At 43.4% G+C, this 128,332-nt stretch overlaps 4 protein-coding genes across 4 annotated transcripts; 2 read left to right on the top strand and 2 right to left on the bottom strand.

The window, feature by feature from the left end:
* Window positions 1–23,114: 23,114 nt before the first annotated feature.
* LOC124270336 (atrial natriuretic peptide receptor 1-like) lies at window positions 23,115–43,372 on the top strand. Its single transcript, XM_046705384.1, has 17 exons — window positions 23,115–23,207; window positions 25,297–25,378; window positions 26,538–26,634; window positions 27,831–28,067; window positions 29,292–29,396; window positions 30,982–31,053; window positions 32,290–32,461; window positions 33,259–33,417; window positions 34,253–34,442; window positions 34,894–35,034; window positions 35,776–35,899; window positions 36,515–36,583; window positions 37,350–37,512; window positions 40,251–40,313; window positions 41,051–41,161; window positions 42,046–42,137; window positions 43,008–43,372. The coding sequence occupies exons 2-17, from the start codon at window positions 25,341–25,343 to the stop codon at window positions 43,200–43,202; spliced, it is 2,028 nt and encodes a 675-aa protein (XP_046561340.1). The 5' UTR covers window positions 23,115–23,207; window positions 25,297–25,340; the 3' UTR covers window positions 43,203–43,372.
* Window positions 43,373–49,644: 6,272 nt separating this feature from the next.
* On the bottom strand, window positions 49,645–51,976 carry LOC124270374. The gene is made up of 3 exons (XM_046705412.1): window positions 51,730–51,976; window positions 50,165–50,518; window positions 49,645–49,700 (listed from the first exon to the last, which is right to left on the bottom strand). The coding sequence occupies exons 1-2, from the start codon at window positions 51,857–51,859 to the stop codon at window positions 50,178–50,180; spliced, it is 471 nt and encodes a 156-aa protein (XP_046561368.1). The 5' UTR covers window positions 51,860–51,976; the 3' UTR covers window positions 49,645–49,700; window positions 50,165–50,177.
* Window positions 51,976–56,902, bottom strand: LOC124270373. Its single transcript, XM_046705411.1, has 4 exons — window positions 56,765–56,902; window positions 56,162–56,315; window positions 52,764–53,080; window positions 51,976–52,134 (listed from the first exon to the last, which is right to left on the bottom strand). Exons 2-4 carry the CDS (start codon window positions 56,292–56,294, stop codon window positions 51,985–51,987), a joined length of 600 nt encoding a protein of 199 aa, XP_046561367.1. The 5' UTR covers window positions 56,295–56,315; window positions 56,765–56,902; the 3' UTR covers window positions 51,976–51,984.
* A 4,514-nt stretch (window positions 56,903–61,416) lies between these two features.
* LOC124270372 (DNA polymerase delta catalytic subunit-like) lies at window positions 61,417–123,393 on the top strand. The gene is given in 26 exon segments (XM_046705410.1): window positions 61,417–61,520; window positions 63,068–63,142; window positions 64,397–64,491; window positions 66,243–66,374; window positions 67,408–67,580; window positions 73,945–74,038; window positions 74,936–75,104; window positions 76,064–76,296; window positions 77,213–77,379; window positions 79,312–79,557; window positions 81,275–81,385; window positions 82,738–82,929; window positions 83,348–83,436; window positions 84,315–84,431; window positions 84,828–84,941; window positions 86,284–86,431; window positions 87,040–87,135; window positions 94,834–94,971; window positions 96,126–96,186; window positions 96,189–96,297; window positions 101,168–101,320; window positions 102,035–102,137; window positions 102,543–102,675; window positions 103,110–103,223; window positions 103,507–103,660; window positions 122,930–123,393. Coding segments are annotated over 24 exon segments (3,258 nt in total). The 5' UTR covers window positions 61,417–61,520; window positions 63,068–63,142; window positions 64,397–64,442; the 3' UTR covers window positions 123,093–123,393.
* Window positions 123,394–128,332: the final 4,939 nt, after the last annotated feature.

The raw sequence follows: 128,332 nt of genomic DNA, 5'->3' as shown, positions 1-128,332 counted from the left end.
CGTGACCTACTATGCTATAATTGCATTAGACATCAGTCGTGGCCTATTATGCTATAATTGCATTAGACATCAGTCATGACCTGTCATGCTATAATGGCATAAGACATCAGTCGTGGCCTATTAGGATATAATGACATTAGACATCAGTCATGCCCTGTCATGCTATAATTGCGTTAGACATCAGTCATGACCTACTATGCTATAATTGCATTAGCCATCAGTCGTGACCTACTATGCTATAATGACATTAGACATCAGTCGTGAACTACTATGCTATAATTGCATTAGACATCAGTCGTGGCCTATTATGCTATAATGGCATTAGACATCAGTCATGACCTGTCATGCTATAATTGCATAAGACATCAGTCGTGGCCTATTAGGATATAATGACATTAGACATTAGTCATGACCTGTCATGCTATAATTGCATTAGACATCAGTCGTGACCTACTATGCTATAATGACATTAGACATCAGTCGTGACCTACTGTGCTATAATTGCATTAGACATCAGTCGTGGCCTATTGTGCTATAATGACATTAGACATCAGTTTAACGTGGCTTTCATTCATACAATCATTCAATGGGGTGCGAAGCCTATTATTAAAGCGTCCGCTCGTCACGCCGAAGACCCGGGTTCGATTCCCCACATGAGTACGATGTGTGAAGCCCATTTCTGGTGTCCCGGCGTGATAATGCTGGAATATTGCTAAAAGTGGCGTAAAACCACACACACTCACTCATTCATAATAAATTTGAAATATTCTTTCACCAAGACATAGCATGATTCATTCTCTTCCCACAGAGGTTACTCCTGTCATATCTTCCTACGTAACCTCTGTTCTAATACGGCCATATTTCCCGGTTCTCGTAAAATCCCCTAGCGGCAAAAGATCGCAACACGAATTATCTCCCTTCTTTCCATCCAATCAGAAAGCCTGTTACATCGACTTAGATTCAACTTAACTAACACAAGCAAATGTGGGGCCACAAATATCCCCCATCTGCCGGTGACTTGTGTTGATGTTACACACAAGACGTTTAATGGCTAGCTTGTCCGTTGTCAACGAGGGCGATGGAGACGCCACTGATCCGCCATAACATGACTGAGTTCTGTCTAGAAGAAACTTTTGCGCATCGCGCAGGGGAAGAAGTTTAGTTTTCTCGAAGCATACGGAAATTACCGAGGCCTTGCGAATGATCACTTTTGAAACAACGTCGCTGATTGCACAACTAAATCTGATTGTCTCCAATCACGAGTCTTGAACGCTCACACCATGAAAGGGCCGTATTAGAACAGAGGTTATGTAGGAAGATATGACAGGAGTAACCTCTGTGGGAAGAGAATGAGCATGATTGCAAAACATTAAACACTTCAGTTCCAAATCGATGAACATCAAGTGCAATGACAACGATAATAACACAGATATAGTAACTGAATGGGCTTTCAGACTCTCATCACTAATGCATGGACACACGGCGGGGTGCCCGAAAAGCCAGTAGAGAGAAGTGACAGCAGTTGCCATTGACCAGCATTAGCTTGCTAAAGAATTCAGATTACAGCTGAACGATCTTTACGGGTTGTCAATCACCCCCTGAAATAGTCCATATACGGCTACCATATTTGACTGTCAATCACCAGTTTAGTCAAACGTTGCCATAATAAACAGTAAACAACAGGCGTTGGTTTTGTTTGTCGTGTGTTTAACGCCACACTCAGCAATATTCCAGCTATATGGCGGTGGTCTATAAATAATAGAGTCTGGACCAGACAATACAGTGATCAATAGCATGAGCATCATTCTACGCGATTGGGATACGATGACATGTGTCAACCAAGTCAGCGAGCTTGACCACCAGATCCCGTTAGTCGCCTCTTAAGAAAGCATGGGTTACTGAACACATTTTTAAGTTGTTGAAGAATTCATCCCTCAGACCCGTGTTCAATTCACCAAATGGGTACAATAGCTGAGGAACAGTTCTTCTCCACATGTGCAGCGCGGTCTTCTGAGATATTTTCGTATTTAGCTTGCGCATAGCAACATAACAATTTCCTTCGTTTCCTTGACGACAGACATGCGGAGTTAATGGAATTGGTAATTGATAAATCCTAAACGTAACTGAATGCTTCATCTTGGTGATTTAATTATAGACGAAATGACATGCCACCTTATTTCGTGTTGAGAAAAGTGTACCAAAATCTGAAGACAGAAGATGATATTTATGAACCTTGCGTCGACGTATACATGTAATAGCTATAACTGGAGTTAGGGCGAGTATGTGCCCACATGGGATTTTCTTTAGGCCATAATTCGGGTTAAAACTGTGGAACAGTGTAAGATAATGAGGGTTATTGTACTTTGAAAAGGTTAAAAGAAAGGACATATTGAAATAATTGATATAATTAGTTACCATATCAATGCACTGAAGAAAAATCAGCAATGAAATTATATCTGATCGGAAATTATGTTCCCAGAAGAGTCTTTATATTGTGGTGAACGAAATTACAAAATCGTGATGTTCTGAATAAACAGTTTATATACTAACGTGATTAGATTACACGTATGTTATTTTCGTCCAGAACAGATTTCGGACAAGAGTCATGGACTCAACTTCTCTCTCTTTTCACGTTCCCTTACTTTCTCACTCTCTCACTCTCCATTGCTCCCACTTCTTGCACACTCTCACCTTCAAGCCATCTTTGGGCCTCTCTCTCTGTCTATCTCTCTCTGTCTGTCTCTCTCTCTCTTTGACTCTGTCTCTCTCCGTCTCTTTCTGTCTCTTTATCTCTCCCGTCTCTCTCTGCGTGTCTCTCTCTGCCTCTCTCTCTCACTCTCTCTCTCTCTCTTTGACTCTGTCTCTGTCTCTCCGTCTCTTTCTGTCTCCCTTTATCTGTCTCTATACCTCTCTCTCTCTCTCTCTCCCCCCGTCTCTCTGTGAGTCCCTCCGTCTCTTTCTGTCTCCCTTTATCTCTGTCTCTCTACCCCTCTCTCTCTCTCTCTTTGACTCTGTCTCGCTCTGTGTCTCTCCGCCTCTCTCTCTCTCTCTCTCTCTCTCTCTCTCTCTCTCTCTCTCTCTCTCTCTCTCTCTCTCTCTCTCTCTCTCTCTCTCTCTCTCTCTCTCTCTCTCTCTCTCTCTCTCTCATTTTGTCAATGAGGGGGTTGCAGTTGCAGTGGGCACTCCCACGATGTTTCCCCCACCAGTCTGCAGAGCGTCATTACATTTACAAAGTGGAAAGACGTGTTATCTAAATTACTTTAATAAACCCCGAGTCCCAAATGTCCAGCCGCAAGTCGCATTATAATAACTTTGTCACGTCTTTTCCGTCTGCGACTCTTTGATAATGGTTTTACACAAGCACAAGTCCTTCTGGCGACCCGACCTGCCTTTCCCAAATGTCTTGACAGGACAAGTGATTGTGATATTTCATGATAAAATTCCCTCGGACATGGCTCTAATTCTGACAGGGAGATTATTGTCTTCGGTGAACCTGACCCCTCAAGGTTGTGAGCCATTCCATTCCATTCCATTCCGCCCTGACACGAGCTGTGATCCAGATAGCATCACATGGTTGCTTAGTGATTATAGCCGTATCTCTTGCTTGCACCCTCCGTCCGTCCCTCCCTCCCTCACTCACTCACTTCCCCACCGAACCACCGACTCACCACCCTCTCACTCACTCTCATTCTCACTCACCCACCCACTCACTCACCCACTCACTCACTCACTCTCACTCACTCTCCCCATCTCAACCACCCTCTCACTCACTCACTCACTCACTCACCCTCTCACTCACTCTTACTCACCCACCTCACTCACTCACCAACTTCCCCACCACCTCCTACTCACCACCCTCTCACTCACTCACTCACCCTCTCACTCACTCACTCACTCTCACTCACTCACTCACTTCCCCACCGAACCACCCTCTCACTCAGTCACTCACCCTCTCACTCACTTACACACCCTCTCACTCACCCACCCACCAACTCACTCACTCACTGATCCAACGTGCCTCAGCGGTTCTGGTTTCTGTTGTCCTTTGAAGCATATTTTGTGTCCAAGTGTCTTAAAGATATCCGCCAGTTCATTTATGTCCGAGGTAAAATACTGTTATGACTGTGACTGAGTTTAGTTTTACACCGCTTTTAGCAATATTTCAGCAATATCACGGCGGGGGACACCAGAAACGGGCTTCACACATTGTACCCATGTAGGGAGTAGAACCCGGGTCTTCGGCCTGACGAGCGAACGTCTTAACCACTAGGCTACCCCACCGCCCCCGTTTTGACAGAGCTATCTTCATCAAACATCATAAATAGATATTTTTGTCAGTACTGCTTAACGTCAGCAATATTCACGTTATATGACGGCGGTCTATAAATAGCCGAGTCTAGACCAGGCAATCCAGTGATTGACATCATGAGCATCGATCCACGGACTCTTCATGGTCACAGGTCACAAGTGATGAAAGTAGGGAACATAGAACAGGACCCTATGTGCTATAACTGTGCGACTTGCCACAGCGGTTTTAAACAGAGTACCATTAATCACGAAAGGAAGCAATAAATGAAATTCAATATTCCGATTATTCCACATTTGTTTATTTGACTTTGCGGGCTACGGTAAAATACGGTGTCATATACCAGCAAATATTTGAACACTGACTTGTTTGTTAAGTAGGGTTAGACACAAAACCTGTACATGGTCATCAGTCAGTCTAAGTAAACTTAGGCTCAGTATTATTCGTTACACTGCTATACTGAGTCTAACAAAACCTAGTAGAAGGTCGCGTCAGCTAACCTTTTGGACTGACCAATCAGAACACAGCTTACCAAATTGCGAAAGTTAACATTCGCACAATATACCGTTTGAACCTTTACCTAAAAACCCGAACGATTCCGAATGCTATTTTCCGCACCATCGCTTCCGAGTGATACACGCAATGAGTAAACAGTCGCTGAAAATAGCGTTTTTGTCAATATTCAAGGATGTTAGCTAGCGAAATTGTAAGCAAATAGTAACCATGTCCTTCGAAACCTATAAGCGTATATAATGCAGGTCAAATACCTGTGTTTTGTGCGGATTTTCGTTTGTTGATAGATCAGTGTCAACGACCAGGGAAGAGTCCCGCCGAACCCTAACAAGTAGTCGTTGTCTGATTGGTTAAATGCGTTCGGCCCCTCGCGTTTGATTGGACGGTCATAGGTCGCTCAAGGGTTAGCTGATGTGACCTTCTACTAGGTTTTGTTAGACTCAGTATGGCAGTGTAACGAATAATACTGAGTCTAAGTTTACTTAGACTGGGTCATCAGTTGTCATAGATACGGTAAGTGCCACGATCTATCTGGAATCAGAAAGTTTTGGTAACCCCTATTGCTGCAAACTTCTATCAATGGAATCCAGTGTTGCGCACAAAGCTGCTGTCACACTATCCCTTGATGGAAAAAGCGAGAATTTAATTTCAAAATTACAAAAATGTCTTCCCCTTTTTACAGGAGTACGTCATGTCCATTATAAGCCGAAGGTTTACGAGGTTAGCAACTATCTGTTTTCGCGAGGGAATATAAAGATATGATTTCAGCCCAGAACATTGAAGATGTTTTAGTTTATTTTTTAGCCCCTTAAATATGTATTTTGAACTGAATCTGGTAAATGACATACACAGAAGGAACATAATCCTTATAATCGTTTAAAATCGACTCTCAATGAAGTTATATAATTTTGTCCTCTGTTTGGATGTCATTTGGAACCATAAAGACAAATCGAAAGCTTGGTGCTTTAAGCCTTAGAACGACATTGTTTCATACACATTTCGTGAGCATATTTCTGTGTCATGCTGTAATGTTTAGGAAACTACTGTATATATATTTTTAACTACACATGTCAGAGCAAAATCTCTTTTCGAAACTAAGGGCCTAATTAAAACAAATTAAACCTCCTTTTTTCTCGATAAAACTTAGTATCACAGACACGCGCACGCACTCACTCACACACACATACACACAGTCTCTCTATCTCCCTCTCTCTCTCTCTCTCTCTCTCTCTCTCTCTGTCTCTTTGTTTTTGTCTGTCTGTCTCTCTCTCTCAGTCTCTGTCTCTGACTGTCTCTTCTCTCTCTCTCTCTCTCTCTCTCTCTCTCTCTCTCTCTCTCTCTCTCTCTCTCTCTCTCTCTCTCTCTCTCTCTCTCTCTCATAGGACATATAACAAGGACATAAAACAGACATTTCTTAAGACCTTTTAGTTTAAACTACTGTTAGTCGATTTGTATTGATAATAGGATACCGTCAAAATGGTACTGTTTCGGCCACCAGTAGCAGCTAATTCCTCAAGGGGCACTAACGAAAACGCATTCTACTAGAGCGTTTCAAGCGCCTTTGGTTGATACCATGATGATCAAGATAATTAATGGGCGATGTGTGTCATTTGAGGCCGGTGCCTTCGCTTCAAACAGACCCGTGTGTGTCATAAAGGAAGACTCAAAAGTCGAAATATAAGGAAATCACATATTTTATCAAAGTAATTGCAACAAAACTGCTTATCGAAGAATAAATATCATCACAATGGCATCAGTGTTGGCTTATCTGTAATCTAAAGGCAAGAACAAGGTGTGAATGATCTGTAATCTAAAGCCTGTACAGCCAAGAACAAGGTGTGTTAATGAACTGATTTTGACTCACAACCATCAAGACAGTTACCATCAACCTGTACAGTTACCATCAACCTGTACAGTTACCATCAACCTTTACAGTTACCATCAACTTGTACAGTTACCATCAACCTGTACAGTTACCATCAACCTGTACAGTTACCATCAACCTGTACAGTTACCATCAACTTGTACAGTTTGCCTGAACAGTTAGTTACCATCAACCTGTACAGTTACCATCAACTTGTACAGTTACCATCAACCTGTACAGTTACCATCAACTTGTACAGTTACCATCAACCTGTACAGTTACCATCAACCTGTACAGTTACCATCAACCTGTACAGTTACCATCAACCTGTACAGTTACCATCAACTTGTACAGTTACCATCAACCTGTACAGTTACCATCAACCTGTACAGTTACCATCAACTTGTACAGTTTTATGATTCTTTTTTTCTAAGGGTCGAATTATGAGGAAACTGTGTTAAGGAAACTGTAAGAAATTGTTACAATTGTGGCAATACTGCGCGCGATGTGATTGGGTGCCTCGGTTTGAGATTGTGGTTTGAGATTATACCACAGTTAATGTTACATTTTACCACTTTCTAAATGACAGCGGGTATTCGTAGCGTTTAGCAATAATTTACACTTTCAGAAGAGTACACAAAATACAGTGTACATATCAGTGAAGATCCGGGTGAGAATTGGTCTTCAGTAACCCATATACACAAAACAGATCAACAATCACACATGTATTTTGGGTTTCGGTTTGATCATAACGCCGCACTCAGCAATATTCCAGCTATATGGCGACGGTCTGTAAATAATCGACTCTGGACCAGACAATCCAGTGAACAACAGCAGGAGCATCGATCTACGCAATTGGGAACCGATGATATGTGTCGATCAAGACAGTGAGCCTGACCATCCGATCCCCTTAGTCGCCTCTTACGAACACAATGGGTTACTGAAGATCATTTCTAACCTGGATCTTCACGGGCCCCTTGAAAAAAGGCATTAGTGAGGACATTTTCGTCATATCCCAGTAGGCACTCGTTTGTGTGTTTGTAAAGTCTAGTGCATAGCGGCGCCTCATGATATCTGCATGTTTAATGCCATTAAATTGTACTGGTGTAAATACTTGGAACAAAGAATTATTGATTGACATTTAAACGATTCCCAGCCAGCACGTCATGCGTAGAGATCTGTTCAGTGCATAAATAACGGTAATAAAAGAAATGGAAATGGAAAGCCATTATGTTCTACTTTTGCATAAAAATGGTATTTTGAAGCAATTCTGTGGATATTTATTGCGCCATACGTCCTTGGTCATTGTTGTGGTCAGTCTATTCACCGCAACGACGTAGTTCCCTTGCTTCTGCTGCCGATGTTTCAGTGGAGTAGTGCAGGATGCAGACGTCTGATGCAGATGAAGATGATGCCTGTCATCAACATCCCTTTTGGTTTATACATTGAGAAAAACGTCTTAAAACAAAGATGGCTGCCATAATGCGCATCGAAAACCAAGCTGGTTGCCACAGTTCGTAGCTATAGTATTATCTGAGAAAACATGGTGTATTTTCACTGATCATGTTGTTCGTAAACACAAACTACATACACCAATTCCTACTTTCTTCCTTCGTTAAACTGACATACTTTTGATATATTTTCCAGACACTGTTTCGATGACTTCTAAAATAAAATTTATGAAAAATTAAATTATCAAAATCTTAGGGCGTCGTCTCGCCAAAGCCACAGTTAAAAAAGTATAGATATTCTCGTTATCACCGGGTCGTAAAACAAGGCTCTTCTCGGTTGAGTGCACTGTCCGCGCTGTCAGACGCTCGGCACAGCTCGGCGCCTTGACAATCATTCGTTTTTCAATAGAGAATTTGTTGTGTATACATTTTATTCACTTGCAGTTTAATCGCACACTCTCATCATGCAGTGTTTTTATATGCATGTGTAGGCAATCATACCCAAGTAGTGAAATTGTTTCGTAACTCGAGTCACACAGTTGCACCATTATCAAGCACTTTAGCGATATTTCTGATGTACTTTATTAATGATCATACTTGCCATCTTACATGTGGTTGTTAATGTTTATTGGTACATTTGGGTTTCTCAGATCAGTGTTTTGTTTTGGTGCCTATATGCCCCCTGTTGGTTCCATAGACAGTAGTTATTTTTCTATTCGTGTTTTCTTTTTTAAGAAAAACAAATTCTGGTTATTCACTGCGGCATTGTGGGAATCCTGCTCACAAGCACAGATTGCTTTCTCTGACGTCCGCGCGCCGGGTCTAAGAAACCTTGGCCAGTCCAAGCGTACGATCGATCGACAGTGTTAGACCATTACTGATCGTACTGTTACTGAATTACTTCTGGTATTACAGGGCTGAACGTATTGGCTAGGGTATTATATTTACACCCCTTTTTTCTAGTAGTCCGTGGCCAAGTTTCTCCAGACGAACCTAATTTAGTCAAGTACCTGTATATTTTGGAAGTCTCGAATTTCCTTTTTCAGCCCAAGCGAATTTATTCTCTAAGACAAGGCATTTATTATGGCGTGTTTGCCGAACCTTAATTGTCCAAGAGAATATCTTAGAGGTGGTCCCTCTGTGCTCATTTCTCCCCGAGGAAAGGCGAGGTTACCGCTCTATAGAACGTTATTAGTTAATTCCATGGCGATAATTGCTCACAACCGACTTAACTAGCTGCCTGAGTATAGTGTCGACTGTCTTTTCAGAGAGGGGCGATGTGGTAGCCTAATGGTTAAAGCGTTCGCGGGTCACGCCGAAGATCCAGGTTCGATTCCCCATATGGGTACAATGTGTGAAGCCCATTTCTGGTGTCCCCCTGCCGTGATATTCCTGGAATATTTCTAAATGCGGCATAAAACCATACTCGCTCACAGGTTAACAATGTGATGCATGAATAATATGTGAGGATAATATGCGTCATAAAACACCATTTTCTATATGAAATATTACTTTGTACAAACGTTTAGTTTCAAACAGAGCTATAGTTAAGCTACTGGCGTTATTCTTTTTTAAGAACTGGAAATCTTCCTCTGGGGGTTTGTTACATATGATCTCGTACTGGTTGCCTAGGCGATAGCTATCTCATCAAATCGACATAGATTCTCGTAAACGGAATCTATATTTCACACCGAACACTGCTCTGGAGAGAATGAGCCAATGAAAGATGATCAACATAAACATTCTCCAGCAATGGCGTGGAGCGATACTGTGATGGCCCCGCTGGTCGTCCGTACACTCGTCAGATTTGCCAATCCCATTGTATAAAAGTATCAATTACTATTGCTGTTACTGACATCGCAGTACTAACATTCATTTGTAAATTGCTGATATTATATGCATCTTGGAGGGTAATAAAAAGGCCATCTAATGAAATAAAAGTATTACGATAAAAGCTGTTGTGACACGATGGTCGAAACAGACCGTGTTACAATAGCCAACAATAGTTACAATAGACTCCATGCGGTAGGCGTTAAAACAAGACACATCTGTCATCTTGCACGACCCGCCGGAATCAACTAGACGCAACAGTAACTAAACAACGCGGGACATTCGTTAACGACAAACTGGAAACTATTCACCTATATATGGTCAGCTTACGGAGATCTGGAGCCTTACTGGATAGGAGAGACACAGTGTTAAGACGTGTTCGGTGATGTTGCTTGTGACTGCTGTGGTATCTACTGACTAGGAGACACACTGTGTACGACGATGTTGCTGGTGGTTGTGATGGTGTCGGTGCTGTTGGCGCTGTGTCCGAGCGAGGGTCGTGATCTCAATCTGGTGTGGCTAGTGCCAGACCAGTATTATCTCCTCAATGCTACATCCAGTGTTGGAACTCTCGCGTTTGCCCTGTCGACAGTGATGGACAACAACCTGCTAGCCGGGTATAACATCAAGTAAGTGAAGAACACACACGAACGCGCGCACGCACATGCACACGCACATGCACACACGTATGTGTAGTGTAATTAGAAGAGAAAGCGATAATTATAATTTTCTCAGAGTTTTATTATATTCTATTAGTGTACTATTTGAGACATAATCTCTTTAATCGTGTGAGAGGTTTACACACTATTCACAGGACAAATTGTCAATCAGATAAGTAAGCAGGCGCATTGAATGTGTTTGAGCGCGTATGTGTATGTTTCCGAGCGCGCGTTTCCAAAATCTTAATATATATTGGTTTGTTAATTTTACTGTTAACTTCTTTGAGTGGCATGTAAAAGTTGGTGTAATGAACAACGAGGAGAGTTCTATGGATATATATCCTATTATTCTCCTGTCTGTCATATCACTGGCTTCCTTCCAATAATCCCCCCGATAGGTTATTCTGTTTGTGCAACAATTGCCTTCTTGTGTAGGCATCCCCCTACCTTGCACATCAACCTCATTAATTGTGCAAACATCAATCACTTACTGTTCAAACTTTACTATGGATATATCACCCTGCCTTCAGTATTGTACATCACTTCTGGCGTGTGGTCCTGTGCGTAGAGCTCAGGTCACTATCAGTTGAAGTTAAGCAACGTTGGTCATACCTGGTATGATACGATGGTAGTCTGAATTTGAACCTTGAGCGCCTGACAGGCGACCGGTTGTATTCTCCACAGGGAGAATTTCTACTATAAAATTTCGTACTCGTTGACCAGGGATAATATGTCAGCGCTTTGAGCATGCAATGTGCATGGATAAACGCGCAATATAAATGGACTATTACTATTATTGCTTGATAACGGCTTGAAACGTTGCTCATATCAGGGTTGTATATCCATAGAACTCTCCTCGTTGTTCAATTTTACTGTTTCTACTATCAAATTTCGCCCGGCCGTACAAGTAATTTTAGACGCTTATGAGCGTAGGGTCAATGCTGCACGATAGACTTATTGTTTGGCTATATGTAATGTTGTTGAGGCGGTGGGTTAGCCTAGTCCCGAAGTCCCGAGTTCCCCACATGGCTACAATGTGTGGTGTCCATTTCCGATATCCCCCACCGTGATGTTGCTGGAAAATTGCTAAAAGCGGCGTAAAACTACACATAGTGTTCACCCATTATGAACTTTGTCTGAATCTCTACAAGGTGTTTAATGCTACTCAGTCCGCGTATATTATGTGTTACACTGAAAAAAAATGAAAAATCTGTGAAATGTTAAGATGTGTCAGATTTTTTACATTCTGTGAGCTATATCGATGTAAGAAGTAAATTGTTACACGAATTCTTACATGTCGTAACGCGAGTGTAATAATTTCCATATTACACCATTAATTCCTAATAATTTTAAACTCCCCTTTAACAAAATGCACCCATCACGATCACGAAAACCATAGTTGTCGAACAATGCCAAGATCTTCAGATATGACTCCGTTTTTACACCTACGTCAGTCAAACGTTACGTCACAGTAAAATTCGAATGACAACAATGCCGTCCCGGCGACGTAAACAATAGTATTACACTGAACCGATTAAAGTGATATCCACACAAGTGTACCGACGATTACCATGAGAAGTGAGTTTAGTCTTTACGCCGTTTTAGCAATATTCCAGCAATATCACGGCGGGGGACAGCAGAAATGGACGTCACACATTGTACTAGATTACCATCAGCTGATGTTTCTAACTCTATGGGTCAAAATATAATCACAGCCGACTGTAATGTGTATGTGTACAAGTTGTATCAGAGACTTCGCCATGTTATAATCACAGAGCAGCTGGAATTTCTTTTAGAGACAGACAATTCATCTTTGCCCAACCATTCCAAAACACAGTATAGGAATGAAAGGAATTGTAGAATTTATTTTCACAAAACACATCTTTTGCCATTATACTGAATGTATTGAAATCTGTAGGTATTATTCACTGGCGGATCCAGAGGGTCCCCTTTTAAAAATTCCAGGATCCGCCCATGTTATTTCTTTTAATTCTGAATTTAAAACAAAATCCAAACTGCGGATATACCGATGTTATCCTGAAGATGCTTTGTCAGTTATAAAACTGCTTGCAAAGGATGGTGATGCTGATCCCGTTATTCCAGTGTAACTTGGATCGATACAGGCTGTGACAGTAAGCAGAGTATCGGGCGTCTCGTGGATCTGCTGTTCCTGCAGCGTGTTGACGTCATCATAGGACCCCCCTGTACAGAAGGTAACTGCACAGTAGACTTTGTTCTGTGTTGTACCCGTGAAGATCCGGGTTATGATTTGTTTTCAGCAACCCTTGCTTGCTGTAAGATGCGGCTATCGGGGTCGGGTTGTCAGGCTTGCTGACTTGGTTGATGCATGTCGTCGTGTCCCAATTGCGTAGGTCGATGCTCATGAGTTTGATCACTGGATTGTCTGGTCCAGACTCGATTATTTACATACTGCCGACATATAGCTGGAATGTTGCTGAGTGCGGCGTTAAACAACAAGCAAAATTGTTGCTGTCTGTGCTCTGTGCACTCCATCCTCGTCCTTGTTATAGACCGGCGTCCACGATATGTCCTTCTTATACTTACACACCCTCGTCCTTCTTGTAGACCGGCGTCCATGATAGGTTCTTCTTATAGACCGGCGTCCACGATAGGTCGTTCTTATAGACCCGCGTCCATGATAGGTCCTTCTTATAGATCCGCGTCCACATATAGGTCCTTCTTATACTTACATACCCTCGTCCTTCTTATAGAACCGCGTCCATGATAGGTCCTTCTTATACTTACATACCCTCGTCCTTCTTATAGACCGGCATCCATGATAGGTTCTTCTTATGGACCTGCGTCCACGATAGGTCCTTCTTATAGACCCGCGTCCATGATAGGTCCTTCTTATAGATCCGCGTCCACATATAGGTCCTTCTTATACTTACATACCCTCGTCCTTCTTATAGAACCGCGTCCATGATAGGTCCTTCTTATACTTACATACCCTCGTCCTTCTTATAGACCGGCATCCATGATAGGTTCTTCTTATGGACCTGCGTCCACGATAGGTCCTTCTTATAGACCCGCGTCCATGATAGGTCCTTCTTATAGATCCGCGTCCACATATAGGCCCTTCTTATAGAACAACGTCTACGACAGAATATAAAAGATATATACATACACACCCGTACCTTCAGTGGGTCTTTCTTATACATATATGCCTCAACAGGTCCTTAGTATACCCCTGTGTCCTCGGCGGATCGTAATTATACACCATTGTCCTTGACAGCTCCTTCGTATATACCCGTGTCCTCGGCAGATCGTAATTATACACCACTGTCCTCAACAGCTCCTTCGTATACACCCGTGTCCTCGGCAGATCGTAATTATACACCATTGTTCTCGACAGGTCCTTCGTATACACCCGTGTCCTCGGCAGATCGTAATTATACACCATTGTCCTCGACAGGTCCTTCGTATATAACTGTGTCGTCGGCAGAGCATTATTGATTCATCCATAATATCTAGAGGCCCTTCTCACACACCCGTGTCCTCGGGGGGCCTTTCTTATACACCTCGGTCGTGGTTAAAGCGTTCGCACGTCACGCCGAAGATCCGGGTTTGAATCCCGCGCCGTGATATTGCTGGAATATTGCTAAAACTAAACTCACTCACTTTTGTCTTCTTCGAAATCCGCCATATAGCTGCAATATTGCAGAGTACGGCGTAAAACTAAACTCACTCACTCACTTCTTCGAAATGCATCCTGGTCTTCAAACTCCTTTCAGCTATGGCTCCTGTTGCTGATCTTGCCTCATACCGCGACATCCCCGTGCTTGGGTGGGTGTCCAACAACATCGGCCTCGACAACAAAAACAGATTCTCCACTCTCATCAGGGTCTTGCCGCCATTATCTTCTCTTGGTTAGTACTGATCAAATGGCTCACTTCACTGCCGTACCCGATTGGGTCGTTTCTCCATCAGCTGTGGTTGTCCAAACGCATTGCTGCCCACCAAAGAGCTGCAAGGGTGACACATGTATTTTAACAGGAAAGACCGTTTTGTGTCCTCAATACTTTACCATTTGATGCTTCTAATGTTCCTGATGTTGGTTTTGGGTCGTAAAGGTAATATCCAGGTAACATATTTTGAAAATTAAATATTTTTACAACAAGATATGGTAACAATCAAGTTGATTTGTTTATTCATTCTTAACGTTATTCAATGTCAAGGTCACGTCTTTGCGTTGGCAGGGGGCATCTTCGTGTCCTTCTGCAGAAGCATGAAGTGGTTGAACGTCGTGATGATGTCGACAGAAGGACTGTATACAAGACAGTTGGCAGAGTCCATGTTGTACACCTTCAACAGCGACAACAACACCGACTTCAGCCTTGTGCGACATTACTACAACATTCCAATAGCCGCCACTGATGCTCTTCTGATTAAACACTTCACCAAGATTCAAACGGAGGCTAGAGGTATATATTTACATGGTCAATTTACTAATCATAAGTAAATATACTCCTGTAAGTGGGTGAGTGAGTCAGTTAAGTTAAGTTTTACGCCGCACTCAGCAATATTCCAGCTATATGGCGGCGGTCTGTAAATAATCGAGTCTGGACCAGACAATCCAGTCATCAACAGCATGAGCATCGATCTGCGCAATTGGGACCCGATGACATGTGTCAACCAAGCCAGCGAGCCTGATCACCCGATCCCGATAGTCGCCTCTTACGACAAGCATGGGTTACTGAAGGTTCATTCTAACCCGGAACTTCACGAGGGTATCCTGCAAGTAAATCTGCTCATGTAAAAGCGGCTTTTAACAAAGAGTGATCATGACGTATCGGCTCAACGATGTAGGGCAGCTCTGGGTGATGCTGGTCTCAGACGGTTACCGCTTTCCGGGTGAACCAGGATTTAAACCCACATCCTTGCTTGGTCAAGGGACGTAACTTAGACGTCTGAGCAACCCTCGTCCCAGCATCAGATTAAAAGTTGAGGGCAGAAATATAACAATTACTGCCAACAGATAGGAGATTCATTATGTTGATCGTGTCGCTTGATTACTCTCTGCAACGAAGGCCAGGTTATAGTTTTAAGTATACCAGCATTTACGCGATCAGTGAGTGAGTGAGTGAGTTTGGTTTTACGCCGCTTTTAGCAATATTCCAGCAACATCACGGCGGGAACACCAGAAATAGGCTTCATACATTGTACCCATGTGGGGATTCGAACCCGGGTCTTCGGCGTGACGAGCCAACGCTTTAACCACTAGGCTACCCCACCGCCCTTACGCGATCAGACTCATTGTCAAATAAACTATAGTTACAATACACGTTCAGTCGTTATCTTTACAGTGATATTCCTTGGTAATCCCACGAGTCCAACTGAGACGATACCTGCTGGTTGCACACAGTCTGCGCATGACCGGGGGAGACTACCAGTTCCTGTTCACAGAGCAGACGATCCCCGGCCGACTCGAGTTGGAGCTTCTTCAAGGAGAGAGGACATGGAAACTGGGAGATGGACGGGATGAGGAAGCTAGACAGGCCTTCCGAAACCTGCTGTTTGTAAGTTAATACGAGTCAGTCGGCAAGACCTACCCGATTAGGATGACAGAGCTTCCAACCCCAATAGAGAAAAATGGCGGGATCCAAGGGCCGCTGACCCGTGAAGATCCGGGTTAGAATTGGTGACTAACAGGATCGGGTGGTCAGGCTCGATGACTTGGTTGACACGTCATCGTATCCCATTTACGTAGATCGATGCTCATGCTGTTGATCACTGGATTGTCTGGTCCAGACAGGCCGCCGCAATATAGCTGGAATATTGCTGAGTGCGGCGTTAAACAACCAACCAACTATCCAAACAACCAAGGGCCGCTGCCCCGGGACGGGTTCAGGGTGAATTGCATATTCCCTTATCAGATAAGACACTGAAAACGATGTATTCATACCTATTTTTGTGCCTAAGTAAAATAACTACACATTACTTAAAAACAGGATTCGAGGAGCGGATTTAGATTTTGATTTTTCAAATGAACTCAGTTTGTGGTGTGATTTATCAGTTTTGTCGTGAGAGCGTGACATGAGTTATCAAAGCGTGAGGCACAAGCTAAAGGCGTGATCGTTGACAGGGATCTGGATGACTAGGCTGCCTTCAGATAAAGCAAGTCTACATTTCCTCAGGTACAGGAGCTGAGCTCACTGAGGCTCCATTTCAATTGAAATGGGGTTATTTGTTTGTCAGAATCATAAATATTCAAGGACTAAGCGTTAATTTAAGGACGGACCAGCTTTGTGGTTTGTTCTGAAATATGAATTAGTCTCCATTGTCAGCATGACGTTTTTATGATGGAATTTTATTGAAAAAAGAAATTGAATTTTCCCACAATTTTTTTTGAAAGAAATATCATGCTTCAGACTGTTATACATTTTACTGGCTGAGTGTGACAAAACGCGGTGCTGTTTCTCATTTATCGAAAACTGATATTTCAATTAGCATCTGAATGGTTTCCACAGATACTCAATCAATTCATCATTTTTTGAAAGCGACAGTGAGAGTGTGTTGTCAGAAAGTTTACTGACCGCCGCCATATAGCTGGATTATTGGTGCGGCGTAAAACTGAACTCACTCACTTACTCCATGACAGCGGGAACCATCATATATAAAGCTGGTATGATGAAAAGGAACAATTTATATTTTGTCCAAGATATTTTTATGGATTAAACTTCTTTTTTAATTTCAAAAATTAAAATTAAATAAATAAAAATAAAAATAAATTAAAAAAATTAAAAAAGAAGTTTAATCCATAAAAATATCTTGGACATCAATGTACAACTTCTAAATGCCACTGAAAGACAACAATTCATATTTTGTTGTTATATGTTTTTAAATCAAATTATAACTTTCTTTGACTATGTGTTAAAGTTGACAAACAGAAGCGGGCGGTGAGCCTCGCTGACCTGGTAGTTGCATGGATTGTCAGGTCCAGACTCGATTATTTACACACCGCCCCCATACAGGTGGAATATTGCTGAGTGCAGCGTTAACAACAAACAAACAGTATTTAATGACTGTCTTCCATTCACGGTAATGTGTATAAAGACACTGTTCTATCATGTAGGGGCGGTGGGGTAGCCTAGTGGTTAAAGCGTTCGCTCGACACGCCGAAGACCCGAGTTCGATTCCCCACATGGGTACAATGTGTGAAGCCCATTTCTGGTGCCCCCGCCGTGATATTGCTGGAATATTGCTAAAAGCGGCGTAAAACAAACTCACTAACTCACTCATTCTAACATCATAATTCTCATCTTGACATTCCTCTGAATCCCGGTCCTCAGTTCACGTTCGCCAGTATCCTAGAGCTTGAGGTGATCAAGACGAGGACTGCTGATGCCTATGAGAAGATGTTTCACGGGAGAGACGACATGCCAACGTATTCTGAAAAGGTATGCAAATCAGGTTGAGGTTATGTAGGGAAGTGATGTTCTTCAACTGCTAAGTAGGGCTACCAAGAGTGTCCTTTGGCAATGCTTCAAATTCGATTAATGGCGGTGCGGTAGCCTAGTCGGTGGAGCATTCGTTCGTCACGCCGAAGACCCGGGTTCGATTCCCCACATGGGTACAGTTTGTGAAGCCTATTTCTGGTGTCCCCACTGTGATGTTGCTGGAATATTGCTAAAAGCGGCGTAAAACTAAACTACTCACTCAAATGTAAGGTCATGAAAATAATTGTATGTTTTCCCTGCAGCTCTGTAAATTAATAAAAGGAAAGGTATTCTGTTAAAGGTTTTGAATTCATATCAATAGCGTATTCATTAATAAAATGCACACATGAAAGAGTGAATGAATGTTGTTTTGCTCCGCTTTTATGCTTTTAAGTTTTAACAATATTCCAACAAAATCACTGCATGTGACATTTAATAATAACCATAGAAGTGATTATATATGGACATTATGTCGGTACATGCTTTCGTAAATTTTCATTGGCAAATGTGATGGCGTGTAACTTTTCCAAATCTGACTGATTGTCCAGTTTGGGGGAACGGGCTTTAACTCGATAATAGTACTTTCATGTAGAAATGAACAGAGTTAATGGTGTTTTCATATTTTCTTTTGACGTTTGAGTATTGCAAACATACCAATATGTTCCTCAGAGAAAGCCGGAGACCGGAAGGTCGCGGGTTCGATCCCCGACCGCGTCATACCAAAAGACCTTAAAATATGGTATTTGTTGGTCCCTGCCTGGCGCTCGGCATTAATGGGTACAACAAGGACTAGTCGGCTCGGAGTCAGTATACTGTGTCTGAGTGGGGTGTTCATTCTTCACTGCGGCATGGTATCTCAGTGGGTTAGCACTATAAAACCAGCTAAGTCTGGGCTAGTACAAGCAGCCGCACCTACACATACACACAGTGCATGCACGTCGTCATATGAGCGAAATATTCTCAAGCACGACGTTAAATCCCAATTTCACCTCACCTCACCTCCTCAGAGAAAGAATATACTTTCAGTATGTTATCGGTGATCCGAGTTCAGCAGCCCATGCTTGTCGTAAGAGGCGACTAACCAGATTCGTTGGCCAGTACCGCTGACTTTGTTGATGCGTGCATCGTATCCAAATTTCGTGAGTCAGTGCTCATGATGTCAATCACTGGATTGCCAGGTCCAGACTCGATCATTTACAGACCGCCGTCATATAGCTGGAATATTGCTGAGTATGGCGTTTAACAAGAAACAAGTACTACGTTAATCTGACGGCGTATCGTTTCCTTATGTATTGATTAGCAAGACATTATGAAATATTTTTAATATTTCGCAACGATTCCTCATCCACAGAGAGACAGATATTCATCCTTTCTCTTCGATGCCGTACTTTTGTACTTCCGGGCACTCAACGTGACTTTAACGAACAAAAATAGCACCAGTGGCACGGATATATTTAACGCCCTCTCGCGTCCTGGAATCACGTTCGAAGGTAGAATCTTTAAAATACAATGGTGTAGATGATATTGCGATGACAGTTGCAATCTTTGGGGAGCCAAAACTCTTAGGTTCGAATCCCATGTACGCTCAACTTCTTAGTTTGTCAGCACCGTGCCTGTGTTGGTGGGTTTCAGGAACGACCCAACCCGTGAAGATCCGGGTAAGAACAGGTCTTCAGCAACCATGCTTGTCGTAAGAGACGACTAACGGGATCGAGTGGTCAGGCTCGCTGGCTTGGTTGGCACATGTCATCGTATCCCATTTGCGTAGATTGATGCTCATGCTGTTGATCACTGGACTGTCTGGTCCAGTCTCGATTATTTACAGAACGCTGCCAAATAACTGAAATATTGCTGAGTGCGGTTTAAACAAGAAACCAAACATTGTCCAACTCCAGTTATTTCCAGTGACATATATCTGTATACAAATACCATTTTTGGGTGAAGACTATTCATTGTCACAGACCGTACTGACATTTAATTCAACTATTTCCGATTCTGTGATATTTTGAAATTCATTGTTCTCATTGTCAAACTTACTGCCAAATGCTGATCTACGCTCCCTTAGACAAGAGACGTAGTCGCTACCTTTATCCATATCCGTTGGTTACAGGGTTGACTGGCGACGTTTACATCGACAACGATGGAGACAGACTGCCCAGTTTTGTTGTATGGGACATGGGACCCAATGATCGCTTTCGTTCGGCAATCACAATCGTCTACCGGATGTCGGCAAGTGGTGTTAACACGGTATGTGTGTGGTCTTGTGCATCACAGGCAAATTGTAGCGCACTTAGGGTTGCGCAACAAAGAGAAAATGACCAGTCTTTTCCATATGCTTCGCTCGCATATGGAAAGACTGGTCATTTTCTTTGTTGCGCAACCTTAAGTGCGCTACAATTTGCCTGTGTGTGCATAGACCTCAGGTCACATATCATTTGAGGTTAAGCAACATTGGGTGCGGAGAGTCCTTGGATGGGTGACCACATGTGACAGCTTGACTCCCAAGAGTTTCTAGGACTTCCGTCACAACGAAGCACATGTGATACATGTGGTCTTACCTTAGGCAAGAGAGTACAAAATTGCCTCTGCTCACTCAGTAGAAAATGGGTACCCGGTGAACTAAGTCATGAGACTATAAACCTTCTAGCGTCTCACATTCAGCTTGGGTTATCCGGGGTAATAGTGATCAGATTGTATGTTAGCGCTTTGAGCGTGCACCTCCCTGGTGCGGAAGTCAGCGCATTACAAACACCTTTATTATTATCAACACGGTATGTATGTGCTATATGTGGCCAGTATTTCACCAACTGTTGCCAACCCGGCATGTGGGTGACACGGTATATATATATAGAAGTATTTTTCGATCTTGTGTTAACACGCTATGTGTTACAGCAATGTCCCAGACTCACTGGGCGGTGGGGTAGCCCAGTGGTTAAAGCGTTCGCTCGTCACGCCGAAGACCCGGGTTCGATTCACCACATTGGTACAATGTGTAATGTCTATTTCTGGTGTCCCCCGCCGTGATATTGCTGGAATATTGCTAAAAGCGGCGTAAAACTAAACTCACTCAAGACTTATCATTAGGAAAATATTGAAAGAACATTTTGCTTATCAATATTTGTAGTACTTTATAAATATATGGTACTACATGATTCAATGAATGAATAAACAATTATTTCTGGGATAAATATATACTTGCCGTTATGTTTCAGACACTTGAGGACCATGCTCCCATTCTGTGGGGTGACGGACGCAGCAGTAAATCATATACACCTCCCGACTCGCCGCCCTGTGGCTTCTTCAACGAATTCTGCCCACCAGGTAGGTGGTGAGTGAGTTTAGTTTTACGCCGCACTCGGCAATATTCCAGCTATATGGCGGCGGGCTGTAAATAATGGAGTCTGGACCAGACAATCCACTGATCAAAAGCATGAGCATCGATCTACGCAATTGGGATACGATGGCATGTGTCAACCAAGTCAGCGAGTCTGACCACCCTATCCCGATAGTCGCCTCTTACGACAAGCATGGGTTACTGAAGATCAATTCTAACCCGGATCTTCACGGGTCCCGTGGTATGGAGTTGGTAGTTTTAGTAGATAAAATACATTCAGGTGTGGATTGGTAGTTTTATGAGATAAAATACATTCAGGTGTGTATGGGTAGTTTTATGAGATAAAATACATTCAGGTGTGGATTGGTAGTTTTATGAGATAAAATACATTCAGGTGTGTATGGGTAGTTTTATGAGATAAAATACATTCAGGTGTGTATGGGTAGTTTTATGAGATAAAATACATTCAGGTGTGTATGGGTAGTTTTATGAGATAAAATACATTCAGGTGTGTATGGGTAGTTTTATTAGATAAAATACATTCAGGTGTGTATGGGTAGTTTTATTAGATAAAATACATTCAGGTGTGGATGGGTAGTTTTTATTAGATAAAATACATTCAGGTGTGGGTATGGGTAGTTTTATGTTATTAGATAAAAATACATTCAGGTGTGTATGGGTAGTTTTATTAGATAAAATACATGCAGGTGTGTATGGGTAGTTTTATTAGATAAAATACATTCAGGTGTGTATGGGTAGTTTTATTAGATAAAATACATTCAGGTGTGGACTGGTGGTTTTGTGAGATAAAATACATTCAGATGTGGATTGGTAGTGTTATTAGATAAAATACATTCAAGTGTGGATGGGTAGTTTTATTAGATAAAATACATTCAGATGTGGATGGGTAGTTTTTTTAGATAAAATACATTCAGATGTGGATTGGTAGTGTTATTAGATAAAATACATTCAAGTGTGGATGGGTAGTTTTTTTTAGATAAAATACATTCAGACCCGGATTGGTAGTGTTATTAGATAAAATACATTTAGGTGTGGACTGGTGGTTTTGTGAGATAAAATACATTCAGATGTGGATCGGTTTTTTGAGATAAAATACATTCAGATGTGGATGGGTAGTGTTATTAGATAAAATACATTCAATTGTGGATGGGTAGTTTTATTAGATAAAATACATTCAGGTATGTAGTTTTATTAGATAAAATACATTCAGGTGTGGACTGGTGGTTTTATGAGATAAAATACATTCAGGTGTGGATTGGTAGTTTTTATGTGAGATAAATACATTCAGATGTGGATTTCGGTAGTTTTAGATAAACACATTCAAGTAGTTTTTAGATAAAATACATTCAGATGTGGAGATAAAATACATTCAGGTGTAGACTGGTGGTTATGAAATAAAATACATTCAGGTGTAGACTGGTGTTTTATTAGAAAAAAATACATTCAGGTGTGGACAGGTGGTTCTATTCACGCACTGCTGATCATCATCTTGACTAACGGGCAGCTTCAGCTATTGGCAGTGAAATATTATTGCAACGCGATATCAATAACTCACGCCTTTCGTCGATTTCACAACGCCTTCATTCATAATTGATCACTCAGCGCGGTCTCCGTGTCACGTGACCTACGATCCAGGTATGGCGTCCCCTGATGCCATGGAGAATCGATACAGCTAGTTACCCGTCATACACGTGGAAATACAAAATGGCGACATAAAATGAAAACATTGTCTACCCTGTTCGTGAAGCACATGAGTTTTTACCTGTAAGGTGAGTTAATAATTGTCATGCCTTTATCCAATTGGCACACTATCTCACTGCAGACCCAGTGCGATATATCCTTAAGTAATACGAGCTGGAGGGAACGATTGTCCGTGAGAGCTTGAAATCTACAAAATGGATCTCACGTAGCATGTTCTTGATTACATTGCCTCAAATACACATCACGTTCTTGCAATGCATGCCCCGTGCATGATGGTTGCAAATAGCATGCATTATCGTAATCGCCGACTTCAGTCTTACGATACTCGGGGGAAATTAAACGGCGGTATTTATTGGAAGAGTAATTTGTGTTTGACCCGTATGTCGACAAGCTGCATTTCGAATCGGAGTTTTAGGTTTCATTCCAGTTCTCTTCAATTACATGTATGGACATGCCATGCATCAGTAATGTCGTTCTCGGATGCCCGGTTACTGCTGCTAAAGAGTTAGTACTCTAACACCAGGTATATTAACGCGGGTTCGAATCCCGGTTTAGCCTGATTTGTCGGCACCATATTCATGCCATGCATCAGTAATGTCGTCCTGCTGCTAAAGAGATAGTACGTTATAAAACAGCTGATCAGGTACATGAACATCAATATTGAACAAACTTTATTATGGAATCCGAGAAGGGACATTGTCGCGTTGTCGCATTGTCGCCCTCTCAAAAACAAGTAAAATGAGGCAAAATAAACCAAAACGCGACACGCGACACGCGACATTTCGCCCATTTGTCGCATTGTCGCGATGTCGCGTGTCGCGTTCTGAATAATATTTTTCTATTCCTCCAAAGGGCGACACGCGACATAGCGACAATTTTCAAGGTCAAAATATGTCGCGTTGTCGCATTGTCGCCCTATCTAAGATGTGTAAAAAGAAGCCTAAAAATTGACTAAAACGCGACACGCGACAATGCGACATTTTTTGTCGCGTGTCACGTTGTGGTTAATTTTGCCTCATTTTGCTTCTATTTGAGAGGGCGACAATGCGACAACGGGACAATGTCCCTTCCAGGATTCCATACTTTATGGATAACAACTTCTTTATTTCGTGAGTGCGACGTTTCGATACAGATTCGTGTACCGTTGTCAAGCAGGAATGATACATGAAGAGCAGGAGATGTATATATATATACTGAATGAAACAAAGAGTGAGTAAGTGAGTTTAGTTTTACGCCGCGCTCAGCATATTCCAGCTATATGGCGGCAGTCTGTAAATAATCGAGTCTGGACCAGACAATCCAGTCATCAACAGCATGAGCATCGATCTGCGCAATTGGGAACCGATGACATGTGTCAACCCAGTCACCCGATCCCGTTAGTGGCCTCTTACGACAAGCATGGGTTGCTGAAAACCAATATTCTAACCCGCACCTTCACGGGTAGCATGTAACAAAGAAAACAACATAACAACGGAACAACGAAACAACGGAACAACAATATTTATCGAAAAATCGCACTCACGAAATAAAGAAGTTGTTATCTATAGAGTTTGTTCAATATTGAACGTCCCAAACTTCTTAAATGCCACTCAACAAGGTACATTAACGCGGATTCGACTCCTGGTTTAGTGTGAGTATGTTTTGAGGTATGTCGGTACCATATGTACAACTTTAGGATTCTCTGTACTGCTTGACATTGATTAATGCAGAGACTAAGATTGCTTGTCATGTGTGTTTGTCTCATAAACAAAGCCTAAAATAGCAATCAGCTGTACACATAGTTTCTCCCCGTCAGCTGCAAGTAAGTAAGGAAATAGACAAAAATATAACGTAAAAAAGTTGATATTTGGAACTTGTAGTTTACCAGGACAAATATATTCTAGTATCGTGTAATTTTTGTTTCAGCTCGTTATATGTCGAAATTAACAAGGTCGGTGGATAGCCTAGTGGTTAAAGCGCCCGCTCGTCACGCCAAGGACCCGGGTTCGATTCTCCACATGGGTACAATGTGTGAAGCCCATTTTTGGAGCCCCCGTCGTGATATTGCTGGGATTTTTACAAAATTGGCTTTAAAACATACTCATTCACTTTTTTTAGAAAAAAAAGATGGTTTGGATTATATTTCCCTACTGACGCAGCATCACTTTGTTGTTCAAGATACACAGCTCTCGGTCGTCTTGGTGTCAGTCCTAATCAGCACCATGTTGGCTTTTGCCGTCGGGGCCCTCATCTTCTACAGGTAAGTTACGTCATATACTCATGTCACAAGATCCGCAACAATTAAATTTTGGCAGGAAATGGCTTCCAACAGCCCATGGTTGTGTTGCTAAATGTCATCGTATCCCAACTGTGGAGATCAATGAGAATGATGATAATCACTTGACTGTCTCGTCCAGACTCGAACAAGGATGTTATAAACTGAGCTATACTTATGTGACTCTCTGCGTTAAAAAATTAAGGCAATGAGAACGTTTCTTTTCTTATCTCTCTACCGACATGACCTAAACTGGAAGTACAAAGACATTTCCTTGAATGGAGCTTGAACCATTAGCTAGACTTTCTGGTGTGCCATCTGTTGTGAAAGTATGTGTTTTCATTAAACCCGAAACAATATGACTAGCTAGACGTGTAGGTGTTTGAATGGTAAGTGAGCTCAAAAATACTTATTTCATTGCTTTTTGGGGGTTGTTTAGGTCTTGTTGTTGGATTTTGTTTGTTGTAGTTTCACTTTCTTGTAACTTATGTTTTGTTTCGTTTTTATTTTGTTGTATTAAATTTATTTTGTTTTGTTTGTTTTTGTTTTTTGGGGGATGTTGGGTTTTTTGGGGGGTTCTTGTTGTTTTGTTGTGTGTGTGTGTCTTGTTATGTTTGTTTTTTGTTGTTTTTATAGGGGAGGGTATTATTTTGGGTTTTTGTGTTGTTTGTTTGTTTGTTTAGTTCTGGTTTGGGTTTGTTTTTTGTTTTGTTTGTTTTTGTTGTTTTTTGTTTGTTGGGGGATGGTATTTTTCTTTTTTCTATAGTCAATAGATTATACGAATGGACCTCATGTATGTCAACTGCTTGATAACCAAAAATGTAGAAGTATGTTTTATGTCATCCATGGCTTGGTTTCCTGGTTTCTCGGCGACGGATTTCCATGGATGATCCATGACACCTGATGGACTGATGGACTGATGGACATGATAAAGGACTGACTGAGTTTGGTTTTACGCCGCTTTTAGCAATATTCCAGCAACATCACGGCGGGGGACACCAGAAACTGGCTTCACACATTGTACCCATGTGGGGATTCGAACCCGGGTCTTCGGCGTGACGAGCCAACGCTTTAACCACTAGGCCACCCCACCGCCCCACATGATAAAGGAATGTGTTTTATAAAGGAATGTGTTTCTTCCCAGGTGGTGGCGAAACGAGCGAGATTTAAACAATATGAAGTGGAAGGTCCACTTCCTCGATCTCGACTTCAACTTCAGGAGACACAAACGGAAGGCAACGGTGTGGAATCTTCTTCATTTATCTGAAATAAGATTAATCTCATTTTAGAAAAAATAGGGAATTGCAAGCGACTAAATTCAGTTCTGAATTATATATAGTCCACTTCATATAATATCCACAGATGACCCCGTTCACCTTGCATTCGCTTTTCGCTGCCTACATATGAATACATATCGATTCGTTTAGTCTGTTTCGCGTTCCCTGAACTAAATTTATATTTATTCCTTTTGCCCAGTCGTTTCAGTAACATCAAATGAAGCGCTTCTAGAAAATCGGAATCTCTAATCTCCCCTGGGCCCCTTTTAATTCAAAGTTTGTTGTTTGTTTCTATCGAAATTATGTATTTTCTGAGACTAGGCATTAGCCTGTGATTCACTGACATGGGACCCGTTCTATAAAACGGTCTCGGTACTATGGTTATAGTTTAACGGAGCTCTGTGATAGTCGCCGTACTAAGGGCGTCTTTTAGCGGGAACCAGGGTTAGTATATGACTTTATTAATGCTTGGTCTTAATTCAGAGTAGATAATATGATGTTATGAGCAGGTACTAATGATTTTCCTGATAGTAGTAGCAGTAGTAGTAGTAGTAATTGTAGTAGTAGCAGTATTGTCAACAGTAATGGTAGTAGTAGTAGTAGTAGTCGTAGTAGTAGTATTGTCACTAGTGGTAGTAGTTGTACCAGTATTGTCACTACTACTACTACTACTAGTAATAGTAATAGTAGTAGTGGTAGTAGTAGTAGTAGTGGTAGTAGTAGTAGTAGTAGTAGTAGTAGTAGTAGTAGTAGTAGTAGTAGTAGTAGTAGTAGTAGTGGTAGTGGTAGTAGTAGTAGTAATAGTAGTAGTAATAGTAGTATTGTCAATAGTAATGGTAGTGGTAGCAGTAGTAGTAGAAACAGCAGCAACAGTAGTAGTAGTAGTAGTAGTAGTAGTAGTAGTAGTAGTAGTAGTAGTAGTAGTAGTAGTAGCAGTTATTGTTACTGTAGTATCGGCAGCAGCGGTAATAGCAGCGGTTGTTTTTTTTCTTCTCTCTGTAACTTCGTATAGTGTAATTTTAGCCTGTTGTACCCACGCTGGCTGTTGATACTGGCTCTTCAGTACGAGTTGGCCTTTAATCATTCTACAACTCCACCCAAACATGATGCCAGGACTACACCCCAATATGTAATACAGAACTATTGAACCTTGCTTCCAGCTTGGCAGCAAGCACGGAGACAACCACGTTGACAGAGACAGCGTCCACAGTGATGGTTCAGACGCCGTCGGAATGGCCAGCTCGGAACATCCATCCGTGGAGTCAGGGCTTGATGGCAGTGTCGCCTTCCATCAGTATACAACCATCGCCAAATATAAAGAGAACATTGTCGCAGTGAAGAAAATCTGGAAACAGCGTATTCAAACCGACAGGAAGTTAATGAAGCATATCAAAGAGGTAGAGAGAAGTTCAACATTTTCCACAAATTAAAAAATACATATATTTATCTCACGTGACAAAATTCAGTTAAAGTTATCTGCCATAAACATCTTCTCCTGAAATACCATTGAACCAATGGAGCTTGACCTTCACACACATGTACATGTTCTCGTAAATGGTGTAGCCTGAATTTTCAATATCGCTGCCACAACTATTTGAGTTCAAAATGTAATGGTGTTTTGTAAATGTGACGCTAGTCCTAGACGTGAACCACTTTGGTGATAACCATTGTATCGTGCTAACAGACCCAACGTGACGCGAGTCTAAGACGTGAACCACTTTGGCGATAACCATTGTATCGTGCTAACGGACCCAACGTGACACGAGTCCAAGGCGTGAACCACTTTGGCGATAACCATTGTATCGTGCTAACGGACCCAACGTGACGCGAGTCCAAGACGTGAACCACTTTGGTGATAACCAATGTATCGTGCTAACAGACCCAACGTGACGCGAGTCCATGACATGAATCACTTTGGTGATAACCATTGTATCGTGCTAACAGACCCAACGTGACGCGAGTCCAATGACGTGAAACCACGTTAACAGTGTGACGCGAGTGATGAATCACTTTGGTGATAACCATTGTATCGTGCTAACAGACCCAACGTGACGCGAGTCCAAGACGTGAACCACTTTGGTGATAACCATTGTATCGTGCTAACAGACCCAACGTGACGCGAGTCTAAGACGTGAACCACTTTGGCGATAACCATTGTATCGTGCTAACAGACCCAACGTGACGCGAGTCCAAGACGTGAACCACTTTGGTGATAACCATTGTATCGTGCTAACAGACCCAACGTGACGCGAGTCCAAGACGTGAACCACTTTGGTGATAACCATTACATCGTGCTAACAGACCCAACGTGACGCGAGTCCAAGACGTGAACCACTTTGGTGATAACCATTGTATCGTGCTAACAGACCCAACGTGACGCGAGTCTAAGACGTGAACCACTTTGGTGATAACCATTGTATCGTGCTAACAGACCCAACGTGATCGCAGACACAAGGCTGACACTATTGCCAGATATTTACACTTTCGTGAATACCATTAAGTAGTGTAACTGAGCCCAGGATCATAACCCGGAGCAGTCTGATACTGATAAAGAATTAATCATAATATATTTCCAGACGGTGTGTACAAATGCCATCTGAAGATGTCATGTGTTCTTTCAGATAATGATGCTGAAGCACAGCAACCTGACAACGTTTGTCGGCATCTGCATCGAGTCCCCTAACATCGTCATCCTGTGGGAGTACTGCAACAAGGGAAGCCTCAGTGTAGGTGGTCTGGTTTTGTGAGGATGGAGCGTCTGACACACACACACGCACACGTGGGTGGTCAGACTCGCTGACTTGGCTGACACATGTCATCGTATCCCAATTGCGTAAATCGATGCCCATGCTGTTGATCATTGGATTGTCTGGTCCAGACTTGATTATTTAGAGACCGCTGCAATATAGCTGGAACATTTCTGAAAGCGGCGTTAAACAACAACCAAGCCAAACAAACTTTTCTTTCATGAGTCAAACCTTTCCTTTTCAAACTACACGTCAGTTTTATCCGCAAGTGTTCTTCAAGATTCTTAACATCGAAATATACTTGTCAGGAATACTGACTGACTGAGTATGGTTTTACGCCGTTTTTAGCAATATTCCAGCAATATCACGGCGGGGGACACCAGAATTGGCTTCACAAATTGTACCCATGTGGGGAATCGAACCCGGGCCTTCGGCATGACGAGCGAACGCTTTAACCACTAGGCTACCCCACCGCCCCTTGTCAGGAATAATTGATTATAATTGCAAAACAATACGCCGTGTAGTAGCGTCTATAGCATATTGCATGACATGTGTCACTCTGAGAGTTTATCCTCCATTATCAAACCAACTACTGGTATCCATACCATGAACACTAAACAGATTTACCATCAAGTCAAAACTCTTGTACAAGTATTTGCGCAGAATATTCAAATTTGATAGCCTTAACCTGTGGTCACTACTAGGGGAGATTTATCAGAACGTATACCCTTGAGATTATTGAGGATGCCCCGTGGTTGCAGTAAGGGTATCTGACAAATACCCTGGACGAACTCGCAACCATATTTTTGTTGTAAAAACAACAAAACTGGCTGTCCAATAAAACTGCGAAAGACTTTCTTGGCTAAGATACAATTAGTGAGTGAATATGGTTTTATGCCGCCACTAGTAATATTCACTCAATATCACGGCGTAGGACACCAGAAATGGGCTTCAAACATTTTACCCGTGTGGGGAATCGAACCAGGTGTTTTACGTGACGAGCGAACACTTTAACCACTGGACTACCTCACAGCGCAAATGATGACAAATATGAAAGTTGTGACGTCACTTTCAAAACCAAGCAATGGCGGCGAATGGGTGATATTCATATTGCAGTAATGGAGAATGTAGGCTGTTGATTATTTTGGACATACCTTTACTGTGGAGTCGACCGCCTCCGTGGTGTAGTGGTTAGAGCGTCCGCCCGGAGAGCGGAAGGTCGCGGGTTCGATCCCCGACCGCGTCATACCAAAAATACGTTAAAATATGGTACTTGTTGGTCCCTGCCTGGCGCTCGGCATTAATGGGTACAACAAGGACTGGTCGGCTCGGAGTCAGTATAATGTGTCTGAGTGGGGTATTCATGCTTCACTGCAGCATGGTAACTCAGTGGGCTAGCACTATAAAACCAGCTTAAGTCTGGGCTAGTACAAGCAGCCGCACATACACATACTCATGCATGCACGTCGTCATATGAGCGAAATATTCTCAAGCACGACGTAAAAACCAATTTCACGTCACGTCACGTCACGTCACGTCACGTCACTGTGGTGTCTTCCTTCAGGACATCCTGGACAACTCCGACATGAAGCTAGACAGCATGTTCCAGTTCTCCATCGCCATCGACATCTGCTCGGTAAGGCTGTGGTGTATTTGCTGCTAAGTGTATGTACCCTCATTTCATTAAGTGATCTCAATGCCGCATCCATCTTATATTCTATGCTGGACAAAATAAGTTAGGGATATTGGTATTTTTATGATTGATTTTTTGTCAGTGTGTCAATGAATAAATAGATCATTATTCATAACTTCAAAATTTACATATATCCCTAACTGTTTTTGCCCAGTATATATTAACTCAGCATAAATGTTTTGTTGTCGCATTTAGACTTTAGAAATTTAGTGTTGATCTGGTGCGAAATAGGCACTGGCCCGCTAGCCCGTGGCTGGTAAAAATCCAGTCGGGCCAGTAAGTCTCCACAGTCACTGGCCCGACTGGCTAGGGGTCAGTTTGCACAGATATCACAATCTCTAACTTTTAAGTTATAATACACTTTTGTATCAAGCAAGATTATGGCCTGATAAAAATATTCATCATATTAGCAGCTCAACGATGAAACCCGTGTCATGTCAACAATATCTTATTCTCCTATATTTTTGTAGTCTTTTGCTTAGTTTCTACATTCAAATTTCGGGTTATTGATTTATTTTGCGGGCTAGTAACCTTCAGGTATAGCTGGCCCGACTGGCTAACAAAATTTGGAAACTATTTCGCGCACTAATGTTGATATGACCTTCAGGGGTGGTTCTTGCGCAATGGATTAATGAGATTTGATTCGTAATGTCATCGTATCCCAGGAAGCACAACCCATGCTTGTCGTTCACAAGAGGCGACTAACGGGATCGGGTGGTCAGGCTTGCTGACTTGGTTCACACATGTCATCGTATCCCAATTGCGTAGATCGATGCTCATGCTGTTGATCACTGGATTGTCTGGTCCAGACTCGATTATTTACACCGCCGCCATATAGTTGGACGTATTTTGAGTGCGGGTCGTAATAACAACGAAGCATCCAAACGTAATGTATACTATGTGAAGACCACTCTTATATTCCCCTCGAGATGACTGTGGTCAGACTTGGTGAACTGGCTGATTACATGTCACCATACCCCAATGGCTTCGTTGCTCATTATATCAATCACTGGCTTGTCTGTTCAAGACAGGATTATTTATAGGCCACCTTAAAATATTTAGTGTGGCGTCAAACATATACTCATGCCAACCCCTCTCCAATTAAAAAATTGAAGGGGGTGACAACCATTATTGGCATGAGTATATAAACGAACAAACGGTAAATTCTTTTCAACACAGGGACTTGAGTACCTCCACATGAGCTCCCTGAAATACCATGGTAACCTGACGTCATCAAACTGCCTGATTGACAGCCGATGGGTTTGTAAACTGACGGACTTCGGCCTGCGACCAATCAGAAAGGGAGAGAAGGATACATCCAACCAGGTGTCCGAAGACGACAGGTGTGAAAGTAGGTGAAACAATAAGACTATTTTTATAAGTATATTTTTACACCGCTTGTAGCAATTACAGAAATATCAGGGCGGGGAACACCAGAAATGAGCGTCACACATTGTGCCCATGTGGGGAATCGAACCTTGGTCTTCAGCGTGACGAGCGAACGCTTTAACCATTAGGCTACCCCACCGCCCCGACACAATAAGAGTATCTGTCGAAGAAAGCGGGTAATTGTGAGCAAACAGGATGTCTGTGAAGCACCATGGGCATCCTTTAAGCAACACAGGTCTGTGATGTAATACGTGTGTCTTTGAGGCAAAACCGATATGTGTGGAGGAATACCGATATCTATGAAGTAATGAGTATATTTGAAGCAACATAGATATCTGTGAAGCACCGATCTTGTCACACTTGGTTGACACATGTCATCGTATCCCAACGATGCTCGATGCTCATGCTGTCGGTCACTGGATTATCAGGTCCAGACTCGACTATTTACAGACCGACATATAGCTGGAATATTGTTGTGTACGGCGTTAAACAGCAAACAAACCCCTTTCATCAGGAAAGTATCATCAGTATCGAGACACGTTTGTTTTCAAAACTTTAGTTTGGACACACCTTTCATCCACAGAATGGGCAGTGGGGTAGTCTAGTGGTTAAAGCGTTCGCTTGTCACGCCGAAGACCTGGTTCTATTCCCCACATGGGTACAATGTGTGAAGTCAACTTCCAGTGTTCCCGGCATAATATTGCTGGAATATTGCTAAAAGCAGTATAAAAATAAGCTCACTCACTCACTCATCCACAGAGTTATTTTGGCTTGCACCGGAACTGCTGAGAACTTACCAATCAGAAAAAAGATTTACGCCCACGCAGCAGGGGGACGTCTTCGCCGTGGGCATCATCCTCAAAGAGATTCTATGTCTCACAAAGCCGTATGCTGAGGAGGTTAGGTTGACACCCAAAGGTAACTCGTATTCATATTTCATTTATGGCCTCATGTTCATCCTTGCTGAGGTCACAGATTTTCGTTTGGTTTGACTAAGTCATCCAAAGCTTACCACAGCCTCAAATTGGTGTGCTCGCCCAAATTCTAGATAACCAGTTCTGCATTTCCATAATTAGGTTGAAGGGTTAGTAAGAATTGGGGCATTGATAGTTAGGTTGAAATGCTGTATGACAACTGTCACTCGGATAGCCACTTCAACCTAACTATGGTCTCCTAATGTTATACAACCACTTCAACTTTACTTTGATCACACGAAGAGCCACGTCAACCTAACTATGGTCTCACTACCTTGCTAATCACTAGTTCAACATTAGACCACCGGAGAAGATCCGGTTTAGAATTGATCTTCAGTAACCCATGCTTGTCGTAAGAGGCGACTATCGGGATCGGGTGGTCAGGCTCGCTGACTTGATTGACACATATCATCGGTTCCAATTGCACAGATCGATGATCATGCTGTTGATCACTGGATTGTCTGGTCCAGACTCAACTATTACAGACCACCGCCGTATAGCTGGAATATTGCTGAGTGCGGCGTAAAACTAAACTCACTCACTCACTCAACGTTAGGTCATATTGTGATCAAAGTCACTTTTATTATATTGTTTGGGTGTGGGGATTCTTGTTACATTTTATTATACTGTATACGGACTATTCTCTTATGATATGATAATCCATGTTAAATGTAATGGATTATGATGAGACAGTCACATTGTCACGTATTATTCAGGATAAGACAGGCTTTCGCCCTTATCAACCTCAACTACGATTACACATGCATGACTCTTGTCAGATATCATCAAGCGGGTGGCCCACCCCACTGACCAGCTGATGAGACCGACCGTGGTGGAGACGCAGGACGAGTATGTGTCACTGAGACTTCCCTTTGTGAAGATGATACACTCATGCTGGGCAGAAGACCCGCAGTGTAGGCCGACCATCAGGAGGGTGTTGAAGAGACTCAACCGTCTCAACCCTTACAGGTGAGGCATTGTGATGGAATGGTTCTATAACTGGGTACCAGGTGGGAATCTGAATGTCAGCTTCGAGGCTACTATGAAAAGGGTGTTGAAGAGATTCAACTATCTCAACCCATACAGTTGAGGCCATGTGTCCTAATGGTTGTGTAGCTGGGTACCAGGTAGGAAATGGAAGCTGAGACTCAACCACCTCAACAGGTGAGGCCAGGTGGGTACCAGGTGGGAAATGGATTGTCAGGATTATCAGTTCTGAAATGACTCAACATTTACATGTGAAACTATGTAACGTACTGATTATCTAACTGGGTACCAGGTGGGAACTGGAAGCTATGAAATGTCATTTTGAAAGGGGCTTTTCCTTGCAGTCTAGTATGAGACATTGTTGAGTCAGTAGGGTACTGGCTACTAGTATGGGTGACTCATAGTTGTGGTTCAAATTTGATTTGGTCGGCAGGTCAACCAGTATGCTGGATAACATGTTGATGATGATGGAGCGCTACTCGAACCACCTAGAGGAACTGGTGGCAGACAGAACGGCCCAGCTGGAGGAGGAGAAGAGGAAGACGGACGCCCTGCTGTACAGCATGCTGCCACAGTACGTAGCCATTTTGTCCACAATAGCCATACGCAGGATACTCACGAAAATTGACGCCATTTTATCCACAATAGTCATACGCAAGATACTCACGAAAATTGTCGCCATTTTGTCCACAATAGCCATACGCAGGATACTCACGAAAATTGTCGCCATTTTGTCCACAATAGTCATACGCAGGATACTCACGAAAATTGTCGCCATTTTGTCCACAATAGTCATACGCAAGATACTCACGAAAATTGTCGCTATTTTGTCCATAATAGTCATACGCAGGATACTCACGAAAATCGTCGCCATTTTGTCCACAAAAAACACATGCTGCAGATGGATACTACCACCTCCTTTTCAACATGGTGAGTGAGTGGGTTTAGTTTCACGCCGATTTTAGCAATATTCCAGCAATATCACGAGGGGGGACACCAGAAATGAGCTTCACACATTGTACCCATGTGGGGAATCAAGCCTAGTCGGGTCAGTCTTCGGCGTGACGAGCGAATCTCTGGGAATATGGGCCAGTTATGCCACATTCAGGTTTCCTCAATCTCTGGTCTCCCTGGGGCTCCTTTTCAATTTAAATGGGCTTGTTTGTTACTACCAAACTTATATATATTCAGAGACTAAGCCTTAGTCTAAGTGTCCCCCGCCGTGATAAAGCTGGAATATTTCTAAAAGCGGTGTAAAACCCTACTCATTTACTCACTCACTAAAATTATTCAGTATTATGACTGTGACTTTCAGGAAAGTGGCAGACAACCTCAAAACCGGGAATTTGGTTCAAGCCGAGGCGTTCGAGTCTGTCACCATCTACTTCTCCGACGTCGTCAGCTTCACCGACCTCGCCAGCGAGAGCACGCCTATGGAGGTCAGTTGCTTCTGCTTATCCATGGATAGAACATACCTTGATATTATAAGTCCCATTACTAAACAATGTCACTCGCTAAAACCTCCCTTTCTCAATCTAATCGAATTTTAAGACAAAAAGGTCAACAAATCCTAGTATTATTTCCTTTTTACGAATCTGAGATGTAATTGTGCCCATGGGGACTGAGTGAGTTTAGTTTTACGTCGTATTTAACAATATTCCAGCAATATATGACGGCTGGGGACACCAGAAATGGGCTTCACATTTTGCAATGTGAGGAATCGAATCCGGGTCTTCAGCGTGATAAGCGAACGTTTTAACCACTAGGCCACCCCACCTCTCGCCCTTGTGGAAGTTTGGTCAGATGCATGTTTTGTACAATAGGCCAGGAGCATTATACACAAACAATAGGTAACATTGGAAAAAAATAGTAGAAAGCTGAATTTTTCAGGAAAGCTCAGAACATCATTGCCATGTACAAGATACAAAGTTCTGCAAATTCTACTTTGTGGCATTTCAAAATGGCCGCCAATTTTAAAATGGAGTAGTAGCTCCGATGACCAACAACCTTCTCACTCTGTGCTACAGTAATGTTACGATTCTCTGTTTGTCCAGATCGTGGACCTGCTGAATACACTATACACGCTGTTTGATGACACCATCAAGAATTTCGATGTTTACAAGGTAGGTAGTCTCCACAACAAGGAAAGTTGATTTACATTTTGTTTCAGGTAGGGTGGGTTGAACACACAGGGGTTCGAATCACTGTTTTGACAATAATTTTTTACAAATCTAGACTTTTACAATCATATATTGTTTTTATATGTTATGATTAACATATATTTCAAATTTGAACGAAATCAGTGAAGAAATAAAGAGTTTAGAAAATTCTACGGCTACTCTCAACATGTATTTTATATGTAATGAGTAAGTTTCCTGTGTGTAAAGAGAGTAACGGAGACAGAATAAAGTGCAGGTGAGCATCTCTAACCTTGCCTGCAAGAGGCTAAGTGTATGGTCATACCCACCACCGTCGGTTGATGTAGCAATGATAAAGTTGTAACAAATCTGAACGCAGAGTCGTCTGATATTAGGGCTGCGCAATATAACCGGTTTACCGGTATTTACCGGTACAGACATGAAATCGATACGTATTGCGATATGCTGATCGAAACCGGTATTTCAAATGCATTCGGAAAACTTCTTAACACTCAGCAATCTTCGGATATTAAGCATTAACTCCATTATAAGGATTTTGTTTTTTGTTTTAAAAAACCTCTAGCAATATATACATATTGCAGTACACATCGCAATATATGCTTTCGCATCGCGATATATCGCAATATGAAAATTCCCTGCAATACCCACCCCTATCTGATAAACCATGGTGTTACTGATGAGACAATGGTAATGACTGCTCCTATTCAGTACAGTTATAATTTGTCTCTAGGTTGAGACAATAGGCGATGCCTACATGATGGCGAGCGGAGTGCCGATACAAAATGGAGACCAGCACGTCATGGAGATGGCCGATGCATCTCTCAGTCTGCTGAAGGCGGTCCTCAGCTACGTCATTCCCCACAGACCTGAGAGGCAACTCAAGATCAGAATAGGTAAACACTCAATTATCAAGAATGTGTATGGAATGTGAGCTCCATGGTGCGCTGGAAACGTTTAAGATCACAGGGGCGTGTCACGCTTAGAAGGTCCTTTTATATAGTACTAGATTAGGGTCTATATACCTATATGTCTTTTCTAACGCTGTTTCTAAGCGTGACACGCCCCTGTGTTTAAGATTAATGTGCGGCTAGTGGTGTTCCGATGATCAAAAAATCGATCGAAAGAAGGATTAAAAATGAATATCGATTGTAAAAAAAAACATATTTTCGATTAATTGGAAATTCGTTTAACACACTTGAATGAAGTAAACTAGCGATTAAATTTGACGAATATTCACAAACAAACATGCACTCGACAGCGTAAAGCTATGCACATTGTAAAATTTTAACTACTTTTATTGTTTAATTACAATTCCAGTGTCTTTCTTGCATGCATGCATTTCATTGCATGACAGTATTACTTATAAGGAACATTTATCAGAAAAACTGGGGAAAAACCCTTCAACTTGGTGATTTCATTAAAAATGTATATATTTCGATTATAATCGATAATCGTTCACCACAATCCTCCGATAATCGATAGTGGATTTCGTTTCCGATTCCCAACACTATGTGCTGCATCAGGTTGGACTTTCTCAGGGGTGGAAATAACCCATTGCCCGACGTCCGAGTCCAGTGGGTTTTTTCTGTTGGGCAAGCAAATTTATATATCACACTGTACCGGTGTCCAGTTGACTTTCCAATGTTAATTATGTTGTTTATTTAAATAATCAGCAAGAAAACGGTCGGAATGGTGGAAAACTTATCGGGGCAATTGACTTTACACTGTACCGGAGTACACTATCAATTTTAAAGTTTTTTCCATCCCTGTTTCTCTAACATTGAACTTACTTTTATGTGACTTAAGTTCTGTTCAGTCGGGCTGTGGGACAAACGATGCCTCGGTACTGTTCAGGTTGTGTATTTCTGTAGGTATTCACACCAGGCCGATAGTGGCGGGGGTTGTAGGACAGACGATGCCAAGGTACTGTTCAGGTTGTGTATTTCTGTAGGTATTCACACCGGACCGATAGTGGCGGGGTTTGTAGGACAGACGATGCCAAGGTACTGTTCAGGTTGTGTGTTTCTGTAGGTATTCACACCGGACCGATAGTGGCGGGGTTTGTAGGACAGACGATGCCAAGGTACTGTTCAGGTTGTGTATTTCTGTAGGTATTCACACCGGACCGATAGTGGCGGGGTTTGTAGGACAGACGATGCCAAGGTACTGTTCAGGTTGTGTATTTCTGTAGGTATTCACACCGGACCGATAGTGGCTGGGTTTGTAGGACAGACGATGCCAAGGTACTGTTCAGGTTGTGTATTTCTGTAGGTATTCACACCGGACCGATAGTGGCGGGGTTTGTAGGACAGACGATGCCAAGGTACTGTTCAGGTTGTGTATTTCTGTAGGTATTCACACCGGACCGATAGTGGCGGGTGTTGTAGGACAGACGATGCCAAGGTACTGTTCAGGTTGTGTGTTTCTGTAGGTATTCACACCGGGCCTGTGGTGGCGGGGTTTGTAGGACAGACGATGCCAAGGTACTGTTCAGGTTGTGTGTTTCTGTAGGTATTCACACCGGGCCTGTGGTGGCGGGCTTTGTAGGACAGACGATGCCAAGGTACTGTTCAGGTTGTGTGTTTCTGTAGGTATTCACACCGGGCCTGTGGTGGCGGGGTTTGTAGGACAGACGATGCCAAGGTACTGTTCAGGTTGTGTGTTTCTGTAGGTATTCACACCGAACCTGTGGTGGCAGGGGTTGAAGGACAGACGATGCCAAGGTACTGTTCAGGTTGTGTGTTCCTGTAGGTATTCACACCGGGTCTGTGGTGGCGGGGTTTGTAGGACAGACGATGCCAAGGTACTGTTCAGGTTGTGTGTTTCTGTAGGTATTCACACCGGACCGATAGTGGCGGGGTTTGTAGGACAGACGATGCCAAGGTACTGTTCAGGTTGTGTATTTCTGTAGGTATTCACACCGGACCGATAGTGGCGGGGGTTGTAGGACAGACGATGCCAAGGTACTGTTCAGGTTGTGTATTTCTGTAGGTATTCACACCGGGCCGATAGTGGCTGGGTTTGTAGGACAGACGATGCCAAGGTACTGTTCAGGTTGTGTATTTCTGTAGGTATTCACACCGGACCGATAGTGGCTGGGTTTGTAGGACAGACGATGCCAAGGTACTGTTCAGGTTGTGTATTTCTGTAGGTATTCACACCGGACCGATAGTGGCGGGTGTTGTAGGACAGACGATGCCAAGGTACTGTTCAGGTTGTGTGTTTCTGTAGGTATTCACACCGGGCCTGTGGTGGCGGGGTTTGTAGGACAGACGATGCCAAGGTACTGTTCAGGTTGTGTGTTTCTGTAGGTATTCACACCGGACCGATAGTGGCGGGTGTTGTAGGACAGACGATGCCAAGGTACTGTTCAGGTTGTGTATTTCTGTAGGTATTCACAGCGGACCTGTGGTGGCGGGGTTTGTAGGGCAGACGATGCCAAGGTACTGTTCAGGTTGTGTGTTCCTGTAGGTATTCACACCAGACCTGTGGTGGCGGGGTATGTAGGACAGACGATGCCAAGGTACTGTTCAGGTTGTGTATTTCTGTAGGTATTCACACCAGACCTGTGGTGGCGGGGTTTGTAGGGCAGACGATGCCAAGGTACTGTTCAGGTTGTGTGTTTCTGTAGGTATTCACACCGGACCTGTGGTGGCGGGGGTTGTAGGACAGACGATGCCAAGGTACTGTTCAGGTTGTGTGTTTCTGTAGGTATTCACACCGGACCTGTGGTGGCGGGGGTTGTAGGAGAGACGGTGCCAAGGTACTGTTCAGGTTGTGTGTTTCTGTAGGTATTCACACCGGACCGATAGTGGCGGGGTTTGTAGGACAGACGATGCCAAGGTACTGTTCAGGTTGTGTGTTTCTGTAGGTATTCACACCGGACCGATAGTGGCGGGGTTTGTAGGACAGACGATGCCAAGGTACTGTTCAGGTTGTGTATTTCTGTAGGTATTCACACCAGACCTGTGGTGGCGGGGTTTGTAGGGCAGACGATGCCAAGGTACTGTTCAGGTTGTGTGTTCCTGTAGGTATTCACACCGGACCGATAGTGGCGGGGTTTGTAGGACAGACGATGCCAAGGTACTGTTCAGGTTGTGTGTTTCTGTAGGTATTCACACCGGACCGATAGTGGCGGGGTTTGTAGGACAGACGATGCCAAGGTACTGTTCAGGTTGTGTGTTTCTGTAGGTATTCACACCGGACCGATAGTGGCGGGGTTTGTAGGACAGACGATGCCAAGGTACTGTTCAGGTTGTGTGTTTCTGTAGGTATTCACACCGGGTCTGTGGTGGCGGGGTTTGTAGGACAGACGATGCCAAGGTACTGTTCAGGTTGTGTGTTTCTGTAGGTATTCACACCGGACCTGTGGTGGCGGGGTTTGTAGGACAGACGATGCCAAGGTACTGTTCAGGTTGTGTGTTTCTGTAGGTATTCACACCGGACCTGTGGTGGCGGGGGTTGTAGGACAGACGATGCCAAGGTACTGCCTGTTCGGAGATACGGTCAATACAGCGTCCAGAATGGAGTCCAATGGAATGCGTGAGTACTTCCTTTTTCAGAAAGGTACATTAGAATAACATCTCATCCATCATCGGGATCATATATGTGTATATATGATGGTTCCCGTTGTCATGAAGTGAGTGAGTGAGTTTAGTTTTACGCCGCACTCAGCAATATTCCAGCTATATGGGGGCGGTCAGTAAATAATCGTAAATATATCTAGCGACCAACAGCATGAGCATCGATCTGCGCAATTGGAACCGGTGACATGTGTCAACCAAGCCATCGAGCCTGACCACCCGATCCCGTTAGTCGCCTCTTACGACAAGCATGGGTTAGTGAAGGTTCATTCTAACCGGTACCTTCACGGGTGCCGCTGTCATGGATGACAAGGAAGGTCAACACTCTTAAATTGGTTCCTAAAAGATCTAACTGGTTTTACAGCCATGGGTATTTTCCCTATGGTTAAACCGGGGACGGTGGGGTAGCCCAGTGGTTAAAGCGTTCGCTCGTCACGCTGAATGCCCGGGTTCGATTCCACACATGGGTACATTGTGTGAAGCCCATTTCAGGTGTCCCCCGCCGTGATATTGCTGGAATATTGCTATAACTAACTCACTCACTCACTATGGTTAGATGTGTAAAGGGTATTAATAGTTTTGTTTCTTTATTTAATTTTGGGTTGTTTAAAGCTGCAACCAGCAATATTCCAGCTATATGACGCGGTCTGTAAATAATCGAGTCGGGACCAGACAATCCAGTGATCAACAGCTTGAGCATGTGTCAACCAAGTCAGCGAGCCTGACCACCCGATCCCAAAAGTCGTCTCTTACGACAGGCATGGGTTGCTGAAGACCAATTCTAACCCGGATCTTCACGTGTAGGGTATTATTATTACAGCTTTATACATTTACCCGTTCCAGCTCTGAAGATACACCTGAGTGGGTCATCCGCTGCACTTCTGAAGAAGAACCCACTCTATGATGTGGTTGAAAGGGGAAAGGTAGAGATTAAGGTAACCCAACCTCTGAACTTAATAATAAACAAAACATAAAAATACCTTATCGTACCATTCTGCATATAAACAGCAGAATGTATAATTCACCCATTAAATCAGAATCTCCTCAACAAGGGTATTGTCCTACGTTTGTTTAATGTTTTTGATTTTGTGGGTTTTTTTTGTTTGTTTGTTTTGTGTTTTGTTTGGGGAGGCTTTTTGTTTTGTTTTGTTATGTTTTGATTTGTTTTTTTTCCTTGGGGGAGGGGTGGGGGGTTTGTTTTGTTCGTTTTTAGGGGTTTTATTTGTTTTATTGTAGCTATCATAAAGTTTTTTATTTGTATTGTTTTGTTTTGATTGTTTTGCCTTTTGTTTTGTTTTGGGTTTGTTTGTTTATTTGTTTGTTTGGGGTTTTTGGGGGTGTTTTGGTTGTTGTAGTTTTGGTTTGGTTTTTGGGGTTGTTTGTTGTTGTTTTGTTTTGTTGTTGTTTGGGGGTTTTGAGGGTGGGGTTGGGGGTGGGGAGGGGCATAACCCCGCATTCAACAGTATTACAGCTACATGGCTGCAGTCAGTAAATAATCGATGAGGTGTCAACCAAGTCAGTGAGCCTGACCTCCTGGTCCTGTTAGTCGCTTTATTTACGACAAGCACGAGTTGCTTAAGGCCAATTCTAACCAGGATCATCACGGGTATTGTCGTACTACAACTGTGATCTGTTAAAATATGCGAGTTACGGACATCTTGGTGGAATGTAGCACTTTTCAGAAGGTAGTCATTAACACCACTGGTATCGTTAAATGTTCACAGTCCTTATTTTGGCGATGAATAGTTCAGAGTTGGCATCTTAATCAACTGTCAAAGTTTAATATCTGTGTTTTTTATCCGAAGGGTAAAGGAAGACTATGCACCTTCTGGCTGATGGGAAAGACGGGGTTGTTCAAAGTTCCGACCGACTCCCAGAACACGTCAGTTGCCAGTGACCATAAAGAACCGGAAACAGTGTTTCACGGCGACGTCACTCCCTCCATCGCTAACTCCCCAACCTCGGACACAACAGCAGCAGGATCAGCTGCCATCCACTAATCCCAAGGGGCATCAAATTGTCCTGAGGAAACCAAGACATGAAAGAGGTACAGATCCATCTTTATTTGCCAAGAAACTTCATCCCGAAAGAAGCCATGCATCATTTTTGGACACAGCCAAGTTGTGAACCATGTGTATCATTCATTGATGAAATATTTATTTTCAGTTTATTTGCATAGTTCTGTCCTGTAGAAACTGCGGTATTAAGGTACCACTTGTCTGGCTCTTCATCTCTGTACTTCATCCAGCTACCGGATACATCTGCATGGGCGGATCCAGGAATTTTGAAAGGGAGGTGTGTGTGTGTGTGTGTGTGTGTGTGTGTGCGTGCGTGCGTGCGTGCGTGTGCGTGTGTGTGTGTGGTTCAAACCCCCTGAACCCCCAAACAAATCTTCAATGTGGTCTTAAGTCATTTTCAAAAGAGAGGGGGTTCGAACCCCACCTCCCCACCCTTCTGGATCCGCCAATGCATCTGTGTTTTGCTTTTGATGGAAAAATGACGCGTGCCTTATATGCTGTTCATTCAGAATGATAGATCATTATTACACTATATGCTAGAGAGTTATGCACATTTTGTTTAGATGTTCGCCATTCACCTTTGAGAATCACACGAAGACATTGACATAAGCCTGATGCTTTCACATTTTCACATTCAAATATTTATTCTGAGACTTATTGAGTACACTGGTAAATGAGAGAGCGAGTTGTGAATGTTTTCACACAAAAATAAGCTTTTTAATTATTTATTATCATTTATTATAGGATATTTATATAGCGCACATATCCATGCAACTAGTACATGCTCAAGGCGCTGGTATTTTTTAAGCGTAGTGCACTAAACCACTTTTTAAAGTTTGCGTTCTCAGATGGTCAGTCTTTCAAGAAAACAACCCCCTAGGGCAATGGAAACTTTCTTTATCACATCTGCAGTGTTTCAGCAAAGTCGTACCTCAAACATATTTTGTTTAAAGCTGTACTCAGCAACATTCCAGCAACATTATTATTATTATTATTATTATTATGACATGATACTTATATAGCGCACATATCCAGGCAACTAGTGCTTGCTCAAGGCGCTAATATGTTTTTCCCTCGATCATTGGATGTCAATCTCAATGGCACATCGTATTATCAATCTCAACTCCCTGGGGAGTATACAACTCTTGCAGCCACTAGGCGCACCGAGTTATTCTGGCTTTCTCATCCTAACGAGGTACATTACAGTGAGATACGGATAAACTTTGTGGATGAACAGCTTGTCTTTTCTATTCAGGTACGATATGGCTGAAATATTGCCGATGTGACTTAAAATCTTAATCTTTAATCAGGTGATGCGACGTTTCGATACAGATTCTTGTATCACTGCCAGGCAGGTTGCCAGTCAGGGCCCCGTTTCACAAAGCTCTCGTAAGCCAAAGATCTCGTACCTCTCCTCGAAGCATTCCTACCTCCTATACTGACTGACTGAGTTTGGTTTTACGCCGCTTTTAGCAATATTCCAGCAACATCACGGCGGGGGACACCAGAAAGGACCTCCTATACTGTAACATTGACTTACGATTGTCGTAGCGCTACGAGAGATTTGTGAAACGGGGCCCAGGAATACGATACAATAATCTGTCTCGAAACGACGCATCACCTGAATAAAGAAGTTGTTCATCCTAAAGTTTGTCCATATCTGAATCTCCAACTTCTAAAAATGCCATTCAATGAAGTTACATTGCACTGGTATGAAAATAATCGAATATGGACCAGACAATCCAGTGACTGACATCATGTACTAGAAAATGGGAAATGATGACATACACATTAACCTAATCACCAATCCATTTAGTCGCCTCTTACCACAAGCATCGGTTGCTGAAGACCAGTTCTAAATAGGATCTTCTGGCCCCGATTTCTCGAAACAAACTTAAGTCTGAGTTTTGACTTAAGTTAAAGTTTTTTTCTTAAATTTGAGAAAACGCAGGAAAACGTTTTTCCCAGAATGAACTGAAATCGATATTAAACTCAAACATAGTAGACAATTTGAGTTTAGTGGATAGATGACTTAAGTTTGTATGGGCTTTTCTATTTTAAAAATACAGTTGAGTTAAAAATTCAGCTGTTTCAATTTGTCAAACTCAGTTTAAAATTTGAGTAAAAACTTAAGTTTGCTTCGAGAAATCGGGGCCTGGGGTCACAAAAACAACTAATACATTAATAATGGATTTTTTTGCTCTTAAACAACTTAGAGTAAGAGTATCAGATATTGTTTTAAAACCGGTAAGTAAGCATTAAAAAGATGTCACTGTAATTATCATTTTGTTATTTGATAATACATGATTAGACAACTGACAATGTCGGTAACATGTTACTTTCCATAAACAACACCCATCATGTTGGTTTTACAGGGGTGGAAATAACTTTAAAATTGCTAGCTACTCGGTACAGTGGCACATGTAAAATCACTTGCCCTGATAATTGTTCCACTATACCGGCCGTTTTCTTGTTGATTTTTTAAAATAAACAACATAATTAACATTGGAAAGTCAACTAAACACTGGTACAGTGTGATATACAAATTTGCTTGCCCTACAGAAAAACACTGGACTCGGACGTCGGGCAATGGGTTATTTCCACCCCTGAAGTTTTAATAATACTCTTTTCAAAACAACCATTATCTGAGACTTTGAAATGATCATTTCTATTATTTATTAGCGTGATACAACAGCTAAATAACCATCATGTATCAATTCTAGACTTGTAATTGAACAGTATTCCAGTAATATCAGGTTTTGTTGGCTTGATGTCGGAGGGAAGGTAGAACTGACACAGACCTTTCCCACTTTGGTGAAAACCATAAGCACGGGTATGGTCCTTGAAGCATAATCAGGGTGAGCCAGGACTTGAATGCACACAATCCTGGAATGCCAAAGGGAGGCAACTCTGTACAGCAAACAGCACCACCTCAAACAAGGGTGCCACCAGGGTGCCATCATCATATGATGATCACTTAAATTATCCAAAATATCTGATTACCAAAGATGGCTTCTCCATGTTGTAAGTTCACTCTTTGCATATTAGTATTCATTTTGCATTGGATATTTGTAGCTGACATTTTTATCAATTAATCAATCTGATCACAGAGGCCCAGATAAGCTGCGTATCCGGGTAGAATACGCATAGAATTACACATTGAAAAATAATTGTTGCGTACCAATTACGCATTTAAAATGTTAGATACGCAGAGAGTCTAAAACAAATGCGTACGGAATATATTTATAAAAATCGCTTGCGTAATGAAAAAGACATCGATTGCTATCAAGTTGTACTGTTAGTATAGGACTAGTGTTGTACTGTCAGTATAAGATGAGTGATTGTTTATGAAATCATTTCCATTATATTTAAGTTGGTTTTGATTAGGTATGACATAAGGCAGAACATACTGCTTAGTAAACTTACTCAATGGCATATACTTCGGTGAGTAAAATGACTGAAATAAGCACATATTTGAAAGCAGTGGGTAACAGAAAAAGAAATACCCACTCAACATTCATAATACCCACTCCACAAAAATACAGTGGGTACAGTACCCACATGAGCTAAATCTTATCTGGAGCTCTGTGGTCATAACAGAAATATAAACTCAAAATATATTGTAAAGATAACTCTCCACCCTTTGAGAATAAGGACACACACGTGCTTAATTCTGGACTGATGAAAGTCTTTAAATGGCATTTGAAAGTGATACACATGATGATCTCTCAATGAAGGAAAGGAATGCACTTTGTCGCATGTTTCCTCATAATAATAATAATAATAATAATGTGTCAATTTATATAGCGCCAAACTCCACACTAGGTATGCTCATAGCGCTAACAATCAAGGCACAGCACATTATTACCCCAGATAACCCAAGCTGCCTGTTAGGCGCTAGAAGGTTATAGTCATATGACTTTTTTCCACCGGGTACCCATTTTCCTGCTGGGTGAACAGAGACAATTTTGAACAAACTCACTGGCCTAAGGTGAGACAACATGTGTCACATGTGCTTCGTTGTGGGGCAGGACTTAAGTCCTAGAAACTATCAGGAGTCAAGCTGCCAAACACGGTCACCCATCCAAGGACTCTCCGAGCTCGATGCTGCTTAACTTCACCGACTTGTGACCTGAGCTTTGAGCACAGGACCACGAGCCACCACGCGTACTCATACTACAGACATTAACATCCACATATTGGCATCATATCTAAACTTCTTATTAACAATTTTCTTGAATTCACTCTGTTTATTTTCATATTTCATATTGACTTGGAAATCATGAGAATGTCTGTATCTAATACAGTGGAATCTGTCTAAACCGGCACTCGTCAGGACTGAAAAAATAATCCGGTTTAGACAGCATGCCAGATTGTAGAGATGACACGATTACCTGCAACTAGAACTGAACAATTACTTCACACACTGACAATAAAAGACAAAGATTTGAGCTCATATTCACTTTTATTCATATATGTGGACATGCTGATTTTTCAATAAATGTTTACAGCTGTTTATTGTTGGACGCCATGAACAAATCTCATAAAGATGGTGAGTACTGTGAGAATTATTGAGTACTCAGTGTTCACCATCAGTGGCTTTCTGTTACTTTTATATGTTGAAATAAATATTTCTGGGTAATTATTGTTATAAAACTGTTTTCCATCTACTTGAGGAGTTGTGTAGTTTTTCAACAATCTCGATGATATTTGGCACAAAATAGATCACCATGCTTCTATAATCCGACAACATCATAAAGCAGAACAATAAAAATATATATCGTAACAATTATCATGTAACAATCAGATCAACAAAATACAATACAACAATCAAGGAAGCTGCATCACATTTTGCAAAAGGCACACATGAGATTTAAAAGCACAATTTCACACATTTTCGACAATATATTTGGCTTATATTATATATATTGGGGCATATGCACTCACTTTAGCTTCCTATTGATGCACATAGGATATTCTTCATAAAGTGGTCCTTTATTCATTATAAGATTATCACACAGAGCAATTCAAAACCTGGGAAGAAACTTGAAAAATAAAGGATCACTTGTAATTTCATCTGTTCCCTTTTTTCTTTCCCTCAGTATATTTTTGTTTTTAAAAAAAACTACATTGTATGGTGAGCATACACAAGATAACAAAGCATAACATAGCATATTGTTTTTCTCCTGCATCTGTAGCCTGCAAACAAACATCTAGTGATTTTATTTGCATTCATGAAATCACTTTTCAATCCATACATATATAACTGATTGAGATACACTAATTGTTTCCAGACTAGATCATTTAAAGCTCTGTTACAAGAGCCCTGTAAATAGGTTGATCTGAGCATCCAATTACTGTATAGGTATGAAAGGAAGTAAGGTATGGTTATATTGAACGTGAAGGACCACTAATTTAAGTTTGTTATAACCATAATTCATTAGAAGTAAAATATGAAGCGTGTGGCCCTGACCTAAAAACAGTGTGTCATAAGTGTGTTTCTAATATACATAGTGTACAGAATATATAAATGTAAAAGGAGTACTCGATCAGTAAATAAAAATCTTTAAAGATACATAGGTACGCAAGCCGAAAAGGATAAACTGGATAATAACGGAGTACTGACTGACTGAATTTGGTTTTACATCACGGCAGGGGACACCAGAAATGGGCTTCACAAATTATACCCATCACACCATGGTTCAAATTTTACAGGATTGAATATTATCCCTTAGTGCAGATACTGAAACTTTGAAATATAAATTGCATATATATGATGCTATTTCACGTTATGCTTTGACGAGGGGTTCAGAGAGATTGAAAGTGTTGAACAGGTCATTTCCACTCCACTGTCGGACTGACTGACTGAGTTTAGTTTTACGCCGCTTTTAGCAAATATTCCAGCAACATCACGGCGGGGGACACCAGAAATGGGCTTCACACATTGTGCCCATGTGGGGAATCGAACCTGGGTCTTTGGCGTGACAAGCCAACGCTTTAACCACTAGACTATCCCACCGCCCCTCCACTGTCAGAAGAAGTTGAAGAGAAAGTTTATAATGTGAGATAGGATAAGTTCAAACATTTAGATCATTATGCAGATATTAGACCATGCTGAGGTGAGATGGTGAAATTGGGTTTAACATCGTGCTTGAGAATATTTCGCTCATATGACAACGTACATGTATGTGTATGTGTATGTGAGGCTGCTTGTACTAGCCCAGACTGAAGCTGGTTTTATAGTGCTAGTCCACTGAGATACCATGCCGCAGTGAAGCATGAATACCCCACTCAGACACATTAAACTGACTCCGAGCCAACCAGTCCTTGTACCCATTAATGCCGAGCGCCAGACAGGGACCAACAAGTACCATATTTTATACGTCTTTTGGTATGACGCGAGCTCGGGGATCGAACCCGTGATCTTCCACTCTCCGGGCGGAAGCTCTAACCACTACACCATGGAGGCAGTAGACCATGCTGAAGATAGAAGACCACAACGTAGATAATAGATCATAGATATTAGACAGAAGAGCAGATATTATAACCATTGTGGAGATATTAGACCATACAGCAGATATTAGACCTTAGCATGATTATTAGACCATAGTGGACATATAAGAACACAATACAGATATTAGATCATAGTGCAGTTATAAAACAATAATGCAGATATTAACCCTAACACGGTTATTACACCAGAGTATATATTCAACCACAATGCAGATATCATATCACAGTTCAGATTAGATCATATAGCTGTAAGGTATATTACCATGACTGTGAGGGAAGCACAAAGCTACATCTTTATTAATACATCAAGTTAAAGGAATTTCTGATTAATAACAATTCACTGAAAAAATGACAAGAAAATGGAATCCATTTTCACTAATTCATCTCAGTTTCCTGAACTCCTAAATCTGAAGACCAAGTGAAATACTGACTTCATAACAATCTTCAGAAGCCAAGACTCGACAACATTTTCTGCACCAAGGCATCTCTGTAGAACACTCCTTCCTTCATACTGTGAGACAGAGTTGGGTCATCAACGTCGGCATAGGTGACCTCGATGTTGGGGAGACAGAAGCATACCGTCCCTCCAGAGCAGGTTCTACAGACCACGGCTGGACTGAGGTCGTCGTCATACACCGCCAACACTTGACCAGGGGAAGTGGAGGATGTCTTCAGCTGAAGCCCTTCAAGGGGGAGGGTAAAGTGTGATACTGGTTCACCGGTTGTCTGTACTGAGATCGATGTGTTGTCTGTTTGTAATTGGATGACTGGGTCGCACTGAGATCCTGAGATGGAGAAGATCATGAAATTAGAACTGTTTCAAGGAAAACAATATTCACAAAAATGCATCTTCAGTTTCAGTGCTATATTTCATTTTTTGTAAACAACAATAAAAATATGAAAATGTAGAAAACTTCATGTCCTTGAGACCATCCCGTAAAATGAAGGTCATCTAGACAGTTTCAGATTCTTATACCTTTGAGAAATGTGGAAAATTTATTTTACCATATTTGGATGATGGATTAATTTTGACTTTAAGATAACAATATTTTTCTCAGTAACAAGGTGAAAGGTTCCCCAAAACATGTTTACATCCTGTTTGTTTATTGTTTAATGCTACTCCGCAATAAAATTCTTGAAAGGCCTTTAGAAGTTGGACGAACGTGAATACATGACACATTTTTATAGATAACAACTTTTATTCTTTATATGACGTTTCAGAGCTAATTCTCGTTCCTTCATGTTGGACCGCCTCCGTGGTGTAGTGGTTAGAGCGTCCGCCCCTGAGAGTGGAAGGTCGCGGGTACGACCCCCGACCACGTCATACCAAAAGACGTTAAAATATGGTACTTGTTGGTCCCTGCATGGCGCTCGGCATTAATGGGTACAACAAGGACTGGTCGGCTCGGAGTCAGTATAATGTGTCTGAGTGGGGTATTCATGCTTCACTGCAGCATGGTATCTCAGTGGGCTAGCACTATAAAACTAGCTAAAGTCTGGGCTAGTACAAGCAGCCGCACATACACATACACATGCATGCACGTCGTCATATGAGCGAAATATTCTCAAGCACACCGTTAAACCCAATTTCACCTCACCTCACCTCCTTCATCCTTGTGATGATACTCAGCAGTATTCCAGCTATATGACAATGGTCAGTAAAGAATCGAGCGAGGAGAAGACAATCCTGTGATTGATAGCATCGATTTACACAACTGAGACACCAAGACATGGTCAACCAAGTCCGCCAGCCTGACCACCCGATCCTGTTAGTCGTCTCTTATGACAAGCATGGGTTACTGAAGATCAACTCTAACGGGATCTTCATAGGTGCTTACATCAAGAAGTAATTATACCAGTAGGTAACACAGAAAACATATATTCCATGAGATGGTACCTAGTGTATAAATCTGCTAAACCAGATTTGCTGTCAATATGGGTAGAATGTTCCTATCATCCAAAAGAAGATAAGTCCAATCAATTTTGCAATGGTTACCTTGGCAACACTCCTCCAGGAGTCTCCGGACCAGGATACATCCTCCAGCCACGCCCAGGACAGATCCTCCCTTGAACAGAAGTTCCTTCAGCAGGTGCCCCAGCTTGACCAGTTCAGGGGTCATGACCATACTGACCCCGTCTCCTGCATCTGTGTCAAGTTTCACATCGCCCACGGCAACCAGAGTCTGTCCTGCTGACTGGTCTCCAGGAAGTGTACACTGCTTGATGTCCAGGTGGGCCACACACGTGCTGCTCAGGTCAGTAAGAGATACCAGAGTCTGGTAGAGCCTTCCAGTACTTGCACTGACCAGTCCCCCTCCCTCGCACACATATATTGTCTGAGATGGCGCCGGCCGGACTGACAGTTGTCGACTTGTTCCACTGACTGTGTCACCATTTCTATCTAGAATGACATACAAAACTATAATAAATTAACAATGAAGCTAAATGGCTTATCCAAGAAAAAAACAAGTATTGGCTTAGCACTTATGTATCCAAGTGGGGAACTGAACCTAGGTCTTTGATGTGTCAAGAGATCACTTTAACCACTAGGCTAATTCACTTCCCTCTGTTAATAAGAGAAAATGCTAAAAAATGTGGAACCCATTCTTGCTGTCCACCATTATAAAATGGCTGGACATAAAGTAAATGTTGATACGGATAATATATACTAGTCTACCCAGTAATTGCTAGCAAATATTATAAGGGATACTTTAGATAGTAAGTGCTAGTAGATACGGTAAGTGCTACTTAGTAAGTGCAGGTGTAAACTGTAAGTGCTACTTAGTAAGTGCAGGTGTAAAGTATAGTGCTACTTTAATTAGTAAGTGCTGGTGTAAACCTTAAGTGCTACTTTACTTCGTAAGTGCTGGTGTAAACTGTAAGTGCTACTTAACTTAGTAAGTGCTGGTGTAAACTGTAAGTGTACTTTACTTAGTAAGTGCTGGTGTATATAAATAAGTGCTTTACATAGTAAATTTTGCAAGGACACATGAAAACTTTCAAAACTAAGAAAACTACCCCAAAACTTACAACTGACTTCAATGTTCCAGTTTTCAAGTACTTTCTTGAAAATTCCATCCGACAATTTCCCATCCTGTTGAACCACGATACCATCGGATGGCTTATACAGGTGATGCTGTAAAACATCTGCCGCAGATCTGACTGGGTCTTTGTCAGGTTCTTCTCTAACCTGTTACACAAGTAAGCCAGAGTTGTCTCCCTTGATAGACCGACGCCATGTCTTTCACACCTAACACTGGTAGCAATGGAGCATAAATCAGGGTCTCTCCTACAGTCAGCATTCAGGTTGAGACCGATTCCCAGGACATACAGACTGCTGTCCATTTCTAAAAAGAATGACAAATCATAAAGAACACGGAAATATGAATTACCGTATTCAATAATATCATTATCAAGGGCAAATGTTCTTTTCGCAATTTATTAGTTAGTGTCAAGAATGTGTTGATCGTGTTTTCTTTTCTATATCAAAAGTACAAAAATAATATTGTTGGAGAATCTAATATGTGAGTGAGTGAGATTAAACCCTACTTAAACAGTGAGTGAGTGAGTTTAAACCCCAATTTGAACAGTGAGTGAAGCGACGTTAAACATAACCCAACAGAATACCAGCTATATCAAAGTGTGTTAGGTTAAAGTGGTTGACATTTAGCTCTGCACAATGAATTTACTGGACCACTAGACTGATGCTAGTCTCTGGATATGTATACTTTTGATAGAGACAAAAAAACCCATTAAATTGACAAAAAGCCCCAGTGAGATGGAGGATTAAGAACCTGAGGAAATCTAGACTTCCTTCATTTAGGGCTTTAGCATTGCAGGGAGGGCTAGACAGGGAACATAATGTGGTTCAGGGACCATGAGACAGACTACTGGAGCACATATGGCCCATGGAAAGGACTGGATACCACACCTAGTTAACATTCATAAACTAAATTAAAGATATCCCTCCTCAGGTTATAGTAAACCTCAGATTTATGACAATCTGGGCCCCAATTCACAAAGCGATTGTAGTGCTACGACGGTTGTAAGTCCATGCTGAAGCAGTGTTCAAAACTCTCAAACTTCCAAGCCAGACAGTAGGACTGGTAACTTTAAAAATTACCAGTCCAGATACAAACTTGCCTGTCCGGTTTTCAACAATTAACAAGAAGACAAAGTCATCAATATCCCCTTTTCAATGGCAAAATACACTTCATGATTATGTCTACAAGTTATGATTATGTCAAATATTTAGGTATGTATATAGAAAAGTGGAAGGAGAGTATTGAAAGGTTTTTAAAGTTCTGCTCCAGAAAGGAGCACTATCACCAATTTCAGTCTATGTCAAACTTGTTGCCATGGAAATGCCAAAAATATTTTATTCAGAAATCCAAAACTACCAAAAGGCACCAGTACACCACCAGATCTATGTATGTGCCAAGTTTGGTGAAGAAACATTGAACGGTTTTAGAGTTCTCCTCCGGAAAAGTGCACTACCACTAATTTCTGTTTTAGTCAAACTTGTTGCCACGGGAAAGCCAAAAATATTTTATTCAGAATTCCAAAACTACCAAAAGGCACCAGTACACCACCAGATCTATCTATGTGCCAAGTTTGGTGAGAAAATAGTGAACGGTTTTAGAGTTTTGCTCCGGAAAAGACAAATGTGCACGGAAGGACAGACGGACGGACAGAGTCCATTTTAATACCCCTGCAAAAGCGCGTTGTGGGGGATAAAAACTGTGACTGCCATTTCCAACTTGCGCAAGCTCCATTCACTGAGATGTAAATAGACCGTTCCGGGCGGTCGGGCAGGCAGGAATTTTAAACGCTGGCTGAAGTATGGGACTACAATCACTTAGTGAATTGGGGCCCAGATTGTCATAAATCTGTTTACTATAATCTGAGGAGGGATATCTTTAATTCACTTTATGAATGTATACTGAATATTTGGGACTGAGATTATAAGAGCAATTTGTAAATGAAACTCAAATCATTATGCATTACAAGACCAAAGTGTTAAGTGTCAAGTCTCTTTATTATTATCTTTATTATTACCTCTCCTGTAACAATGGTAACACCAACAAGAAGACCAAACCAGCTTGCCTGGTAGCTCATGGCTACTTTCTATTGTTCCTGGCTAGTTTGTAGTCTTGACAGCCCAAGTGGCTGGTGTGATATTCCACTGTGAGTAATAACAGGTAAACCTTCTCATCTTGAGACAATCTCAAAGAAAATCAAAAATGGTCACTTTAAAATTTAGATGAAGCTGACAAATTCAGTAATATTGACTCAAAGGGACTGATCATAATTTATGGCTAAGGCCGGGATGTGATTTTTATGGAGAAGCATGTATAATGCAAATGACCACCCCCACCCCCTCAAATTAAGTGACCCTACTAAATGTCATGTACAAAATCAAATCCCCCACCCCCACCCCATAATTTTTAAGCATAGTACAGTCATCCCTCGCAATAATGCTCTTCGCGATACCTTGGATTCGGTTAAACTGCGGGGTAATCCATGGCTCCCATAAAAAATAGTTGCCCAGTGATCACACATATTCACGTCATCGAAAATAGCACATCAACAAATCCGCTGTTGAGCTCTGGTTAATCAACGTTTGATTTTTAGACTAAGTGTAATCGTTTGCCGCGATGGAAAGTTTTGCTGAAGGTAAAGTTTTCGCGTTGTGCTCCGGAAACAAATTGTAAACTTGCGAAATTCAGTGCGGATTGCAATTAACAGGGTTTAGTACATATCTATGTTTTTCGGATGGTTTTTAACTGAATCACCAGTACATTGGACCAAAACATCTGTGCACAGCTGATTGCTATTTCCGGCTTAGTTGAATTACAGGTAGCATGACAGGAACAACAATTGAATTATCATGTCTTGTGATGTTTGATTGCAAGTTTCCAGTACATACATCTATTTTCATTTTCTATTTTCAACAATACGATATAGTTTTGACTGGGCACAATACACGAAATAGCAGTTTTGTCATGTCCATCATACACTCCATGGAAAAACGATTTTACTTGGCCTTTGTTCCTCGTTATGTAATAGTTACTATAACGCGGGTGTCTAACAATGCGGGGGGGCATCCATGGACCCCAAGACCCGCGTTGTGGCGAGGGATGACTGTATTTAAATGTTTTTATGTACAAAATTGATGACCCCAAAACAAAAATGGGTGACCTTCCCTAGCCATTAATTATGAATGGTCCCTAACCATCTTGAAGCTTGAAATAAATATTTTAGTCTGCAACCATATTTGTTCCTGTAATTGTTACGGTCTAAAAAGTGGCTTCTTAAATCTGAAATTGTCTTATATGAAATGATGTGGACAGTCCAGGTGAGTGCTCGCTAGTATTGTTGAAAATTATGCCCCTCATGAAATGCAAGTTAAAAAAGGATAAATGTACCATATGGTTCAACCATCACCCCACACAGTTTGTGACCTCGGAGCCAGAGATCATTCGGCCATTTTGTGTAGATTCCTGTCACACCCTGCTCCACTAAAGCCTCTCGGACAGACAGACAGGCAGCCACTTCCATTGTGAAGACTCCTTCAAAACTCTGTTTACAGAAAACCCACGTTCAAGAGACAGAATTTATTAACAACGGCATAGATAAAATATCACATTATTGAAAACGTCCAACATATTGTGCTGATGCCTGGTTCGAACCTGCAACCCTTAGTTTTCTAGCTTGGCAGTTTTATCCACCAGGCTACGAAGGATCACTGTGAAGATCATGATTGTTTGTCAGTATGAACCTAGTGTTTATCACAAGACGGATAGTGCATGCAGAGCATGTGCATTGCCCGTACAAGGCAAGTATCGGTTGCCAGTTGCATCCCAGTTGATTGAACAGTAAATACCAAATATTAAAATTATATCTAAAGTATATCTTCAGTCGGTTCATAAGTTGGATCCAAACCTCGGAGTCTGTTTGGATCCTTCACGTAATACCCTCACCTACAAGGTATGTTTATATCCCAGTTATTGAGATTGAGGAACACTTACATTTTTGTTTGGGTCATCACATAATGACAATTGATGTATATATATTTCCTTCAGAATCTGCCTTCCATTTTCTGTTTCTGGATCCGCGAGCCTTTGTTTGCATCTCCGCCATCACAACACTGCCATGGCTACCAGTTCCTGGAACAACAGGTTCAGCTCTTTACAACCATCCACCATATTTTGGTTGTATTCTTTTAGCTTGTTATTGACTAATGGGAAGAAGGGCATATTTGGCCCTGAAATATCCACACAGAAATGTATGGGATACTAGGGGCCTTTCCAGGACTGGAATCTCTACCGATAGACAAGGAATGGATACTAGGCACCTATTCTGAAATGGAATCTCTACACAGAGACAAGGATTGGATACTGGGGACCTATTCTGAAATGGAATCTTTACACAGAGACAAGGATTGGATACTGGGTACCTATTCTGAAATGGAATCTCTACACAGAGACAAGGATTGGATACTGGGCACCTATTCTGAAATGGAATCTCTACACAGAGACAAGGATTGGATACTGGGCACCTATTCTGAAATGGAATCTCTACACAGAGACAAGGATTGGATACTGGGCACCTATTCTGAAATGGAATCTCTACACAGAGACAAGGATTGGATACTGGGTACCTATTCTGAAATGGAATCTCTACACAGAGACAAGGATTGGATACTGGGCACCTATTCTGAAATGGAATCTCTACACAGAGACAAGGATTGGATACTGGGTACCTATTCTGAAATGGAATCTCTACACAGAGACAAGGATTGGATACTGGGGACCTATTCTGAAATGGAATCTCTACACAAAGACAAGGATTGGATACTGGGCACCTATTCTGAAATGGAATCTCTACACAGAGACAAGGATTGGATACTGGGCACCTATTCTGAAATGGAATCTCTACACAGAGACAAGGAATGGATACTGGGCACCTATTCTGAAATGGAATCTCTTCACAGAGACAAGGATTGGATACTGGGTACCTATTCTGAAATGGAATCTCTACACTAAGACAAGGATTGGATACTGGGCACCTATTCTGAAATGGAATCTCTACACAGAGACAAGGATTGGATACTGGGTACCTATTCTGAAATGGAATCTCTACACAGAGACAAGGAGTTGGATACTGGGCACCTATTCTGAAAAGGAATCTCTACACTAAGACAAGGGATGGATACTGGGCTGAAATGGAATCTCTACACAGAGACAAGGAATGGATACTGGGCACCTATTCTGAAATGGAATCTCTACACAGAGACAAGGATTGGATACTGGGCACCTATTCTGAAATGGAATCTCTACACAGAGACAAGGATTGGATACTGGGGACCTATTCTGAAATGGAATCTCTACACTAAGACAAGGATTGGATACTGGGCACCTATTCTGAAATGGAATCTCTACACAGAGACAAGGATTGGATACTGGGGACCTATTCTGAAATGGAATCTCTACACTAAGACAAGGGATGGATACTGGGCACCTATTCTGAAATGGAATCTCTACACAGAGACAAGGAATGGATACTGGGCACCTATTCTGAAATGGAATCTCTACACAGAGACTAGGATTGGATACTGGGGACCTATTCTGAAATGGAATCTCTACAGAGAGACAAGCAATGGATACTGGGCACCTATTCTGAAATGGAATCTCTACACAGAGACAAGCAATGGATACTGGGCACCTATTCTGAAATGGAATCTCTTCACAATAATTATCCACATCATCCCATGATGCTACACCGGCGGCGGATTCATCCAGGTTACAGGTTCTGCATGAAACCCCTATCAAATCTTCACTCAATGCATTCTGTAATTGTAAGTTTACCTTTAGCACACAGATCTTTTGCATCATCCATCGTTGAGGACGTTGTCTCCAGGTAGGTAAAATTCCTTCCAATAGCCACTGTGTCCAGCTGTCTTTTAAAGGCATCCCCATCAAATGACCCCATCCTGGCTTGCAGGTGTCTGTTGGACAGTTACTCAGATGGCTACTCTTGTCTTATGTCTGGAAATAATGTTTAATATCTTAATACATTTGAAGGGTACCTAATATCCACCTCAGACATGTTTCCCGATTAACCTGAGGTGTTAAAAGGTTAACAGTCATATAACCATCTGATCCCACCGAGTACCCATTCACTGCTGGGTGAACAAAGGCAAGTCATCACTCACTGTATTTAATTAATGCCTATTTTAAAAATTTAAACTCTTTTATTTTTATCCCCTCTTTTCTTGGAGAAAGAAGGTGGGCATATTCTATTTCATGGTTTTCTAAATACCAGCCTATATACTGCTACTGGGCAGAACATCGTCATAATGACCAAACTAAACCAAGGAAAGCTTACTATGATTTATCCAAAGAGCAGTCTTTGCAGGTAAGAATTGCTTGTGTGTCAAATTTATCATAGATAACACTGTCTTTTCGATGTTTTACTATTGTTAATTTAGGGTGTAAATTGAACACAAGATGTGGAAACTTAATACAATAATTCACTTTCCTTCAATTGTGTATTGCCACTTTGAACTGCAATGATTCGGTACCGAAGTTGTGATGGGTTGATTGTGACATATGCGATGCTCAAAGAATATCAGTTCATTATCATGATTATATACAAAAACCTTATCATTGACGCTTTGACTGACTGAGTTTGGTTTGACGCCGCTTTTAGCAATATTCCAGCAACATGGGGACACCAGAAATGGGCTTCACACATTGTTTCCATGTGGAGATTCGAACCCGGATCTTTGGCGTATGAGCCAATGCTTTAACCACTAGGCTACCCTACCGCCCCTTGACGCTCTGAGAACACTTCAGTCCATAACATGAATTTGCTTTATCTATCAGTTTGTTACAGCATATCATATCCATCGATTTTATATGATAAAATATTCAGCATAGCTAGGAACAATAAAACAGTTTGCTGTATCTGTGAGTTTGTTCTAAACATAATTTACTGCATTAGTTTCTTGGCAACCACAAGCAACATTTGGGAACAAACGTAATTTCATGCAAAATGATAGCAGGGCTAGAACAAGAAGCAAAAGTCCACTTCTAGACATTAAATACAGGCATCAATGCCAAATGAAACTTAAACAAATACATGATATTGATATATTGAACACCATAGCTTAAACAATATTTTTCAAACTGAAAGTGGAATTCAATAATAATTATAACTTTATTATTATGGTTAATATGGAACAGAAATATGGTAAGTATTAGTATTTCTCTTCAGGATCCATGGTAAACATGGTAAATACTATAATGAACAGATAATCTGGTAGACATATAGTACTATATAGAGGTAGAGAACAAGAAGACCATTCAGCAAGGGTTGACTGTTGAAATCATTTTCATAAGATTAGTGCTTCTGTATCTGTCTCTATAAAATAAATAGCTAGCAGAACTGTCATATCACTGGAGTTAAGGCAGATACCAGTGTTACATGCAAAGAGTGAGTGAGTGAGTATGTTTTTACGCTGCTTTTAGCAGTATTCGAACAATATCACAGCAGGAGACACCAGAAAATTGGCCTTCACACATTGTAGTATTTGTACCCATGTGGGGAATCGAAACCCGGACCTTCGGCGTGACAAGCAAACGCTTTAACCACTAGGCTACCCCACCTCCCCTTACAAGCAAACAAAGACAAAATAATGCAACACGGGCTTCAATGTGTCGGTCGTTGAGATCGGTGGTGCCCAACACATTGAGCGAGTGCAAGAATTGAAGTGTGTGCATTGCACTGAATATCTAAACAACACAGAGCATTGACACGCCAGACCTATTTTCGTACAACACTGCTTTCCCTAAGTAAATATCATAGTAATAGGCGCCTGACTCTGATATATTCATAAGTATGACCTATATATATAAGATATATATAGGTCATACTTATAAATATATCAGAGTCAGGAAAATGTATATAAAATGAGTATGAAAATATATAACTATCTATAACACCATTTAGTCAAACATTATCTTAAAACACACAGTAAAGAGAAGGGGAAGCGCTAGTTAAAATACTAGAAATATGTACACGTGACGTGATAATACAATACTGTCATTTAAATTTTATGATTTACTTGTATCATTTGTTATTTCTACTCTAAGTCTTCACTTAAGTATTTGTTCCTACGAGTTCGGTGAGTCGACGAGGCCTCGGTGGCTATGATATTATTTCTGTTTGTAACAGTAGTTCTCCAACAGCCCAAGAAAGTTTAACACCCACAGATCTTCACTGCCATGACTCAGTTGTCTGCGTGAAGAGGCAAGGTCCAAATGTACTCTAAATGACATATAATTTACGGAATTGTTTCAGCATACCTGGATATGTCAGGGGGTCGCTTTTTCGACCAAAGCACGGTCAGCTGACTTCGAGTCGTCGAAACGAAACTAAGTCAATGTGTTTCATGGTTAATATAAATTACGGACTGTTTTTCCCCTGGAGAGAAAGGATTTCATGAAACTCAAACTATATTTTTCAAAGATATGTCGAATTAAATATTTGACCTACTGTGTCAATGCATGATAGGGATAATAAGCTGCACATAACAGTAAGAAAGTCTGTTTGGGTTTACTGCATATAGAACATCTTAGTTCGTTTTTGTTTACCGGATGTAATCATTTCGGTTACTTCAAAATAATTGCGGGAAAGTGAGTGTCAGCATATTCCGCCACAGAAGTACAAACGTCGTTTGATAACAATCGGTGATAATATTGCATTGACACGTTGTTGTGTGTAAGTCATATGCAGATATTGATTCAGTGTTATCTATTGCGTAGCACATTAATTTGACTAAATATATATTATGTTTCGAAATATTGTCGTCAAGACATCGACATCGCATCTTAGAAAGACTGCGAATGCAGCTGAAGGGGTCGTTGTCGGCACAGGTACTACATATACGTACCCCAGGTACGTTTCTGTATACAGATATGGGGCCCAGATATGTACCCTAAACAATGTCAAAATACAGAAACGTACCTGGTACCCTATAAGGCGGACGAGTCCATATTCCGCAATCCAAAACCAAAACCGCATGTAGTTGTTCCCGTTCAACTGATTTTTTGGGTATTCATATGCATCGCGAAATATCCTTTACTGTGTATTCTCATTACTTACATAACGCAATCACATGTATCTAATACAACAGTATGACAACTCCGATCAAGAATACGACACAATGGAAATGGAATCGTCCAAGGGTACCTTTCTGTATTCTCATTATGGCCAGGGTACGTTTCTGTATACAGAAACGTACCTGGGGTACATATCTGTAGTACCCGTCCGACAACGACCTCTTCAGCGAATGCATGGTTGTGTCATTAGCATCATCCACATTTCAAAGTGTCATTTACCTTCACATTCTGTATTGACAGGTATCATTACTTGTTATAACAAATCAGCTTACCTGAACCAGTTAGGGAAATACAGATCCAAACAGGATATATATTCCCATTATTGTCTGAGGTTCCCGGTGTGGGTCAAGCTTTACGGACCTCACGTGCCACGATATTTAGGATCGATCAGGTTATACCCAAGTCTATCTAGCTCATGGATCAGGTTTTGAGGTAGGGTATGGATGCACTATCTCTTCTAAAGATTACAACTTATCTAATATAAGGGAACTGTTATTTTTTATTGATTTTGAGAGAGAAAATGGAAAGATTTCCGCCCATTCGTTGGTTTCACATTACTTTTCAACTCGCTGTGCGCATGCGCAGAGCGTGTGAAAACTATCCACTGCATGCTTCCGGTTTGGTCGTATGTTTATCGATAGTGTAATGCACTTAAGCTATTTATTTAACTAATCCTGGCCTCTGTTTCATAAATCAAACTTTTTTTCTTTTTTTTTATCTTTGGAGAGTCTTATTAATTGATATATATATGCTAAAAATTATTAACAAAACCTAACACAACAATTACTAGAGAACTCACAAAAATAACTAAAAGCCCAAAAATTAATTACAATATATAGGGTCAAACCATGTTGCGTTACCTCTGTTAATCTGCGAAAGACAGAAGTGGAGGAACAGAAGGAACTAATTCCGAATTATTCTTTATTTGTGCAGATTACCATCTTGAAATAACCAATGTTATGTTTGATTCTCTGAAGGCACCATATTCAGTGGACAAAGCTTGATGGATGTGTGTGATGCAAAGCGTGATGTCACTTTTGGAAATGAAAATCATGCATGATAAAAATGCACCCAGAATTTGTAAATATACTATCCCTTAAGTCTTCACTGTTCCCAAGGTTACACTTATTGTTGATGTTCTGTCAGACACAGACATAACGACGATGGACAAGAGGAAAGGAAAGGGGGCTACCAAGGACCAACCCCGAAAAAGAAATCCAGGTGAGTTGTTATATGCTTTTTTCAGTCTGTGCTTCTCAGACAAGTCTGCTTTCCAGGACCTTTGTATTTCCACAGACTCAGAAAACAGGACTTTTAAATATATGGCTGTGTCAGAGTAGCAGAAATAACTTCCTTGTTTTGGTTGAAATGTGTGCCTGTCATGTAATCAGTCAGAGACATAACGACATTACATGTACGCCTACCGTCTCTTACGCAAGAAGGGTGCGCTCATCAGGACTAAGTGAAGCACTTGACCCTTAATAAATTAATCACTGGGAAACACAAGTGGGAACTAGTGGTGTTCCGATTAATTGAAATAATCGAAGATTGATCGCAGTGACCAAACGACCAAGCGATCGATCACCTTTTCTCAGAATCGAACATAAACGATTTTTTAACTACTTTTTTAGTCTTTGAAATACTTGACAATGGAACATATCGTTGAAGTTGTCAGTGCTTGAAAACGTGTTTAATTCTTAGAAAACTCACTTCACTAACTGAAAAGCCATGACTGAATATTTCTTGAAGACTCCAGGAAGTTTATGTTCAGGATATATAAGTCATCCCACTTTAAAGTAGCAAGTTGCATCATGTTACACATATCTGCAATAACAACCTGGATAGGAAAATCTGAAAAATGACGCTAACTAATTTTTTTCGATGATTGTTTGTTGGTAATGAAGCAATTGTGAGATTTCAACCAATTCCCAACACTAGTGGGAAAACTGCGAGGGGTGATTAAAGCGTCCCGTAAAATCCCTCAAACGTGATAATGCTTATAGAAAACCTCTGTTTTTGTTTTGGATGATGATGGACATTTTGTCTCACGAGTTCATCCAAGAAGTTCATCCAAGGTCAAATTCCATCAAACCATGGTTATGGCATTCACTTGTCGCACCAAACACCAGGTTCAATTCCCCACATGGGAACAGTATGTGATATTGCTGAAATGTTGCCTAAAGCAGGGTAAAAATGCAATACATTCAGTCTATTTAGGAATGCTATATATTGTGAGTGAGTTTAGTTTTACGCCACCTTTAGCAATATTCCAGCAATATCACGGCGGGGGACTCCAGAAATGGGCTTCACATATACCCATGTGGAGAATCGAACCCGGGTCTTCAGCTAACGAGCGAACGCTTAAACCACTAGGCTATCTCACTACCCCAAATATATTGTGCTATACTGCATAACTCTCAAACCTGTTAATGCATGCATCGCTTGCTGATGTACCTCCCACTCGTATGACATCAGGTTCGAGGAGGAAGATGATCCATCCCAGTTTGAAGCAGACCTGGCAATGATGGAGGACTTCGAGAATGAAATGATGGAGGACGAGGCAGCTGGAGGTGGGTAAATGATTCCAGCCGTTCTGACCAACAGCAAATTTCTTGATTAGAAAATATATTTCACAATTGTGGACCAGCTTATAAAGTTTCTAAATTAGCATGAGCCTTTTTTAGGATTACTTTATAGTCCGTTTGGGTTCAAATGAGAACGATGAATGATTAAATATCTCAAAATAGGGATATGTGCACAAAACATAAATAAGACACATAGTCCTGAAACCTCTGTACTCAACAGAATCTGACATTTTATGATCGATCACGGATAAAGTTGTTTAAGAAACCATCATGTAATATTGTGCTACTTTCACGCTTCCCAGCAAGGGGTGACAAACAGCTGGTGGAACAGCGTCACGTTCAGATTTCAGATCCTTTTGGGTACAGAGGTTTTAGGACCATGTGTCTTATTTATGTTTTGTGCACTTATCCCTATTATTTGATCATTCGTCGTTCTCATTTGAACCCAAACAGACTACAGATTGCTATTATGACCACACAGTCCCATTTATCATCTGGTACAATTAGAATTGGTTGCTGAAAACCAGACTCTGAAGATCCAGGTTAAAAAGTCATAACTTACAGAATCAGGTTTTCAAGCTCACTGACTTGGCTGGCACATGTTATCGTATCCCAATGGAGCAGATCGCTGCTCATGTCAATCAATGGATTGTCTGGTCCAGACTCAATTATTTACAGACCAATGTCATATAGCCAGAATATTGCTTAAAGGTACTATATCACACCTCACTTCTCTCAATAATGCTAACTATCAGGCCTTAGGGAAGCTACCATTTATTTATTAAATTTTTTTTTTTAAAGTATTTAGATTGCAATATTTAATTAAACAGTTTGAATGAATTACTGCAACATTGCATTAAATCAGCTCTCATGCCCTCTACCCACCGAACATTATTTCAAGCGAACCCCATAGAGTTATTTCCTTGGAGCGCTCTTTACAAATATCCTATGCACAATATGTGATTGTGAAATTCACCCAGTTCGTCAAACACCAACAACACAGCGCTCGCCAGTTTTCGATGTTCGGAGCAATTGTTTACATTCCATATATGGCCAGTTTTATCTGTTTGGAAGCTGTTTGCCTCGAAGTTTCAATTATTGATTTCAGGCAAGTCGTAAGTGATAATAAGTCTTTTATTTCATCAGTAGGAAGCTAAAGTGAGTGCATGTGCCCCTATATATAATATAGGACAAAAATATTGTTTAAAATGTGTGACATTGTGCCTTTAAAAAGTCATTAAACAGGAAACAACAACAATGCTAAGGGACCGGTCATAATTATGGCTGGGGGTGATGATGATTTTTATGGAGAATGTGAATTTACCCCCTTTAAAATTTATGTACAAAGTAAGTGACCCCCTGCATGTCATGTACAAAATCAATGACCGCCCTCCCCTCCCCTTATTTTTAAAAGCATAATTTTAAAATATTTTTATGTACAAAATTGCTGACCCCCTCTAGAACATGTATATAAAATTGATGACCCACCCCCCTTCCTGCCATGAACAAAATGGGTGACCCCCTTAAAATCGTCATTCACACACACACACACACACACACACACACACACACACACACATCAGCCATAAATTATGAACAGTCTCTAATGACCATCGTTCAAGGGAGGGATATATGATTAAAAGAAGCAAGGCCAGTATGTTCAGGACAAGTGGATGTGGACAGAACAAATTATCATTGGTCCACATACTCAACAAGCCCCCTTTGTTTCACGTCAGGTTCGGGAGATGGACCTGCTGGACCGGAGACCAGGACCTCCAGGAGCAAGTGGGCCCGACCTGCTGCCCCTGACCTTGACCCCAAGACTGACACAGTGACCTTTCAGCAGCTGGATGTGGACAACTATGTTGGTCAGTTCAGTCACAACATGTGTTCAACATTTGTGATTCAAAGTTTATGATTTAAACAGCATCTTTTTGCATCCCACTGAACATAATACATCTCTATATATGTATATGTGGGATGAATATTTTGCGCCCTGAACTAACCCTTCACACGATGTTTAAACAGAATTCCTGTTCAAGCTCATCTCTCCATCTGTGTATAATTAGGGGCGATGGGGTGGCCTAATGGTTAAAGTGTCCGCTTGTCACCCTGAAGACCTGGGTTCTATTCCCTACATGGATACAAAGTGTGAAGCCCATTCAGGGTTCGAAATACCCCATGTATTAGCGTGTCATGGCACGGTAAATATCCAGATGGCACAGATAAAAAATGTTCTTGGTGCCCTTATGGCACGTGAGACATAGCACATCTTTAGTCATTTAATCCCCAAACAAAACACTTAAGCAAATGAAAAACAAGCAAACACATTTATTGACTTTTACGCCCAGGAAATCACTGGAATTATGATGGATGATGCAAAGAAATCTGGTTGTTTTTCCAGTTAGAGTGTTGTGAGTACTGATAGTTCGGTTAGTGAAGAGTAAATTGTGTATGTTAGACATATTGTGAAAAGTGAACCTCTCACGTGATTCTTAGCTATTAAAGGTGATGGGAAAGCAGAACAAATGTACCATAAGAAAGCCATCTTAAGCAGAAGACATATCAGTGATAACCGAAAACTGGTTACATTTGTTGTTTTCTGACAATAAATTTCAAAAGATCATCATCCTTGCTACAGTCATTGATTCTAAAAACATGTGGGCACACTTGATTTCTGAGAGGCACACCTAAAATATTTGCCTGGTGCCCTAAGGCACACTTAGAAAAAAAAGTATTTCTATCCCTGCCATTTCTGGTGTCCCTCTCCGTCATATTGCTGGAGTATTGCTAAAAGTGGCATGAAACCATACTCCCTCACTCACTCTGTGTATAATTAAGCATGCTGATCCTATTTATAGAAACAACAAAGACCAGCGTTACCATGTTTCTGTCCCCCAGGGAAACATCTGGCAGGGATGCCGGGGGCCACACAGGGACCGGTACCCATCATCCGGATGCACGGGATCACTCAAGATGGCAACAGTGTCATGGCCCACATCCACGGCTTCGCCGCATACTTCTACGTCCCAGCACAGCCGGGCTTTAAAGAGAAGGATTGTGGGGCATTTAAGGTGAACATTGGAATTACGCAAGTGTGTTCATATAAAAATCCACTCTGGATTATTAGGACTTAGGGGTTTATATGGTCCTGCTTACTGGTCGGTATTTGACAATATCGGTAAAACCTCTTATTATTAGAAGCAAGAAAAATTCTCAATGTAAATATAGTTACACCATTTTTCCTTATCCTGACTCATGCTTATTTGCTTTCTCATCCTCTCTTCCGAACGGTCTAGTTTAAACTTGAATCCCTTCAATTCCCTTGAAGCGAACGTACAATCACTCACCCTGAATCATCTCCCTTTTCCAGCCAAAACTGGCACGTGACCTGCCATGCCTTGCTCCTCACTCTCTCCTCTATCGCCCAAGAGGACGGTTGGGCGGTCACTTCAGGGTCCCTTCGCGGCTTATAACTTCAAATATTTGGGATATATAGCACAAATTCTGCCGTGATTGTGTTTCTAAGTATGTTGTTTATCATATTTATAGCAAAATTTGTACATTGTATGTCAAATTAATTCACAATTTCTCTTTGTTCGAGGTGACTGTTTGTTCACATGTTTCAATGTAAACAACAGTCCATCACGTCTCAATGCTTGATTTACACCCTGGGTGTTCTTCTTGGCTGGTTTACGGTTTGAGTATGTCTTGATGTTTGATAATTGTGTATAATCATGTGTATATATTGAATTTATGACTTCATATATCTGTTGAATAGTGAAATAACTGACTTATAAAATTTTTGAAAAATTTGAGCCCGAAAGTTATACAACCTGTTGTCAGATTCAACCAGCCTTCGTGAGAAGGTGATACAGTCTTGAGTGCTGTGAGTTGCGGCAACTATGTCTTGACAGCTGTGCTGATCGTCGAAGATGTTACATCTTCCTGTTGGCAGTCTACCGCAGCAGTTGCAGCAGAAGCAGACGTCAGCTGAGAACCCTTTGGCGTTTGAAAACGCTACATCGTCAGCGATGTCTACAGACGAGTCAGTTGCAGTCATCCCGCAGCAGCGTCCGATTACGAACGCTGAGGTCCTCAACGTTGAAGATTTTGCTGATACCATCACCCATAGGGTGATGCAGGCCATGGAGAAGAGGCTAGAGCGGGAGAAGAAGCAGCTGGTTCCTGAGAACAACGCTGCAGAGGGCTAGATGATGGCAGACATCGCAGAGCGGTCCTTTACTACATCGTCAGCAGTCAACGTAGACATCTCTAGTCAGAGCCTAGCAGCTGAGCGGGGACAACCTGCAGAAGATGATGACTTCATCTTCACTGAGGCAAAGGTATTGGCTTGAGTGGCTGATGGTCTCCCGATATCGTCTCCATCCAGAGACCATACCGCCGATGAAGCCCATTGCGCAGGTTACAGATAACCTGAAAACAACCTTTGAAAAGGCTTCAAAGACACAAGGGCAGGATACTCCGCAGTTCAGCATATCATAACATCATAACAAGGTCCAGAGCCATCAATGAAGCGCTGATGTGTGCTTTCAAGCATCCTAAGACGGAAGAAGAAAAAATGATCCATTCTACACTAGTGTTACAGCGCAAGGATCAGGAGTTTATCTCCGATCACTTGGCCTCTGTGTCGGCAGGCATCACACTATTACGTCATCAGGGGCTGCTGAGTTCCTCTACATGGCCAGATGTCTACACCAAGCCTTTACTACGAAAACCTTGGGCAGCGGCATCCGACAGTTGTCGCGTGAAGTAACTCAAGAATCCAAGGACTTGATGTTGCTCAAGTCGGTCCAGACGATGAACACCATGGTGCAACAATCTACTCAGCGCAGTCAACTACGATCCCGCTTCTCAGGTATACAGAGGTCTAAAGAGCAGAAGTTCCCATCTACACGTGGCGGCAACTTGGGATCTTTTCGTCGCCCAAGTAATACCAGAAGTTACTCCGGCCGTGGGCAGTCCTCCGGCAGGAACAGGAGGTCCCGTGATTGAAGATCAGGTTTGGAACGACCGGCGTCTTCCACCCCCAGCCGTTCCTGTACAACCGTCAACCGGGGGTGGACGGTTGGGTCTATACTGGGAGAATTGGAGAGTACTACAGGACGACTACGTCATAGAAGTATTACGAGTATCCGCACCTGCAGCGAGACAAGCTCACCAAAGCTATCGAGATGTTATTGACAAAAGGTGTGGTAGAAGTTGTCGATCAATGCAGACTCACGCCCGGGTATGACTTTCCAATTTTCCTAGTACCCAAAAAGAACTCCAAAGAGAAGTTTCGACTTCAACATGAAGATCTTCAACAAGCATTACCTGTTGAAACCAGAGAAGTTCAAGATGCTACATCTACCTCAGCTGAGACATCTTATTCGACCCAAATACTTCATGGCCAGCATAGATCTGCAAGATGCCTATCTACATATCCCGATGCACTCAGAATCACGGAAGTACCTGCGACTCCTGTTCGAAGGGCGGCACTACCAGTGGAAGGTCCTGCCCTTTGGAATTTCGTCGGCCCCGTGGTTATTTACGCGAATAACCAAACCGATTGTCTCCATCAGAAGGGGCTACGCAGTGCCTTCTACCAGGCACATCCAGGTGCATCCAGGCACATCAAGATGTAGATTAACTCAGACTACAGCTGCAGTTTACGATCAACCTGCTGACACAGTTGGGCTGGCTGGTGAATCATCAGAAGTTGGAGCTGGAGCCGACCCAAGATCTACAGTTCCTGGGCATCAGATTCCTGACAAGAGAGAAACGCATCCCGGTACCAGACGACCGATGGCAGAGCATCCAGTCGTGCACACCAGACGCCCTCAACTCTCCACTAGACTTAAGAACGTGGCAGCGACTCTTGGGTCTACTGATGTCGGCACAGGCTCTCACACGCAGAGGAAGATTGCAACTTCAACCGTTACAGAGGTTCCTGATAGCTCATCTAGACGATGTCCAGAAGTTCACCATCCCGCAACATCTAAAACAGTACCTGCTTTAGTGGACAGTCAGATTGAATGTTTTCGGCGGAACCTATTTGAGAGAGCCAGAGTACAATCTTCATCTCTACGTGGATGTGTCCCTTCAAGGCTGGGGGGCACATCTCAACGACGAGGTTGCAGCAGGGCAGTGGTCACAAACAGAGAAGAGTCTGCACATCAACGAGCTAGAACTGAAAGCAGTAATAGAAGCAGTTCTATATTAGGCGGCGCAGTTAGAAGATCAGGTCCTGATGATACACACGGACAACTCCACTGTGGCCTTTCACATTAATCTGCAAGGGTCCACAAGATCAGGGCCTATGCTTCAACTGACGTTCCAGCTGTTCGACATCGCAGACGAAATCAACCTGAAGATGAGGGCTTGCCACATCCCAGGGGCAAAGAACATCCTAGCCGACGCCCTATCCAGACCAGTACATCCAGAAGTGTTGCAGTGGGTAACAACTCAACTAGGCCGTCCCCTCATCGACCTGTTTGCAACCCTTTTCAACCAGCAGGTGACAACGTTCATCCCGCCAGTGCCAGACCCGCTGGCATGAGCTGTCGGCGCCTTTGCCATATCCTGGGAGGGAATGAAGGCCTACGCCTTCCCTCCACCGATCCTGCTACCTCAAGTATTACGCAAGATCAACCAGACGAGGGTGCTACAACTGATTTTGGTAGCGCCTTATTGGCCAGCGAGACTATGGTTCCCAGACCTCATAGATCTTCACGGTGAACCAGTTCTACGATTACCAGATTGGCCGAACCTACTCATCCATCCTCACACCAAGCTGTGTCACGGCAACCCAGAAGCGTTCCAGTTGCACGTATGGAGCATATTACGTACTGCTTGAAGAATCGAGGTTACTCCACTAGAGCAGGCAAGGCTGTGAGCTTGGCTCTACGAAGATCTACACGTAACCTGTATGATGACAAGTGGAGAAGTTTTGACCAGTATGCTGTTCAACAGGGGTTCACGTCCAGAAAGGCGACACATCCACAAGTAGGAGGCTACTTGTGTCATCTGAGATCCACTAGACATCTGAAGGGCTCTACGCTGTCTACATACCTTGCGGCAATCAGCTCGGTCATCACCATGAAGACAGGGGTGAAGTTGACCAAGGTGCCTGAACTAGTGGCCCTGCTGAGATCTTTCAAGTTGGAAGATCAACAACAGAAGTTCAGAGCACCAGCATGGGACCTCAACATAGTGTTGCAGCACCTCATCGGTGATGTATACGAACCGCTGACGCAGACGACATGTGAGTTCTTAACTCAAAAGACGATATTCCTCCTCGCCTTGGCTACTGCTGCTCGGATGTCAGAAATACACGCCCTTGACTTCAGCCGTACGATATTTGACACTGGAAGAAGGGAAGCAGTCCATCTAGGCCTTAGATGGGACTTTATAGCCGAGAACCAGCTACCGGGCCAACCGGATCGTCAGTTCTACGTTCCGGCATTATCAACAATCCTGGGTCCAGAAGACACTCAAGATTTATCTTTATGCCCGGTCAGAGTGCTGAGAATCTACTCTGAGAATCTACTTGCAGAAATCTGCTACTAGAAGAAGGAAGTTCAAGCGTCTATTCATCCCGCTATCAACAGCTACGACTGTAGAAGTATCCCATACAACGATCTCCTTCTGGATCAGAGCAGTGATCCTAAGAGCCTATAAAGCAGCAGGTTTAGAGCCTCCAAGAGCATCAAACCCACATGAAGTTACAGCTTTGACCTCGACACTCCCCCTACATGGAAACTGCTCTATATCATCTATAATGGAAGGCTGCTTTTGGAAGTCAGACACTGTCTTCGCTAATCACTACCTGAGAGACATCTCCACAGAAGACGTATCAGGGATACACCAGTTCGGCCCTCTAGTCGTAGCGCAACAACTCACTGTACCGGCCAGACGTTGAAGAAACTCACCCTTGTCACGCAGATTTGTTGATGCCAGGCAACTGTCCATTGCCACCAGCTGAGAGTCCATGTTCCCCTGACTTATGAGATAAGTCAGCGCATGAGTGATACATAGACTCAGTTATGGTAATGTTCTTGCCTTAACAGATGGGTCGCGATTCCAGTTTCGGTAAAGTTCCTACCGTAACATATTGGGTTGTTGCAGATATCTAGACAACCAGGCGTCTAGTATACTAAATCCACAAAGTTTAAGAAGTTTACTTCTAATACGAATGTATAAGAAGGTGGTCCCTCGACAAGCATCAAGAAATATTGAAGTTAGCCGCAGAAGAAGAAAATTCCCAGGGGGTATATATATCGCTTTAGCGGCTAGCATGAATACAATCATACAGGGAATCCTGTTAGGTGGTTGACCCACCACCCATGATTCTGTCAGTTCAGTAAGCAAATAAGCATGAGTCAGGATAAGGAAAAATATGTAATTTTTATGATAAAATTAATATTTTATACTTATCCTGACTCATGAGATGAAGCCCTCCCAACCGTCCCCTCTCACCACACGGGTTTCCCTGTAAACCAGCGTGGGGCTTATATCAGAGAAAGTGAGGAGCAAGGCATGACAGGTCACGTGCCAGTTTTGGCGGAAAAGGGAGATGATTCAGGGTGAGTGATTGTACGTTCGCTTGAAGGGATTCAAGTTTCCACTTGACCGTTTGGAAGAGAGGATGAGAAAGCAAATAAGCATGAGTCAGGATAAGTATAAAATATTAATGTTATCATAAAAATTACATTTTGTTAATGTCATGGCTACGTAAATGATCAAGGTTAATTTCAAACACTGATAACTGGACCAATTAAGAGGAAAAGGCTTTAAAATATATCTTTTATGTTAAATTACCCTCCATTTTTGACATAATGTTTTTTGACATTTTGCTCCCAATGGCTCTTATTTTAGAGTTGTCGATAAATCCTACTGCTGTATACACCCAGTAGTTTATCTGTGACTTTTAAGGCTTGGTACTTATTGGTCTGAGACATTAGGGGCAGTGGGGTAGCCTAGTAAGCGTTCACCCGTCACGTCAAAGACTCAGAGTCAGTATAATGTGTCTGAAGGGCGGTTGGGGTAGCCTAGTGGTTAAAGCGTTGGCTCGTCACGCCGAAGACCCGGGTTTGAATCCCCACATGGGTACATTGTGTGAAGCCCATTTCTGGTGTCCCCAGCCGTGATGTTGCTGGAATATTGCTAAAAGCGGCGTAAAACCAAACTCAGTCGTCAAAACAAACTCAGTCAGTCAGTAATATGTGGAGGAATGGGGTATTCATGATTAACTGCGGCATGGTATCTCAGTGAGCTAGCACTAAAGAACCAGCTTAAGTCTGGGCTAGTACAAGCAGCCACACATACACACGCATGCACGTCGTCATATGAGCGAAATATTCTTATGTACAACGCTAAACCCCCTTTTGCCTCACCTCCAAAAGACCACTAATGTGACTGCTGGTTTTATTGCAGGACGCTCTGGATGCGGCTGTGAAGAAGGACATGCGGTCCAACCGCGAGGGCGTGGTCCAGGCGGTTCTTGCTGTGGATTGTGTCATCAGAGAAAGTAAGGCATCCATACTACCGTATAAATATCCAGGTTCCAAGGAACCCTTGAAGAATCTGGGTTACAACTGTTCCATGGCTACCGATTCTGGTTGCAATGATACCTGTGAAGATCCAGGTTAGAATTGGTCTCAAACAACCCATGCTTGTCGTAAGAGACGACTAACGGGATCAAGAGGTGACTTGCTGACTTGGTTGACATGATCTTATCTCAAGTACAAAGGACCCGTGACTTAGGTCTTCAGACTTGGTTGACACATTATCTTATCTCAAGTAGACTCGATTGTTACAGACCGCTCGCCATATATCTGAATATTGCTTGAGTGCGCGGTAAACTAAACCTAAACTCACTCACTCAAGTACAAAGATCAATACTCATGTTGTTGATATTTGGATTGTCTGGTCCAGACTTGATTGTTTACAGACTGCCACCATATAGCTGGAATATTGCTGAGTGTAACATTAAACAACAAGCTCACAGAATGGGTTGATGCATGTAATTGTGTCCTAATTGTGTATTGTGTCCTAATTTGTGTCCCTAATTGTGTCCTAATTGTGTCAACCTAATTGTGTCCTAGTGTATTGTGTCCTAATTGTGTCAACAGAGGCTCATACTTTCAAAATCTGGTTTGTTTGTTACAGATTGCACAAAAAAACAAACCTGGTTGTAATGAATGGTTTGATGGTCAACTCAGTTAAATGGTTGATGAGATGTCATTGTTGCTCAGAATATCAATCACCGGATTTCTGGTTCTTTGACAAATACACAACCACTACTTACCACAACAGCATAAATCCCACTTTGTTGAAACCCTTGTAATATTAGGATGGTCAAGACTTTATTGTTTATGGGTATGCTTGATGAAAGAGAATAATCAAGTGCTTCCTTTTTTTTCAGGTATCTATGGTTTCCATGGTAACAGGAAGATTCCCTTTCTGAAGATCACAGTTGCACTACCTCGTCTGATTGCCCCGTCTCGCCGGCTCCTTGAGCAAGGCTTCGTATGTACAGGCTATAGCCAGTATGCCTTTCAGACCTACGAAAGTAACATAGACTTCGAGATCAGGTGAGCTTTCATGAAAGAAATATAGTGCATACACAGTAAAATACATGAATTTCACTTTACATTATTTTAACCTCATCATTTACTAGAATATTGACTATTACGGAGATCGTCACAAGTGGAAGAACATCTACCTAGACAGTAGATCATTGTTTTGATCTCTAATGATGTTAAAACATGGGACTTGATGTTACCCTGCCTTGCACTCTGCATGAAGACAATTACACAAGACCCATGACCTTGTTTGTTTGTTCTGTTTGTTTCTTGTTTCCGCCCGCACTCATCAATATTCTGGCTATGGCGGCGCTCTGTAAAAAATAATGTTTGGACCAGACAATCCAGTGATCAAAATCATGAGCACCAATCTACACAATAGGGATATGATGACCTGTCAACCAAGTCAGCAAGTCTGACCACCCGATCACCCTTAAGACAAGCATGGGTTGCTGAAGACCAATTCTAACCCGAATCTTCACGGGTCCGTACATTAATCAAGTCAGCGAGCCTGACCACCTGATCCCATTAGTCGCCCCTTACAACAAGCATGGGTTGCTGAAAACCAATTCTAACCTGGATCTGATGACCATGTGGTCTTGAGAGACAGCACAATGTGTCAAAGAACTATGAAAATGAGATGTGGTATTCAGTGAACAAGTATAAGCAGACACAGGGGTGGAAATAACTTTCAAATTGCTCGTGTACTCCGGTACAGTGGCACATGTAAAATCACTTACCCTGATAATTTTTCCACTAGTCCCGCTGTTTTCATGTTGATTTTTTAAATAAACAACATAATTAACATTGGAAAGTCAACTGGACACCGGTACAATGTGATATACAAATTTGCTTGCCCGACAGAAAAAAACACTGGAGTCGGACGTCGGGCAATGGGTTATTTCCACCCCTGAGACATGTATGCACCATTAATCCCCACTTCATCACCATCTTCGTCTTTGTTTCAGGTTTATGGTTGACGCCCATGTTGTAGGATGTAACTGGATTGAGATTCCAGCAGGGAAATACATCCTCCGTACCAAAGATGCTAAGGATGGCCGACTTCCTCCGGTGTCTCGCTGTCAGATAGAGCTGGACGTGTCGTGGGAAGATATTGTGTCCCATTCTACAGAAGGGGAGTGGTCCAAGGTCGCCCCTTTCCGCATCCTCAGCTTCGACATTGAATGTGCTGGGAGGAAAGGTGAACACTTCCATTCCATGCTGGAAAAGATGAATCTCGATCTATATTGTATTAACTCCCATAAACAACTGTAGGCGATGTAAATATTAGAATTTGAATGGAATTTCAAAAGTACAATTGAAAATATTTATGTAAAAAAATATGCCGAGAAAAAAAGCAGAACGGTTGAGTAAATCATTAACCTCCATGAAGATCTGAGAATCTTTAAAGATTTTCTATGTTTGTTGTTAAATGTCATCAATATTCCAGCTATATGGTGCCTGGACCAGGCAATCTTAGTGATCCACAGGATGTACATCAATCTATGCAATGGGGATACGAATTTTCAAATGTACAAGTGAATGATTTTTTCAAAAACCTTTACTAACCGGCAACAGGGTATGAAACATAGAGGACATCCTTAAGGGGTGTGTATCTTTGTTTTATGTGAACAGTTTTACCAACCACCAGTTATAATGCTAAAGATTTCAAAGACATGTTTGCTTGTATGGTTTCTCAATAATTCCTATCGATTTTGAATAAACGACAAATCCAAGATTCATCACACGCATGTCAGAGGTAATATTACCACTACTTTCATTCATTGTATCCCAATCGCATAGATCAATGCTCGGGCGGTGGGGTAGCCTAGTGGTTAAAGCGTTCGCTCGTCACGCCGAAGACCCGGGTTCGATTCCCCACATGGGTACAATGTGTGAAGCCCATTTCTGGTGTCCCCGCCATGATATTGTGGGATATTGCTAAAAGTGCATAAAACCATACTCACTCACTCAGACCACTGGCCGGTCCAGACCATATTTACAGACCATTGCCATGTAGTTGGAATGCTGCTGAGTGCGGCATTAAACAACTTCTACCACTACTTCTAAGTTGGAACAGTACCTGTGGAATGATTTAGTTCATATTTATTTTCCAGGTGTTTTCCCCGAGGCTGACAAGGATCCAGTGATACAGATCGCCAACATGGTGATTCGTCAGGGGGAGCACGACCCATTTGTTCGCAACGTGTTTACCCTCAATACATGCGCACCTGTTGTAGGGTCAGAGGTGTTGTCCTTCAAGACGGAGAAAGAGATGTTGGAGGCAAGTTTCAGTCAGTCATCCTTTCTGTATTGTGTTATGAAGAATTTCCAAATGTGTTCATCACCTTCTCTTTGTTTCAATGAATTTCAAAATTCTTTGTATTGTGTTCTGATGTAAATTAAAAATCATGTCCGTCACCTTCTCTGTATTTCGAAGAATTTCCCCATTGTTTTTGTCACCTTTTCTGTGTTTCATGAATTTCCCCATTGTGTTCGTCACCTTTTCTGTGTTTCAGTGAATTTCCCCATTGTGTTCGTCACCTCTGTGTTTCAATGAATTTCCCCATTGTGTTCGTCACCTTTTCTGTGTTTCAATGAATTTCCCCATTGTGTTCTGTGTTTCAATGAATTTCCCCATTGTGTTTGTCACCTTTTCTGTTTTTCAGTGAATTTCCCCATTGTGTTCGTCACCTTTTCTGTGTTTCAATGAATTTCCCCATTGTGTTCGTCACCTTCTCTGTGTTTCAGTGAATTTCCCCATTGTGTTCGTCACCTTCTGTTTCAGTGAATTTCCCCATTGTGTTCGTCACCTCTGTGTTTCAGTGAATTTCCCCATTGTGTTCGTCACCTTCTCTGTGTTTCAGTGAATTTCCCCATTGTGTTCGTCACCTTCTCTGTGTTTCAATGAATTTCCCCATTGTGTTCGTCACCAGTTTTTCTGTGTTTCACCTTTGTTTGACGTCACCTGTGTTTCAGTGAATTTCCCCATTGTGTTCGTCACCTCTGTGTTTCAGTCAATTTCCCCATTGTGTTCGTCACCTTCTCTGTGTTTCAATGAATTTACCCATTGTGTTCGTCACCTTCTGAGGTGATTTCCAAGTTGAAAGCAAAGGTTGACAAAGGAATGGGAACATACACAACTAAAAATGGATGAGTAAATGATCACACAAGATCAATGAACAGTCTAAAGTAAACTTAACCTCAATTATTATTTTTACAGGCTATACTGAGTCAAATGAAACCTTCTGGAAGGATCAATGAATGAAATAAATTAGATTATATGCATACACAAAGTTTTCCCTTTAAACATGAAAATCAGGCAGTACAGAGGGTCAGATATATGACTGCAGCCTTAAGTAACAGCCTTATGAGTAAGAGTACAGCACTCACAAATATCTTGTATTTCAGGGCTGTAATTTATCATGAAGCAAACCTGTCTTTGTTCTCTGGTCAGAAATAGCTGGCTTCAATTTAGTGCTTTTCGACAATTTGATTAACAGCAATCAGGTACAACAAACCTACTAGAAACTATTCCATACCTAAATGTCTCCTCCAGTAAAGCCTGTCATATTTGCAAACAACCAGGGGAGGTAACCAGGAATCCAGTGGTTGATGTCATGAGCGCAAGTATATGCAATTGGGTCATGATGACCTGCATCAACCTACCTGTCCCTATTGCAGCAAGCATGGGTTGCTGAAGACCCAATTCAAACCTAGGTCTTCATTGGGCTACCATACCAGTGCTAAACTTTGATCATCCATTTTATTCAGATTAGCACAGGGTGGTTTGGTAGCATTGCTACTTCAGCAGTCATTCATCCCCATGCACAATGTGTTAAGATTTCTGGTGATTGAGTTTAGCTGGAATATTGCTAAAAGCGCGTAAAACTAAACTCAGCAGTCAGGGGTGGTTTGGTAGCATTGCTACTTCAGCAGTCATTCATCAAGCAGAAGAGCTATAATGAATGAGTTTAGTCTGTAAATAATCGAGTCTGGGCCAGACAATCCAGTGATCAACAGCATTAGCATCTATCTGCACAATTGGGAACCAATGACATGTGTCAACCAAGCCAGCGAGCCTGACCACCCACCCGATCACCTCTTACGACAAGCATGGGTTACTGAAGATCAATATTCTAACCCGAACATTCACTGGTTCACGCGGAATACCTTGGTTCCACACGCTTCATAAATTGTGATTTTGCTTTTTCAGAAATGGTCCGCATTTGTCCGAGAAATAGACCCTGATTTGATCACCGGCTACAACATACAGAACTTTGACTTCCCGTACCTGATCAACCGGGCAGCGCATCTGAAGGTGCGAGACTTCACGTACCTGGGTCGCATCAAGGACAACCAGTCTGTCATTAAGGAGTCCATGTTCCAGAGCAAACAGATGGGGAAGAGAGAGAACAAGGTCATCAACATTGAGGGCAGGACGCAGTTCGACCTCCTGCAGGTACGTGTGGTCGGTGTCCAAGGAACAAGTTTCAGGTTCGGCTTCACAGAGCTACAGATAACTTTTTGCGTCATTGAGTTATGTACTCGCTTGTGTTTATCTTAATTGGGTATCCTAATGTTCCTTTGAGTAACCAAATAAATTGTACCCACCTCACTCAAACGCAATTGGGTATTTTGCCATTTTCCATTAATTGTAAAATATATTAAAGTTAAATGTTGGTTTACGTGTTTGTTATTTATATTTGATGTGTTATATGAGAAACGATAAGAAAGACTGCAAGTTGCCAAGTCCAGGTGCTGAAATAGAAACTCTAAATATACTTCAGTTATTTTATCTATTTTTGTTAGTATGCATGTAATATCAAATCTATTGAGTATTTGCAAAAATTGAAGCATACTTGTATGCAATAGACTTAGGAATTGAGTTTTCACATAAATATTTGCAAAATTTACGCAGATACACAGCTTATCTGTACCTCTGATTTACTTCATACCAAACCTTTAGTGTGTTTCTGTTAGTTGGGTATATCTATTGGTTTAATCCTTTTGTGAAGGGGCGCGAGGGTAGTCTACTTGTTTTTCATGCCAAAGACCTGGGACTGATTCCCCATATGGGTACAGTGTGAGGAGAATATTTCTGGTGTCCCCAGGGACGATGTTGCTGGATATTGCTGACCTGTCTCGGTCACTGCTTATAACTTCGAAATGCTTTTAACCTTTTTGAGGTAACAAGAAACATAGGACAGAACTGTTCTTCAACAGATGACGTTAGTTGAATGTCATTAAATATTGATGAGGTCTGCTGCTTACTAATCAGGAAAGTCAAAATGGCTCATCAGGGCTCGATTTAAGAGATGTTAACCTACTTGCACCGGGTGCAGCCTAAGATAAATACCTGGTTGCACCAGCCAAATTCCAGTTGCACTGCCTTTATTGTAATATGTAATGAAAGAAATATGCTCTTGAATTATGTACATATTTCATTCAGAAGTTTACCCACTAAAAAATTGACTTGCACCTGGTGCAAGTTAGACTAATAACTAGGTTGCACTTTGTAATATTCGGTTGCACCAGTGCAAGTAACAAAGCACTAAATCGAGCCCTGCTCATTAATCATGATGTTTGGCTGCTAATATTTGTTTGCCTTTTTTGTTTATCCTTGTTGCACAACTCATTTCTGAAATGTAAAGTAAACTCATCTCTTTACCGTGTAAATACAGTTCATGGGCATGAGCTGTGTTTTGAACTCAAAATATTTGAAGGGTGTGTATTTGAAGTAACCGTCAGTAAGATGTTTTGAGCAGGATGAAGCCTAAAGGAAATCATCGTCAATGTTGATAGTTGTTCTCCATGTCAAACAAACTGGTCCCCCAATTACATGTCAGCACAGACATTTTCTCCACAAGACCGTTTTGTATTAGTAATGTTGGATTTAATTGTTATGTATGTTGCCTAACCATTAAGGAATGGAAGGGAGCACATGTTCAAAGTGGTAGGTATGGAACATGTGGAGTGAGTTTGGTTTTAACGCCGCTTTTAGCAATATTGCAGCAATATCACGGCGGGGGACACCTGAAATGGGCTTCACACATTGTGCCCATGTAGGGAACCGAACTCGGGTCCTCGTCGCGACGAGCAAACCCTTTAACCAAACCCCCTACAACATGTTGAAGCTGCATGAGTTGCCAATTCATATTTTTCTCTTTATATTTCAGATATTGTTGCGAGACTACAAACTAAGGTCATACACCTTGAACGCAGTGTCCTTTCATTTCCTTCAAGAACAGAAGGAAGATGTTCAACACTCCATTATCACAGATCTCCAGGTACAACACGGTCATGTCCCATGAAGATCCAGGTTCAGGGCTACAGATAAGGGGCGTACAGCCGTAATGTACGCCTAAAAATCAATGACGTACGACATAATATAAGATTTCAAGCGTATCATGTACGCACATAAATACCTTTGTACGTCTAACATATATAAAGTTTAACAGCTGAAAAGTTGTTTAATATTATAAATAACAAACCACATCACCGGTTCGCTCACACAAAAGCATGTAAGTACGCCTTCACAATTCTAAGTGCACCTCCACTTGCAGTATGAGGTGCAAGTACACCCACACCCTCAAAAGTTATCTGGAGCCCTGCAGGTTACATAAAGATCCGGGTTACATAAAGATCCGGGTTACATAACGATCTTCAGCAGCCAAAGCTTGTCTTTGAGGTGGCACATGGGATCAGATGGTCTCTCTCGCCGACTTGATATATATCTTAATGTCCCAGTTGTGCAGATCGATGCTCATGATGTCTATCACTGGATTGTCTGGTGCAGTTACAAATATTTTTGGTAAAGGACTGCTTTTAAGAATACTCAAACAAAACAAAACATAGGGTCTTAAAATCCACCCATTCTTTTACCAGAAACAGTGGCCCTGTCATCTGACGTACAATTATCTGTCTATATTTGTGCATATCATAAACCTATACTTGTAGATTTTGTGATCCATATTCACCATGATTAGGCTTCCTAGCACTATACACCCGTGAAGATCCGGGTTAGAATAAAAAAGCATATTGATCTTCAGTAACCCAATGCTTGTCTGTTATCCTTGCCCAAGGCTAATATCTATACCAGGGATGCGGGTCATCAGTTTGCTGGGTTTGCATTAGAAAATGCTGTATATTTGGTAGCTTTATAGTACTTGAAGCACTTGACATATAGCATGTATTTCACTATTAGAAACACCAGATTAAGTGGGTTATTGTTTTACCTTTGAAACCAAAGATAATATTTTTCGTTTCCTTCAATTATCCAGCCAGGTCGGGTTAGAATATTGATCTTCAGTCATGCTGTTGATCACTGGATTGGTCTGGTCAAGACTGTGGATATTTACAGACCGCTGCCATATAGCTGGACTATTGCTGAGTTCGGCGTAAAACTAAACCCACTCACTCACTCCTGCACTATACAGGGCAGAAGCCTAGTGATTAAAGCATCCGCTCGTCAAGCCGAAGACCCAGGTTCGATTCCACACATGGGAACAATGTGTGAAGCCCATTTCTGGGGTCCCCTGTCATGATATTGATGGAATATTGCGAAAAGCGGCGTAAAACATACTAACACACTCACTATACACAAGCTCCTTGGTTTCACCCTCCACTTCCTTCACATCAGAATGGTAATGAGCAGACTCGGCGCCGGTTAGCAGTCTACTGCCTGAAGGACGCCATCTTGCCACTCCGACTCCTAGACAAGTTGATGTGTGTCATCAACTACATGGAGATGGCTCGTGTCACTGGCGTGCCCCTCCCCTTCCTGCTCGCAAGAGGTCAGCAGATCAAGGTCATTTCCCAGCTGCTGCGGAAGGTGAGTAGAATGACCAGTATCAATACTGTATTAAACTTATAAAGGAGATATGCATATGTTGTACACTAAGCATGTTGGATTGAAGAAATGACCTGTCAATCTAATGATGTCCTTTATCATGTGAGGTGTATAAGATAACACCAAGTTATTTTAAAAAGATATTCCACTTTCCTTCTTATTTAATTGAATACAAGTAGAAAATCTGTTGTCTCAGTAAACATAATTAAAGTTCAAAGGCGTATGATGTGTCAGTGTTTCATTCTGTTTTTGTTTTTATCTATAGCAAACGTAGATTTAATGTGAAAATGGAACTAATTTGGATATTTTACAATGAAGTTTTACATTGATGTAGTGGAATATATTGGGTCTTGTTTGTTAAATCCCTGTGTTTTTTTGTTTTTGTATTATTTTCTGTCAGGCAAAGGAACAGGACCTTGTGCTACCATCACAGAAAGTAGACACAGGGGACGAGTACGAGGGTGCCACGGTCATCGAACCTGAGAAAGGGTGAGTACAAGGGGTCCAGTTGTTACTGAATGGTGGATCCAAGGGTGTCAGATCTTCAGAAGGGGTTGATACATGGGTGCCACCGGTGACAGATCTTCAGAAGGGGTTGATACAAGGGTGCTACTGGTATCAGATCTTCAGAAGGGGTTGATACAAGGGTGCCACTGGTATCAGATCTTCAGAAGGGGTTGATACAAGGGTGCCACTGGTGACAGATCTTCAGAAGGAGTTGATACAAGGGTGCCACTTATCAGATCTTCAGAAGGTTGATACAAAGTTGATACAAGGGTTAATACAAGGGTGCCACTGGTATCAGATCTTCAGAAGGGGTTGATACAAGGGTGCCACTGGTGACAGATCTTCAGAAGGAGTTGATACAAGGGTGCCACTGGTATCAGATCTTCAGAAGGAGTTGATACAAGGGTGCCACTGGTATCAGATCTTCAGAAGGAGTTGATACAAGGGTGCCACTGGTATCAGATCTTCAGAAGGGTTGATACAAGGGTGCCACTGGTATCAGATCTTCAGAAGGGGTTGATACAAGGGTGCCACTGGTGACAGATCTTCAGAAGGAGTTGATACAAGGGTGCCACTGGTATCAGATCTTCAGAAGGAGTTGATACAAGGGGGCTACTGGTATCAGATCTTCTGAAGGAGTTGATAAAAAGGGTGCCACTGGTATCCACCGTTGACAGATCTTCTGAAGGGGTTGATACAAGGGGGCTACTGGTATCATCTGAAGGGGCTGGTGAGTCATGAAATTTCAAAAGAAATTAGTACAAGGATGCATGTGAGGGGTAAAAGGGTGCAGCTGCCATTACTATACAAGTCACTAAATGTGGCTCAGTTCTGCAACTTGGATTACTTACATTTGGCAGGTATTACGACATACCCATAGCCACCCTGGATTTCTCGTCGCTGTACCCGTCAATCATGATGGCACACAACCTGTGCTACACCTCCCTCCTCAACCCCGCTGCCATCCAGAAGGAAAGGTATGTAACCATGGAAACACTCCACACATGTATGTTTAATATGTACAGTAAATGTCTACAGCCTGAAATTAGTACTTCTGAACTGCTTCCAACCTGGGGCCAAATGACAACATAAGATCAGGCCTACCTAAATCACTTTGCACCAGTTATTCGAGTAGATAAAAATGAATACTTTTCTGGTGGTTTGTTTGTCGAAGTTTTTGTATGACAACCTGATTGGCAATAGACTTCATTACAAGTTTAAGTGTGTTCAGGAAGTGGACAGTGTGTTCCAAGCATGTCTCCGTGTGCCTGCATTACAGGCCTCTCCCAACCCAAACCCCCAAACCCTAGTCCCCCATAACCGTCAGTTGGGAGTGTGACCTGATGGACCAATCCCCTCCTTGTGTTCTGCAGGTTAACTGCCGAGCAGTACATCAAGACGCCCAGTGGGAACCTGTTCTGCAAGTCTACTGTCAGGAAGGGTCTGCTGCCAGAAATCTTGGAGCATTTACTTTCTGCCAGGAAAAAGTAAGTGATGATTTTTTATGCTTCTGTTTATTACTGTATTCTGACCGCGTCATACCAAAAAGACGTTAAAATATGGTACTTGTTGGTCCCTGTCTGGCTTGGCTTTAATGGGTACAATAAGGACTGGTCGCTTCGAGTCAGTATAATGTGTCTGAGTGGGGTGTTCATGCTTCACTGCGGCATGGTATCTCAGTGGGCTAGCACTATAGAACCAGCTTAAGTCTGGGCTAGTACATGCAGATGCACATACACATACACAAATCCCGCATGCACGTCATCATATGGCCGAAATATTCTCAAGCATGGCGTTAAACCCAATTTCACCTCACCTCACCTCTGTTTATTACTGTATTCTGCAATATTCAGCTTTGTCCGTCTCACAGTCCCTGAACCACAGTATTGTCCCTACTGCCTAGCCCTCCCTGCAGTGCTAAAGCCCTAAACGAAGCAAGTCTAGATTTCCTCAGGTTCTGAATCTCTGGTCTCACTGGGGCTCCTTTTCACTTTATATGGGTTTGTTTGTTGCCATCAAAAATATGTTTTTCCCCTGGCATTTCTTTGTCTATGATGGGATTACGGCCTAAAGCCCTTAGACACCTTACTGTAGTGGGTTTTCAACATTGGTCTTCAAGTGTTGAAGGTCTTGCTGATACACAGTGAAATATCACTGAAAACATAACTTCATAACTTCAAATGGCTTTAAGACCAAAAACATTGGTCAATGAGTAAATATTGTTTAATGCTGCATCAGCAATTTTGCAGCTATTTGTTTCTACTGAAAATATATGAGCTAGGTTTTTTCATAACATCAAATGGCTTTAAAGGCAATACTTTGGTGGTGTTTAATTTACTTTACATGATAATGACATGTGCACATTTTCAAAGGCTCGTCTTATATCTAACACATGGTATGGTTTCCTAAACGGGTCATCTGACAAGCCCCTCATGCATTGCAGTCGGAAATATTGTTTCAACCTAGTTTGGGCCTAGTATTTTACATTGGAGGTCTTGTCCTCTGCGAGTAACCATGAGTTACTGTGTTGTAAATGACTTGAATGTAGGCAATGCAATTATTTGTGTTTGTTGTATTTTCCAAATTGCACCAGTAATACAATCTTTTAAGGTTGGGTGTGTGCATCCCATTTCTGGTGTCTCGCTGTGATCTTGTTCGAAAATTGCTAAAATCAGCGTAAAATAAAATTCACTCACTCACTCATTCACTCACCGCCATATGGCTGGAATATTGCTGAGTGCGGCATAAAACTTCACTCACTCACTCACTCACTCACTCACTCACTCACTCACTCACTCAACTCACTCACTTACTCACTCACTCTTGTAGAGCTAAGGCTGATCTGAAGAAGGAGACAGATCCATTCAAGAAGAAGGTGCTGGACGGCCGTCAGCTTGCATTGAAGATCAGTGCCAACTCTGTGTACGGGTTCACAGGTGCTCAAGTCGGCAAACTGCCTTGTCTGGAGATATCTCAGGTAATGTGACCCCATCAAGGTCAAGGTTAGAATTGATCTTCTGCCGCCTGTACTTGTGTGAAGAGTTTGCTGGGGCGGTGGGGTGCCCTAGTGGTTAAAGCGTTGGCTCGTCACGCCGAAGACCCAGGTTCGATTTTGCACATGGGTATAATGTGTGAAGCCCATTTCTGGTGTCTCCCGCTGTGATATTGCTGGAATATTGCTAAATGCGACATAAAACTAAACTCACTCACTCACCACTTTAACCACTAGGCTACCCAACCGCCCCACAGAGCTTAGAGCAAACTATATGACATGCTTGTAAGAAATACTGGATTTCAAAATGGCCACATTAATGTTATATTAATCATGAAAGTCTTCTTCTTAAACCGCCACCATATAGCTGGAATATTGCCGAGTGCACTCACTCACTTCTACTTGATTTTATACAAAACTTTTAACTTCCTTTGATTGAATTATGTATAGGAACTGCTTGAGTGGCGATTTACAAATCTAGCAATTGTATGACTGACTATGGTATGAGACATTACTCACTCACTCACTCACTCACTCACTCACTCACTCACTCACTCACTCACTCACTCCGTGTCCACTCTTCCATCTTGCAGAGTGTGACAGCCTTCGGTCGTATGATGATAGAACAGACCAAGCAGTATGTGGAGGAGAGGTACACGATCGCCAACGGATACAAGCATGATGCTAAGGTAAGACTTGGTAAGAAATGGTAAACAGTTTACTGATCTCACATTGGACAGTGTGTCAATTGTATCACACGTCGGCTGGAAGCAAGCCCTGAAGTGATGAGGACCTTGGAAGTTAAGCACATGGTGAAAACCATTCAGCATGGATTTAGTGCTGACAAATCTAGAAACATAATCAGGCAAATCTAAGATTCAAACCCAAGAATATAGGATCCTGTTAAGCCAAGGGACTTAAACAGGGGTGGAAATAACTTTAAAATTGCTAGTGTACTCCGGTACAGTGGCACATGTAAAATCACTTGCCCTGATAATTTTTCTCTCTACTGGCCGATTTTCTTGTTGATTTTTTAAAAATACAACATAATTAACATTGGAAAGTCAACGTGACACCCGTACAGTGTGATATACAAATTTGCTTGCCCGACAGAAAAAAAACACTGGACTGGGACGTCAGGCAATGGGTTATTTCCACCTCTGTTAAATCTGATCAGCTTATAGTGGTTCTTTTGACAACTGGATGCCCCAACAAGTCTTCGGCTTTGTTAAAGAGTTTGGAGAAGAAAATTCATATGCTCTTTACAAGCTGAGTCTGTTTGAATGTTTGGTTTGGAATTAAGTTTACTTTTTTAATAATTGGTATTGTAATGAAATTACATGAATATGACACATTGAAAAGTGATTTTGAGAACATTGAATTTTCTTAGTTATTCAATTATTTGAAAAACATCCTTACATTTTCTGAATTTAAAGAAAGTATCACAAAATATGTTGTGATCTTTTATGTTTGGTAGTAATTTCTAAGGAGGCATGTTTGTTCAATCTTCTTGCAGAGAGGTTGTTGACTATACTCTTTCATGGTAGACACTATCCACTCCGCAATTTTGAAAACACTTTCATGTATTAGGGGTGTAAACTGTAGGTACGCTGGTAACAATATTTTGCAAAATACTTTGATGTTTTTGTCAGGTTCACGTTGGGGTCATGTGCTTTGTCACATGATATTCACGTTTTATTGTGAATGGAACCATTGTCAGTTATTCCTTGGTTGCTGGCAGAGCTTAAGTAACCCATTTGTCAAAGTGCTGCAAATCACTCTATAAGTCTAACCTGTCCCACACCTGGGAATCCTCTGATCATGGGTTTGAGCTCCAGATTCATCCTGATTGCAAACTTAATATATGTGTTTTTGGTCGTGTTTGCCCTTTACCCTGAAAAGCTGCATAAAAAGTTGTGGGTCCTGATCCGAATGTGTAGGCCCTATTGTTTAATATGGAAATAAATATAAAATGTCCTGTGACAGTTGTATCAATGTTTTTTGAATAAAAAGATTGTACAATAAATAAACTCTTTTATTTATTATACGGACCCTACCTCACGGAGTTACCTCCCTTAGAGCATGCGCACCAACTGGGTAGGCTCCTAGACCCGTATCATCATTCCTTCTGCTGTCACGGCCGTGAACAGGCGTGTTTTGATAACCCATTCATGCGAGCGTGACGGCGCTGTTAAAAGAGACTATGTCTGAGAACACCACCTGTATGTATGGTCTTTATTTGATAACGTCAAAACAAAGAACAGTAAAAGCTTTACAGTTGGTTGTTTCATAATTGTGACTTTGTATTAATACTAAATCGCCCGAACTTTCCCGTGGTTACGCGCGTGTTGCTCTGCCATGGGCGGAAGTTAGCTGCGTGCCATGTGGTCGTAATCTTGCGTATTAAAACCAACTATTACTTTCATTGGTAACCTTCCACGTAGTTTTCAATGTTTTCTACGTGTTTATATGCTGCACGGCGTACGTTCACCACGTTTTGCGTGTTTGTTTCAAACCTTTCATGCTGTTGGTTCTGTGAGGGTATCCCGGGCGACAGTCATCACGAAGTTATGCGTGGCCTGTCTGGAGAAGACAGGCCATGAGGCTGACTCTGTCCTATTTGTCTGGCCTTTTCCGGGCCCAGAAGCGGCGGCTGCCGACACCTTGTTCTATCGCCTTGAGAAATCGTGAGGGCGGAGGGGACCTGGCGCAGGTTCCCCCGATCTAAGTCCAAGCGTGTGTCAAAAAGGGAAAAATCCCGTGGCCCTTCCCCTCTCCTGCGCCGCCGGTGGTTTTGACATGTCACTGATGGAGTCTATGTTTCAGCAGCAGATGGACTTCGATGAAGTCCCGTTCGTGGAGTCGGTTGGAGGTCTCCGGCAGGAGTTCCTCACCACTCCCGGGCCGGGGCGGAGAAAGGGGGGTGGGATTGCGGGCTCGGCTAGGATCCCTCGGCGCTTGAGGCGTCTGGTGATCCGTTGCTCTCTGGCGAATCCGGGCCTTTCGGCTGCCTCGAGGAGAGGAGGGCTCCCAGTCCCTCTCGGGCTTCCCAGGGCGTTAGTATTCCTGGTATTCCGGTCACTTACTTTCCGCCCCATGAGGAGAGGAGGCACCAGTTCTGCCTGGCCTGCCTCCAGCGAGTCGCCGGACGAGGTCCACCTTACGCCGGCTGGCTGGCGATGGAGCAGTCTGTCTGTTCTTCCCTTCCTGGTTCCTAAGCGTTAGAGTGTCCACCCGGTGCGGGGTTGGGTCCTCTACGGAGGGGCCAGCCTCTGGCTTCGGGCTCGGTGCCCGAGGCAATGGAGCTTAGGGGAGGTCGAGGCATGCTGGCGGCTTCCGTTTGCTTGCCGGCTGCTGCGGGAGGTCGGCGAGAAATTGCCGAGGCCTACCCAGGCAGCGGTGCCTGCTGGTAGCGTGGACTGCGACTGAGTTCCAGCTTGCCTGGCGTTTACCCTAAAACAACCCTCGCAGAGCGCAGCTCGCATTCTGCCATGCGTTGGTCTGGGCGTGGTGATCCCCTCTTGTCTGGTGCCGGTAAGGTTTGACTTACCTGAACTTCGTCTGTGCGGCCTTCTACCAGCACGGGGAGGATTCCCTGTTAAGTTGTACCAAATTTGCTGACGAATGTGTTTTCACTCACGTCGCCCTGGGGAGCTCGGCTTCCTCGAACAGCTCGGCTGCTGCTCGGCAAGAGCGCTAACTCCACCTTTGCCCTCTGCAGGCATCGCGGCACACGCAGTGCGGACCCCTGTGAGGAGGTCTGCGGAACGCAGCGATGCAGCAGGCGCGGTGGTGGTCCATGAGGCCTACCTCACCCGGTTCGAGTGGAATTTCGGCCCCTGGGCGGAGGGAGCATGCTGGCGGCGTGTCGCCGCTATGTCGCGGCTCCGTCTGGCTTTGGAAGTGCAAGGATCACCTGCGGCCCTCTGCGCGGTCTGCTTTCGTCGGCGGTGATATGGCGCGGTCATGGGGATCGCTTCGCGGTGGCTGTCGGCGTCTGTGGTACTCGGCAGCAACACAGCAGACCTTGCTGGCCCTCCTTTCGTCTGGAGTGCGACCCTCTTTCCACTGGGGCCCAGCAGGTCATGGGGAGGCTGCCGCTGTAGCTAGCCTCCTTCAAGGACTCTAAGGCCTTGTTGGAGCACCCAGCTGTGTCTGGCCCAGCTCCTCCGCTACCTTCCTCCGCCGGGTGCAGCCTACACCGAGTCTGCCGTGGCTTGCCCGCCGCTTGGTAGGGGTGGCGGAGGAACAGGTCGCCAAGGGTAGGGGCAAGGAGCAGTCCTCGACTAGCTCCCAGCCTTTGGCTGGAGCCGGGAGTCTGCCCGACCTCCCGTTAACCCATCAGGCTTGCCGCTCAAGCCGCGGTGTCACGCAGTCAGCTCAGCTACTCGGTGCTACACCGCCGCTCCTACCCCATATCCCAGTGGGAGGCAGCTCTCTCTATTCCTGCGGAATGGGGAGAAGGCTACCAACAAGCAGGTGCTGGCCACGGTCAGCATAGGCCATCTCCCACTGTGGAAGCGAGGTCGCCCGACTTCACGGCATACGCCGCGGCACTGCCCGGTGCCGTCATGTCAAGCCAGAGGACATATTGGCAGCGACGAGTTCAGGCTCTGCTGGACAAGTCCGCATCCGCGATTCCACCGGGAGAGGAACAGGCGGGGATTTTATTCCACGCATTTCTTCGCCCCGAAGAAAGAGCGGCGGGTTCGTCCGATTCTCAACCTCAAGGGGTTGAATGATGCTCGGTACCATCCTTCAAGATGGAGACACTGCGCTTCGGTGATCTCATTCTGTTCAGCCCGGCGCGATTGGCTCCACGTCAATCGACCTAAAGGATGCGCAGTATCTGCATGTATACCATACATCCCTCGTTCAAGCAGTACCTTCCGGTTCTCTTCACGGTGGGGATGTATTACCAATTCAGGGTGCTCCCCTTCGGCATATCGACTGCCCCAAGGGTGTTCACCAAGCTCATGTTAGTCCCAGCTACCCTAGCTCGCTCGCCAAAGGAAGGCGTTGTTACCCTTACCTAGAGCGACTGGTTGCTCGAGCACTAACACAGCCAGCCCAGTCAAGATGCTACTCACACAGTGATAGACATTCCTAACTTCGACTGGGGTGGATCATCAACCTCAAGAAATCCGACCTGGTACCCACCCAGGACTTGGTTTTCTTGGAGCGATTCCAAACTAACAACAAGGATCTACGTTTCCTTTGTCGCCTCGACCGAGGTCACCAGAGTTAGGAGATGGTCTCTTCATTCCTCTCCCAGCCCCAGGCACCAGCACGGACTTGGCTCCGTCTACTACTGGGCCACGCCCATGGCGACGATCTCTGTAGTGTGGCGGTAGCGGTTGAGGATCGCTATCCCATACAGCAAGCTTTGGCTTTCGGCTGTGGACTCACACGGAGGATCTGGAGCGCGAGTCTCACAGTCCCAGTGGTTGACACCTCACCTTCAGTGGTGGACAAATGTCGGGGAATCTCACCAGGGGGTTCCCCTTGGAAATCGACGCCAGCTCTCACAGTTCAGACAGATGCGTCCCTCCAGCGGGCTGGGGGCGTTCTGGGCAGTCTGTCGGCTTCGAAGCTCCGGCTCACCTTCACATCAGCGTGTTGGAACTCGAGAGCTGCAGCGTTTTATTATTGGCTTCAGAGAGCATGTCCGGTGGCCAGGTAGTCCGTCTTCAGTTAGACAACCAGGACGGCCATGTCGTATATCCTGAAGCAGGGAGGCGCGGTGTCCCCAAGCGCTCCTCCGAAGCGTGGGACTTTCTCCTCTGGAAGCCACCAGATGCGCATTGTCAGGTACTCCCTGTTTATCTCCGGGCTGAGAACGCGATGCGAGCAGATGCTCGCGGATCCTGGCCCGCCGCGAGTGGATGCTCGACAGGCAGATATTCACAGTAATCTCCCAGTTGTGCGGTCGTTCGGGGTGGATCTGTTTTAGCGGCGGGGCGCATCAATACCGATGTTCTGCTCTCGGATACCGGACCCAGGCGTTGGCTGCGGCGCCTTCCTGCTGGATTGGGCCGGGCAAAGTGCTCTGCGCTCCCGCCATTACCACTCATTCCCTCGATGTCCTTTCACAGCTGTCCACCCAGCCAGCTCGGCTACTTGTGCTACTGGCACCGCTTTGGCCCGTCACAGAGCTGGTTTCCGGTAATTCTCAGGTTTCTGGCTCAGCCTCCTGTTCTATTACCTTTGCGACCCGGACATTCTCACTTCAGAACGGGCGCCCCACCCAAATCCACGGATTCAGTGGGTGGCAGCCTCTGGTCAGGTCTAACCTCGGAGGCACGCTGGAATTCCTGCAGCAGTTGCAGGCATACAATTCTGGCTTCGAGGCGGGATTAGACAAGCGTTCAGTGCGAGGATAGGTGGTCCCGCTATGCGCTGGCGCTGGTGTTCAGATAAGGGGATTGCAGATCCCTTTTCTGCGGATTTAGTCGAAGTTTTGGAGTTTTGCAAGCAAGCTCGTTTGGAAGAAGGCCTGGCGGCTTCGACCATTCGCCGCTAGCTACTCCACCGCTATTTCCACTTTTCACCCCTGTCGATGGTGCTCTTCTGGGGCAGCACCTCATGCAGCGCTTTCAAGCATGGAACGGATTCGACCTGCTCTCAGGCGAACCAGTCCACCTTTGGGATTTGTCGATGGTTTCGATTGGCTGTCCGTCCCACTTTCACACCTATCGGCTATTTCCATTCAGTTGTTGACCTGGAAAGCTGTTTTCTGGTGGCGGTAACATCTGGTGAAGAGTCGGATTTACATGCTATGTCGTCCGACCGGCTGACTGTGTTTCACACGGATCGTGTCAGTATTCGCCTCCCAGATACTTACCCGACCGAAGGTGATCACGCTTTCATGTGACAGCTCCTATCGAACTTCCTACTTTACCCAGCCTTCCACATCAGGGGACCACTCTACTGAGCACTCACCCGTTGGATGTCATTAAGAGCGCTCAAAGTCTATCTCAAAAGCGAGCGCAGGGGATCCGTCACGGTACCCAGCTGTTCTGTTGTTCCACGGTGGCGGAAGGCTGGTTCGCCAAACGAAGCAGACTTTGTCTCGCTGGCTGAAAGTATCGCGGTATTTGTGCCCGTATCAGGCTAAGGGCAAGCCTCCCCTGAGGGGTTGAAGGCTCACTTTCGGTCAGGGCAGTAGCCATCAAAGCTTTTTGCATCGGCCTCCCCATTGAAGAGATCTGCTCCGCCCGCTATTTGGAGCCGGCCAAGCACGCGTTATACGCCATTATCAGCTCGATCACGCATTCCCGTAATCGATGCAAAACTTTGGCCGCCCGTTCTTCCAGTGGACAGTGTCCTGCCACCCTGACCGAAAGTGAGTCTTGGTTTATTGGTTTGTTTTGGCGCTACTGTACAATAAGATTCCATTATTGACATGTTCGCTAATGAGCTCACTCCAGAGAACCTGTACCCCCTTCGATTCTCTCACGGAGTTACTGTATCGCTAGTGAGTGGTATTTTTGTTTTCCCCACGTGCTCTCATGAAAGAAGCCGCCTTTAGTGGGTCGGATTTCGTTGATATTAGCACTCGTGCAATGTCTCATTATGCTAGAGGTAGATCTTTGAGTTGGACAAATCCTCCCTGTCAGTTCCCTCCCATAATGCCTCTCGGGAAGCTAAACTGGGTCAGTGACAGGTGAGTGTTATGGCTGTCTGTTCAATTTTTTCCATGATATCTGATCGCTATATTTTGAGTGTGCTTGGACAGAATTCCCTCCTCCCTGGCCTCCGGTCTTTGGGAGTCTGTGTTTATGCATAATATGTACCCCAGCGATCGATCTCTCTGAAAAGAATTAACCAAACCTGCAGAGGTTTTCAATTCTTTGAAGAGAGTCAGATCGCTGGTAGGGCCTCCACCTCTCGCTAATTCTGTTCACTGATAAGATTCCAGCAGAAGGAATGATGATGACGGGTCCCAGGAGCCTACCCAGTTAGCATGCGCTCCGTGGAGGTAGGGTCCGTTATAATAAATAAAAGAGTTTATTTATTGTACAATCTTTTTATTCAAAAAACATTGATACAACTGTCACAGGACATTTTTCAGCCGGAAAATGCATAATATGTACCCCAAGGACGACTCTCTTCAAAGAATTGAAAACCTCTGCAGGTTTGGTTAAGTTTTCCAGTACTCCTATATTGAAAAAATAAGGAGTACATACTCCTGATGTTGAAAAATTATCTGGAGCCCTGGAAATAATAGTCGTAGTTATTGGGGATGAAAAAGCTGTCGGCCATAAGGACCTACAGAAAACAAAAGCTGTGGGTCCGAGTGGTTTTCAGTCAGCTTAGGACCTAAGGACCGTTGTAATTTCGATCGTTGGTTGGTGGTGAGAACTGAGAAACGTATACTCCTGCAGGTTATCTATGGCGACACGGACTCCGTGATGTGCAAGTTCGGTGTGGAGACGGTTGCCGAGGCAATGGATCTTGGCAAGGAAGCAGCAGAAGTCATCTCTGCCAAGTTTGTCAGCCCCATCAAGCTAGAGTTTGAGAAGGTAGAAATAGTGTTGGGATATTGATACCATTAGTTATGTTGATGACTAAATACTACTTTTAAAAAATAGACCTGTGAAGGTCCGGGTTAGAATTGGTCTTCAGTAACCCATGCTTGTCGTAAGAAGCGACTAACGGGATCGGGTGGTCAGGCCCACTGACTTGGTTAACACATATCATCGGTTCCCAATTGCGCAGATCGATGCTCATGCTGTTGATCACTGGATTGTCTGGTCCAGACTCGATTATTTACAGACCGCTGCCATATAACTGAAATATTGCTGAGTGCAGCGTAAAACTAAACTCACTCACTCACTAAAAAAAAATAGTTAAATAACACATATAAAATTGGAAAGCTGAGTGTTCCAAGACATGTTGGCCATTACAGTGGCCATTACAGAGTAATTTAGTTATATACAGATTCAGGCAATCCCTGGAGTTGTAACAAAGCAGTCAGGCCCCAATAAAATACATTTCGATAATATCGGTGTGATAAGTTTCACAAACTGTTAATGTACATCATATACTGAGTTCATATTATGTCCATTTTTGCAGGTGAATCACAGCCCTGATGCATTTGTTTATATATTTCAGAAAAACAAAGCTGAGATATTGTATCGTAGAACTATAAGATCTTGGGGGCACTGCGAAGATTCTGCTTTGTATAGCCAACCAGGAAATACTGGTTCTTGAACAGTTTTGTTACTTTTAACATGGTTTTACGTTAATATAACTTGCAATGTAGCATAAGAATTACCATACAGGAGTGTTATATCAATGTATCATGAACCACATATCCTGGTAGAATACTCTATCACTGTATCGTGAACCACATATCGTGGTAGAATACTCTATCACTGTATCGTGAACCACATATCGTGGTAGAATACTCTATCACTGTATTGTTACACTACTAGTTGGGAAATGGCCGATTTGAGCTTAAATGATCTTCATTATTTGAAAGGGGCGGTGGGGTAGCCTAATGGTTAAAGCGTCCGCACCCCACATGGGTGCAATGTGTGAAGCCCATTTCTGGTGTCCCCCGCCGTGATAGTGCTGGAATATTGCTAAAAGCGGCATAAAACCATACTCACTCACTCACTCATTATTTGAAAATATGGAAACGTTCTGAGGCATGTTCATCTTCTCCCTGTAGGTTTACTTCCCATATCTTCTGATCAACAAGAAGCGTTATGCTGGTCTGTTCTGGACGAACCCGACAAACATGACAAGATGGACTGCAAGGGTATCGAGACGGTGCGTCGAGACAACAGACCCCTCGTTGCCAACCTCATCAACATGTGTCTACAACTGCTGCTGATTGATAGGTACGTTGCCATGGAAACTTGGGAGGGGCAGGGTCATGGTTCTGTTTTAAACATTTTGGCCATCAATTGATGACCTTTGGAATAGAAAAAAACAGAAACAAAAGTTTGACAAGACTCTTAGCTTTTGAAGGTCTTTTGATCCCCTTGGGATATATTCCTGGTAGCCAAACTCAGTTTCGATAAGAAACAATTTCAAAATGAAATGAAGCGATGTAAGTAATACTTTAGTGTGTAGGAAAAAAAAGGTGCCATTTATACCCAATTATATCATTGTATCCCAGTTGTGTAGATCAATGATTATGATGCCAAGGACTGGATTTATCAGTTGTGTAGATCGATGATTATGTTGTCACGGACTGGATTTATCAGTTGTGTAGATCGATGATTATGACGTCAAGGACTGGATTTATCAGTTGTGTAGATCGTTGATTATGATGTGAAGGACTGGATTTATCAGTTGTGTAGATCGATGATTATGATGTGAAGGACTGGATTTATCAGTTGTGTAGATCAATGATTATGATGACAAGGACTGGATTTATCAGTTGTGTAGATCGATGATTATGATGTGAAGGACTGGATTTATCAGTTGTGTAGATCGATGATTATGATGTCAAGGACTGGATTTATCAGTTGTGTAGATCGATGATTATGATGTCAAGGACTGGATTTATCAGTTGTGTAGATCGATGGTTATGATGTGAAGGGCTGGATTTATCAGTTGTGTAGATCAATGATTATGATGTGAAGGACTGGATTTATCAGTTGTGTAGATCGATGATTATGATGTGAAGGACTGGATTTATCAGTTGTGTAGATCGATGATTATGATGTCAAGGACTGGATTTATCAGTTGTGTAGATCGATGATTATGATGTCAAGGACTGGATTTATCAGTTGTGTAGATCAATGATTATGATGACAAGGACTGGATTTATCAGTTGTGTAGATCAATGATTATGATAAGGACTGGATTTATCAGTTGTGTAGATCGATGATTATGATGTCAAGGACTGGATTTATCAGTTGTGTAGATCGATGATTATGATGTCAAGGACTGGATTTATCAGTTGTGTAGATTGATGATTATGATGTCAAGGACTGGATTTATCAGTTGTGTAGATCGATGATTATGATGTCAAGGACTGGATTTATCAGTTGTGTAGATCGATGATTATGATGTCAAGGACTGGATTTATCAGTTGTGTAGATCGATGATGATTATGATGTGAAGGACTGGATTTATCAGTTGTGTAGATCGATGATTATGATGTCAAGGACTGGATTTATCAGTTGTGTAGATCGATGATTATGATGTCAAGGACTGGATTTATCAGTTGTGTAGATTGATGATTATGATGTCAAGGACTGGATTTATCAGTTGTATAGATCGATGATTATGATGTGAAGGACTGGATTTATCAGTTGTGTAGATCGATGATTATGATGTGAAGGACTGGATTTATCAGTTGTGTAGATCGATGATTATGATGACAAGGACTGGATTTATCAGTTGTGTAGATCGATGATTATGATGTCAAGGACTGGATTTATCAGTTGTGTAGATCGATGGATTTATCAGATCCAGACCACAGTCATATAGTGGGAAAACTGCTGGGTGACTTTCCTATAGTGAGTGAGTGAGTTATAGTTTTGCGCCGCACTCAGCAATATGTCAGCTATATGGCGGCGGTCTGTAAATAATCGAATCTGGACACGGTCGGGGAACAGTAATAAACAGAAGCATAAAGAATCATCACTTACTTTTTCCTGGCAGAAAGTAAATGCTCCAGAACCAGACAATCCAGTGATCAACAGCATGAGCATTGATCTGCGCAATTGGGAACCGATTACATGTGTCAACCAAGTCAGCGAGCCTGACAATCCGATCCTGTTAGTCGCCTCAGTCATATAGTGGGAAAACTGCTAGGTGACTTTCCTGTTTGTTGCTTGTTAGAAAGGTTAAAGGTGATTGGATGATACAGACTCTCCAGTCTGTTTGTAAGAAATCGTAAAAGGGCATGAGATGATCAGACGTTTCTTACCTTGACTGCATGGAATGTTGGTGTTAGTTTTAACCACCAGATTTCTTTCACTACGATTGGATTGTTCCCTGGTCACAGTTTTCATATAATAATATAAGTTTTCACATCGTGTCTCGGGAAATACAGGGTATTATCAGTCCCGAGTACTCGTACTCGGGACTGATAAAACCCCGTATTTCCCAAGACACGATGTGATAACGCATTTATCTAGCCGAATGTTTTTACTAAATCAAAAGAAAACAATACGCATCGAATCGACTTGTATTTAAATATGTGAGATGCCATGTTGACAACAGCTGATCGATTGACCTCAATGCAGCGCACGTTACTAAAGACTTGGCGATGCACACTTTTCTCATTTCACGTGGTCACCGCGGCGTGGCGGGATAATACGACTTTTGTACTCCCTGCTCGCGGATCGTGATGGGTGTACATGGTATTTTATCAGAGTCACGTGAACCAATCATAAACTCGACATTCTTACAGGAGGCTGGATAAGTACATTTATGATGCGCCAAATCCAGACACAAAGTGTATTTTCATAGCGCTACATAAGAGATTCTGACATCACGAGGTTAAGAGATCGCGACTAGAAATGATTAGAGGTTATAGAACAGAGTGAAAAGAAATGTTTTGAGACGTGTCTTTGAACATTTGAAGAGTAGGGATTCCTTTAAGATGATCTGGGAGTTTATCCAGAAAGTGGTGGCATTGTAAGTAAATGATCTCTGACCAAATCGTCCAGACGTGGGGTTGGAACAGAGAAGAGATGTTGTTGGGCAGATCAGAGGACTCTAGATGGGTGGTAGACTTGTGTGAGTTCTGACAGGTAGGAAGGTGCTGACTGGTGATAACACTGATAGACCAGTGCAAGCACTTTATACTGAACACGTGCATTAACAGGTAGCCAGTGCAAGCACTTTATACTGAACACGTGCATCAACAGGTAGCCAGTGCAGTTTCATCAGTATGGGCGTGATGTGCACAAGTGTTGGGAATTTTTTTAAATCTCATAATTGATGATTGGTTCATTACAACCGATCAATCATCATAAATAATTGGTTAGCGTCATTTATTACATTTTTATGGTTATGTTTGTGCACAAAAAAATAAAGAAAAAAACGTAGTTCTTTCGGTTTTTTGCAAATTGCACAGAATGCATTTGCAAATTTCACATCTTTAAAGGATGACTGGTATGTTAGGAACATGAACTTCATGGAGACTTTAAAATAAATTCAATCATGAATTGGAACGAGCTTGTAATGTTTATAAAATGTAACAGACAAAACCAACCTTGTGAAAAATATCGTTATTGCAAACAAGTGTTCCAAATTGTTTGTGTTCGATTATGAGAAAACATGATCGATTGCTTGGTCGTTTTGTCATTGCGACCAATCTTCGATTATTTCAATTAATCGGACCACCACTAATGTGCACCGATATCTTTGATCGTGTAAATATCCTTGCGGCAGAATTCTGAATGCGCTGAAGCCTGGACATCTATTCTTTGGTGATGTTACATAAAAGACTGTTACAGTAGTCCAGCTTGGATAGCACTAAACTCCTGACAAGCATATGGGCTTAAGAACATCCAAAACATTGTTAGCTGTATAATAAATTATGTTCAAAAGTGTACATCTGTATATGAGTCAATCAAAACAGGGTTTTTCTCTGTACTTTTTGTATTGTAATATTTCCCCTGAACCGTCAATCTACCTCTGTTTCTAATGACTGCTTGAGCTGACAATTGTTATTGAAAATATTCTTGGTGAGGGGTTTTATAACTTTTAAGAACTTGTCGGGATCATTTTCACTTTGTAAATAGAATATGCTTAATTAAACCTGTGTAGTGAAACATCAAACTCCCAATGCCTGGCTGACTATTAGTGGTGTAACAATTCTTCGATAGTATCGATGTTTGCATCGTCAACTACCCGATACGAGTGCATCGATACAAAACACATTGAGGCAATGTATCAAGATATTTATATCGCGACGGTGGATGATACATTGATGTATCGCCACAAGAGACGATATATCCCGATACAACTTAAATACTACTTAAAGTTGTAGGGAGTATTGCATTAGGAAAAGGAAGGGAGTCTCTTTGAAAGTCTCCTGAATTTTAAAACAAATTAAACCTTATAGGAATGTGTTTGTGTCTGCTATCTTCGTTACATGAACAAAGGAGTTGGTGTATAAGTGAAAGAGTGTGAACACTGTGAACTGAAGAATACTTCTCTTCATGTGTTTGAAATATGTTATAGTTGTTTGACAAATAGCACTATTAGCAACTATGAACGATGTCTCAGCTTTGCTAAGAAAGAGAAGATAAAATTTAGAAAGCACACTTTGTAATGATTCTGAATTCTGATATAAATTACCTTGAATTGTGTGTGAAAGCATTGGTGCAGAAACAACTTCTCAAGGGAAACTTCAGTTGCAAACTTATATATATTAGATTAAGGTATACCGAATATGTTTGACTGGACGTCCTTAAGCATTAGATGCTGAAACTTTATTAGCTGAACAGCTTTTTAAGTGTGTGTGAATGTAACACAAGTTCTGCTGTATAACAAATAAAGATTCAGTCATTTTATCTATCATGTATGTTCTGTTTTTAGAAATTGTAAAGTATCGGGATACGTATCGTATCACCATCATTGTATCGTGATGATAATTGTCTGGCAGGTTCATTGCCAATACTTTCATGATATATCGTCTTATCATGATATATCATTAAACTGGTATCGGAAAATATATATCGTCTCGCCACTTAGGCAACAATACACAGCTCTACTGACTATCATCTGGGTTTGTTCCAGAGATCCAGATGGCGCTGTGCAGCACGTGAAGCAGACGATCTCAGACCTCCTGTGTAATCGCGTGGACATCTCGCAACTCGTCATCACCAAGGAGTTGACAAAGACTGACGACGACTATGCAGGAAAACAGGCACATGTGGAACTGGCAAACAAGTAAGTGGAGAAGGTGACCTACTCCGACAGTCTGGGTTCAAATCCCGGCTGAGATGCAGCCCTCTAAAAAGAGTTTGTGCTTTATTTACGATGTAATATCCAAAATATGATATTACATTTGACTTTTTAAAAAGGTGTCCATCAGAGAAACAAAGGTTATACAATACTTATTTTCACCCTCCCAGAAAAAATTTTTACAAAGAAAGTTTAGTCCCAAATATGACATAAGTTACATTTGAGCATTTTTATAAGATGGTGACCAATCAGTGAAAGGAGGGTTATATATTAATGACTGATATTCACTTATCTGCAAGAATGATATTCTTTAGATTTGACCTCTTGCTAGTAAGTGGTTCACACGTCAGTATTTATTCTTGAAGTTGACAAGTCTCTTACATGTGGGGATATTTGTTAAAACTTGAATAATGGCACGACTCAACTCAGCTAAATACGAAAACTATAAAATCAGCAAAGAAACAATTAACTTGAATTTGTTGAAGATTTTCCCACACATTGTATGGATTTATATTGTATATTGTATGGATTTTTTAGCATAATTTGGAAAATGTCAAGATCTAAGACAAAATGGCAATTGCAACAAAAATAGCTGTTGACAATTTAATCCGCTTCAAACTGCCGAGGTCAGGAAATTTGTTTGCTCAATCAATCAATCAATCAATCAGTCAATCAATCAATCAATCACTGTCCTGACAGGATGAAGAAGCGTGATGCAGGAAACGCCCCCAAGCTGGGAGACCGAGTGCCGTACGTCATCATCGCTGCAGCTAAGGGCACAGCAGCATACATGAAGTCCGAGGTAACACATATATTTAAATACATGATAAGTGGTAAGTGTATGAATGGTTTATGGTTGTACCACAATACAATACTGAAAACAAACATTAAACCTCAGCGAAAGGGTCAATGCTGCCATATTGGTTGGCCATGATTCTTTCAGGTTAGAATTAGTAACAAGCTGCTGATGCTGTTCGTAATTGAGGAAGTGTTCATTTCCAGATAAACTCCAAAACTGTTCAATATTTCAGGATGAAATTTGTCAACAGCTCAGGCTAGAGGTAAACTGGTGCCTCGTGATGATTGGATATTAAAAATATGAAACATCATTATTTTTTTCTTTTAACAAAATTCTGCCTAGTCCTCATCTGGACTTGTTTTGCAAAAACCAATTCCTGAGGCTGCCAACTCCTCCATCTATTCCCAGGATCCGATATACGTCCTGGAAAACAACATCCCGATTGACACACAGTACTATCTGGAAAATCAACTGTCTAAACCACTACTGAGGATCTTCGAGCCCATCCTAGGGGAAAAGAAAGCCGAGTCCGTCCTGCTGAGTAAGTATAGTGGTGACAATTAAGATTGTGTATTGACCTGACGGGTCGTTCGAGAAAGTCCCGGGGATTCAGTGGGCCTTTATCCAGTGTGTCAAATAGCCACTGGAATGCTAGCCCGTGGCTTTGTAAAATCCAGGTGGGCCAGTAAAGCTCCATAGTCACTGGCCCGACTGGCTAGTGAATTTTCATGTGGTCACATTGAAACTATACCAATCTCTCCGACTTGTTAAGTTATAACACTTTAAATCATTCAAGATTATGGCCTGATAAAAATGTTCCTCAATACTAGTCATCCTTTAAAGATGTGAACATTTTCCAAAAAACCCAAAGAACTGCATGTTTTTTTCCTTATTTTTTTGTGCATTAACACATTTCATAAATGACGCTAACCAATTATTTTCGATGATTGATCGGTTATGTTTGTGTATTCCCAGAGGGTGACCACACCCGAACAAAGACAGTGGTAGCATCAAAGGTGGGTGGTCTGGCAGCCTTCACCAAGAAGAAGAGCACCTGTATCGGCTGCAAGACCCCACTCAGTGTGGAAGGTGAGTAGACTGAGTGAGTGAGTTTAGTTTCACGACGCTGTACCCCAAGCAGGTCAGTGTAAACAAAAATTGACTTTGATGATGATGATGATGCAATCTAATTACATTCTCAACTCCTTGGGAATCATGCTACCCAAGCTGCCTCAAGGTACTGGAATGTTTGCAGCAAAGGGTTTGAAATTATCATCAGAAGGTTACACCAAAATGTGGCACACTAAAATTAATATGATTTCCTGAAAAGATGCACTGACTGACCAACTCTGCTGCCATTTTCTATGTGCAGGAGTGTCTGTGTGCAAGCATTGCAAGAGTCAGGAGTCAGCGCTCTACCAGAAAGAGATCCTGCAGCTGCAAGTTCTGGAGGAGAAGTTCTCCCGACTGTGGACCCAGTGCCAGAGATGTCAGGGCAGTCTACACGAGGACATCCTGTGTACGAGGTGAGTTCTCTCACTTTAGTTCTAGCGGAACTAAATCTATCATATTGCAATCATCTTTCAAGAGTAATTACTGTACAAACAACAATGGTCATAAGGAAGTGCAAGTGGTGATGCACTCTCAAAACATTCAGTATTATCATATCAACATTATCTCCCAATTTTTCAATCAAATTACAAATGAAATTCCCCTACTTATTTTTTCTTATCCTGACTCATGATCTTTTGCTTATCTCCCTTCCCTTGCGAATGGTAGTGGAACACTTGAATCCCTTGAAGTTTACACAACTCATCAGCGTTCGCGAACTCTTCTTCTACACCGCAGCAGCTTCAATCAACGCAGATTCTTTTTTATATATTCCTCCTTGGGGTACTTATAAGCATTTAAATGTCCATTTAAAATCCCTACGACAGTTGTAACAATATTTGAATAAAATATTTACAAAACAAAAACTACGTTTTGTCTTGTGAGACCACCCTTACAGGGCCCTCTGGCCCCCTACAGCCAAGAGCAGGTAACTCTAGACCGTAACCTCGCACCTCACTTTCCATGCTGTCGTTTCCCGACATAGACGTGGGTCCATTACAAGAAAGTTTTCTTTTCCCGTCGAGAATTATGAGTGGGTCAGAAACAGCAATTGTATGTATGGTTCTCTTTTTTCCCTGCATGGGCGATTTGAAGACTTGCTCTGAACTTTTTCATTCATAATTTTTAGTTGTAATTTGGTACCTGTCGCGGTCGGCTCGCCGGGTGCGTGCCAAGATGGCGGCCAGGTACCTTCGCTAGCATCACTGTTCATTAGTTTCCCGTGTGGTTTTTCAATGTTACAGGTGGGGTTAGTATTCTTTTTCTGAAGAAGTCCTCCTTGGGGTACATATAAGCATTAAAATGTCCATTTTAAATCCTACGACAGTTGTAACCATATTTTTAATAAAATATTTACAAAACAAAAAACTCGTTTTGTCTTGTGAGACCACCCCTACAGGGCCCCACCGGACCAACACAGCCAAGAGCAGGTAACTCTTGCCGTCTACCTCATACCTCACTTTTCATGCTGTCGTTCTGTTGAATAGACGTGCGTGGTGTTCGTTTCGAGTTTGCTCTCCTACCGATAACGATGAGTGTAAAGAGTCTCAATCTGTATGTATGGTTCCTTTCTCTCGCATACGGGCGTTAGATGGGCGTCATATGTGGATATTTTCATTCATCTTTTGTTGTAACTTTGCCGTGGGTTCTCTGTTTTCCATCCATGTGGCAGGCAAAATGGCGGACAGCCCGATCGTGGTTTCCTTGCTATATGTTCTTGGTAGCTTGTAGTAGGGAGTTCATATATTATGTTTGCATATTATATGGTAGGCTTTGCCTAAATTCTCTTTCTTTCAGCGAATTTGTGGTAAGTCGTTGTTGAGTAATTTTGATAGTGTTCGTTTAAGTATCACTCAACTTTACTCTATCACTAGTACACGCAGGGCTGGCTAGCCTTTTTTCTGCTTTGCATTGTATGTTTAGTATTTAAATGGCTGTAGCTTGTAGCATTTATATTTGCCCATGCGGATTATTCTTGCTATTACTTGTGTTTATGTGTTTGCGGCTTCACAGTTCCTGCTAGTAACACTGGCGTGGTTCTGTTTGTTGCAGTTTAAGCCCTGTGCGTTGTGCCATGCACACTACCGCCACAGGATGGTTATAAAGTGTGCCTCGGTGTTTAGCCGAGGGCGCCACGACGATCAAGGATGCCCATAATAAACGCCCTTGCGTCAATATTCCTGTTACATTATGTTGTATTATGATACATATTTCATACGTTTACACACAACGTGGCTCATAGGCGAGGTTGTGTTTTTGTCTGGGTTTCTGCGCCTCCGCGCATTCTTTCGACACACGCAGATTTTATGTTTTCACTAATCTGCTTCCAGGTATGGGGATAATATTTGATAAAAGGTTTCTAAGGAAATCCTTTATCGTTTCCCCATAAACAATGTTGCTGACTTAAATATGACTCAATTTGCTTCACTATTGCAGCAACATATTCTTCAACATAATGTCAATTCGATGATTGATAGCGATGTCCGGGCTCGTAAGGAGCTTCGGCTCGCATAAAGTGCTGATCTCGAAGGTAAGTTCACCAGGTGTCGTCTGTGGTGAAATTCCCGCCCGATTGACACGGTGCTATCTGGGTTCCGCAAAGAGAGCTCAGCACGCCTGTCGTCGTGGTGGATCGGACGCATCTGGGGGGTTGGCTACGGCCTGAGCTCTGGCTCGAGAGCGCGCCTCCTCCCAGGCAGCTTGATCCTGGCCGGCTCAGGTGATGGTGTGCCGCCGGCACCTTGTGGCGACTAGCTTCGGGCTCAGGTTCGTCACGCGAGCCTGGCGCCCGGCGATGCAGGTTTTGCCCTGTCTTGCCAGCCTGGTGCCCTGACTGGCGGTCGCCTAAGCGCAGACCAGCTCGGGGACACCTCGCCGCACCTTGTGGCGACCTAGCTTCGGGCTCAGGTTGCGTCACGAAGCGCCTGGCGCCCGGCGATGCAGGTTTAAGCCCTGCAGGTTTTGCCCTGGTGCCCTGACTGGCGGTAAGCCTAGCGCCGACCAGCTTCGAGGACACCTCGGCGCCACGCGTGGTCAGTCGGGTTGCCGGAAACCTGTATATCGGCAGGTTCCTCTCGGCGCCCGGTCTGGGTTCCACTGAGCTGCCGATCACCTCGGCGCTCCCTAGGTCTACCTGTGTCCACCAGGGGCAACCTGCATTGCCTGGTTACTCCCTTTGTGTCGGGGACTGCAGATCGGACTAGCACCGACCTGGGCTTCGGCCCGTTCACGGAGCAGATCCCCGGCTGTTAGCTCAGGTCTCGGCCTGATGTCTATCGATGCCCTGGCCAAGCGGCCGTTGAGTGTGACGAGCTGCCGATCACCTCGGCGCGCCCGAGGTCTACCGATGCACTTACACCAGGGGAGCCCTGCATTGTCAGGCCACTCCCATGTGTTGGGGATCGGGGTTCGAACTCGAACCGCCGACCCGAGCACTGACGTACATACATGTGTATGTATGGGTATTTATATAGCGCTATAGGCTATGTTTGACTATACGCTCAGTGCGCTTTTTGAGAGTACTTGGGGAAACCTGATTTATCAGGCTACTCCTACGTGTCTCGGGATCGGGGTTCGGTCTAGAACAGCTGAGCTTCGGCTCTGCGGATTCTCTGAACCCCGTGGGTAGCGCCGACCCAGGCTTCGGCACTGGTAGGGCGCAGATTCCCGACTCCGGTAGTTCAGGTCTCGGCCTGATGTCTATCGACGTATTGACCTAGATGCCATCGAGTGTGCCGGGTGTGACTGTCACCTCGCCGCTCCGAGGTCTGTCTGAGTGCTTGTGAAACCTTGATTGTCAGGCTTCTCACATGTGCCTCGGAATCGGGGTTCAGGCTCGTACAGTGGACAAGTCGATTTGAGCTTCGGCTCATTTCGCTACTTTGAACTTACCACTAAGTAGGTTCGTCCCTGAGGGCAAGTGCGAGATAGAATCGCGGCTGTGTTGCCTCAGGTGTTGTCCATGTCGACTACCGAACCGTTGGAGTTAAGCCTCCGAGGGAAGCCTGCTTCCAGCGGCATCGGGACAAGGCCTCACACTCTCCCTTAAGTCTGCCGTTCTTTCCCCTTCACAGCTCAACGCTGTATGCTCCACTCGCGCATCTCTCAGCTGCTGAGGGAGCTGGTGGAAAGGGGAGAGAGCTGGTGGAATTTTTCGTCGGGCGACTCTGGGCTGCATCTGACGGGGCAACTCTCATCTGGCTAGGGACTGCATTGTAGCTGTGCCAGTCAAATGATGAGGGGCGGTTATGGGCATATCGCCGGGACAGTTTCGAGGAATCACGGAAGTCTGTTGAGCTTCGTTACTTCCTCAGGTGCCCAGGCATCGGCAAGCGTTAAGTTGCCGACTGCTGGGGTTACTATATTCTGCCGCAAACACCGGGAGCGACACACTCCTGTGTCGGGCTTCCGAGGCGGCGACAATACTCCGTGCCCAGATCCAGTCTTTGCTGGGCTAGGCAACCAGTGTGGTGGTTTCAATGGTCAGGAATATGTGGGGTTTGACTCCACTTATTTCATAGTTGCCATTACTGACGGAATGTTCAGACCCATTCTCATCTGAGAGTGAACAAGTTTATAGAGGTACTGTCCTTCAAGATGGAGACACCAGCTCGGTGATCTCATCTGCCGAGACAGGGATTGGCGACGTCAATCGACCTCAGGTCGCGTACCTCCTTGTTCCATTGCACCCTGATTTCAAGATTTACCTTCGGTTTCTTGTTTGACGGGGACGTGCTACCAGTTTCGTGTGCTCTCCTTAGGCTACATTACGGTGCCAAGGGTGTTCACCAAATTGAGGTTTATTACAGCTCAGATAGCCAGATCGCCAGTGCCGGTGTTGTCACCCGTACATAGGCGACTGACTCATCGTGGTTTCAGATAACTGTTGAGTCTGGGGACTCACGATCAGTTACTGAAACTGGGCGGAATTGTCAACCTCATGCAGTCAGATGGACAGGCGTCAGGCGTCTCTCGAGGTCCCCACCCTGGAGACACCGTCGCTCTCAGTCCAGCCAGATACATCCCTACCGGGTTAGGGCGATGTTCTGGGTGACCTGCAGCCTCTTGAGACGAAGTCACAACCTGCACATCAATGTGCTGGAATTGACAGCAGTCAGGTTGGTGTTCGATCCGCATGCGCGGGATTGAATTACCTCTTCGACCAGACATTCTCACTCTGCCGCGAGCCACACCGAATCCTCGGATTCACTGGGTGGCTTGGCCTCTGTCGGGTATAACACACGCGAATTCCTGCAACCGTTGCAGACACAATTCTGCCTGGGATTAGACACCCGTTCAGTGTGTTGATAGGTGGGCGCTGGTGTGTGCAGATAGGGGGATTTCATAATCCCTATTCTGCGGACTTAGTTCGGATATTGGAGTTACTATAACCTCGTTTTGGTTGAGAGCCTTATGACCTCCACCATTGCCGGGTACTCCATGGCTATTTCCACGTTTCACACCTCGTTCGATGGTGCTCTGCCTAGGCAGCATCCTCTCGTACATCGGCGTCGTAGCTGGCATGAACAGGGTTCGACCGCCTTCGTCGGCGACCAGCCCACCTTAAAATTGCCACTTATTCACAATTGGCTTTGGCCCTAATTTTTCAAAGTATATCGTCTCTCTCACTTCACTTGTTGGCGTGGAAGGCGACTTTACTTGTTGTGGTGAACTCTGGTAGAAGGGTCGGGTACATCCATGCGATTCCCACTGACCCGACACTGACAGTATTTTATACTGATCATGTCCGTGATTCGACTCGGATACCTACCACTCTCAGTGCGATATTGCTTTCCACGTGACTGCTCATATCGCACTTCCACCCTTACCCAGCCTTCGCGCGGGGACCAATCTTCGATTGCTCACCCGTGCCTGTCACTTAACTTAACGAACGAACAAAAGGGATCCGTGCACGGGTACCCATGTGTGTGCTGTTTGGTGGCGGGAAGACTGGGGAGTCTGCTAACAAAGCGCACTTTATCTCGTTGGCTTGTTTCAGTAATTGTATGGTTACAATGATACGGTTTACCTCCCCGAGGGTTGAAGGCAGACTGGGTAGGGCAGATGCGGCTTTGTTGACAATACACAGCGGCACTGCTCAATGAAGATCGGTTCTGTCGCTCTTTGGAGCCAGCAGAAGCGCTTCATTCGCCATTACCAACTTGACACGCATTCTAAGGATCGTGCTCGGTTCGGTCTTTCGGTTCTCTCCAGTGGAGAGTGACCTGCCACCCTAACCAAGTTAGTAACTGGTCATTGGTATCGGTTCTGTGTTCAATGTCGATATATTTCATATCACTACATCAGTATTAGCCTTACCATCCTTTCGGGTTGGGTCGGGTTTGGGTGTACATCGTCCCTTCCGTCCCCTTCAAGAGGGTGGGGTCCGTTTTGAACGCTTTAACCAGTCATATGCTATTAACCGTCTTGCGACGGAATTGGGTGCGAACCCCCACGGGCACTGTTTGGTATGCCTCTCTCGAGCCGCATGTCGCGTGACCAGGTTAGTGTAATGGTGAGCCAACATATGTTCGACTACGCTTTTAAGCTATTCAGGGGATTTTTTATGCGCTTACAGTTTTTCCCTCTTCGAGCAGCCGGTATTTGGGAGTCTGTGTTGATCAGCTTTGTGGGATGGTGGCCTACACTTACCCTCCTCACGCCGAGAGTGTTTGGTGGGGGTGTTTTTCACTCGTACAATGCATGGCGTTTGTACTCGTTCGATTTCCTCAGAAAGTTTTAGCGAGGCTAATAATTTCTCTTGGTTTTATCGAGGTCCCGGCAAACCCTCTTCCAAACAGGGGCTGCATTCGAGCATTAGTTTGCAGTACTTATTAGCTCAACTCCTGGGTTATTGGCTTTGTAGCGTTTAAATTTTTTACGCTTTCCCTACCCTTATACCTCTCGCCACGATTGTCTGGCTGGGGCTATATTAGGGTTGGGAGTTGTTTCGGCATGTCCCCATACATTCCTTCCATTGTAATGGTTGGGGGCGGGGTTTTATGTCATTGATATTGAGCCAATTGACATACAGTGAAGCCTCGTTAATCCGGACGGTTGCGTTTCTCAGTAAATTCGTCCGGATTGCGAAAAGTCCGGACTACTGAATCAAGACCCAAGTTGCTTCCCTAACTATTACAAAAACGACACGAATCTGGATAAAACAAATAAGCATTTAATGTAAAGCTTAATTCATCACATCAATAATTTTACCGAGTGACATCCGCATGTTGATCCACGTGTCTGATCACGTCCTTCCTCAGCACAGGTGAGGTAATGTCTAACAAGCGATCTATTGTAGTATGCCTTGAATGTCTTAATTATTCCTGCATCCATTGGTTGTATATGAGACGTGGTATTTGGTCACATTTCGCAAAGTTAGCGAAGCACACTTGTGACTTGCAGCATTGTCGTAAAGCAAAATCACTTTAAGTCCACGTGACCGCATCTGTCTGTCAAAGTACATTAACCAATCACAAAACAGCTCACTTGTCATCCACGCCTTTGGATTGTGGTGTCAATCAAAGTGTAAATGTACAGCATCTTCAGTCGGGAGCTTTTAATGTCTAATTAAAACAACAACCCAGTTGGCCAGTTAATTAAGTAAACATCGCCGGGAGGTGTTGTTACGGTTCGTGAACACGACTTACAGCGTCCGGACCGTGAAGCAATTTACTGTTTATTTTACTGATTGGTGACAGCTACTTACCGTCCGGTTCCGCGGAAACCGAATTTCCGGATTATCGGGGCAAATTATATAGGTATAGATTGGTAACAAGCTGAAATCATCCGGGAGGCGAGATATCCGGATTATCGGAGTCCGGACTAACGGGGCTTCACTGTATAAGCTTGGGCTCTCTAGTTCCCGCCCCCGTCTGATTGACATCAGCGGTCAGGTGGCTCGGTGTTTTCTATTTCCGTATCGGTTGTAGATTTCACTCCACCACGGGTTTAGTTGTTGCCAGACAGAATGCCACTCCCGTCTCAAATATCTTTGGGAGTCTGTCATATGCTTATATGTACCCCAAGGAGGACTTCTTCTGAAAAAGAATTATACAAACCTGTAGAGGTTATGAATTCTTTGAAGAAAGTCCTCCTTGAGGGTAAAGGCCACCCGCCCCCTCATTCTGTCTGACACGCTCAGCATGAAAAGTGAGGTGCACGAGGTAGACGGCGAGAGTTACCTGCTCTTGGCTGTGTTGGTCCGGTGGGGCCCTGTAGGGGTGGTCTCACAAGACAAAACGAGTTTTTTGTTTTGTAAATATTTTATTAAAAATATAGTTACAACTGTCGTAGGATTTAAAATGGACATTTTAATGCTTATATGTACCCCAAGGAGGACTTTCTTCAAAGAATTCATAACCTCTACAGGTTTGTATAAATTTTTACGTATATGTGGTTACATGTAGGGCGTTTCCACTGCTTGCATTTTCTATCTTCACGATATAAAAAAGTCGAAGTTATGTCAGTGCGTATTATGGTTATTGTCAACTGTATGCTACGTTGTGCATTAGTTGTGTCACCCATGCGTGTTTTTCATATATGTATGTGTATGGGGTTGATTGCTGCACAGGTTGTTTACTTGTTGCAGTTTAAATCCTGTACTTCGTGCCTTGCGCCATTCCCGCAAGGACACACAAGGTCTGCTCACGCTTGCCTCACCCAAACTGACCATGAGGAAGAGGGGTGTGTGGCATGTGCCACTTTTACGGTTCAACGATTAGAGCACGACGAGCCGGATCTGCTGTTCTACAGCAATCTGATTCGGGCGGGGTGATATCTGGGCACAGGATCCCCGCCCAAACGCTCACACAAACGTGGGGTCTACGAGCCGCTCCCATACGGAGCCGGCTCCCAAAAGAGCTAAAGGTTCCAAGGAGGCATCTAATACCAAACCTCAACTTGCTCCTGTCTCTTCCCCCCCCTGTTGTGTCGGCACCAGTTGTGCCCGTTGAATCACTAACCGCTTTATTCCAGGAACAGATGGCGTCAGTGAAATCTCTCATTGATACGGCGTTGGATGGGTTCCGTAAGGAGCTCACCGCGCCGGTCGTGGGGGGTGGATCTGACGCATCTGTGGGGGTTGGCTGCGGCCCGAGCTTAGGCTCGGGGAACGCGCCTCCCCCTGGGCAGCTTGATCCCGGCTTAGGCCTCGCGACCTCGCTTCGGGCGTAGGTCCGTCACAGGTGGCTGGCGCCGGCGATGCAGGGTTGTCCCTGGCTTCGCCTGGTGCCCTGACTGACTGGGTTGCTCGGGAGGCCTGTCGCGGCAGGTTCCTCTCGGGCGCCTCGGCGACTTGGGGCAAGTTCTGCCCGGCTGGGCGACTCGTTGCTTCTGGCGCCTCTTGACCTTTATGGTCTTTCGGGTTCAGCCTCTGGTATATCCTCGGCGGTCTCTCAGGAGTATGAGAGTACGGCTGCCGAGGATTATGCCGAGGTGGACATGGAGGACGATGGAGGGAGGGAGGAGCCGGAGGCGGGAGTGCCGTACTCCTTTGGCTCGTCTCTGAGGCAGGTGCGGGAAAAAATTGCCGAAGCCCTGCCCCAGGTGGCCATTCCCACACAGGCGTTCGACCCCGCGGAGTTTCGGCTCCCGGGGGAGGCTTTTGCGCCTACCAAGGTCGCCGAGGCGCGCCTACGCATCCTACCATCACTGGTAGGTGAGGTGGTAAATCCTCTCTTAACTGGTTCTCATTTCGAGATTTGATCTGCCCGGCGTTGGCAGGAGGTACCAGTTGGGGAGGAGACGCTTATTCGAACCACCAGTGGTGGACGAAGTGCGTCTTTGCCTCAGTCACGTTAGGGGGTCGCGTCCTCGTCTTTCCTGGCCTCGGCCAGGCAGGGCAGGCGCCTCCCCTTTCCCTGCTAATTCACTGCCGCTGAAGTCTGCGCACCGGTCATTCGAGGGAATGTTGCGGCAGCGCCGCCCAGCACCTCAAAGTAGCAGTCCACTCGGCCTACCTGTCTGCACTGCAGGGACAGCTGGTGGCTCACAGCGCTTGTGGCGCCGACTCATCGGAGTCGGTGTCGCGCCAGCTCACGCGGACATACACTTTCGCATCTGGCTAGGGATAGCATTCGGTGCTGTGCCAGCCAGATGATGAAATGCCGTCATGGGCTTTGCGCCCGCCTGTGGTTGTCTGTGGCTGTATTCGCCGGCCACACAACAAAGCTCCTGTCATTGCCCTATACCATGGGATCCTCCCTGTTCCCTGGGGCATTGCAGGTAGTAATGGGGCCGCGGAGGCTGTCTCTACCTTCAAAGACTCAAAGCCTTTGTTGGAGCAGCCCTCCGGCTCCGCCAGCTGCCTTCCCGCTTGGGTCCGCTTATCCTTCTGCCCGGCGGAAGGATGTTGCTAAGTGGACTGCCCCTTTGCAGTCCAAGCGAGCAGGTAGCGAGAGCCAGAGGGCAAGGCAAGCTCTGCTCGCTGGCAGCCTTTTCGGGAAAGGGGAAGCCAGCCCCGGCTTCCCCGCTGATTCCTTCCCCAGAGCCCTTGTTGCCCCCCACCATAGCGGAGACTTGCCGACTGTGGGGTGCACTGCCTCCTGCCACCGCCCCTGTCGGGCGTGCCGGCTGTCCCTATTCCTCCGGGAGTGGGAGGCAGCCACCTCAAATCCTTGGTTCTGTCCACGCTCAGGGATGGCCATTTGCCACAGTGGAGGCGAGATCCTCCGTCCTTCTCGGGGGTTCGCACACGCCTGTGCCGACCTCCCGCGACAAAGGCGGACGGCACCGATGCGGGTTCAGTCCTTACAGAACAAGGCAGCCATCGAGGTGGTTCCTGTGGGTCAACAAGGAGGGGTTTTATTCCACCTACTTCCTAGTGACCAAAAGGACGGAGGGTTCAGACCCATTCTGAATCTCAGAGGGTTGAACCAGTTACTGGAGGTGCCGTCTTTCAGGATGGAGACACTCAGGTCAGTGATCTCCTCCGTCGAGACAGGGGATTGGCTTACGTCAATCGACATCTCAAAGACGATACCTCCATGTTCCAATGCACTCGAGTTCAAGAAGTACCTCCGGTTCTCCTTCGACGGGACGTGCTACCAGTTTCGCGTGCTCCCCATTCGGCATCTCCACTATCAAGCCAGGGTGTTCACCAAACTTATGCTAATCCCAGCTCAGTTAGCCAGGTCTCAGGGCAGGTGTTGTCACCCGTACCTAGACGATTGGCTTCTCAGGGCCTTAGGTCCTCAGTTAAGCAGAGCCTCCACACTGTGCGTGATGGATACTCTGGTGTCACTGGGCTGGATTATCAACCTCAAGAAATCAGACCTCGTTCCGACGCAGGATCTGATATTCTTGGGGGCAAGATTCAACACGGAGCTAGGGATTGTTTCCCTTGCCCCGGACCGCATCGTCAAAGTCCAGAGTACTGTTTCACAGCCCAATGCGTCAGCCCGAACATGGCTTCGGTTGCTAGGCAACATGGCGGCGACAGTGGACGTGGTTTGGCGTGCGCGTCTGAGGATGCGACCAGTTCAGCAAGCGTTAGAGCAGCTGTGGTCCCACTCGCAGAGCTACGAGATTATTCTCACAACGCCCGAGTGGTTAATTCCTGGTGGATGGTGGACGGAAGTCGGGAATTTGTCCAGGGGGATCCCCCTCGACACCCCGACACCTTCCCTCTCAGTTCAGACGGACGCCTCCCTCACAGGTTGGGGGGGGGGGGTCCTGGGCGAGCACTCAGCCTCCGGCCTCTGGTCGAGCGGGAAGTCAGCCTACACATCAATGTGTTAGAACTGAGAGCAGTCCGCAGGGTGTTGAGTGCTTCCGAGTGTTGGTGCAGGGCCATGTGGTTCGTCTAGAAATGGACAATCAAACGGCCATGTCTTACATTCTCAAGCAAGGCGGCACAGTGTCTCCGGCTCCTTCAGGAGGCGTGGCAGTTTCTACTGTGGTGCGATCAGTTCAACATTCGGTTTTGCCTGTTTATCTCCCGGGGGTAGACAGCGTCCGTGCAGATGCACTCATCGCGTAGTATACTAGCCCCACACGAGTGGATGCTCGACAGGGAGATATTCGGATTATCTCCCAGTTGTTGGTCGTTCCAGGTGGATCTGTTTGGCGCGTCTGGGGTGACGAACCAGATTCCTGTGTTTTGCTCCCGGATTCCAGATCCGGGAGCGTTAGCCAACAACGCCTTTCAGCTCGATTGGACGGACAGGGTACTGTGGGCGTTTCCCCCGATACCACTGATTTCCAGGGTCCTGTCACAGCTGACCGCACAACCAGCTCGCTACTTGTGCTTCTGGCACCCCTTTGGTCGGCACAACGCTGGTTTCGGTAATTCTCAGGTTTCTGGCTCAGCCTCCTGTTCTATTACCTTTTCGACCCGGACCTCCTATCCCAGAACGAGGCCCACCGAATCCCAGGATTCAGTGGGTGGCCTGGCAGCTGTCAGGGATCGCCTCGTCGCAGCGTGAATTCTGCACCCGGTTGCAGACACAATTCTGGCGGCCGCGGAGGGATTGACAAACGTTCAATATGAGGATAGATGGGCCTGTTATTGGCGCTGGTGTGTCAACAGGGGATTCTTGATCCCTTTCTACAGATTTAGTCTGTGTTTTAGAATTCCTCCAGTCTCGGGTTGGGCCCGGTCTAGCGGCTTCAGCGGTTCGAGGATATTCTACAGCTATTTCTGCGTTTCATATACCTGTTGACGGTGCTCTCTTTGGGGCAGCACCCTCTGGTACAGCGCTTTTAGCAGGCGTGGACAGAATCCGTCCGGTTGTCCGGGCGGATTAGTCCCCCGTGGGACTTGTCAATCGTTCTTGATTGGCTGTCCGGTCCACTGTTTCACAATCTGTCGGCTCTTTCACTCCAACTGTTGACGTGGAAGACGGCGTTTCTTGTGGCGGTGACTTCAGGCAGGCGGGTTGGCGATATTCATGCAATGTCGGCCGATCCCAGCTTACTGTTTTTCACAAAGACAGAGTTAGCATACGGCTGCCTGATACTTACCGTCCTAAGAAGGATAGTCCCTTCCATGTGACGGCGCCTATTGAGCTCCCAGCTTTCACTCAGCCTTCCCTGTCCGGTACCTCTCTACGACGTGCTCACGTCTTAGATGTCCGTAAGACACTTAAGGCTTATATCAAACGAACAAGGGGTACCCGTAAGGGTAACCAATTGTTTTGTTGTTATGGCGGGGTTCAGGCTGGTCTTCCGGCGACCAAGCAAACCATTTCTCGGTGTCTTGTCTCTGCCATACATATGAGCTATACTCAAACAGGGCATTATCCCGCCTGTTGGGTTGAAAGCTCATTCAGTTAGGGCAGTTGCTACATCAAAGCTTACGCTGCAGCCCTGCCCATTGAGGAGATCTGCTCCATGGCTATTTGGAGCGATCGAATGCGTTCATCCGTCATTACCAACTTGACAGACTCTCCAGTGAGCGTGCTTTCGGTTCGGTCAGTCAGTTCTCTCCAGTGGGCATGGTTCCACCTCTCTAGCGGATTGAGCTTTCGAGAAAGTATGTGAACCATTCTATGCCAACTTTTTTAACACTGGTGTTGGGTTTTTAAAAGTCTTGTTTACATATTCCCTTGGTGACGGGTTTTATGTGGTGATGGTTTTTCTTCCCATGTCTTTTGCATTCTGCTCTAGACCTGGCCTTGGAAGCTTTGCTAAATATATACATATTAAGGCATTTCGTTTCTGGCGGCTTATTAGCGGGACCCTTATCTTCGGCTCCGAGTAGATTACGGGAAGGAGGGAGGGTGTGTCTCGTTAGTTTGCTTTAGCGAGGTTTAAAGCTGGGCAATTTACATATGTTCGACCCTGACCCTGGTTCATGCCCCGCCTGATTGGCTATGGTGGACACGTGACGGGGGGTAAGTGTGCTTTTTCTGCTATAATTAGCTTGGGAAATTCCACTTCTTGTCGGGGTGTTTTCTGCAGACAGAATGCAGCTCCTTAGCTCCGTCTTTAGGAGTCTGTCTTATGCTTATAAGTACCCCAAGGAGGAATATATAAAAAAGAATCGAACTAACCTGTATAGGTTTCAGATTCTTTGAATATATTCCTCCTTGGGTACGTCCACCCACCTCCCCACATTCTGTCTGATGTCGTTCAGCATGGAAAGTGAGGTGCGAGGTTACGGTCTAGAGTTACCTGCTCTTGGCTGTAGGGGGCCAGAGGGCCCTGTAAGGGTGGTCTCACAAGACAAAACGTAGTTTTTGTTTTGTAAATATTTTATTCAAATATTGTTACAACTGTCGTAGGGATTTTAAATGGACATTTAAATGCTTATAAGTACCCCAAGGAGGAATATATTCAAAGAATCTGAAACCTATACAGGTTAGTTCGAATTTTTATCCAGGTGAATTTATGAGACAATTCACCAACCAGATGATGGCTATGATGGAACGGAGGTTCGAGGAAGAAGCGAAGCCTCTCATCTACTGACACCGTGCGCAAACCTACGAACTTGCGCGAACCTACGGACCTGTGCGAACCTACCCCACATAGAACTACGTCTCAAGACTATGTTGGCAAACGTACACCTTTGCAAAGGTCTCCACAGTTCGAGGACTTTGTGGACGACTTCTATCTTAGAGGAGGATAGAAGACATGACATGCCTACTCACCATTCTACATCTGCGAACCTTCAGCGTTCGAGAACATCGAAGGATCCATCTCCTACACCTAGCCGCTGTAGATCGAGATCTCATATCTCTCACAGACGTTTGTGAAGTCACTCATCACGAGACGGGTTCACGAAGAGAAGGCTCACATCACAGAGGTTTGCAAAGGGATAAATCTAGCATCAGACTTTCGCGAAGAGAAGGTTCGCAAAGAGATGATTCTACAGAGAGAGTTTCGCAAAGAGAGGACTCTCAAGATAGACGTTCGCGAAGGGAGGAATTTTCTGACAGAGGTTCGCGAAGGGATGATGGAGGTTTGAGAAGGGATACAGGTTCGCAGAAGGATGATTCGCGGAGGCATAGCTCTACCGATCAGGAGATAACTGATGAACAACCAGACTTCGTCTTCCCAGACTCAGAGGTTACAGATTGGATAGCCAATGGTTTGAACTTGGAGTCTCTTTCTAAGGATATAGATGAAGTCTACACTTATAAGATGCGTAATGACAACTTTGACTCGGTGACTATTCTTCCGATTGAACCTATATCCAAGATACCTTCTAACCTACGCACAGCTTTGAGAAAGCTGCAGAGATCTACAAGGTTCGAGAACTCTTAGATCTACAGGCAGATAACAGCAACGCAGACATCTACAGGGTTCGCAAACCCTAGAGTTAACGAACCCTTACATCAACAGGCAGGATGTTGACGTCGACTCTATTACCATAAGGCTGGATAAAACGAAGCAATGATGAAAACAGATGGTTTTGTCAGAGTTTATAACTCAACAAAAAGATCTACAACATGTGCGATCTCTACAGTTTACAGCCTGCACAACTCTACAACCTGCACAAACCTTATACCTGTATAGGTTCAGTTTCAGACGACAACCTACTTGATGAAAGAATTCCCTTCATCTACACGGATGTTGTCTTATACCGGGTAGCAGATGGCCTGCGGATATTGTCGATTCACTCACTCACTCCAACCCAACAGAGACGTACTGCATATACGCTGATGACTTCGACTCCAATATGATATCACCTATGAAGCCGATATCTCAAGTACTGGAGAACCTCAAGGCGACCTTTGTAAAGGGCTTAAGGTTAACAACGCCTTCAAGAATCCTTGAACGGACGTACAGATGATATTATTAACACTCGTCACTCAGCGTAGGGATTAGGACATATATCCTATCAACTAGATTCAACATCGGTATTTCTTCAAGATCCATACAGACATACGTCTCGACAGCCTCCTTCGTCATGCTGGTTTATATTATCCACAACGTGATTTATATCACTGAACAAGATTTTACACTTGGAGCAACCCTTATTCAAGAGGTCTATATGAGCGGCGTAGAATTACGCACGCTTTTATTCAACCAACTAATTGCACCAGATTTTATGTAGGCCAACTTGCTACAACACTGGTGACGACATGCTTGAAGCTGATTGGTCCACATCAGACAACGCCTCCCACTGACAGAGCAGGCCCCAGCAAGTTTACTGACTTGTAAACAAACCCATGGTATGGGGGAATACTTCATCGGCAGCCTTGGAAACAGTATACAACTACGGACTGTTATCATCATGGGAATCTAATAGATGTCTAGCCTTGACAGCAGCATAAACCATGTTTATTTTGGAAGTTGTCGCTGATAAAAGTCGGTATGAGCACCTGTCCCCTGGAGCCAGCCTTGCTATAAATAGACAACGTTTCAATGTATGCTGATCTACACAGATCACCTGCGTATATAAGGGGAAGAATGATGTATCATCACTGCATTCAGAGGTTAGCACTTCCAATGGAATGTCCTACCGTTTGGAATATCATCGGCTCTATGATTATTCATACGAATAACCAAGCCTATCGGCACCTATCTGCAGCATCGAGGTCTATGCAGTGCCAGTTATCTGGACGACGGCATACAGGTTCTTCAAAATGCCAATCAACTCGGACAGCAGCTGAACTTCACAATTAAGTTGCTCACGTAACTAGGATGGCTAGTGAACCTGATGAAGTTGGAGTTAGAAACAAACAAGATCTTCAATTACTGGGAATAAGAATTATCACAACACAGAATCAAATTGTGGTCCTAGAAGATCATTGGGTCAAGATACAAGCCATGATTCCACAAGCAGTCACCTCTCCGTTAACACTACGAACATGGCAATGTCTACTCGGTCTCCTAACCTCGGCGCAGGACTTGACTCGCACAGGAAGGTTACAACTAAGGCCGCTGCAACGGTTCCTGACAAAACATCTTGACAGCGTCGACCCTATCTTGCTTCCAGACAATCTTAAGAGGTACCTACTTTGGTGGACCCACAGGTTGAACGTCTGCGGAGGGACATATTTACAAGAGCCAGCCTTCGACACACATCTCTACGTAGACACATCGATACAAGGTTGGGGTGCACATCTCAACAATCAAGTTGCATCAAGGAAGTGGTCCAAAACAGAGCAGCATCTTCACATCAATCTGCTGGAGATGAAAGCTGTGATCAACGCCTTACAACTATGGTCGAGCTCACTGGTCAACAGAATGCTGATGGTCCACACAGACAACTCTACAGTGGCATTCTCCATAAATCGGCAAGGATCTACAAGATCACCAAGCCTACTACAGCTCACATTCCAGTTGTTTGACATCACGGAGGAGGCAAACATCTGAATAAAGGCGTGTCACATACCCGGAGCTAAGAACGTGCTTGCAGACGCTCTCTTCCGACCACTGCACCCGTCACCTACGGAATGGATGCTCCATCCAGAAGCATTTCGGCTCATCATAAGGGAAATAGGATCCTCATGCATAGACCTGTTTGCCACGAAGTTCAAGAAACAACTACAGATGTTTGTCTCGCCAGTTCCAGATCCTCAAGCCTGGGCAACAGATGCACTGAACATATCATGGGAAGGACTAAACACTTATGCGTTTCCACCACTGATATTACTACCGAAAGCACTGTTGAAGATTAAACAGACACAGGCGCTACAACTGACCTTGGTCGCGCCATACTGGCCAGCGAGAGTATGGTTTCTAGACCTAATAGAAGATCTCAGAAGTCCAACAATCAAGTTACCAGATTGGCCGAACCTACTCATACATCCGCACACCAAGCAAGTCCACGGGAACCCAACACTGTTCCAGCTACACGTGTGGACTGTATCATAACATGTTTGAAGAAAAGGGGATACTCCGCCAGGGCAGCCAAGACAGTGACGCTAGCGTTACGCAGATCTACTCGTAACCTGTATGATGACAAGTGGCTGAAGTTTGAGACTTATGCAAGGCAGAAAGGCTTCATTGCTATGAAAGCTACTCATCCTCAAGTGGCGGAATACCTGTGTCATCTCAGACAGATCAGACATCTGAAAGGTTCGACATTATCTACATACCCTGCTGCCATCAGTACAGTGATTACCATGAAAACAGGCATCAAGTTGACGAAAGTACCAGAATTACTTGCTCTGCTGAAATCTTTTAAACTGGAGGACCAGCAAAAGAAGTTCAGAGCTTTGGCCTGGGATCTGAATGTTATTCTACGACATCTTACAAGTAATGCCTACGAACCTCTAGACCAGACTACCTTCGAGCTGCTGACACAGAAGACGCTGTTCCTGCTTGCGCTAGCCACAGCAGCTCGAATATCAGAGATACTTGCGGTGGACTATTGTAGAACCAGATTCGACACGGGGCAACATGCTGCAGTTCATCTAGGACTTAGATGGGACTTCATTGCCAAGAAGATATATCTTCAAAAGACTGAGACAAGGAGACAAAAATTCAAGCGCCTGTTCATCCCATTATCCACAGAGACATCAGAAGAAGTCTCTAGAACGACGATATCGTTCTGGATGAGAGCCGTCATATTGAGAGCCTATAAAGCAGCAGGACTAGAACTTCCTAGAGCTTCCAACTCACACGATGTCAGAGCACTGGCGTCAACATTGGCTGTGCACGGAAATTGCTCTATATCAGCATTTATGGAGGGCTGCTTTTGGAAGTCGGATACAGTGTTTGCCAACCACTACCTCCGAGAAATAACCACTGAAGAATTCTCAGGCATTCACCAATTTGGGCCTCTCATTGTAGCACAGCAGCTAACGGTTCCTCAAAGGCGCTGAGTTGGAAAATTTCACGTTGACTTGTTGATAACTTTTACTACGGAAAAGTTTTAGTTTGAAAGTCCATGCACACAGTCTAGGACAGACTAGCATGAGTGATTAAAGATCCTGTACGGGTAAAGATCTTACCTGTACATGAAGGGGTCGCAACTCATTCATGATAAAGATCTTATCATAATCTATGGGTTGTTATAAGATATTTAGTAATAGGAAGATACTAGTTTATCTGAAAACCACATGAATCAAGATGATTCAACTTGTCTGAGATGGAAGTAAGACAGAAGTGGTCCCCCCGAGTTATAACGGAAGTTGGAAGAATAGGATCTCAGAAATGCCGCTACGCAGTTCCCATGGGGGGGATACAGGACGTATCTAAGGACAGCTGATGAATCCAGGAAGTTGCCTGACCCACCACCAATCCGCAGGATTCTATAAGCAAAAGATCATGAGTCAGGAAAAGAAAAAATATGTAATTTTTCAAGTAAAATTGATATTTTGTACTTATCCTGACTCATGAGGTCAAGCCCTCCCGACCTCACTGCTGGAAACACTTCGGATTGCACAGCAGATCCAAGTGCTTGGGCAGAAAAATCAGGAGAGAGTGACAAGTAAGGCTGGTCACATGACTGTTTACGCGGGAAAAGGGAGGTAACTCGTGGGTGAGTGTATTTTTACGTCCGCTTCGGGAACTTCAAGGGATTCAAGTGTTCCACTACCATTCGCAAGGGAAAGGGAGATAAGCAAAAGATCATGAGTCAAGATAACTATAAAAATATCAAATTTACTTGAAAAATTACAACTTTTTAAGATGTATATATTTTTAAACACCTTTAAAAGCAAATATATTATCATTTGCATAGACGATCGCACAAATAGTTAACCTCAAAATATCACCTTAATGATTCAGAAGCTGGTTCAGCTATGTATCTGCCATTTTTGTTAAAAGATACCATTGGTTATTTTCAGTCGAGATTGTCCGATATTCTACATGAGGAAGAAAGTTCAGAAGGACCTGGCGGACCAAGACAAGCTCATCATGAGATTCGGGCTACCCATGGTAGTGGTCGTACAGCACGACCGGCAGTGTGAGAGTGACAGGGGCAGCTGTGGGCTATTGATCAAGTCATAGTGTGATAATATAAGTTGATCACTGGTCACCAAGGGGACAAGGGTTGATGTACCTTCTGTTTGTTTATGTTCCCCTCGCCCATGTACCCTTCGTGACCAGTGAAGAACATATTTATCTTACCAAATGGTAATTTTGAACTGTTTGAAAAACAGGTATCGGATAACAATAGGGAGTACCATAATTAGGCAATTAGCCAATACTAGATTTACAAGCAACACAAATTTAGAGTTATCTCCCTTCCATCGATTTGCATTCGCAAAACATCAGTAATTTCTGTACATCATACATGACTCAATTATTCAAGGTAAAGAACTACTAACACAAAGTACCAAATAAATTCCAATAGTTCGGCATTCCTATCGTGTTTAATAGAAATGTTACTCGCTTGTAAGCGGGGTACATTGAAAATAATAGAAGAGCGCTCAGCGAATCAGAAAACGACATTATGTGAGGGAAGATAATGGCCTTTTTCATGTGGCGATGTATCACTACTAAAAAAACTACTGTTGCAAGTTGTGATAACTTTGTTTCAAAAGTGCTTTCTCTGACATGTAACCAAGAAAGATGCGGGTTAGATTGATCTTCAGTAACCCATGCTTGTAACAGTCAACTAACGGGATGTCAGGCTCGCTGACTTGGTTGACACATCATCGTATCCTAATTATGTAGATCGATTCTCATACTGTTGATCACTTGATTGTCTGGTCCAGACTCGATTATTTCCTGCCACCATATAGCTGGAATACTGGCATTCAGTGTGGCATTTAACAACAAAAATCTCTGACATGTCCAGTTATCAGTGAATAGATGTGACTTTACCACAGGGGAATCCACCATTCAGGAGATAAATTAGGGCTCCTTGCCTCCAGGCAGGAGACCTATTGTAATCGTTCGGATTATTATTATTATTATTTATTATTCCACCGAATTTTGTACCAAACATAACTCCTAAACCAATGCTCCGAATCGCTTACAAAAAATCACACAGATGCGCACCAAGGTGTAGATATTCCCCTTAAAAATCTCTAGGCTCTAGGCCCAATAGCAAAGGGGAGATAATTCAAAATTAATTCCAAAATTTCAAAGTTTGACAGCAAAAATCTCAAGGACTAATTGTTCCAACACTTCCAAATGTCTTGTACAGATTCACAATCAAATTCCCAACAATCTTGCCTGGACGGGTCAAGTCTCTAAAACGTACCATTTGGCAGTTATTTTTGTTTTCAGTTTTTGGCCATGTTTTTCAGCAGTTTTCTGAGTAGTTTACTTCCAAAATGTGCAAATTCTGCAAAATGATAGATGAAGTCTTGGTGCTTCCAGAACACTAATTGTTTTGACCATAGACCCAAGAACAACTGAGATACAGCCTTTTAAAGAGGGAACTATTCCTTCTCCGGAACTTCTTAAAAGCTACATGACCCCCGCGACCCCGGCTGTATTTGGAAGATCCGCTCGCCTGTCAAAAACGTGTTCTGGTTCCGTTTTGGATGATGATTTCTTGCCCTCAAATACCATAGATAGAACTTAAGCCAAGGAGCCCTAACCGATGCTTGCAACTATATATTTCTTTAAAGTTATGTCAATGACGCTGTAAATGTTGGTGCCTTAAAAGATTGAATTGGTTTACAGCTTCTTCTTGATTACGCTGTCATCGCATGTGTTGTAGTGCCTCAAATTGAGTGTAAATGGATGCATCCTAGTGCTGAAAGAAATGATACAGTGTTGTGCATAGAGTATGTGTGGCGATTTGAATGAACTCAATTTTCTCTGTTTGTAATCTGAATTGTTTGGGGACCATAAATTCACTGTACATAACATGCCACTTTGTACATATTTCATAAACATGCAAACAAAATTCTTGAGTTGTTTTTTTATTTCAAACACTTTTAATCCCATCCCAGCATGAATAAGGATCTGTGGTGGGCGAGCTGTCTAAGGCCCCAGGCTAGTGATCCAGTGAGCTTGAGGTGCCAGGATCGAGTGAACGTGACCAGGTGTAAATACCTTCGCATCAACTTTGTGTGCAGACTCTTTCAGTGTTGTCACAACCCTGTGCACTTAAAAGAACCCACGAATCTGTTGGTCTATGACCAGATGGTGGCCACATGAATACGTGCAAACACCTAACTGTGGGTACAACAACGTGCAGTTAACTTTGACAAAGTACTGTGACTATGTAACCCAGTCCACCCAGCTGTGATTGATCATAAGGATGAGAAAGCCACACAACTTGGTGCACCTAGTGGCTGGATGAGTTGTATGATCCCCAGGGAGTTGAGATTGAAAATATGAGGTGCCGTTGAGATTGACATCCAATGATCGAGGGAAAAACAAAGCACCTTGGAACAGTTTAGCTGGATATTGGCCCCATTAGTATGATAATGATGCCCTGATGTGCTGATATACCAGAAACTTCAGGATGCACTCCCACCTGAAGCAATTCTCTGGTAAACATGGTAAAAGCAGTGCTGAGTAAATACAAATGTTTGTGGCTTCAAAAGAAGTGAAAGATAATATAAGTTAGTACATTATTTTCCAGTCAGGATACAGTTGAAGTATTGCCGATGTGACTGAAATCTTAACTAATTATTTTCCAGGAGGAAGTTTTTGCTGCATCATGAATGATCATATAAGAAGATATAAACTACATTACATGTCATTATGAATGTGTTGGGATTTGTACAGCAGTGATGTAACAAATCATATAACAAGGAGTAATGGTCCAAAACAGAACTAACAGTGTGACTGACTGACTGAGTTTGGTTTTACACCGCTTTTAGCAATATTCCAGCAACATCACGGCGGGGCACACCAGAAATGGGCTTCACACATTGTACCCATGTGGGGATTCGAACCCGGTCTTTCGGTGACGAGCCAACGCTTTAACCACTAGGCTACCAGTGTGAGATGGCTATCCACCTACTATATTAATAGGTAAAGCTCAATCTGTTTGATTGGCATTTTAGAAGTTGGTCAGTAATAAGTAAGTTACTTTCAATATGGATAACAACTTTATTATATGATGCTTGACAACTGTATAAGACTATACCGAAACGTTGCATCATATATACTAAACAAGTTGTTATTCATAAAGTATGTCCTACAGTGTGATGACTCATCTTTCCAACCACCTCCGTGGTGTAGTGGTTAGAGCGTCCGCCCGGAGAGCGGAAGGTCGCGGGTTCAATCCCCGACCGCGTCATACCAAAAGACATTAAAATATGGTACTTGTTGGTCCCTGCCTGGCGTTCGGCATTAATGGGTACAACAAGGACTGGTCGGCTCGGAGTCAGTTTAATGTGTCTGAGTGGGGTATTCATGCTTCACTGCAGCATGGTATCTCAGTGGGTTAGCACTATAAAACCAGCTTAAGTCTGGGCTAGTACAAGCAGCCGCACATACACAGTCCATTGTATTATGTATTTTCGTTCAAAGAAATTGGAGATTAGCAACAGTATACATTTTCTTAAACCACTCACTACACTTGATGTAAAAAACAATGTTTCCAATTTTTCCCATCATCCCATTGGCGGCCATCTTGGATGTCAAAATGGCCGCCACATTCAATAATGTGCCACCCTTTTTTTTCACTTTTAAGTACAATTCTGGTTCTATTTTCAGTACATGTATATATTTGAAGCTTTTATGCTGTTAAGGATTACTTGTATACACCCCAGTATCAAAGACACTGTTAATGTGTATACATGAAGGGGAAATGTGATATTATATACAAAATCTAAACATTACATATTTCATATCAGCTATTTATGATATATATCTATACACTGAACTCCCAGACACTTGTATTTTGTTATACTTATTTTGCTCTGTATAAAAAACAAGAATATTATGAATGTTATGATAACCACACTAGCTGTTAAAAATCAATGAAACTACTAACTTGTTGATCAGTGGTGTAAGCGTGAGGAACAGGTTGAAGATGAATGTCCACAATGTCACAGAATTGATAGCTTAATGTCTATCCTCAGATGTTGCAATCTTCAGACAATATAAGCACCAAATACACAACACCATTTACAGCAAGTCATCAATATCATCGTGATTTCCATTTCAGACATGTAATCATATCTCCAATCTAAAAAGTTGTCATTAATGATGAAAGTATATATCCACAATGTCACCGAAAGGAGAGGTCTTTCACACTCATCATAAGATATATTTACAGCAGTTCATCAAAGTTATCATCAGGAACTGTTTCTCCACTTGAGACTTCATTCTCACACTGATTACTGCATTGACAAAGTTCAGTACATGGTAAGTCCTTTGATTTGCATGTACACCGCTGAGTTGAACAGTCTGTCTTGCACTGGCATCGCACCATCTTGAGAATAGCCTGGGAGCTGGCAGAACATCTGTGGTGACTGGTCTAAGCTGAGCATCTTTATCCCTATGAAACCCGTGATCTCATTGGGTCCAAGAAGACTTGTTTGGCAACATGAACTTGAGCCCATACCCATGCCTGCATCTGAACTCTGTGAATGTGCTGTTTCAAGGCACCAAGTGTTGGAGGGAGCCTATCACTTTCAGCCATGTGCTTGCAAAAGAGATACCATCTGAGTTCAGGAATTTCATTCAAGGTGATTGTTTTTGGACAATACACAGCACATACAAATCTAGCTAATGTTGAAAAGGTTTCTTCATCAAGATCTTCTCTACAACACAGCAGCTGCAAAGCTTCAACAGTGTCTTCGGTGGCTCTTAGAAACGCCTTGAACCAAGTTGTTCTTCCCAATGCGAGAAAATCTACCTGTGTTATCAGCTCCAGAAAAGGCATGGAAGGCTGGCAGAGCCTTCGCTTTTCAACCCCAAGTGATTTCCATATATGCTGTATTTGTACTTCACCTGATTCCATGCAGATAGATGTCTTTACTGGCAGGTGATCATAATTTGCTATGATTAGCACGAGGACGCCAGTATCTGGAGATAAGAAAACAAGTTCAGAGTCACACGAGTTTCGCTGAGATGCACAGATGGCTTGGTAGATCATCAGTGTGTCAGCCTCTTCATGGTTGTTTGACTCAAAGTTGATGCTGCTGTTACTCTTGTGTTACCCGAAGCTGAGGTGATGAAGAGCTTTGATGAATCCTTGTTGTACTCCATGGTCTTTGTTGCTAGGTACTCTGCAAGGTCATCCTTGGTTTGGTCGTGAGATAAGAATCGGCTTCAATGTGATGTGCTTGATTCTTGTTTCATCAGTTATTTGGTACTGGACTGGATCC

Source organism: Haliotis rubra, unplaced genomic scaffold (genome assembly GCF_003918875.1).
Source record: "Haliotis rubra isolate DU_JTF1 unplaced genomic scaffold, ASM391887v1 Scf151, whole genome shotgun sequence".
NCBI lineage: Eukaryota > Metazoa > Mollusca > Gastropoda > Lepetellida > Haliotidae > Haliotis > Haliotis rubra.
The sequence above is the reverse complement of the archived record's forward strand: the minus strand, read 5'-3'. Positions and strand labels throughout refer to the sequence as shown.

Bases quoted from the DNA above. Each gene is read 5' to 3' on its own strand.
- LOC124270336 (XM_046705384.1), top strand. From the start codon at position 25,341: ATGTTGGCTTTTGCCGTCGGGGCCCTCATCTTCTACAG. The intron at 37,513-40,250 runs GTAAACACTCAA...GTGTTTCTGTAG, and splicing joins GCAACTCAAGATCAGAATAG to GTATTCACACCGGACCTGTG. The intron at 41,162-42,045 runs GTGAGTACTTCC...TACCCGTTCCAG, and splicing joins AATGGAGTCCAATGGAATGC to CTCTGAAGATACACCTGAGT.
- LOC124270374 (XM_046705412.1), bottom strand. From the start codon at position 51,859: ATGGTCATGACCCCTGAACTGGTCAAGCTGGGGCACCTGCTGAAGGAA. The intron at 50,519-51,729 runs GTAACCATTGCA...TCTCCATCTCAG, and splicing joins CCTGGAGGAGTGTTGCCAAG to GATCTCAGTGCGACCCAGTC.
- LOC124270373 (XM_046705411.1), bottom strand. From the start codon at position 56,294: ATGGAAGTGGCTGCCTGTCTGTCTGTCCGAGAGGCTTTAGTGGAGCAG. The intron at 53,081-56,161 runs GTACATTTATCC...CATTCTTTTTAG, and splicing joins GGTGATGGTTGAACCATATG to AAATGGACAGCAGTCTGTAT. The intron at 52,135-52,763 runs GTAAGTTTTGGG...ATGTCATTCTAG, and splicing joins CTGGAACATTGAAGTCAGTT to ATAGAAATGGTGACACAGTC.